Raw genomic sequence first — 144,179 nt, 5'->3', positions numbered from 1 at the left:
CTAGTTCCTCAGACACACTGCCATCATGTTTTGTTGCCCCACCTACCCAGTGGCCCATGGCACTGGTCCACCACAGCCACATCCCTTAATCTAAGGTCTGTACTTCACACCCATGAGGCAACATGGGGTAGTAAGATCTACAACCTAAATGCCCAAACAAGCTTAATGCTGGTGAGAAGTCTGTCTACATCTAAGAGTAAATATCGCTGATGACTTTGCCCACAACTTGCCAAGGCCAACCTTCACTCACCTACCAGAAACATCCTTCAGCAAGCAGGGTACTGAGATAGGAACAAGCAAGTCTGTGCTGTTGCACCAAATATTCAAAAGTGTTAGCAAACTGTGGAAAATTAAGACACACTATTTCTTCCTGAACTGTAGAGGGACATCCTAGTTATGTGATTATCATTTTCAAATCTCATATACTTAAACAAAACTTTATAATCACATTCTCATTTTGGGAAACTTTTTTGCCCTGCCACTTTAACATTTATCAACTTTCTTTTATGATTTATGGTCCAAGAAACAGTTTTTATAATAAGTTTTTCATTATAATATTTGTGTCTTCCAGAGTCTTAGCCCATCCAACTATGGTAGGCAGAATGCAGGCACACTTCATTTTACTGCACTTCATAGATACTGAGATTTTACTAGTTGAAGGTTCATGGCAACCCTGAGTGGAGCAAGTTTATTGGCACCATGTTTCCAATATCAAGTGCTCACTTCATGTCTCTGTGTCACATTTTGTTAATTCTTTCAAACTTTTTTCATTATGATCTCTGTTACGGTGATTTGTGATCAATGATCTTTGATGTTACTCTTATAATAGTTTTGGTGCGCCACGAACCGTGCACATAGAAGATGGCAAACTTAATCGATAATGTTATGCATGTTCTGAATGCTTTACCAACTGGCCCTTCCTCCATCTCTCTCCTTCCTTCCTAGCAAAAAGATTATCACTAACTGAAGGCTTAGATGCTGTTCAGCAATTTTTAGCAATAAAGTCTATTTTTTATCTGTTACGTATATTGTTTTTTTTTAACATAATGCTAATGCACACTAATAGACAATAGTATAGTGTAAACATAACTTTTATATGCACTGAGAAAATAAAAAATTGTGGGACTATCTTTATTGTGACATTTACTTTTTTGTGGTGGTCTGGAACTGAACCCACAAATATATCCACAAATATGTCCAAGTATGCCTGTGATGGCTTCTTAAAGAGTTCCATTTCCTAATCCCTGGAACATGTGAATATGTTACATTGCATAGTAACAGGAAACTAAGTTTGCAGATGGAAATAAGTTTGCTAAATCAGTTGACCTTAAAATACGGAGATTATCCAGGTGAGCCAATCCAATCACATGAGTCCTTCAAAGCAGAGAACCCTTCACAACTGTGGTCAGAGAGAGAACTGTGAATATTTGGAAAAAGGGTCAGAGAAATGCAACATGAGAAGGATGCATCCTGCCATTTCTGGCTTTGAAGAAGCAGGAAGGGGCTCTGAGTGAAGGAATGAGGTTAGCATCTAGAAGCTGGCAAAAGCAAGCAAATGGCTTCTTCACTAGAGCTTCCAAAAGGGAATACAACCCTGCTGATTTTAGCTCAGGAAACCCCAAAAAAGGTAAGTGAATTTACCTTTATTATAAGATAAGAAATTTGTATTTTTTAAGTCATTAAGTTTGTGGTAATTTGATTCAGCAGCAATAGAAAACACAAACTACATCCCGGCCCCCCTGCCAAACCCCCCCCCAAAGAAAACAAACCAAAAGAAGCTTATGATACCTTCTAATATAATGCTCCTAAGTTACATTCTCTGGAGCCAGGAAAGGAGAAAACTCTCTTCCTCAATTCCCTTTCAGTTTGAGAGGCATTTGCTTTAGTTGTTAGTCTTCTGGCCTGGGTTTTCAATGACAAATGCCTTTAAAGCTATGGAGAAAACCAACAGAGTGAGACATGTTTTGGCACACAGGAGCAAATATGAGAGCTTCTGATACCCTATCACAGGGTAAAAGCCAAGCAGTGCATACTCTGCCCCAGTTCCCATTCTCAACATCTGGGGTTTGGATTTGCCCCATCACTAGTGAAACTCAGCTGAGCCCTTGAGAAGCTGGGGTGAGCTGTGTCTGTAGGGGTACCTGAACCTGATGAATCTCTGGGCATGGCTATGCTCAGAAGCAACAGCTGTAAATTGTACCATTTTTCCCTCCCACCTCTCTGATGCTTCATATTCAATGTTATTGTCCAGTCTCAGGTGTGGATAATTGGGAAGGGACCTGTCTGGCTATCTTGAAAGAGAAGCAAAAGGAGAGTACCCTGAAGACCAGAGTGATGGGACTGATGGTTGCCAGTCAAGGACAGTTGTGTCCAGTGAAGCAACAATTTCACTGTCAAAGAGACCAGGAGAAGAGGAAGGATCAGCGCCTTGGCACATTAAATGCTCCTCAGGAGTCATGAGGAATATCTGGGAGAATAGTTGGTAGTAGGCTGTCCGGGGGCATGCTAATTTCCTGTATTCAACCATTGGAGGCTTAAATAAGTCCAATTCAGGTATTTAAGGAACATAGCCATTTATTTTGTGGGGCACAGTCTAGTAAGGTACTGATATTGGTTATCCTGTGGGAGACACAAGTGGGTTATTATGATGCTTAGTGCAATGTACATCTTTATTACAAACCCTGTAATTAAGCTAAATTGTATTTGGAATAATTGTGCTGACATTTCTAGAGGACAGGAAATGTATGTAGATTTCAAAAAAACATCACTTCTGCTTTGAGAAAACTAGTAAACTATGATGGGACCAATTTTTTAAAAAGTCAAATCAACAGTCTAAATTTTTATCTTAATCTGGTATAGACAGACTTGGTAAGGCTATCAGGAAGAAAACATCAAGAATGCAGTCTTAGAAAAGCTTGCTGAACAAATTAATTACTAGGAAAACACCAAGTAGATTCTAGCAACAGGAAGTGATCTTTAAATCCTGTAAAATATTTCCTTTTGAGACTGGGAAAGGCACTATGCCATGTGGCCCAAATTTAGGCCTGACTGTACACTTATAAATCCAAAACTGGGCATGCTTACTGTTAGAGAAACCTTATCTAAATTTATCCCCCTCCTTTCCAGTGCCCCTCCTTCTAGCTATACATGGCTTTCACTCTTTCCCACCCAGATCAAGTAGCAAGACCCATATCTTGGCTTCCATTCTCTCACTCCTCTCTCCAGTCTACCTAGTCCCAATGGATTCTTTTCTTAAACATTTATCTCAACTTCTCTTCTCCCCTGTCCCTCAAAATCCTTCAATAAGCTCCTGATGCATAAATAATAATAGCTTATATTTGAGATTTAAATTCCTCTACTAAGTGATTCCTACCTTTTTCAAGCCTATCTCCTGCTATGACATTCTCTCCCCCAGACTCACCCCCAATATATTGTACATAGCATACCCGTAAGTATCCAACCATTGCTTACAGTCTGCTGCATCCACATATAGTAGGAAGTACTTGAGCTCTTGAATGAGAAGATTCAGATTTTAGTCCATCACTCACTAACTTTGATTTGGGGCAGGTTACTTTCCCTCTCTTAAAGCACACTTACTTTACAGACCGGTTGTCAGTGTTAAATGATGATAAATGATGAGAATGATAAGTCAGCAAATGGAAAATAATTATTATGAATATGGCCATTCCTGTCCCTCATTAGATATTTATCTCCTGTAGGTAATTACATTGCCTTCCTTTTGATATCTCCAAACTCACAGTAATAAGCCCTCAAAATAATTTATACTAAATTGAAACATTCCATACTCTAGGCTCCACCATTTAAAATTTACATAATTTAAAATTGCACAATATGGGGCTTTGAAGGACAGTAAATCTAAAAGTCAGAAACCTACAGGTAAGAAAATCTACTTCAATAATATACATTCTATTTTCACATTTAAATTAGGTCAAAGGATTTTACATTGTGATTGTAAGTTTTATTATTACCACTTTTCTGATATTATTGTTAATATGAATATTACTGACAAAGGTCCTAGGAGCTAAAAGGCCAATGACTGATTTGTAGAAATTTTTATACCTTTTAGCATTCATGAGATCCATAATGCATGAAGATGTTTTCAAACTGCCTATTTGTAATTGAAGGGGGAAAAAAATGAAGGAAAATAGAGGCAGAGAAAAAGAAGAAGCTTCCTTGATTTGTTCTTAAATATATCATTGCATTTTAAAAATTCTGGTTATCCTTCTTTCTTTGCAAGAGATAATGTCTGAGAAGGAAAGTATCAGAGAAGGTAGATTTTGAGAGCTAAATATTTCCTAATAGATTATCAACTACATCCTCCTTATTTTGAAAATGAAGAAACTGAGGCATAAAGAAGATACCGGAATAGCTTACTGGCTTAAAACCTGATAATGGAAAAAGAACTTTTGCTAAAGTTATCTTTGAATATACCTTCCTTATAGAAAAGCAGACACTGCTGCTTCTGTGTCTTATAATCATGTCTTTATTTCCTAGGGAGTCTTTCCAATGAGACAGGAAGGGCTTTGCCTAAAGCTATGAATAATAGCCTCTATGCTTTGTCAGGCACTGTCACCACAATGCATGGAATAAGACCCCAGTGCCCTCACAGAGTGAATGAGCCTGCCAAGGCTACTAATTTACTGAGGGAGTAGCTTAGAATTCAGGAAGATTAGATTCTACTTCATTATATTAGTGTCCTTTTATTCTTTCAACCTTATGCCCTGACATTTCCTGCTATTATATTTCTTTCCTTCCTTTTAAACCCACAGTCCTTAATAGATGGTATATGTTTACAACCTCCAATTGTCTTACTTCTCACCCCTTAATCTCCAGCTTTTAGGCTGCTTTCCATAATGCCAGTGATCTACAGATCAGGAACTACCTTCTGGATGAATCAAATGTCTTTTATTAATCTCCTCCCTCTTGATTTCTTTGCCATACTAAACCAATTTGACTTCTGCTCTTCTTGAAACTCTTTTACTTGATTTCTATAATCCCAAACACCAAACTTTCTGACCATCCCTCACCACGTCTTTAATTACACTTCATCTTTCCATTCCATTCCTAACACTCACTGGTCTTCATGCTCATCCCTCAGAAAACTCACCTATGTTTATGGCATTAATGATCAAACCATGTAGATGATTCCAAATCTTGGTCTTTAGTCCCAATCTCTCATGAGCATTCTAAACATGTAAGTCCAACAATTCCCTCTTGGAGCTTTTTCCATATACCAATTTCATACAACTAAAAACAAACTCATCATCACACTGGCTTAATTTGAGTCCCCTTTCTACAAGAACAATTTTTAAAATTAAACTACAAATTTCTAATCTTTTCACACTTCAGAAATATATTCATCTTTACTCCTTCTACTTTAAAATTGTATTTGAAGAAGTATGAAATAGTACTATTTATTCTGTATTTTCTTGGTGTATGCCTTAATTGCTATGCCTTCTGTCACAACTGAATCCATCCATACATTCATCTATACATCCATACATCCATCTATCCATTTACCATCATAGCCTGACAAGCCCATTTATAAATGGTCTATGAAAGAAAATCATAGCATCAATTTTCACTTGATTAATTATATTGTGTTCTCACCTGAAAATGTTGCTAGTCCCCACCTGCCTTCAGTCTAAATTAAGAATCATGCACCCAGTACTGTGCTCTGTTACAGAATAGTGAGAACAATGCAAAACCTAAACCAAACCTAAACCAGGTGCACCAAGTCCTTTAATTCTTCTTATTTGACTGGAAGCAACACCATGAGAAATAAAGAAGGTGGAGAAAAAAATACCACAACAATGTAGTTTATTTAATAATGTCTTCATGTCAAGGTCATCCTTACTCTAAAGTTATTAATTCATAGAATCTTGTTGTCATTTCTAGATTTTGTTAAATAAGCCATTTCCAGCAATATAGAGCACTTGGCTGCCCTTGGAGAAGCTAGCTCCAAGCTTAAAGAGATAAAAAGATGGAAAAAATTAAGCAGGGACTCAGGGAATTGAATGACAACATGAAATGCACAAATGTAAGTATTATAGGCATCCCAGAGAGAGAAGAGAAGGGTAAGAGGGCAGAAGAGTGTTGGAGGAAATAATAGCTGAAATTTCCCAACTCTATGAGGGACATGGATGTACACATCCAGGAAGCACAGAGAACTCCAAATAGTATAAATCCGAATAGGCCTACTCTGAGACACATACTTATCAGATTGTCAAACACTCAAGGCAAAGGGAGAATTCTGAAAGCAGCAGGAGAAAAGAGCTCCATCACACATAAGGAAACTCAGTGAGATTAAGTGCTGATTTCTCATCTGAAACCATGGCGGGAAGAAGGCAGTTGTATGATATAATTAAGATGATAAATAAAAACATGGCAGCCAAGAATTCTGTTTCCAGCAAAGCTGGCATTCAAAAATGAGGGAGAGTTCAAAATATTCCCAGATAAACAGAAATTAATAGCATTTATCAACAAGAGACCTAACCTTCAGGAAATACTAAAGAGAGTGCTGCAGGTTGAAAGGAAAAAAACAGAGGGAGGATTGGGCAAGATTTAGAAAGGACAATTATTAGTAAGAATAACTAAAGGATAAAAAGATAAATAAGAACAAAATGTGACATATATAAACCTAAAGAAAAAAGGCTTGGGAGGGTGGGGAGTGGGGTATACGGGAACCTCCTATATTTTTAATGTAACATTTTGTGTGATCCATGTATCTTTTATAAAAAAGCAATAAAAACGTGCTAAATTTAAAAAATGGCTAATATGAGCACTGCCTTGAGAGTACTAAGAGTGAATATTAATGGATTAAACTTTCCAATCAAAAGACACAGATTGTCAGAATGGATAAGGAAATATGACCTGTCTATATACTGTCTACAAGAAATTCACCTTTGACCCAGGGACATAAGAAAGTTGCAAGTGAAAGGTTGGAAAATGATTTTACATGCAAACAATAACCAAAGAAAGGTGGGAATAGGTATATTAATAACAGACAAAATAGACTTTAAATGCAAAACTAATGTAAGAGACACAGAAGAACCCTATATTTTAATAAAAGGGGTAATTTATCAAGATAAAGAACAATCATAAATATTTTATCCATCTAATCAGAGTGCCCCAAAATACATGAGGCAAACAATGGAAAAACTAACGGGAGAAATAGATGCCTTTACAATTATAGTGGGAGACTTTAATACACCATTATCACCATTAAACAGAACATCTCAAAAGAAGGTTAATAAAGAAAAGAGAGACCTTGAATAATATGTTAATGGATATAGACCTAATAGATATGTACAGAAAATTACACCCAAATACAGCAGGTTATATGTTCTTCTCAAGCACATATGGATCATTCTCCAGGATGGACCACATGCTAGGTCACAGAACTAGTCTCAACAAATTTAGAAAGATTAAGACAATACAAAGAAATTTCTCTGACCACAACAGAATGAAGCTGGAAATTGATAAGGGGCAGAACTAGAATAGGCAGAGATATATGGAAGTTAAACAACACACTCTTAAACAATCAGTGGGTCAAGAAGAAATTGCAAAAGAAATCAGCAACTACCTGGATGCAGCTAAAGTAGTGCTGAGAGGGAAATTTATAGCCATAAATGTTTATCTTTAAACAAAGAAAAAAGAGGTAAAATTGAAGACCTAAAACTGAACTAGAAAAAGAAGAACTAGAAAAAGAACAACTTAATCCCAAAGAAAGCAGAAAGAAGAAAATAAAGATTAGGGCATAACTAAATGCAATTGAGAATTGAAAAATAATACTAGAAAAATTTAACAAAACCAAAAGATAGCTCTTTGAGAAGACTAATAAAATTTACAAACACCTAGCTAGACTAACAAAGAAAAAAAGAGAGGAGACACAAATAAATAAAATAAAAATTGAGAGAGGGGATATTCCCACTGTCCCACAGAAATAGAGTACCATAAGAAGATACTTTAAAAAATTGTGTGCCAACATCATGGACAACTTTGATGAAATGGACAAATTTCTAGAAGCACACAAGAAACCTACAATGATGAAGGAATATATTGATAAACTCAACAAACTAATCACAAGTAATGAGATTGAATTAGTCATCAAAAACCTCCCAACCAAGAAAATCCCAGAACCAGATGGCTTTACAGTGAATTATAATAATCATTCTGGAAAGAACTATCATGAATTCTGTTTAAACTCTTCCAAGAAATAAAAGTGGAGGGAATGTTACCTAACTCATTCTATAATGCTCACCCTAATACCAAAGCCACATAAAGACACCATAATAATAGAAAACTACAGACCAATCTCTTTAAAGAATTTATTTATAAAAACCATCAACAAAATACTTGCTAATCATATTCAACAACACATCAAATGAATTATTCACGATGATCAAGTAGATTTTATCTCTGGTATGCATGGATGGTTTGACAAGAAAATCAATCAAGGTAATACACCAAATTAATGGATCAAAAGAAAAAAATCACATGACCATCTCTATTGATGCAGAAAATGTATTTGACAAGATACAGCATCCTCTCTTGATAAAAAAAGCAATGGAAGGAAACTTCCTCAACATGATAAAGGGTATATATGAAAAACCCACAGGTATCATCAAACTCAATGGTAAAATGCTAAAGGCTTTCCCTCTATAATCTGCGAGACAAGATTGCCTACTGTCACTGCTCTTCTTCAATATTGTGCTAGAAGTACTTGCTCAAGCACTTAGCCAAGCAGAAGAAATAAAAGGCATCCAAATTTCAAAGGAAGAAAAAAAATTTACTAGTTGCAGGTGACAGGATCCTATACATAGAAAGCCCTGAAAAATCTACAACAAAGCTTCTAAAGTTGATAAACAAGTTCAGTAAGGTGGCAGGATATACAATCAAAATGCAAAAATGAGTTGCATTTCTGTACACTAATAATGAGCAATCTGAGGAAGAAATCAAGAAAAAATTCCATTTACGGTAGTAACTAAACAAATCAAATATCTAGGAATAAATGTAACTAAAGATTTAAAGAACTTGTACACATAAAACTCCATAACATTGTTAAAGGAAATCAAAGAGTTCCTAAATAAAAAATACTCCATGTTCACAGACTGGAAGATTAAACATTATTAAGATGCCTGTCCTATGGAAATTGTTTTACAGATTTAACACAATCCCAATCAAAATTACAACAGCGTTTGTTACTGAAACTGGAAAAATCAATTATGCATTTTATTTGGAAGGACAAGGGTCCCTGAATACCAAAAAGTTCTTGAAAAAGTGAAACAAAATTAGAGGATTCACACTACCTGACTTTAAAGCATACTATTAATACAAAGCTACAGTCATCAGAACTTCATGGTATTGGCACAATGATAGACATACCGACCAATGGAACCAAACAGAGTTCTGATATAGGTCCTCATATATGTGGCCAACTGATATTCAACAAGGCCACCAAGCCCACTCAACTGGGAGAAAATGGCCTCTTCAACAGATGGTGCTAGGAGAACTGGATATTCATACCCAAAAGAATGAGAGAGTGTCACCATCTCATGCCTATGCAAAAATTAACTCAAATTTTATCAGACTTACTTATAAGAGCCAAGGCCATAAGCTCCTAGAAATTAATGAAGGGAAGCATCTACACGATCTTGTACTAGGAAATAGTTTCATAAACTTTACACCCAAAGCACAAGCAACAAAAGGAAAAAATAGATAAATGGGGTCTCCTCAAAATTCAAAACTTTTGCTCTTCAAAGGAGCTTGTCAAAGCTTCCTTTGAAAAGGCAGCATACTCAAAGGGAGAAAATATTTGAGAATCATTTATCCAGTAAAAGTCTAATATCCAGCATATATAAAGAAACTCTACATCTCAAAATTAAAAGACAAACAATCCAGGTTTAAAAAGGGGTGAGAGATTTGAATAGACACTTTTCCAAAGAGGAAAGACAAATGGCTAAAAAGCACATGAAAAGGTGCTCACCATCACTTCTATTAGGGAAATGCAAATCAAAATTACAATGAGATACCTATTAGACTAGCTGCCATTTTTAAAAAAAACAAAATTATAAGAGTTGGAGAGGATGTTGAAGAGAGAGAACCCTCTCCCACTGCTGGTGGGATTGTAGAATTGTGCAGCCATTGTGGAAGATAGTTTGGCGGTTCTTCGACAAGCTAATATGGAATTACCATATGATCCAGAAACCTCACTGCTGGGTACATATCCAGAAGAATTGAAAGCAGGGACACAAACAGATAAATGCATTTCAATGTTCATCGTATCATCTTTCAGGACCACCAAAAGTTGCAAGCAACTGGAGTTTCCATCAAGAGCTGAATAGATAAGCTAAATGTGGTATATACATACTATGGAATATTACTCAGCTGTAAGAAGGAATGAGGTGTTGACACATGCAACAACACGGATGAATCTTGAAGACCTTATGTTGAGTGAAGTAAGCCAATCACTAAAGGATAAATATTTCATGACCTCACTCTTCCAACCTAGGCATATTAAGCAGACTCACACAGATAGAGTCTGGAAGATAGGTTATCAGCTGAAAGGAAGTAGAGCATGGTGATCTGATGTTTGATCTGGGCAGAACCTATAATAAGGTGGAAGGGAGTAGTGTGGCAGTGGTTGGGGGTGATGGTGGTGCAGGGATTGAGTGGGTCCAATGGTACTGGAATGTGAGGGTGAGCAGAGGTGGTTAGGTTGGACTATTCATGGAACTGGGGGAGAGCTGGAGGAAGAAACAGGTGAACTCAGGGGATTTGTAGGTCTGTGATTGAACCTACAAGGGTGGGAAAGTTCTTTTGTCAACTTTGGCAGGGGAGGGTCACTGTTGCAGGGCATCAGGGCTGGGGGGTACATCTGGGACATGCTTCTATGGAATATGACTGTGTTCATCTTGTCATAGAGTATCATCTCAGTGGGTGAAGACCCACAAAATAAACAAGAAAATACTAAGCTCCCATCCTGGGGAGTCCTGTTATATTCTCTAATAGAGTGGCAGGAATCTCTGTGGTACGTAGGCAGTGCCTAGAGAAAAAGGACAGACCAATAGGCCAGGCCCTTGATATTAATGCTGGAACTTACAAACCTTATTCTTGTAAAATTGGAACTTAGCCTAAAAATATATATTGCATAAGAATTACCTCCTGAAACCCTCCTTGTTATTCAAATGTGGCCTCTCTCTAAGAGGAACTCAGCAAATAAACACAATACATTCCCCCCAGAATGGGACATGATTCCCAGAGATGAGCCTTCCTGGCACTGAGGGATTATTTCCAAGCACCAACCAGTGATGCATCTGGAAAAAACCCTGACCAAAAGGGGGAAATATTAAATACAAATGAGTTTTTATGGCTAAAAGATTTCAAAGAGAGTCATGTGGTTATTCCAGAGATAATCAATATGCACATCTCAGGAGGATCTCACTGAATGCCACAATAAAGAGTGCCTCAAGCAAGGGTGCTCCTGAGGGCCTTAGAGATATCTGGGAAATATAGAGAGCCCTGGAAATCAGCACCCCATCAGTGGACCTTACCTTGTAATATATGATAACATATTATCCCAATGTAACAGAGTTAGACATTTATAATTTTCCAACACATGGTTCTTCTGCCTTTTATTTGAACTTGTAATTAGCACTATATGCATTAAATATATGTCCCAGAGACTTAAATCTTCAGTCTATTCATATGCCAGTAGAGCCTTGAATCTCAGCAGAGTTGCTGCCAACACTCACTCTCCAGTTCAGAATAATTAACAAAAGGACGATGATGGACAATGCCCATTCCAAAAAACAGAGTATCTACAACTGAAGCAAGACAGTTCTATCTATGTGCCCCCTGAGATCTAAGCCCCCTTTCAATCGGAAGCAGAGTAGGCATCACCATACCAAAATCCTCAATACTAAGGAATGAACAAACAAAAGGGGCAAATCAACTATGGACCAAAGTAGACTTATTATATTAGAGTAATGGAAGAACGAGTAACACTGATATAAAGATAGTGGTCAGCAGAGGTTCTGAGGGAAGGGAGAGGGAAGAATAGGTGTAACATGGGGCATTTTGGGGCCATTGGAATTGTTCTGCATGATATTGCAATGATGGATACTGGCCATTATACATTTTTGTCAAACCTATAATATGGTGCAGTGCAAAGTATAAACCATAATGTAAACTACAGACCATGGTTAGTAGTAACCATGCTTCAAAATTTGTTCATCAACTGTAACAAATGTACCACACTAATGAAAGATGTTATTAATGGGGGAATGTGTGAGAGGCAGTGGGGGCGGGGGGGGAGGCATATGGAATCCCCTACATTTTTTATGTAATCTAAAACTTCTTTAAAAATAAGAAAAAAAAAGTCAAGTGTGGGAAATCATCCTAGCAAATAGGCGTCTGTGTTGTAACCTCAAAGAATGTTTGCAAGCTATTATTTTTTTCTGCATAATTAATATTCTGTTGTTTCATCACTTTACTGATTATCTGACTTATGGATTCATTCAATTGAAAATATTGTTGAATTTACTAATGGATTCCAGGTAATTTGCTTGGTCTTTGGAATAAAATGTTAAATAAGACAGACACAGCCTCTGTCTTCATAGAGTAGGGAGGACAGACTAAACAATAACTACAAAGAAGTTTAAGAAGTAGTAAGATACAGAAAGGAGGAGTAGATGTGGCTCAAGTGTTTGAGCACCCACCTTCCACATAGGAGGTCCTGGGTTCAGTTTCCAGTGCCACCTGAATACCAAAAACATACAACAAGCAAAACAAAGGAAGAAACCAGCTCAGGAAAGCCCATGGGCCCCAGTGGTTGAGTGCCAGCTTCCCACATACAACATCCTGGATTCAATCTCCAGCCCCAAGTACCTCAAAAAAAAAAAGAAAGTAGAGAAAGAGCAGAGTTCTGTGGAAGCATGTAGTATTAACATTACCATTTCAGTTCCACTACCAGTGAGACCCTAATAATGTTGTTTAACCCTCAAAGATTCATGTCCTCACCTGTACAATTGTGATCAATAAAAATACTTGATTCATGCATTTGTTTTAAACAATAAAATTAAAAAAAAAACATTTAGTACATTTAGTACTAGTGTTTGGCACATAATAAGCACCCAGGAAATGGCAATGGAGGTTACCATTCATTTTATATTGCATCATTTTTATTGCATTAATTTTCATTTCTACAACTTAAAATCCTTTTCTCTTTAATTCTCAATTGCTACATGCTTTCCCTTCTGACTCAATGCTCATAAAACTTTCAAATGCTTATCCATTTATTCAGTTCCTCTGGCACTGTTTCATTCACTGCATATCTAGTGAGTGCCAACTATATACCAGACATTATTCCAGGCACTGATAATCAAATGATATTCAAATGCTGGTCACAACACACAGGATCCTTGCTCCAAGGATCCTCACTTACAGAGTTAGATAGGAATTAAACAAATCATTGCATGAAGTATAAGATTACAAATAGTCTTGGTAGGTATAAAAATATATTTAAAGAAAAAAGGATAATAGTCTTTTATCAGAGCAAAAGGTAAGCAAGACTCAAGCTGTAAAATTGGAATAAACTAGTCCCAATATCATGGAAATATTATGCTTCCTTCTAGAGTCCCAGATAATAAAATAACCAAAAATAAAGATTAAACTTAAAACCCAGAATACTGTGTTTCCAATAATCTTTTTCTTCCTTGCTCTATGAGATGGCTGAAAAAAAATACCAATATTTATTACAGTTTTCAAAAAGAGCTACATTATGCAAATAATGACAGTTTAAACATTCTTTAAAATGCTAGTTATACCAAATATTCTATGTTAGCTTAGAAATATACTATTCAATTTCAAGCCACAGTATGCATGTTCAATTTTTTTGCCATTATATATTGTTTGCCATTATATATATTGAGAACCCCAAAATATTAGTAATAAAGTATGATTTAGTGTGACCATCCTTCCTATTTTGTCCAGGACCAAGGGGATCACCTGACACAGGATTTTCAGTGTTAATATGGGACATGCCCAGGCAAACTGGGGTGGCATCATCCATACACACATATACACACCTACACACAGTGGGCACCCTGAGCCCAAATTCAGATATGTGGAAGGCAGTGTGCAGACCCATAGGGTTTGCCCCCTATTGACATGACACCATACATCTGACATCAGGAATGTATGTGATGAACCAGAGATTGTCATAAATCCATCCTGGGGCCCTTGAATTTTAGTTCCTGAAATTAGATTTAGTTAACAATTCTTTAGTGTTTCCCATATCCTACAAGCAGAAAGCCAAGGATAATGGCTCCTCAAGTACAGGCGAACTAGTTGCAAGGGTAATTTGCCCTTTAAATCCTATAAGAGTATAGCCTTTTAAATTCTATTACTTCCTAAAATAAGTGAAAAGTTCAGAATTTAATAGCTATGCTCTAACAGGTGCTTAAATAATGGTAGCTTTGAGAGAAGAGATTAAAGATACAAGAAAGACCACAGGTGGGATCATTTAGATATGTGCTGAAGGCAAAATGAGAAATAGGCTAATTAAATGCCTAAATTCTGATGTTCTTGTTTGTTTTTCTTATTTTTTTCCCATGGAAGGTCAACATAATGTCTGCATGTGTTGCTCATCTTGTCAATCTTAAATCTCTTACTCTGGTTTGGTTTTAGTCTACCAAAGGGCTGCTGATGCAAAGTACCAGAAATCTGTTGGCTTTTATAAAGGGCATTTATTGGAGGTAAAAACTTATAGTTACAAGGCCCTAAAGAGTCCAACTCAAGGTTGCTTTCTCACCAAAGTCTGTTGCCACATGTTGAAGCAAGATGGCTGCTGATCTCTGTGAGGGTTCAGCCTTCCCCTCTGGGTTTCCTCTCTCTCAGCTGCAGAATGGCCCAGGGCTTGCCTATCAGGGCTTCCTCTCTCTTCTCACATAGGTTTCATTTCATTCCGGGCCTTCTCAGCTGTTTTGTTCTCTTTCCAAGACCAGCTGCAACCTATCAGGCAAATGGCTCATCTCTCCCCATGGCCCCAGGATAAAACATGACAGAGCTGTTTCCCATGTGTCTTCTTGAGTGAATGTCCATTTATTTCAGCCCACCAAGGGGGCAGGGACACAACCCTGAGTCACTACTTTCTGCAGGGGCTCTTAACAAGGAGTCTGTGAGCTTGAATGAAAATTTAAAAAAACATTATTCTTGTGGGGACAAGTTGGTATGGGTGTGTTTCATTTATTAAACGTATATACAGCATAGTATGGACTTAGTAAGGGGTCCATGGTTTTCAACAAACTTGCAAAGGGGTCTGTGGAACAAAAAAGATTAAGAACCCCTGTCTTACTGGCATGATTGAATCAAAGTCCTAATCTTAACAGGTAATTTAATCAAGGGGCCCTCAACTGAATCCAATATAATTAAAGGCTATCGCACCCAGAATAGATTAATTTACAAACTTAATTGTTCTACTTAAAATGTGTTCACTCCCACAAGAATGGATTAAGATTAAGACCTCATTTTTCCTGTAGTATGTAATTCAATCTGCCACAGTTTTCTTAATGTGTTTGTTTATTTTTAAAAAGATAATGCATGGGACAAAATATAAAATCTACAAAAGGTATGCTGAAAAGGCACTGCCCCTTGCCTCTCTCCACATAACCAGTTTTAGTAGTTCCTAATGTATCCTCTAGAGGTAAGGGAGTGGATATATTTGTACATAGGGGAATAAGGTATGCATGCATAACTAGATGGTATATGATGAGTGCCATTTGAATGATTTAAACCAAGTGTGCTGATTGTTCAAAAGGAAGAGAGAAAAGTTTTGGCTGGTTTGCTTAGGGAAATTTTCACTGAGGAGATGGTACTTGAGCTAATTTTGCAATATGTGAGATTTGTTGGACTTTCAATGGCCTATTTAAAACTTTTAATGCTTTCCTTACTGTGAACAGAACTAAATGAGATTAAGTCATATGTAGCAGATAAATGGAGATCTAAATGTTATTATGATCAATAAATGTCTATATGATCAATAAATCAATTTAAGAACATGGCTTTACCTCTGAAGCAAAACAGCTTGCATACACACACACATACATACAGAGAGAAAGAAACAATTCCCAGCAGAGAAGTGTAGAATGTTACCATACAAACTGTTGCACAACTGTAATCTAGTCTCTTTTCATTCTTCCTTTCCAGAATTTAGACAATCTATAAGGGTTCCATCTGCTCCTTCCATACATCCTTCATGCATTCACATGAACTGTGATAGTCACTCTAGTGAATCAATACATGAATGAGATTAGCCATCTGCAGATCTTATTGAAAGACAAAATTTCTCCTGGATCAAAACCTGAAAGAGCAAGACTTCATTGTAATATAACTGGTGGCATTAAGAACCCAAGGAAACCAGTGAATCTAGAGAAAACGTGGTCAAATCAGGACCACAGAGATACAAATTTGCTCTTTTGCCTGTGTTTTCCAGAATTTGGGGGGAACAAGGAGGTAGTGGGTAGAGAGAATCATCAATGGATCAGGTGTGTTGATGAGTGTTTAAGAACAGCTCTCTGGGAGGTGGGGGAAGAGCTCCCATTTGTAGCTCTTGCTGATTCCTATGATGTAAATACTCCCACTATGTCCTTTTTCCATGATGTAACTGAACACCAAGTTGGGAAGAGATGTGCACAACCGACTCTCACAGCTGGTCCAAGCTGACTCCAACACACCCCTGCAGGAGACACTGAAGTTTGAAAACTGGAGTCCTTTAATAACAATAACAGTGTTCTTGGTAGTTAAGGTGGGAATGACGCATCTCTGTATAGGTCACTGTTTCAAAAGATGTTTTGCTGCGACCAGAATTTCCCAAGAGGATCAATTGTAATCCAATGTGACAGTCACAACCATAATTCAGCCAGAAATCTAGCTCCATTTTGTCTCTTTCACTTTGTCTAATAAAATTCTGAAAACCACTGATGTGTTTTTGGTTTGTTATTTTTATTTTTAAGCACCTTCCTAGAGTCCAGTACCAGTGTGGTTTATTTTGGTTGTTGTTTGTTTGTATGTGTTTTTTAATTATAATTTGCTTACATGAAGGCTTTAAAAAAGGGGGGATGGGATATATACCCTAGCAGAGGATTACATTCATCTGATTTTTATAGATTATTTATTATTGAGAGTCTGCTAAACTTTGAAGCAACAACAATTTTTTTTTGGTTTTCCACAGTTGGAAAAAAACTCTGATTTTTTGCAGAGAGTAAAAGGAAAGGCTACCCTGTAAATCTTTATCTGGGTGACCACTTGTCTCCTTTAGTGCATTTATTGTACAAACTACGATTATTTTAACTACCAGGCATATGCTAATGACTTCAAGTATTAGTTAGTTCTGTATATGGAGCTAAGAGTATATGGAGACAGATATATAGATGCCTAGTATATATAAAGAGATTTATTCCTTTACTTTAAGGAACTGGCTCATGTGATTATGGGAGCTTGCAATTATGAATTATATACAGCAGCTCAGAGGCTGGAAATTCTGGGAGGAACAATGTTGAAATCTTTAGTCTGACTCTGCAGGGGAGGCCAGGATGAGTGGAGGGTGTACTCTAATGGCAGAATTCCTTCTCATGCTTAAAACACTCAGTTTTTGCTTTTAAGACCTCCAACTGATTGAATGAGGCCTACCCATATTGCTGAGAATAATCTCCTTTACTTAAAGTCTACTAATTGTAGATACTAACCACATCGATGAAATACCTCCATGGTAACAACTAGGCCAGTGTTTAACCAGACAATTGGACATCATAACCTTGCTAAGTTGACACATAAAAGCAACCATGCTACAATCATATCCCTCTCTCTTTTAGCTTCAGACTGATTTTCCATCTGCCTATTGGATACCCTCACTTGCATGTCCAGCAAGCAATTTATATTCAATATGTTCAACACCAAATCCAATCCCCCTTCCTGCATCCCTATTCTTAATAGCATCACTTTCTGCCCAATCAACAAGAAACATGGGAGTCATTCTAGACACTTTCTTCTACATCAGTCAAGCACCAAATACTGTTTATTCACCCCCTAAACAATTGTCAAATCAATCCTGGGCTCTCCCTCATTCATATGCTTTTAGTTCAGGCCTTCAGTTTTATATTATAATAACCTCATAACTTTACTTACCATTCACTATTCATTTCCAAATTGCTTTCCATTATTTTTCCAAATATAGTTTGTATAATATCATACTCTGATAACTACTCATTGAAAATCTATGGACTACAGAGGCACTGAAATTCTTTGTCACAGTTTGTAAGGCACTTTATGCTCTGTTCCAAGCATGTTTTTTCTATCTACATGTGCCAACACTTCCCTAGCATAAGTAAAGATGTTAATTTATTTTAAAGGCTGTCTCTTCTGCACCATAAGACCAGGGCAGACATAACAAATTATTAAGAACATACTTTTCCCTGGACGAGGATACAGAAGTCTAATCAATCAACCAGAGCTTTCATAGAAATTTGAAATAAATTAAGTGCTGCATACTTGACAATTGATATACTCCTTTCCCACTTTTTACACCAAAACACCACCTAATTACTTTTAATTCAAGGAGCACATCATGCTTATTTATGGCAACCTGCCTTTGAACATGCTGTTCCCTTTATCTAGAATTCTCATCCCCTCTCACACCTTTCAGGTAAATTCATAGTCACCTCTTACGTTTTCCTTGCTGTCACCATTTTTTGGCATTTTCCATAACATCATCCTGTTCCTTCAACCCCAGTGGAGCTAATCCCATTCTTCTCTGTGTATTATAATTATTAACCTTCTGACTCCTCAACTAAATTAAGAGTTAGGTTTTGAGGAAAGAGAAAGAATCATATGCATCTGTGTTCCTTAACACCTAACCTATTTCTTAGGACATAGTAGGTCTATAATAAATGATTGTACAGTTCTAGAGTATACAAGAAAAATTCTACCTGCCTCTAGTCTATCTACTCCATAATCTAGCTCCCTGTACTAATAAGTTTCGTTTTGCTTTGGGCATTTTCCTTTCAATATGGAGTAATTTAAAACTTAACAGGACAATTTATAAATAAAACAAACCTCATATAGAGAATTCCAACACACTCACATGCTTAGATACCCAGATATATCCATTTTAATATTTGGTCACCTTTGCTATTTATTTATTTATTTATTTATTTATTTATTTATTTATTTACTTATTCTATCTATTTTCTAAACATTTAAAATCAGATTACAACACCATACTCCTTGAACACACAATACATCCGTGTGCAATTCCTACAGAGATCCTCGCTTCTGTAATCATCAAAGTGCAGTTATCAAGTTCAAGAAATTTAACATTGATAGAAAGCTTACAGCTATATTCCGATATTTCATATAGCCCAACAATGGCATTTTAAGCCTTTATTTTTTACCTTATTAGATTCCTTTCAGGATCACACGTATTACATTGAATTGCCATTGTCTCTTTAGTTGTGCTTTCTTTTTTGCTTTTGACTGTAGAAACATAACACAAACAGTCCCATCTCAACCACTCCCAAGCATACTATTCAGTTTTATTAATCATATTCACAATGTTTAAGTACTCTCAACACCTTCTATTATTAAAGCTTGCTCATCTCCCCAAACAGAAACCCTATACCCATTATGCATTAACTCCTCATTTCCCTGGCCTTCACCCCTGGCAAGCTGTACTCACTACTTTCTGTCTCAATCAGTTTGCTTATTCTCCAATATTTTCTTTTTATTTACTATGGAGCCTACATTTTAAAACCTTAAATTTATTACTTTGATACTAAGTTGACTTCAACAGTATACACATTTTATGCATTTGCCTTTTAGATCCTATAAGAAGTAAAAAAAGAGTTAGAAAACAAAACATAATAATACTGGTATTTCTATTTACCCATGTCATTTCCTTATTGGAGATTTTTATTTCTTCATGGAACTTCAATATATTGTCTCTGTCTTTCCTTTCAGCCTACAGAACTCTATCTATCATCTATTTTAGAGCTTGTCTAGTGATGATGAACTCCTTCATGTTTTGTTTGTCTTGGAATATCCTAAACTACTCTTCATTAATGAAAGGAGTTTTGCCAGATATAGACTTCTTGGTGGGCAAATTTTTTGCTTTCAGCATATTAAATATGTCATCCTACTGCCTTGTTGCATCTAGAATCTCTGATTAGAAATCAGCATTTAGTCTTATTGAGGCTCTTTCATATGTGACATGTTGCGTCTCTCATACAGCTTTTAGAATTCTCTGTTTTTGGCATTTGACTGTTTGATTAAACTATGCTGCAGTGTGGGTCTATTTGAGTTTATCCTGTTTGAAGTTTGTTGAGTTTCTTGGATGTGTATATTCATGTCTTTCACCAAATTTGGAAAATTTTTAGGCATTATTTCTTTGATTCATTCTTTATGCCCCTTTCTCTATTTTTTTCCTCTAGAACTCCCACAATGTATATATTGGTACAGTTGATGGTATCCCACAGGTTCTTCAGGGTCTGTTTACTTTTCTTCACTATTTTTTCTTTCTGCTCCTCAGATGATGCCTTCAATTGTCTTATCTTCAAGTTCATTGATTCTTTCTTCTGCCAGCTCCAATCTGCTGTTGAGCCCCTGTAGGGAATTTTAAATTTCTATTACTGCTACCTTCAACATTATTTGGTTCTTTTTCTTTATTTCTCTCTACTGATCTTTTCTGTGTTCATCTATCATTTTTCTGATTTCCTTTAGTTCTTTGTGCATATTTTCCTTTAGCTCTCAGCATATTTAGGACAATTTTTAAAAGTCTTTGTTTGGAATATCACTAGTCTGACCTTCCTCATTCATGGTTTCTAATGCTTTCATCTTCTCCTTTGCCTGGGTCACTTCTTCTTATTCCTTTATAAGTTTTTCGCTCTTTTGTTGTTTCTTGAACATTTTGATATTTTAATATGTTGTTACTGGAATTTAAACTCAGAGCCATCTGATTCTTAAGCTTGTCTCCTGCTTGTCTTATGTCAGAACTTTCTTTGAATGACAAGAACTAACAAAAAAAGGGAAAAAGCAAAACACCTTTCCCAGTCTTTGCAGATTGACCTGTGTGAGTGGTCTCCTTCAGTTTATCCATACAATGAGTTTAGAGAACAGTTGCAGGCCAATGAGTAGGTGTCTGTCTGGTCCTTTCTGTACATGCATCATGTCTTAGGCATATGCATTTGGTTTAAGGGATTCCACTGTATTAATGGATACAAATGTACCCTCTTCCCTAGGAAACAGCTTCCTCACAGTCCCACACACAGTGTTCTATATTCTACAGTCAGAAATCCCTTTCCCTGTCAACCACTATAGGAGAGCTCTGTGAGCTACTTGTACACACATGGCGAGTTCTGGGAGAGCAAGTTCCTTAAGACACCACCAGAAAGACTGGGCCAGACACGCATGTTCCCAATATGTGCATAAGGGTCACTTTGCTACCTCTAGACCTTGGATGCAGGGATCTGCTGTACGTGCACAGTGAGCAGTGAGGTAAAGGCCAGCCATTGCACTGGGAGATCCTTTTTCTTAATTCAGTACTCATCAACTCAGTTGCAACCCTGTATCTATTTTCTGGAGCTTTTAGAAAGTTTGTTCCTATCACTTCTGACTGGTTTTCAAAGCTTCTGCGGGAGGGACAGAGCCCTGAAGCTTCTTCGTCATTTTCATTAGGGAAGGCCTAATTCGTTGTCGAAATGCACACAGTATAGAACAAAAATCAGGTTCAATCTTAGTCATTATGATGACTTTACCACCAGTTAATATAAGATGAATAATTCAGCACTTTACTCCATGAATGGAGTCAGTTAAATACTAAAGCATTCTGACCCAAAGAGTTGAGTGGAATACATTCAATCAATAAGAATAACCTTTACCCCATCAAGAGGAACTAATTGGAACTCTAACTCTAGGGACTTTCTACCCTTTGCTATATTTTATTTTAAAAACTTAAGCTATAGAATGTGATAAACCTTTTAAAATCAGATGCCTGAGAATCATAACTTTTGCAAAAATGGATTCTTCTACTCTTAGAAACATTGATTAAAATAAACAGTGAAAACTATTAATAATTTTTAAAAAGAGAATATACCTGAATTTAGTATAACTGAAATACACTATCCTTTTTGTTTTATGTTCCAATCTCTAGCACTCTACAATAGGTACTGATATGTATTATGTGACATTAAGACACCTGAAAAGTCTGAATCATTCAAAGCAATATTAAATTATTTTCAGTAAGATGTAGTTTCAAAGTTCAGAAATGAATGTATGTATTTTAGAAAGATTTTTCTATCACTAGGTCTAAAACAAATGGAATTTCTCTAAAACAAATGAGGAAATATCATTCTCTGAAAATTCTATAGACTGTCATTGCAATAGTGGTTAAGAAATATGTATTAAAAAACCACTATAAATACTGCTTTCAATATTTGACTAGTGCACTTGGAGGAAGTCCATAAAATGTTTGATCATAGAATTGTCAACACCACAATTGGATTTTCCTTGCCCAACTTAATGTTATCAGATATTGGGTTTCAACTCAGTTTATGCATAAATAAGGGCTTCCATACAAATACTGAGTCTTCGGATTCCTATTCCATGTGACCAGCAATGATCCTAGGTTTATATATAGTCATCACAGATACAGTCTAAATTTATTTATATTTCAGTATGGTTCTTTTTATTCTCTATTTCCAGGTCTCATATTTTTTGTTCTTCATTATTTCTTCACTTCCTAAATCAGGGATTCTTGAGATGAATCCTTAAAACTGCATGTAAAGCATTGTAAATATGTGCATATTTTCCTTGGAAAGAGGTGAATAGTTTTTATCATTTTTATAAAGATTGTGTGTTTAAAAAAAACACACATGAAAAACTATTCCATTAAAAGTTGCTTTCCTCCCAAACCTCCTTCCTGAGCAATATTCGGTTTCCATTTCCTGCTTTCTCTGTGCAAGCTGTACAGCTGTCAGATCTTCAGTTCCCATTTATATTTGGATGAGGTCCTGATTTATAGCCAGTGACTACTACCCCCAAACTCATCATTAAACTTTAGACCTGAAATTCCAGTTGTTCCTGAAGTGACCCCTTAACCTCATTATGTCATTCCAAATATTGATTGAAGGCCAGCTCTGTATCTGGCACTGGGAGGACATGACAGTCTCTGCCTTCAAAGATATTTCTATTCCAAATTACTGGTCATTTCATAGTATATCATGCTCTCTTACACTTCTGTGCCTTGTGTGTCATCTGGTAGGCTGAAAAATAACTTGCCCTTCCTGCTTGTCTTCTTAAAAGAGTTTCTTTTCCCTCAACACCTTCTCAAATGAGTATCAACTTCTGACTAATTCCCTGAGTCAAAACTACTAGTCCCCTGTTTTCCTGTAACACTTACGCTCCAATGAAGGGTTTCAATGTAGTCAATTGTTTACTGATCTTACTCCATTCCTAGATCAAGTCTTTGAGGAGAGGACTATGTTACTGTTCCTTGCATCAATGATAATAGTGCAATGCCTACAACATACAGAAGGTATTCAATAAATGTTAGTATAATGAATGGTTTTCAATAATTATCTGTCTTTGACGTTAAGCATCCACAGAGAAGGAACCTCAACAGAAATGTCACTTATTATGATCATTTTCTCTATGCACATATATAATCTAAACAATTGAGGGCAAGCATGCAAAAGTTTGGCTCTCAGAACTGGCGGCCTCCGAGGTCTGAGGCATAAAATACGCCTCCCTTGGTTGGCCCCTCGGGACGAGGTATGCCCCTACGCCTCCCCACAGGGGAAACTCACCCAAGCCCCCTCACACCACCTCCGTCTGGGCCAATCTCAGGGCCTCCTACCTCGTAAAGACACGCCTGCTCTCTTCCACCTATCAGCGAGGTATCCAGTTCAGCCCTCTCAAATTTAAGCTCTCCCTAGTAACTACTGACCAGCCTAGTAGACGAGTTCTGCTTCTATGCCCTTATAAGGTAACAACAGCTAATCTAGCCTATCAGAACCCAATCACCCTCCACCAATCCCCTCTCTTCATACTCTATAAAACTGCTTGTACTTCCTCAATAAAGTAGACCTGCGCCATCCGCCTCATCTCTGCAGTTGTCCTTCCAGTCACTGTGCGTCCTCTCACGCCTGCGCCTCCCCACCCCGAGCCCCCTGTCTAGAGAAGCGGAGGCTCCTCACCTCAAACAATAAAAATATATAAATGTTCAGCAAAATATAGATTTAGAAAATTTATTTTAAATTTTACCTTATTTTCTAGAAGTTTGTTTATAACTCTTTGACAAACTGACACAATCTGAAAGGGAAACTTATTGTTACATGGGGATATGAGTAAGGTTATATTCTCTAACTTGCTTACTTGGTGTAGGAATAGTTTTTTGCAAGAAATGATATTTAAGGAAGGTCATAATAAAAGTTTGGAAGAGGCATGGGAAATCTCATGACAGTTTGCCTTAAAAGAAGATGACATTTATTAATAATGGCAAGAAGGTGCTGAGATAATTCAATGAGGAAAGAATATTCTTTTCAACACAGGATGCTGAGACAAATGGATATCCCATGCAAAAGAATGCAGTTGGGCCTTTATCTACCACCATTTTAAAAAGGAACTCAAAATGGATGAAAGATACAAATGGAACAACTAAAACTATAAAACTCATAGGAAAAACAGAGGGGTAAACCTTCATAACCTCGGATTTGCAATAGTTCTTAGACATGATACAAAAAGCACAAGAAACAAAAGAAAAACAAATAGAGTTCCAGCAAAATGGAAACTTGCCTTTGCATTAAAGAATACCATCAAGAAAGTGTAAATTTATAGTCCTAAATGCTTATATTAAAAAGAGGGAAGATTATCAATCAGTCCTAACCTTAAAACTGGAAAAACCAGAAAAGGAAGAGAAACTCAACCCAAAGTGAGCAAAAGGAAGGAAATAAAGATTGGAGCAGAGATACATGAAATTGAGAATTTAAAAAAATATATGATAGAGAGAATCAACAAAACCAAAAATTGCTTCTTGAAAAGATAAATAAAATTGAGAAACCTTTAGCTACACTGATGAAGGAAAAAAGGGAGAGGACACAAATAACTAAATCAGAAATTGAAAAGGTGGCATCTTTACAGAACTTACTGAAATAAAAACTATAAGAAGATACTATGAACAAATTAGATAACTTGCACAAAATGGACAAATTCTTAGAAACACATATACTATCTTCACTGATTCAAGAAGAAATAGAAGAACTCAACAAAACAATAAGTAGTAAAGAGATTGAATCAGTAATCAAAAAACCTCCCAACAAAGAAAAGTCCAGGACCATATGGCATCACAGGTGAAATCTACCAAACAGTCCAAGAAAAATTAACCCCAGTACTTTTCAAACTTCCTAAACTTAGAGGATAAAGCACTCCTTAATTCATTCTTTGAGGCCAACATCAGCCTCACACTAAAGGATAAAATATCTAGGGCTAAATCTAAGGATGTAAATGACTTGTACACAGAAATCTAGAAGACATTGCTAAAGGAAACCAAAGAAGACCTAAATAAATGAAAGGACGCTCCATGTTCATTGATTGGAAGACTGGAGATTGTTAGGATATTGATTCTATCCAAGGAGATGTATAGATTTAATGCAATCCCAATCAATTCCAACAACTTCCTTGGCAGAAATGGATAAATCAATCATCAAAAATAAATGAAACCGAGACCAAAAAAAAAATAGAGAAAAAAAATATCAAAGTAGGTTCTTTGGAAAGATTAACGAAATAGACAAACCCTTAGCTAGAATGACAAAGAAAAGAAGAGAGAAGATGCAAATAAATAAAATAAAAAATGAAAATGGAGACATTATTATTGACCCCACAGAAATAAAAAAGATCATAAGAGAATACTATGAACAACTGTATGGCAACAAACTAAACAAGGTAGATGAAATAGAAAAAATTCCTGGAAATATATGAACAACCTACAATGACCCTAGAAGAAATAGAAGACCTCAACAAACCATTCACAAGTAAAGAGATGGAAACAGTCATCAAACAACTCCCCAAAATGAAAAGCCCAGGAGCAGAAAGTTTCACAAGTGAGTTCTACCAAGCATTCAAAGAAAATGACTTGGGAAGCGGACTTGGTCCAAAGGATAGGGCATCCACCTACCACATGGGAAGTCCGTGTTTCAAACCCTGGGCCTCCTTGACCCGTGTGGAGCTGGCCCCTGTGCAGTGCTGATGAGTGCAAGGAGCGCTGTGCTACGCAGGGTTGTCCCCCACGTAGGGGAGCCCCATGTACAAGGACTGCGCCCTGTAAGGAGAGCCGCACAGCACGAAAGAAAGTGCAGCCTACCCAAGAATGGCACCGCACACACACGGAGAGCTGACACGAGATTACGCAACAAAAAGAAACACAGATTCCCAGTGCCGCTGATAAGGATAGAAGCAGTCACAGAAGAACACACAGTGAATGGACTCAGAGAACAGACAACTGGGGGGGAGCAGGGTAGGGGAGAGAAATAAATAAATAAATAAATCTTTAAAAACAAAAAACACACAAAGTAAATGATTTAATACCAGTCTTATCCAAGCGTTTCCAAAAACTTGAAAAAGAAGGAAAACTCATTCTATGAAGCCAATATCACCCGATTACCAAGGCTGTATAAAGCCATTATGAAAAAAGAAAATTACAGACTCCTTTCCTTAATGAATATGGATGCAAAAATCCTCAACAAAAGAGTTGCTAATTGAATCCAACAACACATTCAAAGAATTATTCATCATGATCAAGTGGGTTTTATATCAGGCACACAAACATGGCTCAACACAAGAAAATGAATCTGCGTAATACATCGCATTAACGAATCAAAGAAGAAAAATCACATGGTTTTATCAATTGACACAGAAAAGGCATTTGACAAAATACACCATCCTTTCCTGATAAAACTACTACAAAAGATAGGAACTGAAGGAAACTTTCCCAGTGTGATAAAGGCCATATATGAAAACCCACAGCTAACATTGTACGTGATGGTAAAAGACTGAAAGCTTCCCATTGAGATTAGGAACAAGACAAGGATGCTGACTGTCACCACTGATGTTCAATTCAGAGCTACAGTTTCTAGCTAGAGCAATCAGACAAGAGAAAGAAAGAAATGACATCCAAATCAGAAAGGAAGAAGTAAAACTTTCACTATTTGCAGATGATATGATCGTATACCTAGAATGTCCTAACAAACCTACAAAAAAGCTACTAGGGCTAATAAACAATGTCAGTAGAGTGTCAGCATATGCAAAAATCAGTGGTATTTTCTATTCTCTTGTAACACACAATCTGAGGAGGAAGTCAGGAAAAAAATTCCATTTACAATGGTGACTAAAATAATCAAATATTCTGAAAAAACTTAACCAAGGATGTAAATTACTTGCATTCAGAAAACTAAAATGCATTTGTAAAAGAAATAAAAAGATCTAAATAATTGGGAGAACAGTCCATGCTTCTGGATTGAAAAACTAAATATTATTCAATTCTACCCCAATTTATATACCGTTCAATGCAATACCAATAAAAATCCTAAAAGCACTTTTTTAAACAAATGGAAAATACAATTATCAAATTTATTTGGAAGGGAAAGGCATCCCAAATAGCCAGAAACATCTTAAAAAGGAAAAGCAAAGTTGGAGGACTCTTACTTCCAGACTTGAATCGTATTACCTAGCTACAGTGGTAAAAAGAGCATGGTACTGGCATTAAGAAAGACACAAAGACCAGTGGAACCAAACTGATGGCTCAGAAACAGACCCTCACATCTATGATTAAATGTTTTTCCACAAGCCTATCAAAACCACCCAGCTGGAGTAAGATGGTCTATTCAACAAATGTTCCTGGAGAACTGGATATTCATAGCCAAAAGGAAAAAGAGGGACCCTGTCACATACCTAATACAAAAATTAACTCAATATGGATCAAAGACCTAAGTATAGAAGCAAGAACCATAAAGGTACTAAAGGAAAACATCTTCAAAACCTGGTGGTAGGTGGTGGATTCCTAAAGCATACACCAAAAGCATGAGCAATTAATGAAACCATGGATAAATGGGACCTTCTCAAACTTAAAATCTTTTGTGATTCAAAGGACTTTGTCAAGAAGGTGAAAAGGCAGTCCACTCACTGGGAGAAAATATTTGGAAACCACATATCCAATAAGAGTGTGATTTCCATTTTATATAAAGAGATCATACAATAATAAAAGAGCAAACAATCCAATTTAAAAATGGGCAAAATAATTAGACATTTCTCCATAGAGGACATGAAAAAGACATGAAAAAAGTCTTCACTATCACTAGCTATTAATGAAATGCAAATCAAAATGACAATGAGATATCACTTCACACAGCATGAAATGGCAATTAATAAACAACAACAACAACAACAACAGAAAACAATAAGTACTGGAGAGGATGCAGTGAACAGGAAAACTCCTTTACTGTTGGTGGGATTGTATAACAGTGCAGCCTCTGTGGAAAACAGTTCGGTAGTTCTTTAGGAAGCTAAATATAGAACTGCTATATGATCCAGAAATTCCTCTACTAGGAATATATCCAGAAGAACTGAAAACTGTGATGTGAATAGACATCTATACATGGATGTTCATAGTGGCATTATTCACAATTGCCAAAAAATGGAAACAACCTAAGTGTCCATCAGCCAATGAATGGATAAACAAGTGATATATACACACAATAGAATACTATGCTGGAGTAAGAAGAAATGAAATTGGGACTCACATCACATAGATGAATCTTGAAGACATTATGCTAAGTGAAATAAGCCAGACACAAAAGGAAAAATATTGCATGGTCTCACTAATACGAATTAAATACAAAGAATAAATGAATGGAGTTAAAACCTAGAGTACAGGTTATTAGGGATAAGAGGAGGGCTGCGAAGGAGTACTGGTGATTAATGTATATAGAAGTTTTAATCAGCTTGACTGTAAAAGTGTGAGAATGGATAGAGTTGAGGGTAACATAGCTTTGTGAGTAGCAGCTAGTTTATAAATGGTATTGTGACTAAAAAGGGTAGTCTAGGCATATAAATATCAACTCAAAGAAAGCTAGAGAATAACCTAGGGACTAAATAATACAGTGAATCCAGAGGTGAATGAGAATTGTGTTAATAGTACAAAAGCAAGAATGTCCTTCTGTGAACTAGAACGGATATATGTCACTATTGCAGGGTGGCAGGAATGTGGAGAAACATGAGAAAAATATGAATAATGTAACCTATGGACTGTACTTAACAGCAATACTGTAATATTCTTGCATCAATGCCAAAAATGTACTATGTTAATAAATTAAGTAGGAGGGTATGGAAAAAATACACCGTATGTATACTATGGACCATAGCTGGTAATAGTCTGATAATATCTCACTAACTGTAACAAATGTTCTACAATGGTGTGGTGTGTTGGTGAACAGGTATTGTATGGGAATTCCACACATGTGCATGACTGTTTTGTAATTCATAGCTTCTGTAATAAAAAACATATTTTCTAAAACTTCCAAAAAAAATTTTTTTTAAGTTTTCAGTTTTATGGCAGTCACATTTAGCTATTTTTTCTTTTGTTGCTTATACTTTTGGTGTAAAGTTTATGAAAATTTTCCTACTAAAAGATCTCATAGATGCTTCCTCTTCCTCTAAGGCTTTTGGGCCCAGTGTCTTCCTGGTCTCAGCTGTTGGCTGGTATGGGGCTCATCTCTCAGGGTTTCCTATCCTATATCAGTCTCTGTTCTCTTCCCAAGGTCTGCTATAAGCTATCAGGTCCATCTCTCTCTTCCCAGGGCTTTAGCTGTCTTAGCCTTCTTTCTGTCATGTGGCAGGATCAAAAATGACAAAGTTCTCTCCTCTGGTGTCTTCTTGAGTGTCTTCTATCAGACCCAAAAAGGGGGTGGGGACTCAACCTGTGTCATGCCTTACTGACTTCATCGAATCAAAGCCCTAATCTTAATAAGTATCTAATCAAAGACATTGTGTTAGTCAGCCAAAGGAGTGCTGATGCAAAGTACCAGAAATCAGTTGGCTTTTGTAGCAGTTTAGTATTATTTATGAATTCCAAAATGGAAGGATTATGTTTGTAAACTGGTCTCTTCCTCTGGGTGTGCTAACCTTTCAATGCTAAAATACAGAGGATTAAAAGCTTACAAAATTATTGAAAAGGCTAGAGATACAATCTCTAGGCTGAGCATATGGGAATGTTTCCAGAATCCCACAGAACTGATTTACTAGGGGAACTAATACTTCTGCTTCAATCAGGAAGGTGAGGAATCCAGAAGTCACTGCAGGATTTATTAATTCAAGAACACACACCTGTAGCTACAATTACGAGACCAGGAAGCCACCCCTGCTGCCACCAAAACAGCTTTGCAAAACCTATTAAACTAGAATTTAGATGCTGGAAACTATCAGAAAAATCTTGCCCCCACCGTCTAGCTTGTTATCAGGAAACAATGGAAGCAGCAGGAAAATGACTTCCACTCTCTTCTGCGTTCCAAATCTCAACAAGTGCATCTAATTGTTGAACATAATTTGCATCTGGAACTTTAACTGCATGGGAATCTGGCAAATACAGTTATTAGCTTTCCAGCCTCTGCAGCATAGAAATGCACACTAGAAAGAAGTGGAGAATTGTTGCCAACTGGCCACTTTCACCATACTAAGATTCAAAGATACTAAGAAATTTCTTATCTGAGGTCACAGGTTAGTAGGTGCTAGAGCAAAAATTGAATTCAAAAATTGAATTCAAGGATTTTGGCTACTTGCCCAGCATTCTTTCCACTACATCACTCTACAGCACTGATTACTTTCTGAAGACATTTGCCAAAGGATACATATTTTCTAATCTTGTGCTAATTATATTTTTCACTGAAGCATTAATCCAGGCATCTGTGAATATTGTTACCTTTTAGTCTTATGTCAAATCTAGTTCTTCTTCCAAACTTAGACTTAATCTCATTTTACAGCACTTACAGTTAAACCAACAATGCTAGAGTTTAATACCTTTGAGTATTTTTCTCAGCAGGCTTGCTGCTTAATCCATTTAATGTCAGAACAGTACAGACTTTCTTATTAAAATGGAGAAAAGGACATTAGTAGAGACTGCATTAGTGGCTTTTTTGTGTTGGGTAAATTCTGCCAATATAGTAATATTTGTACCTATATCTTTGTGTTTTCTGCTGACCATATTCAGAAAGACATTAATAAAGGAAGACTTTGGGTTGTCAAAACCTCTTGAATGTTTACCATACATAATAGACAAATAGAAGAATGGAAGCTCTCAGAAGCAAATCTTTCTAGATATGTACTTTGATATTAAATGTTTTTGAAATATATAATAACTAAACTATTTGGATGCAATAGAAATTATTTCTGTATAATGTGTCAACAATGTTTCTTATTCATGTTGAATTTAATCATAAATTTTCATTTCAAATGCTTTTAAAGTAACTTTGGGAAAATATTTTTATATTCACATTCAAACATTATAAATACTAAAATTCCTTAACTATACACTAAAAAGAAAAATGGAAGTTACTGAGCTTGTGTTTAGACTTAAGTAATAAAACTGCTAAAATTTAAGAGTGTTAAGTTCATGTGAAGAAATTAAAGGCCATTTACAGTAACTACAATTAGCAGTAACAGATTTGTTTGTTCTCTTTCAACAAGGAAATTAATAATGCTGTTAGCCACAAGTTGTTGGAGGAAGTGGACCCAGTAGTTTTGTATTGAGAGAATACTGCACATAGTAAAGAAACTGTGTATGTGATTGTTAAGGTTCAAACAAAGATGAAGTTACCAGGAGTCTTGAGTAGGTTAGCTATATCAAAATCACAGACTGTTTTTCTCAACATATCTATTTAATATCTCCATTTAAGATGTAGAATGATAGAGAATGTTCCTAACAAAAGGAGCAAATTTTTAAATCCAAAAAATTCTAGTATTCAGCATACAAAATAGTGTAGACTGTGATTATTAGAGGGAGAAGTTTAGGGGACTCACTAAAGAAAATTCATTTATCCTGAGAAAAATCTATACATTTCTATTTGATACTGGAATCCAGTACCATCTTTAAAGGACTGAAGTTCTTATTACTGAAATACATTATACACATTATATATATATATATATATATATGTATATATATGTACACGTACATACATATTTACCTGCATGTATTAGAGTGAGATCATGTGAGAGGTTTTCCATTTGCTTTTTAAAACAGGTAATTAAAATCCTAAATCAATTTAACTTTTAAATTCGTTTGGATTAGAAAATGTACATAAGCAATTTGATAGGTGAGTTAGAAAGTACCGTTTTAAAAAATAGTCCACTATTTCAATTAGTTTCAACGTTTTATATTCCAAATATACAATGGCCTATAAAAATGATCAAAGATCATAAACATATATCTGTAAAATGAATTTTAATAATTACATATATTCTTTTCTAGTAAACTGGCTTTAAGGCCATCTCTTATGATTCAGTGTGAAAAGGCTTAATTTTTCATTAACGTTTAGATAAAGTAATTTCATGATGAAACCTAATTTATTTTCTATTCATTTTCCAATAAAATTTAAACAAATTGCCATTTAGAGACTTTACCTTTAAGATATAATGATTTAAAGCATTATATTTCACTTGGAGAACTGATATATTTGGCTCATCTTTTTGAAAGAATGTTAGAAAGCAAGAAAAGGGGCTATTCATTCAGTTGCAGTGATTAAGTACTAATTTTTGTCACTACTTAAAAATATATTTAGATAGATGGAAAACAATGACATTTCTATTAGAAGAAGTGAGGGCTTGTGGGCCCAAAGACCGAACCCATTTTAGGATTGATTAAAGGTAATCCTTTAGCATGAACAAACTTACTTTTTGAGTATTATTTGCTTTATCTGAGGCTATTTCCTTTATCAGTATTTCATGGAAGGTATGTACATATACATTTGAGACAATTCTACCAAAATTCCAACATTTTTATCCCCTAAAATAAAGAAATACTGTAATCAAAGCAAAATGGTTTTGGGGATTGAAGCTTCCACTTTTCTCATCACTTTGTTAATGCAGTTCAAGAGTAACTAAAAAGAGTAATCAAAGTTTCCATGTTATTATTTTCAAATACTCTCCAGTTTATTCAAAGAGGTGCAGTGATATCTAATTACTATATAAATTTTTCTGGCAAAAATCAGGTTGATGTTTTTACTAATATGAGGTTTTTTCTTTGGTGATGGTGGTAATTTACTCTAAAAAAACATATAAAAGTTGGCATAACTATAAATATGACCATTCACAAAATCCCAGTTTAAAAAAGTAAATAATTTGAAAACATACAAACACAATACAATTATCTAATAAATTTAATGCCTGAAAGTCCTGAATTCTAGAGAGTTTATATAAGAATTATTTACATGAAAAAGTACCAACCTGATATTTATTTAAATATCATTGCACTCCAAAATAATTTGATTTCCATGCAGTTTTCAGAGACACATTTACTTTATGCAACTCTTTATTTGTAGAATTAGATAATTGGAAAAGATGCTACCTAAAGCAGGAACTGAAATAACTTAAGAGATTTGCCCAAGAACTGATAATAATTCTTCTAACCCCATTTTCACCAGGACTCCTATCCTCTGTAAAGTCATATGGGAACTCCATCAGTGTTCAGGCAAGAAAGCAACTCAATTAACGTTAAAATTTTACAAGGGACATTCTTACACCCTGCCTTAGGAGGGAAGGGTGGAGAACGTACAGTTTCACAGGACACAGCACCCTCAGTTACAACCCCTTTATTAATTATGTAACCAAAGTTCCTTTATCATTATCAATTTACTAATCAGGTAATAGCAGATATTTCCAATACCTTGTATAATATATTACAAAGTTTGATTGAGAAGGGTCCTAGGAAAATTATTTATAGTACATGTTTTACACAGTATTACATGAAATGAATTAACCTGGGGCAAAATAACATTTTTCCCAAAAAGTTTTTTTAAAAATATATCATTTTAGCATGTAAGCCTTATAGATATAAACCCTAACTATTGATGCATTATAAAGTCTTAAAAAAGTCAGAGATTATATGCATGAAAGGGGTTAAAGAAAAATATTTATTTATAATATAAGAACAAGTGAAATAGTATTTGTACACTATTAGAAATTATTAACGTATTAGTTCATACAATTGATGATGAATACAGCAAAATTAATCATTGTGGTTATCACAGACCAGCTAGACACTTGAAATGCACAACTATGCCTATACTCCTCAGCTCACAGAAGCAACAGAAATGGGGATTTGGATGTTTCAGTTTGTTCTCCAACTGGAGAAGTACAGGAAACTTCATTTGACTATTTCATTTATCTTCCACCTGTTTCCTGTAAGATCAAGGATTAGAGCAAGTTCTAAAACTTTGTCTTAATAAGAGCTGGGTGTTTAATATATCACTCCTGGCCTCACTTCCCACTGAAACAATTATGAGGCTTCAAATAATTACTTTGTCTCTGAATTTTAAACCATGAAACCTGAAGTTAAATGTTTGGGTTCTTTTTTTGCTCCTGTTTTTATTTGTCTTCAACTTACTGTGAAATTTTTTAGCATATGGAAAATTTGAAAGAATAATACAATGAACACCTGTATACCCTTCACAACTCTGTTTGTATAAATGTGTTTGTAAATGAATATACATCTATTTATGCCTTTATCACTCCATATTCATTTGAACCATTTTAAAATTGCAGACGCCAAGACATTTCACCCCTAAATATTGCAGCATGCATTTCCCAAGAATAAGGATCCTTTCCTTCATAAGTACAATATCAATATTTTCTCAAAAAAAATCCCAATGCCCAAATCACAGCTCAGACCAATTAAATAAAAATTTCTAGACTGGACACCTAAGTATCAGTATGTTTTAAAACTCCTTACATGATTACAAAGTGCAAAAAAGGGTTGAGGACCACTATCTAAAGATTGGTTAAATTCAACTTAAATATTTTAAAGAAAGAACTAATTGATTTTGTTTTTTAATATGCATTAAAAACATGCTAATCTTTTAAAGTTCAGCAGATCTAAATCATAGACTTTAGGTCAGAGTTGCACATTTCCTTAAGCTTTCCTTATCAAGTCATAATATTTTTTCTTTAATATAAATGCATTTGATCTTCATTTCAGTTTCTTCAATGTCATGATTTAAAATACAAAGGTATATATATGAACTGTTATGCAGATCATAAATACATTTAACCTTCATGCTACGTGATTTTAAATAAAAAAGACAGATACAGAGAGAGATGCTATTTAATAAAATGTTTAATAAATCAGATCAGACTTTTAATATGATGGTTTGAAGCTATATATACTCCAGAAAAGTATGTCCCTTATTTTTAAAAAAATATTTAAACTTTATTTCAACTTCAAAAAATAAAATAACAGACAAAAGGCAACTTAACAAATTATGGAAACATTGCTGTAAAAAATCCTGAAGTGTTTGTCCTTAAAGTTAAGTCATTCCTGTGGGTGTGGACTCCTAGTAAATACGATCTTATGTATTTATTTTTCACTGTGAAAACTGCTTTAGTGCCTAGGCCTACAGACAAGGAGGTCAGGCAAAAGTTCAGGGTTACAGTTTGCTCCAGCATAGGACATTATGATAGGCTCAGAGGAATGGGCCTGCCATAAATCCATATCCATGCACAGTGAGTAGGGTCTTAAGTTAAGATGTAACCCACCTCATTCATAGTGGGTCTTAATCCTCTTACTAGAGTCCTTTATAAACAAATGAAATTCAGACAGAGAGAAAGCCACAGAAGAAAGTTGAGAGCAGTGAAACCTGGAAGAGGAGACCCGCCAATGCTGCCATCTGTTGCCACATGACAGTGGAGTCCAGGATGACCAGCAGCCAGTTTTCAGGAAGAAGATATCCTCCTGATGATGTCTTGATTTGGGTCTTTTCACGGCCTCAGAACTGTAAGCTTGAAAGCTAATCAATTCCCATTGTAAAAAAAAACCATTTTTGGTATATTGTTTTTGGCAACCTAGCAAGGTAGAACATTTATCTTCAGTATTTTTGTTTTTTCAAAATAATCTTTCCCGTAATGAAACCACACATTTATAGAATAAAAAGCCCAGAAAGCAAATATCAAAACATAACCTAATTCATGTTAACACTTTAACAGAGAATGTTTTTATGTGTTAATCTTGATGTTTCTTATGACAAAGCATTATCCCTAAACAAAAAATATTACTTTAACTAATCACAAATTATCCCTATTTTTTATTACAGTTTCCCGTCAGTTTTAACATTGGCATTAGCCTAAAAGGTATTTCCAAAATTCTTCGAAACTATTAATTACTTCTTTGGAGTTTTGATTAGGACATTTTTGTAGACTATTCAAGTAACTAAAGAAGGCACTGAACATTTAGAAATAGCCTTTAGAAACAGCCCTTAGTTGGTTCTTCAGTACTAAAGTCAAAGAAAGTGATGAATAAATGAGATGATATTAAATAAAGAGTTCAAACTGAGATAAATTATATACTTTAGACTGGAATAGGAGTTACAAGTCCAGATTCTAGTTCAGGCTATGATGCACCAGCCCCTTAACCTTTCCAGGCCTGAAATTTCTTATCTGTTAAATGAAGAGTTTAGCTATGCTAAAGTTTCTACAACTTTCTCAGTTCAGTGTCTCAGTAATTTTTTCATGGTGTCACAGGCTAAAGAAAATATTGAAGAGTTCCATTTTTTAAGTAGTTAGGCCCCAAATGATTATATATGTTTGTCCTAACAACTTAGTGGCTGTTTGGAAAAAAACACAAAAACATGTACATTGTTTTAAAAATAATCTTTTATTTTCTTCTAATGGGATGTGTGTGTGTGACAGGTACTGAGTAACTTCTGAAACCTTGCAATAACACTAGAAACCAACATCTTTATTTTCTGTTCCATGTGGCTTTTTCCACAATCCTAGCATTTTATTATAGCTTGGCAAGAATATGTCATTGAGATGAATGTAGCACAATTTAATGTTGAAGCTGTGAATTACCCCTTCCTAGGGGTTTACATGGTGTCCAACTGTTGCCAAGTATCACTGTTTCTCTTGAAAATTTAAAATATCCTATGATGGCCCCCTTTTGAGTTTGTTGTGGTATTCCCAGAGCATGTCAATACACAGTTTGAGAAACATAGGGCTATGCTCTCTAAAATACTTTATATACCCACAAAATACATATGACATAAGATACAGAGGCAGAAAATAAGTAAAAAAGATAATTCTGCGGGCCCGGAGTAAAGAGCTGCAGGAATGAAAATGAGGTGAAAATTACTATTAATGTTCTGTCTGCACATAACATCCTCACCTCCCCACTTCTCCATAGTGCCTACCCATGCCTCAGATCTCAGCTCAGCCTTCTTCAAGGCAGCCTCCCCTAATCAAGTCAAATCCACGTATCACACATTCTCACAGTTCTTGTTTCATAGCAGTTATCATCATTGCAATTATACATTTATTTGTGTACTATTTCATTAATTCTAGTTTTTCCCATTAGAATATAAACTCTGGGAAGGTAGAGGTATGTCTCATATCTCCATTGTATTCCATAGTTCTGGCACTGGTCACTGGAGCTAAAACACTTTGCTGAATGAAATGAATGAATGTACTGTGACAAAATAGGTTTAGCATTCATTTTGCTTTTTTCCTTTATTCTAGAACTGCTGTTATCTATAAAAGCATTCCTGAAACATGTCTTTATCTCAGACTACTTAATAGGAAAATGGAACTCATAGATATTCAGCTGTATCTGAAACCTCAGAAAGTATCCCACCTAAACTAATAAAATGATGACCTTGTTTGGATAAGGCAATCAAATGTTAATGAGCTCATATAAGCAAATTAATCATTATAAAAATTATGACTATAAAAAACCTGCCCATAGACACTTAAGAAAATCTTAGTGGGTGGCCACAAACCACACTTTCAGCTGAAAGAAACGATGAGTTCAGTTTTTTCTTGCACTGAATTTGAGGTTACAAATTTACCATGTGGATATAGCTTGAAGACATCTTGAAATATAGGAATGGATATGATGTGAGATGCCTCTAAGCATCTTGATCTGGATGCTCTTCTCTGTGTTCATTATCTTTGTTAACAGCATCCACAGAAAGAGTAAAAAATTGTGAAGTGGTCCTAGAGTACTATCTCACCTCCCCCTTTTTTTAAACCTTTCTATAATCATCTATCTTCTCTCTTCTCTCCATCTCCACTATTACTATGAACTTTCACTTCAAATGTTTCAACAACTTCCCAACTACTCTTTCTGAACATAGTCTTGTAATCCAGTTTTCACTTTTGTCCCAGAATGATTTTTCTAAGACACCGATGTGGGCTATGGGTGGGAGGCTCTTCATTTCTTTGTAGATAACCTAAGCTGTCTATGACTTGTGGGTGTGGGAAGGTAAGAGGCTGCAGTCCTGCCCTTCGTGACCATGGCAATGACTCCAGTCCCAGGATACAGTTTAGCAATGCAAACTCTATAAATTTTAAATATTCAAGGAAAATGCAAACCAAATGTGTTTAAAAAAAGCTTATCTAGAATGTACAAGGTCCATGCTAAAAGCTTACCTAGGATGTGGACGATATATGCTAATTCAAGCCTACTGAGCACTGAAACAAAGAACAATTTGACCCTTCCTCTCTGTATAAAAGGAACTCAAAATTCTTGTTCAGGGCTCGGGTTTGAAACAGAAAGCTCTCGAATCTGGTCGTCCATCAATAAACCATTTTTCCTTCTCAAAATCATTCCTGAGTCCTGGCCTTTCTATACACAAATAATTGAACCTCTCTCAAATTCTACAACATTTTGGGGGGCTCATCCGGGATTGCAAATGAAGGCCAGAGATGGTAGCATTTTGCTGCCCCTTCCAAATTCCTGAGGAATTTGGGAGGACTCGGGTGAACCCCAAATCTGGGCGCCCCTGGATTAAATTCAATCCAGAGAAGATGTGGGCTCCACCAGAATCTTCCTGACAAAAATTGAGGGCAATGGAAGGTCTGAAGAGAAAGATTCTGGGAACAAAAAAGAACTCTGAACATGGAAGAAGGTAAGACTCCCTGGGTTAGCACAGTCTGGAAAACCCTAGCTTTAATTGCTAGGGAGGGAGGCTGATCATGTCCCAAGAGAACCCTAGTAGCCCCAGAAAATTGGGGGGAAGCCATTCTCTGTAGGTCTGGAAAAAGGAAAAAACCAGGAAAAAGCCTGGTATTTTGGGTTTGTCTAATTCCATGTTAGAATCTGGTACTGGTCTTATATCCACTGAAAGAGTGGAGGCTTGATTATAATAGGAAGGACTGTTTATGGGTTCAAGTCCTAACATCCTGGAAATTGGTCTGGATTTTAAAAAACTTGGTCACAGGAAAATGGATCAGCTTTTCTAGTGAAGCTTGGTCTGGGTGTAAAGTTAAACAGTGAAAAAGGTCTAGCTGGTATCTTTTGTTATGGTGCTGAACTGCGAATGAATTGTCTTTATACCAGATGTTAATGTTAAGTGTTCACTCTAAGGTTTGTGATGGCTGCAGGGGCAGCCATGCTGAAAAACATATATAAAGAACTTGTGGGTCAGATTAGTGACCTTTGTACTTCTGTCTGTGTCAGCTCAATGCTGGTGTTGGAGTTGTGTGGTTATGTAAAGTGGTGGAATTTAGTTGAGCTGGAACCCCCCCCCCCCTTGACATTGGCAAGGGGGTGAATTGATTATGGGGCAAAACTGCGGAGTCTGGATGTTTGCACATGCTCTGCTGTTTCATCTCTGGTCCACCCCTTTGCCGCGGCTTAATGACTGTCTGTGTTCACGCCACACACCCAGGCTTGTTGGGGCTGCCCTTTTAGGGTGGCTGGGTCCCTGGGAGGGGTGCCAAATTTGAGTAAGTTCTGTATGCCCATTTTGGCAGAAAACTGGAAAGAGGGGAGTGGCTTGCCCCTTTCCAGTGAGTCCACACCATCTATTCATAAACCACATTCCTATTTGATTGTTGTGCACCCGACTGCCTGGAAGGGGGAAGGTGAAGGGGATGAAAAGCAGGATCAAAATAAATGCAGTAAAGTTCCCTCCCTAGGGTGTCAAAGGCCAAAATACATTTGCATTCTGCCCAGGTTCTTTACTTTTTGGAATCTCTCTCTCTGTAAGACTGAAGAAATACTTTGAAATGTTTTAGAACTGTAAACTTGTCTGAAAAAAGGAGGCTATTGCTTAAAATAATAGACCTCTAATCACTTGATAGCCTTTTCAATGGTCTGGCTGGGAACTTCAGGGTTGTGAGACTATAGAGAGAAAAGAAAAAAAAAAAGAATAAAATGCCACTTTGAAATCTATATTTGGCTTTGTCAGTTGCTGGCACCTAAGAATTCATGGTAAAAAGGTAAAAACATAATTTAAAATGAATCTTTAAATGCCAATACTCTCTTGCTGTTGAATTAAATGCACAACTTGCAGATGAGAATTTGTTCCATTACTAAGAAAAGGCAGAGCTTCACAGAATTGTTACTAATAAAATTCTTGTAGCTTAATTAATAAAGGTATCCAATTCACCTTAAGGTTAAAATAATTAATAAAAAACTGTAACTAAGAATTAAGATCATTTATAGATGCATTTATATTATAAGACAGTGGAAAGATAATAACTGAAGTAACTGGGTAAATTTAGCTTGTAAGTGTAAATCCTAAACTAACCTTACCTTTGTTTATGGTTACTTCAAGCCTAGCCTCACCCCTTGCCTTTGCCTATGGTTATTTCATAACAGCTTCTGCCCCTATAGTCCAGGGAAAGGCGAACTTGGGGACATCCCTGTCTCCTGTCCTAATGGTATTAGTAACCCTGCTTTCTCTCAAGAATCCAGGTGTAAGCTAAATTGCTGCCTGGTGGAATTCTTTAGCCCTTGGGTTTAAATGACCACTGGAGTTTTATTATCTCCAAGAACTGGGGAAAAAAAAAAGTCTCCTGCCTTAACTGTCAGTGTTCCTAAGAATGGCAATTCATGAGAGAAACCAGTCTGTCTCTCTGAAGCTTCGAATGGCCTCAGTAAATATACATAGAATTAATCTTGTTGCTTATCCAAAATTCTGCTAAATTCAAGGTAAAATATACAGTTCTGAAACAAAAGAAAATGGTGCTAAAGCATTGGGAACATTTTAGTTACAAGCCATTAGTTAAGAAACAAAATTCTTGTGCAAAACTGAACAGTCATAGTGCAAATTAAAAAAAAAAGTTTCAGGAGACTTTGAAATGTTTTGCAGTCACACTTATTTTGTATTAAAAAAAGTGGAAGTTTTAAGTAACTAAAGTTATGTTTTTGTGTCAAACTATTCATGTCTGCCTATTTGCTCAAATTGTGGAGGTTAAATATGCAGTTATATAAGTAATATATATTTCTGGAACCCAAATAAAGCTAAACAGTATATAAAATAATGCAAATTATAAGTAACATCAATGAGTTGTGTTTCTGTGTCTAATTATTTGTGTCTGCCTATTTGCTCAGTGTATGTCTTCATACATCAGGATGATAAGATCAAATTAACGAATGAAAATTCTTAAAAGAGCTCTATTCAAATTGTTAAAAATTAAATATGCAGTTATATATGTGAATAAATATTCTTAGAGCCCAAATTAGACTAAGCAGGATAGAAAAGTCTTATAAAAATCTGATTATAAAACTATTGGGAAAGGGCCTCCTCTTTGCAAGAGCTTTGAAGGCAAGACTAGGTGTGGCAAATTAAACCTATCTACTAAGCTGGGAAATTAAGAATTAGCTTGCCCTTAATTTCCCAGTTTAAACCTTTTGACAGCCATAAAATAAGGGTAGTTAGTAGTTCTGTTGACAAATTTCAGTAAGTAAAGTCCATAAAAACTATGAGAGAGATCTTTCCTGGATTATGACTAAACAAATTAGGTAATTGTGTAATGTGTTTTGAAACGTAATAGTCAGTATGCTTTTAAAAATTATTCATTTTGATAACTTACACAAAGAAAAGATGTTTCTAGCTTCCTGTAAGGAAAATAAAAGAACATTCCTTGCATAAACTATAATGGTTTCAATTTTATTTAGTTTGGGTATAATCTCCCTTAGTTTATAAAATACCCATTAAATAAATTAACATTACATGTACAAAATCTTTAGAGTAATGAAAATTGTAATTTCATATTAATAAAATTAAGCTAAAGAAGAAAAATTGTAGATATGCTCTCTTAAATAAATAAAGTAAATTTCTTTGGTTAGTAATCGTAATTTAATAAGATTATTTAAACATAAGGTAAATAGTCAGTGTGGTTGTAGTCAATTTTAAAGAGTTTGTAAAACATCTTCCAAACTGAAAACATTTAAATAGTTCTAGTTCTAGAAGTCATTGTTAACTAAAAACTTGGATTGGTATTGGTGGCAGAGAATAACTTCGTGATAATAAAACCTGTCTGAAGGCCACCACAAGGTGCATATTTAAGTAAATGATAATAAAAAGTTATCTTGATTCCATCGGAAATCTTCTGTTTTCATTTTAACAATGAAAAATAGTTTTGGGTGGCGGATTTGGCCCAGTGGTTAGGGTGTCCATCTACCACATGGGAGGTCCATGGTTCAAACCCCGGGCCTCCTTGACCTGTGTGGAGCTGGCCCATGCACAGTGCTGATGCGTGCAAGGAGTGCCGTGCCACACAGGGGTGTCTCCCGCAAAGGGGAGCCCCATGCTCAAGGAGTGCGCCCTGTAAAGAGAGCCGCCCAGCCTGAAAGAAAGTGCAGCCTGCCTTAGAATGGCACCACCCATACGGAGAGCTGACACAACAAGATGACACAAGAAAAAGAAACACAGATTCCCATGCCGCTGACAACAACAGAAGTGGACAAAAAGACGACGCAGCAAATAGACACAGAGAACAGACAACCAGGGTGGGGGGAGGAGAGAGAAATAAATAAAAATAAATAAATCTTTTACAAAAATAGTTTTTTTCCCTCTATTACTAAAGTAAAATACCTACTATTATCTTCTTGGTAAAATTGTATAAGTAACAGTCATTTGATATATGCTGTGTTGCATTAAATTGTTTAAAATATATATAAAAACAAGGAATAAACTTTAACATTGTCAAACTCTTTTGTGCATTCAAACCAGGCCTTGAATATATTACAGGTTGCCTCTCCATGTGAGTTATTGGCTAGGCTGGTCACTAACCCCTTAATTAGAAATGTTTGCTATATCAATCTGTGGTTCTGCTCCTGAAGTCTATGGAAACTATGTTGCAGTTTCAAGCTCCTGCAGCAGCCAATGATGACTTGGTACAGCCAAGTGTATAATGGATAGCGCCTCCAGACTGGCACTGTTCCATAGTGCCAGAGAGCACTATGCACCAGGCCGGTAGAATACTGGAAACTCTTTCTAGGATCAACGATGCTGTGACTTGCTCACTGTGTGAAGAACATGCTAAGTGGAGCCATGATACCAGGGTACTGTAAGTAAAACTTGAACACAATTGGCATTATGGCCTGCTCCCATGGAGAGATAACATGTCAAGTATTACAAACCTGAAACTTAAAACTGTTAATCGCAACTCAGAATTCTTATGCATTAAGTAATACATTAATTAATATTAAAGTGCTGTACTTTTATCCTGTACTACATATATGCCTAATAATTATAACATTATCTTTTCTATTCTGGATCAGGTACAAAAGTATATTAGACATGTTAAATTCCAGGTAACTTTATTTTCTAAATAATTAATAAACATGTCTACAAAATACGGCAACGGTCTTAGCCCAGGCTCAGCCAACTTACTATTCTAGTGTACTCTACTGTGTAGCAAAAATGAAGCTTGCTTGCTAATAATGGGTCACCTATTAAACAGTCGAAATTATCAGAAATTGTAAAATTAAAATTGAAATGTAAAAAAAACTTTATTCTGTAGTTCTGATCCACTCCCACAGCTAAAAACTAAGAAAATTTCCATCTTAGTGTACTAATCCTGAATGAAACCAACTGTCCAAAAGGTGCCAGTTCACCAGGAGCATCTAACAGAACACAAGTGCCAATTATTAAACAGGCTGAAATGCATCTTCAAAACAAAGCTAAGTATCTATCGCAATTTCTCTCTGAAAATAACTTAGAGAAAAAAATATATATATATATATATACTGTTCCCATCAACTTTTAAAAAGGGGTGCCATCTTTATAAGCACCTAACCTTGTCTACCTCTATAATCCAATGTCCTCTTTTAAAAATGGGTATTCCAAAATTTTAACTGAGTTTGTTTCTTTCAGAGTGAACATCTTATTAACCATATGAAAACTTCATCCAACTTCGTACAGAATGCCAGATCCATCTTCCTCCAGTTAAAATAAAAGTTTTACACCCTGTTAGGTAATGACTACAGCCTATGACCAGCAGAAAGCAGTTACGGAAAAGAGATCATCTCCCTTCAGCACCCCTTTAAGATTAAAGGTGTAAACTCTTTAAGGGTAAAACAAAATTAATAGATGGATCTGGAGCCTGACTGGAAATCTGCATGAGCACTGGTGGCCCCAGGACGACTGCAGGCCCCATCCCAGGATTCTGCTGTCCAGAATGAAAATTTCTAAACTTCTAAAAACAGGATCCTGGATGCTATACTGGAAATTGGTAAGTAATCAATCAAAACAACAAATTGCCACCCACCTCATAGCTCCAACGATAATTATGCCAAAGCTTAGCAAGTTAAGGTTCGGCATAAGGGGGAAAATGATGTGGGCTATGGGTGGAGGCTCTTCATCTCTTTGTAGATAACCTAAGCTGTCTGTGACTTGTGGGTGTGGGAAGGTAAGAGGCTGCAGTCCTGCCCTTCGTGACCATGGCAATGACTCCAGTCCCAGGATACAGTTTAGCAATGCAAACTCTATAAACTTTAAATATTCAAGGAAAATGCAAACCAAATGTGCTTTTTAAAAAAGCTTATCTAGTATGTATAAGGTCCATGCTAAAAGCTTACCTAGGATGTGGACGATATATGCTAATTCAAGCCTATTGAGCACTGAAACAAAGAACAATTTGACCCCTCCTCTCTGTATAAAAGGACCTCAAAATTCTTGTTCAGGGATTGGGTTCGAAACAGAAAGCTCCCGAATCCACCCGGCCGTCAATAAACCATTTTTCCTTCTCAAAACCATTCCTGAGTCCTGGCTTTTCTATACGCAAATAATTGAACCTCTCTCAAATTCTACAACCCAGAGTGTCACTTTCCTGCTAGGTATCTTTAATATGATTCCATTGCCTATAGATAAAGTTTAGACCCTTCATCAAGCTTTTATGATTTAATCCCTGAATTCTGAACATCATGTCCCTCTTCTCTCTACCTGTGGCCAGTCACGCTTGAATACTACTTATTCTCAAACACCTCCTGCCCTAAGAGCTTCCCTATTTCCTTATTCCCACTAACCTTACTGAAATCTGATTGTTAATAACCATTATTCTGACTGGAAAAAAAGACATTATATTGCTAAGTGTGGAGAAGAATTGTTTAAAAAAATTTTTTTTTTCTCAGAAATTCTTAGCCTTAAGTTTCAACTCAAAAGTGACCTCCCGAAGCCTTCCCAGGTAGCAAATTTTAAATAGTTCTATTGGTTCTCTTCCAGCTCATTGTAATTCTCAGCCAAAAGTTAGCTGAGTCACCATCTCTCTAACAGGTGAAATCAAACTCACTATTTGAGATAGTCTCTTAACAAAGAGTTTGGCTCCAAGTAATCTGTTGCCACACCCTTTTCCTGACTGGAAATAGGGCCACTGAGGAATCCTCCCCTTGACCTCACGGTGATGGCAACTGGAGGGCGCCGGTACGTACTACGTCATCACGTTTCAGGAGGAGGGTGGGGCCCTCATGGGAAATGAACTGAAAGGGCGGAGCCAAGCCAGACAGGGCGGGGCTACGAGGGGCGGGGCGGGGTCCGTGAGGGGTCCCGGGCGGTTCTGCTATTCAGCCGGTGCGCGCCACAGCGGGAAGCAGCGCGGGGACGCTACGCTCGACCCCTGCTCGCGACATCGTGCCCAAGCCCGCGGGCCCGAAGCAGGGGCAGCCGCCTAGCCCAGCGGAAGCTGGTGGCACCGGGGACTGGCGGTCGGAGCCGGAGTTCCGCGGGCGGGAAGGACCGAAGAGCGGGGAAGCCCCGGGAGCGGCGCGTCGGCGCCTGTCTCGCCCAGGGGTGCGCGGCCACCGTCACGGGGCGCGGCGCCACCGCGCACGACCCAGGCCAGAACCCCGAAGAGCCGGCGCAGGCTCCTCCTCCGCCCGGGCCGCCTCACCTGCGGCGGTGCCGGCCCGCCTCAGCCTCCGCGGGGGCAGACAGCACCTGCGCCGCCTCCCGCGCGGCTCTACGCCCCTCGCCCCGCCGCGGCGGGCCCGGGCGTCCCGCGCCTGGACGGCTGCGGGAACCGAGAGGCGAGGGGCGCGGCGCCCCCATTCGGTCCGGGGAGGACGCAGGTGGAGCGCGCGCGTCGCGTTGGACTCCGGGGCCGGCTGCTCGCTCGTCCCGCCGCCGCCTTCGCTGCCGCCGCGGGTGCCGGGACCGGGGAGCGGCCGCCGCGGGCCGGGCACCATGAACAGCAGCGGCGCCAACATCACCTACGCCAGTCGCAAGCGTCGAAAGCCCGTGCAGAAAACGTGAGTGTCGCGGGAGGCAGCCTCTGCGCGGGGGCCGGGCTCGCGGACGGGGTCCTGGCGGCCTCCGGGGGGTGGCGCCCGCCCCAGAACCCCGCGTCCCGGGGCGTTAGTGTCTTCCCAGCACGGCCCGTGGAATCGAGATGTGGCGGGCGGGCGGTAGAGCGAGGACTGGGATTCTTTTTCATTTCCATCTCTTGCATTTTTAAAAGTGTCCCTTCTGTCGCCACCGCACACGAACCCACTCCACCCCATCCCTGCGCAGCTCTTCTCCTCCGTGGTCCTCAGTTGCTTTGACAGCTCCGGCCTGCCGGGTGTGCTGCTGGTGGATTAGTCGGCGTCAGTCTGCCATGAAATCCCCTTCCACCTTTAAAATCCTCATGGGTTAGGCTAGAGGACTGTCATAATTCCTCCCTCTTACATCCGCGTTCGGTTAGGCTAGAGGACTGTCGTAATTCCCATTCTTGGGAAAAACGGAGCCTGGTAGGGCGAGTAAGTTTAAAGAGCTAAACACGTGCCGTCTTGAAAGAGGCTGAGTGTGTCTTCTGAAGCTGTTTTTTGGGGGCGGAAGCGACTGGCTTTCTGTTGCGCTCTTTCATTTACTTGGCAGTCATTCTGTACCGTCCAACGTGCCTCTCTCGGTAAAGAGTGTAAAGGTTGGTGTCAGGTGTGAGTGAGTGCAGTGGACAAGATACAGCCGGGGATTTGTCTTAGCAGCCACCTTTTTGGGAAGCTTTGTCATCACTGTGAGGTGCTTTTAGAGTCTGTAAAGTAAAAGATTTGGAGCTGTATTTGAGAGAGAGGTTTTCATTCTTAGCACCTTCCTCTAATTTCCTTTCTTCCCTACTTCAAAGTTTTGTCAATTCTAGTGTAATCATTCCAACCTTGGATGGGCGATCCGTATGAGATAGCAAGTACCGTAAAATAGTGTTTAAAAAAAAATCCTTGTTTGAGACAGGTTACCTTTTTTGAGTTTTCTGTGTTCGTGTGTTTATTCCTAATTATAATCTGAGTTTCTTTAAATCACCTATATTTTAAATTTTTTTCCATAAACCATTTTAAAAGCGCGTTAAATATCTACTCAGAGTAAATCAAAAGTGTGTATTTTGTTTAAAACTTAAGTCGCTAATGTCAACCAGAAAAATAACATTTTAAGGCTTATATTTAAAACTGGTTATTGGTGGAAGATTTCATCATTCTAGAGTTTTAATTTCCTTTTAGATTTTCAATGATCTTAGTGCCTCAGATTTAGACTTATGAACTGGCATTAATAAAGGTTAGACTCTAAATAGACTCATTAAAATCAGAACGTCTCATCCTGCCTACAGTGTTACTGACAGGAATATTGCCAAGTCAGCAGTATTCTATTTTGGCATTTCTGCTATATTGGGTTACAATATAGTGTATTTTGTAAAATAACTTCTTATAGAAAAAATGATTTGTCTAATTTAACTTTGTACTTGATTGTTACAATTGGGAGCTATCTAAAATGCCTGTTCTATGTATCTACTAATGCAATAGCATACTTAGGGTACTGTGTAATAGAGTATGATGGGTTTTATGTATGTGGTCAGAAAATTTGACAGATTCCCTGTTGGATTTTTAAGAGTTTCAATTATTGTCTTACAGTGTGTTACATACATGGTTTATTGTTATACTGTTATTAAATGCCTTAATTTTGTATCCATTATGGAAGTCAGTATTTTTGGTTTATAGTTAATATTTTATTAAAGATCTTCCCTTTTGGTGCATTATTTTTCCTTTTATTTGTATAATGTGGACCTTTTATTATTATGTCTTAATGTTTAACACACTTCCTAAGACTTTTAATATACCTTATACCTCATTTAATACTTTCCTGTAAATTAATATAACAAAAGCATTTTTTCTCTTTCATCCTCATTTTATTTATTCAGTATAGGTGTTATCAGATCTTGACTGATTGTCATCCATTACTTCTAATCATATGAATGCCTAAAAATGTCATCTGTTAAGGAAAGCCTAGTGCTAGCATTTATTGATCAAGTGAAATGATTTACAGATTACTTTTACGTGGATGAAAGTTAACTTTATATTGGAGGTAAAGTGAATGTTGATCTTAGGAAAGAGTACATTAAACCTAATATTAAGTTTAGTATGATTTTTACGTTAAATTATTAATTTGTAGTTAATGGTGTCCAAAATGTGCCAATATTCCCACATGCAAAATCCATCTAGTTTGCCTGAAAATACTATCCAGATCTGATCAAATAAACTTTGATTCCTTAAATAATAGCTATTTTATTTTACTTGCAGAGAAAATATGTTGTAGTATAATTATAAGACTGTTGGAAAATGACTATTTAATATACAATTCTATAAAATTTGGGGATAGGATAAATGACAATGTTTTAACCTGAACTCTTAAACAAAATAAACTCCCCCTAGTGGCAGGTCTAACCTTAAAAATTATCTTTATTAGTAGGAAGTATGTTGTAAATTTGTTCAATTTAATTCTGCCAATGTATCTTGTACATTGTAGATGTTCAATAAATGTTTCTTTTCTCTTTAGAGCAATGGAAATTAGGGAATTCAAGGTGTGGATGCAAAGTTGAATGAAGCATCTGATTCTTGTTCAAATTTTTAAAGATAACTTTAGGACTAGATTCTACTGTAACTTTCCTTCAAACATTGTTCCAGTTCTTAATAACCCTGCTCACAAAAAGAACAAATTTTTTTTAAAAAAATTTAAATCCTGTCCTTCTTTTATTGTCTTTGGAGAGGAAAGAGGTATTTGTTTATTTGTTTAATGTTTATTTTGTTTCATGAAGGTAATTGAAAAGTCCACTATTGAATATAAATAGAATCTATTTTTCCACAGTGATATTAACTTTGGACATATTTCTGAATTTTTGAAGTTTTATTAATACATAAAAAGTTTTAGCAGTATTCAAATTACCATATTTCTAGAAAGTTAGTCCTGAATGTTGGCAAATAATAATTGTTTAGTAAATGACATCTACACTGCCACCTGCACTTAAGGACGAGGAGTACCAAGACAGCCATCATGAAGTATCAGAATTGGAAATATTCTAATCCTTTGTTAAAATGCAAATTGATGGAAGCTTTAAGTTTATTAACTTATGAAAGCTTTGTCTTTCTTGACATTCTTACTAAGTTGTTATCCGTTCTATTTAAATGTCATACATTTTATGTAAATAGTTCTGACTTAGTAATCTAAAATTCTGTCATGGTTTGTTGAAAAGTTTTCATGTAAATACAGTATGATGCCATTTTAAAAATAAAATCTAAAATAAAGGGATAGGCCTTTTCAGTTATATGATTATTACATTTTCCTTCCAAATAGCTTAACTTTAGATAACTTCTATATGGTAGCTTTGGACGCTTGCACATTGGAACTATGAAATGAAGTAAATGTGAAATTATTATTCAGTTATAGGGAACACTTCAGAGAAATAAACGACAAAACAAGGAGACAGTGAGGTGTAAACTGAAAGAGCACTGGGTCTAAACTAAAAGATGACTCCTGACTGGTAGAGCTGGGCAGATTCCTTAATAAAGCAGGGTAGTCACAATCTATGCTGCCAATATCACAACTAAAATTAGCAACACAAAAGTATTGTAAAACCTGTTAAGACTGCTAAAGATATAAAGTCAATCAGAACCACAAGATCTTTTTAAATATTTTTATCTTGTATTATCACAGAACAACCAGTTCTCCTGGGAAACTGTAAGAGGCAGTATGTGATTATGTTCTCAACAATGCGTATGGCTGAAATATGCTTCTTCCATGATGAATAGCTTACATAGTACATGCTTATTGATATATTTGATTAAAACAATTACTAAGAAGTAAATACCATGCAAATCTAAACTGAACAATATTACCTTTCTGCTTACACAGTTTTTAAAAATTGATTTTTAGCAGTGGTTTACCATAACAAAAGCTACAGTTTATTAGTACTTATTACTGTGTTACAAGCATCATGCCCAGTACTTTACAGACATTATTTTATTTTTATAATAGTACTATGAAAGTAATATTTCCATTTTATAGATAGGGGCTTGAGTTCAAAACTGCTCAGTGCATAACTGAAAAAGCCAAGAATGGATATTGAATCGCAGGTCTTTGGAATCCACAGCTTATATTCTTACCAACTTGACAATACTGCCCAGGGAAACCAGTTTTAGTAATGGGTGTGGTATACCCATATCTTTGGAATTTCCTTATTGTCCACTATTTCCTCAGATAGTTAATGCTCTTGTGAAGTAAATTATTTCCCATTTACCATACAAGAGTTGTACTTGCTATCTCCATACTTATATGTTCATGCCCTCTCATCTTAAGAGTCTTTTCCTCCTATCTTATTGATTTGTTAACGCTCCTATCCTCCTTTAAAATATTGTTTTTAATGACTTCATTGTACTCCATTCTGTTATATATATATTTAAGTTAATTGAAGATTGTGTGTATGTGTATATGTATACATTTTTAAGGCTAAGCACAAAAATACACTCTGAGACATAATGTTCAAAATGTCCTACAAAATATTTACTAATTTACACTCCCAATCATGGCCTGTATGAGTGCCTATGTCCTTGCATTTTTGTGCAAAAAATATTAAATGTCAGTTTTAGCGGTAAAATGCAGAGCAGCTAATCAGATATACAATATTGGGAGAGGTGTGTTTGATAAGAGTGTATGTGTTTGCAGATTTTTCTAGTTGAAGTGTCCTTTACATATTGATATGCTGTGTCTTCTGTATTTCAGTTGTTTTTGTAGTTAGCTTTTTTCTTTTTTTATTGACATTGTTTTAATAATATATTCCTATTAATGAATGCACATAAAAAAAGTCAAAGCATGGAAAAGAGGGCACAATAACAGGCAACCTCACTCAGTATAATTCTTTTACTAGTCACTATCAGCTATGTCTTCTAATTTTTAAAAAGTGCTATTTTGAGTTCTGCACGGGAGGCATTAAGTGTTGATGGCTTATTGTGGTAAAGGATTTTAGACCACTTTTCCCTTTTTGCCTTGCTCCATCCTCTCAGTATAATTTTACCACAATTTTGGATTAAATCCACATTCTGTGTTTCATTATATTTTTTAACTACATAAATATTATTTACTAGTGCACCAAGTAATACACTGTGATTACATTTTCCTTACCTTGTCTGTGCTAAACTGTTGATTTCTTTTCCATCTACTTTCCATCTTCATATTTATTTTCTTCTGGGTTTAACAGTCCCCAAGATTAATTGAAGACAGAGTTTGTGTTCCTGTCTCTTGTTTTACTTGTTTTTAGGTGATTTTCTAGAAGAGGAGTATGTTTGCAGAGAGTGATCTTGAAAACAGAAGTGTCTTACTTATCTAGAACTGATGTAGATGCCACATCTCCATGAAACCTTCCCTTATGACCCAACCTATAATGAGTTTTTACTTTCCTGAACTCTTGAGTATTTTATTTCTAGCATCTACGTTATGAAGCAGCTCATTGTGCTTAATTTTTGCCTTGTTTTAGGAAATACCTCCCCTAGTAGGAAAGATAAGCTCTTTAAAGATGGAATCATCTTTTGTCTTTGTAGCTACCAGAGCTTCCTGGTGCCTTGTACATAGTAGGTATTAGAGAAATATTTATTAATTTAACAGTTGACCTCAGCTTAAAATTTTTCTGTTAATGTTTAAGTAGTTTTGGTAGAGCACATAAACCCTTTGTGACTTTAAGGGGAAATACTAAAAAAAAATGTACATGCATAAAAGAAGGAGAAACTGGGAAATTCTTAATCTTTTCAGAATTATTTTTCTAAATAGCAGTGACGACTAGGGCATATTTTATTTTCATGGTTTTCACTGTAATTTCTTGTGCTAGCAACTCTGCTGTTTGGGTCTTATCACCTCTCCTGAGGTATAACAAAAAGAAAGGAATAGGAAGAAACTACCACAATTATAGAGTATCAGCAGGGGAGTGGCAGAAGAATTGTGACTCATTAATAGTGACTTCCAGCCAGAATTCTCAAGTTTTTGTGGTCAGTTTTGCCTCAAATAGGGAAGTAAAATCTCCAGCTTTATTCAGCCTCACAATGAAATTTTACTTCATTTGCACCACAGATCACATCTCCAAGTATTATGTTAAGCATATAATTTATAGAATTGAAACCTTCATCATTCATATTCGGAGAGAAGTAAGATGTACACTGGAGCAGTGCGATTCTCCCAAATAAAGAAGGAATGGGTTTAAAAGTTGGAAACTATGAATGAGTTAAATCTGAGATATGTTGAACTTCATGTACCTGGAGGAATATACCAGGTACAGGGGCTGGAAATGTATCGTGTCATTGGTAAGTAAAGTCACCATAGTAAAAAGCCTATAGAGCAAACTCAGTAAGTACTGTGATAGTAATATTTTTAGAAAATGTCACTTTAATCTCATAGGATTACTTAAATTATATCTTTCCATGCTCCTTTGAGGTTTCTTAATAAATATATAAAAATAAAAACATTTACAGGCACATTAATTTATCTGGGTTAATTTCTTCAACTTTGATTCAAATGCTGGGCACATATGATGAGCCTAACAGAATGTCAGAGAGAGATGTTAGAACAACTTTAAAGATTGCATTCAAACTGGCATTGGACAAACTTTTGGGCATGTTGCCACCAGTACCTATAGCATGCAGGGCTTCTAAAACAGAGCATGGCATGCAGTCTCCTAGAGCCTTGATTTCACAATTTTGATTTGCAGGTTGAGACAGGACTTTTGAGGTTAAGGTTTAAAAAATAAACAAATTGCTCCTTTGCCTGATGGACATCTTATGTTCTATTTCAGAAGATGTTTGAACTCCAGATCTCCCAAATCTAATCTTATAGGGATATTTATTTATATTTCAAATGTATTTATTTAAATAGGTGGATGTCAGTATATCTAACAGATACTGTGTATTAAAGATAAGACAAAAATAAAAGCACTAGAATAATCCAAATCAAGTCTAATTGATGTGGACTTATCTATTTTTATCATTCTGTGCATTTTCAATATGTATGGATATGTATGAAATTTTCACAAAGTAGTTTTAAATATTTCTCACAAAATCAGTTAAATGAGTCATATCTATTAAGTTAGCTTCAACAATTTGACATTTTAAAAGTTCACATCTAGTGGAAACACATGCTAGATTTGAATTGTCAAGTGCAGTGGATACTTGTTAGCCCTGACTTTATTTAATACTGGTGACTTTGCCCTATGACTGCTGAAATATCCCACCCTAGTTCTTTTCCTGTCTTACCTTATCATTCCTCCTTTGTTATCTTTGTGTGTGCCTCTTTGGTCTTCTGCCTAAGTGTTGTTATAACTGATGCCTGTTGTTAAGCCACTTTTCTCCTTCTTTCAGAAAATATAGTTATCCTAAACTATAAACTTCAGAATCATTTGCTACTTCTCATTCAACATTTCCCTTTTCCTTATTTCCTATAACCAGTTATTAGGTCATTTCAGTTCAGTGAACATTTGAGCCTGGCTACATAACCAAGTTGTTTGGTAGTCATGAGAGTGCTGTGCTTCAAGCCATCCTTTCTTTCCATCCTTACCATTTCTTCCTTTGGTCAGGCTCTCATCATTTCTTTTCTGGATGCTCCTCATCAACAAATTGAGAGTCTACTCTGTGCAAAGTATTGTGCTGGGCTTACAAAGATGGTAAATGGTACATGGTTAAAAAAAAAAAAAGATAGGTATAAGCAGTATAGGTTACATAATGTACTTGACTTATGGAAGTTTTATTGCATGTTAACTATTCCATAGGTACATAAAAAATGCATTAAGAGATGTGGTTAGTTTGCATTATGGAAAGAAACAGTCTCTTCTAGTGCAGAGGTGAATTCTGCAAAGAGAAGGAAGAGAAATTCAGGAATACCTTTAAGCCTTCTTTCCCATGTTGTTACTGTTCTCTCTCCCTGTGTTATAGCTTGTTTTGTGCCAATGTTTGTGACTGCCTTCTCCCGAGTGTTGTATAATCATTACTGGAAAGCCATTAAGAGTGCAGGCCAATTGTACATACATTTTCAACTTATGCAAAATGTCATTTGCATAGAATTTCATAATGGGATGGTTGAATAGGACATCTGTATGAGATACGAAAGTAGTATAGGGGAGGAGTAGTTGATTCATTGGGAAGTGGGTCAGGAAGGCTTTACAAAAGTGATCTATGAGCAAGACTTTAAAGGGAGTGGGTAGGACAAGGAGGTTCTGGTGAGTAACATGTATAAAAAAGCCATAGTATGTGTTCATAACTCTAAGTAATTTCTTAGGTTGGAGTATCATGGACAAGGAAGGCTTTGACTGGAGGAAATTAAGCCAGAGGAGAAGATAAGAGCTAAAAAGATCATGAAGGGTTTTGTGTGCTGGTCTAAGGAATGTGGTCTATTGGAAGATACTGAAAGATTTTAATCAGAAGAGTAACATAGATTTATATTTTAGAAAGAAATTCTTGGGGGGTAGAATCCTAACTTCAATGTGATCTGGCCTTCACTCCATCCTCTCCATCACTGTCAGCTTAGTAAAACACAAAATGATCATGGAAATTCACAGCTCAAAACTTAGAGAACAACTTCCAGATTCCAAAGTCCACATTTTTACAAACTTCTTTAAGGAAATTGCTGTTTCTTCTATCCTGAGTATTTTTTCCTGCAGATACCCACATGGCTCACACCTTTATTTTATTCATGTCTGTGCCAAAACATCTCATCAGAGAGACCATCCCCAGCCCCCATATCAAAATCAGCATCCCTGCCACTCTGCAGTTCTTTGCCTTGCTTGATTTTTCTTATCACTCACCAACCTGAGAAGTTATGCTTATTTACTTATTTCCTTATCCTCCAACTGGAATGTAAGCTCTGTGGGAGTAGAGACTTTTTATGTTATATTCACTAATGTAATAAATGTCTGTGCCAGGCACATGGTAGATGTTTAGTAAATATTTATTGAAAGAATGAATTTTGCCCTTCTCCTCCCTCTTTCACCTTGTGCTTCACATTTCAGACAGGTGGGCTTCTCACATTTCACTATTCCCCAGTCATTCCTTCTCTTCATGAAATCCTGTTCATTTTTCAGGATCCATCTCAGATATCACCTTTATGGAAAATCTTTTCTCAAGCCTTTGTTCCCTCTACTTACTTCCATACTGTTTTTTAAATATTTAGTAGAACATTAACTTGGCTGTCCAGGACATGATAGATGCAAATAAATATTTGTGTTAACAATTTTTAAATTAACCAGAGAGAATGACAGGCAGTATAGGTAAAAGTTGAAATTCAGTTGGTTTATGTAGTTAGATATAACTTGAATTTGATTATTGCATAATATTAGGGAAATAACTGGAGAAACAGTTACCAATTTCTATTAAGTATAATTTGTATAAATATTTTGGAGAAAGCATCTATTGACTTTTATTTTGTATATATGTCACTTTATCAGTTTATTACCCTTGTTTGTGTGTGTGCGTGTAAATAACATGAACTATAATAGAGAAAATTAGAAATAGACAAGTTCTGAAGAAATAATTGTTAGGGACAGAGTAAAAAGCTTATTAAAATTCCATACTCTTCATCAAATTTTTGCATAAATTATTTCTTCTCCACATATAACATTGAAAACATAAATTATCTACAAATGTTTTCACTGAAATGAATTAACAGCAGTATACCTAAGGCAATTTCTTCTTTTTTTTTAAAGATTTTTTTTTTTTTTTTTACTTATTTCTCTCCCCTTCCTCCCCCTGCCCCCCGTTGTCTGCTATGTCCAATCGCCATGTATTCTGTGACTGCTTCTGTCCTTATCAGCAGCACTGGGAATCTGTATTTCTTTTTGTTGGGTCATCTTGTTGTGTCAGCTCTGCGTGTTTGCGGCGCCATTCTTGGGCAGGCTGCACTTTCTTTCACCCTGGGCGGCTCTCCTTACGGGGTGCACTCCTTGTACATGGGGCTCCCCTACATGGGGGACACCCCTGTGTGTCAGGGCACTCCTTGCGCATATCAGTGCTGCACATGGGCCAGCTCCACACGGGTCAAGGAGGCCTGGGGTTTGAACCACGGACCTCCCATGTGGTAGGTGGATGCCCTATCCATTGGGCCAAGTCCACTTCCCACAATTTCTTCTTTATAAAATAATATAAATTAATTTTAATGGTCAAAAATGTTTTGTAAGAGTACTTTAGGTAATTATTTTTCCAGCTGTTGTAAAGGTAAGCAGCCATGGTATAACAATTACTTTATTTGGCTTTCAAATTTCTTCCCCTTTTATATTTCAACAGGGTGTCTGATGACCTGTAAAATTACTTTAAATAAGGAAATTCTGCTATTGAGTCCTGGTTAGGGTGTTTTTATAAAATTACCCAGTTTCTCATTTCTGAACTCATATTTTCCTTAGTATGTATCTTTTCTTTGGGGTGGATATAAACCATCCGAAATGCTGAGGTTTCATTGAGCTTTCTAAGTGAGATACAAAGTATGGATCTAATCATTAAGCAGAATTACTGCCCAATCATAAGAGCAAAATTTGTCAGCAATCAAAGCTAACTCTAATATTTGTCAATCAACAAATATAAATAAAGTCAAATTTATTCCTGTTTTAATGTTGGAGGGCCACATTACATGGCTGGAGGGCCTAGGAGCCAAAAGGATTTTGAGAACTCATCACTGCTGGGGTGGAAGTAAATAAATATAGGAGGCTGAGGAGGATGAAGATAAACCTTTATTTAGAGTTATTTCTATTTATCTCAACATAAATGAAGCGGAAATGCTTCTTGTCAAAGATAGCAAAGCAAGCATTATTCTCACATATTTTATTGCAGATTTTTACCCATAACAATGACTTACCTATATTAAAGGAAAAAAGAATCCTAGAAAATTTGTTAATTGAGAATCTATGTACCACAAAAGTATGAAGCATATGTAAGCATTTTCATAAGAGGTAGTTAACAGTTTCTTTTGACGTGTTCATAAGCTTTCCATTAAAACATGAAAACTTTTATCCCCTCTTTTTTTCTTAATGAAGACAAAAAAGGAAATTTTGAAAGGTTTATCTTTATAAAGTAAACTTGAAGATGATTTTAAATGTTGGTTTTACTAGAGAAATATTTGAGGTGATATTTTAATGCAATAGAAATTTTTGCTTTATGCATTTTAATGGATTTTTATGATTTTTGTTTTCTTTTCAGAGTAAAGCCAGTCCCAGCTGAAGGAATTAAATCAAACCCTTCCAAGCGACATAGAGACCGACTTAACACAGAGTTGGACCGATTGGCTAGTCTGCTGCCTTTTCCACAAGATATTATTAATAAGTTGGACAAACTTTCAGTTCTTAGGCTCAGTGTCAGTTACCTAAGAGCCAAGAGTTTCTTTGACGGTAAGACAGAAGAATTTTATTTTTCTACCATAATCTGTAGAATACTTATATCAAATATGGCTATTTCTGTGTTAAAAATGGCAAATATTAGCCGTATATGGGACAAAAGTTTTATGTTTGTTACTGTGTAGTAAAACTTGAGTGGCAAAGTCAAATTTGTAATGGTTCTTAAAATCAGTTTTCTAGTTTCATTCATCAGAACAGTTGCAGCCACTTAAATGTGGTGTTGTTTTTTTTTTTGAAAACTATGTATTTGGAAATTAGGCTCATCTGCCTATAATTCAGTATGCTGAATTACGTTTCCTTTTTCCTCGCATATCAAAATTGTAAAGTATCTTTCTCTCTTTATTAAGGAGGTTGGGAGGGAGAAAGAAAAAATATGTTAACAACTATGATATATTATTGATTTCCTTCCACATATTTTTATAGGTATGTCATTTCATTTAGGCTCTCAAAAATATGTACACTTCTAGTCCTTTATATTGACTGTTTACTCCAGGAAAATAATTTTTTTTTTCTTGGAAAGAGCACTACAGTATAGGAATCAATAGAACTGGGTTTCAGCCTCTCTTGTGGCATTGACTTCAAACCATTTAGTATCTATGTACCTCAGTTTAGTCAGCTGTAAAGTTAAGGATTTGAGCACACATATTTGTCATCTTTTATTTATATAGTATTTCAGAATCATAAAATGTTTTATGGAAGTCTTTGTTTGAAAATTGTTTTTCATGTAAAATAATTCCTTGGTTCTTCTTTATTTATAGGTCAGAAATAGGTATTTTCAGGGAAATGCTCAGTCTTTTAAACATGTCAGATTATTTTACAAACAATAGTAAAGAAATGAATAATAAAAATCTTGGTGGCTGGTCATCTGTTTTTTTTGCAAACTTGAAGGTGCTTACAAATCACACAGGGTCTTGTTAAGATGCAGATTCTTACTCTGTAGGCTGAGGTGTGACCAGAGATGTTGTCTTTCTAATAAACTCTCAGATGATACTGTTTCTACCGATCTAGTCACAAGCAAGTACATAGATAACACATTTACAGTTACCTAAATTTGTAATTTGTGTTTAGAAATTTACAAACAGTTCTTTCTGTTTAGGTTTATATTTAGATGGTTTGATATGTTTAGTCTGACCAACATTGTTATTTGTTTGCTTGCTTTTATGTTCATTTGGGGCAAAACGTATATAGTTTAATGTTCTACATATATTAAATCAGTATACAATGATTTGAGGATAGTAATTTCAAGGAAGATTATGTGTTTAAAGGTTTAATAGTAGACACTTACATTTTTTCTGGTTTATTTTTAAAGTCTTTGAATTTTCAGTTTTCATCAATGCTACACCCTTCATCTTGGAGATGACTTATGCCTAGTTCAGTGGTGTGTGTATGTGTGTGTGTGTGTGTGTGTGTATCAATTAGTCATTTTGTGATAGATGTGCAACTGAAACTAGAGTTTTTGGCCCTATACTGTTTTTCCTGACCATGTCTCAATTACTGGTCTTTTCTGGGAACCCTTAGATAGCAGAGCCCTGAGGACTGGATCACTGGTTCTCAAAGTGTGATTCCAGACAAACAACAATAACTTCACCTGAGAACCTATTAGAAATACCAGTAATTGGCCCCCACTCCATATCCATGGAATTACAAAGTCTGGTGGTAGGATTAGATGCTCATTGAAGTTTGAGAACCACTGCTGTAGATTGCAACCAAGCTCACTCTTGGCTTTATGGCATGTTGTCCTGATCCTCAGGAGCCTTATATGTATTCACATGCTGTTGTCGTGGATTTCATGACATATAAGATGAGGTCTCTGCCTGTGAACAGTTTACATTCTAGAAGCCAGGGAAGCATTATTCTCTTAGTCTGGTAAATATTTATTGACTTGAGTCATTTTGCCTTTCTATTTCCTGTTCCTCTGTTCTGGGAAATCAAACTATATATGTTTAAAAGTAGGAAAAAATGTATAGGTTGTCCTCTCTTTAGAAGTAGAGGAATAGAACTGAAGCTGCTTGGAGAGTAGTCAGCATTGCTGTTTGAGTACTAACTATAATTACTACCTTCTACGCAGATATACAGAAGACATACGTACATACATTCATGGACTATCTGCATGTTTAATGCAATTTTTAATACATACTTACATATGTATAAATATTTTTTTTTCATGATTAGATGTATGTATCTTCTTATTCAATACTTCATGTAAAAGAATGTACAGTCTGCCTTATAAACAATGTCGTAGTTTAGCAAGGCTCATCATGGAGTTTATACTAGTTAAAACATTTTTTTCTCAGTTTATCATTAATGAGTTGATATCTTTTTTATTCTAGTTCAATATTTTTGACAGTTTGCATTGTCCCCTCCTCAATTATATTATCTTTAATTTTAGATCCTTAATACCTTGCTGTTTTATAAACTTCAGCATGCATAAGACCTACATGGAAAGCTTGTTAAAATACATATACCTGAGCACACTCCTATATGCTGATTTAGTTGGTTCTCTGTAAAACCTGGAAATCTGTCTTCTAACAAGCAAGTAGATGACTGTAGTAATTTAACCTGGTTTTGATTAGGCCCTGAATTATTTAAAGAAGATTGTTTTCTTTGCCTTTCAGGATGAATCCAAATGTACAAAATTTTAGGAAGACTGTAGGTGTCTTTGCTTGGGTTTTAGTAGAGTATGTGTACCGTTTGCTTTCTCAGGTTGTTCAGTACAGGAACATAATTGGTATTTTGGGAAATAATTCAGTGGTCTGGGAAGGCAGTGCAACAATTTGAGGACACAGAAAATCAAATTTTGAAGGTAACCCTTATGATCTAAACAATTGCTAGATGCAAAAGAGGAGCCATGGAGCATGCTGACAGTGATTAGAGTTTTTGTGTGCAGTTAAAACCACTCTCCCACTATTAGGGAAGCAGTATAGTGAAGTGAAGGAAGCTCTAAGTGAATAACAGGATGCAAACAGGGGGTGTGTGAATTCCTGCGGAAAGAACAATATAAACGAGTAATCATACAATCTTGTTAGAAAGGAAACTCAAGTTTTACTGTAACAATGGATATTTTTCCAAGAAAATACATCTATTCATTGCAAGTTTAAATAATCTAATTTGGATGGATCTTCTTAAACTTTGGAGTCATGTATATACTTCTATGACTGTCCGAAAAGCAAATCAAGTTTTTTAAGTGCAATGTAAATTAGCAGTATGTATCCATTTCTTACTAATCAAAACATTTAAAAATATAAATCAACAGGACTTAGTCTTTAGTAAAGCTAGAAGTAGTTTCTTTGACACTGTTAAATTGAAATTATTTTATAAAACCTTTTGTACTTTAAGATTTTGCTTCGTTTTAAACCTTTTCAGGTTCAGGGTACACAAAGAAGTTTCTGCCCTCTGATAGCACAAGGTCTAGTGAGGGAGACAGACTCAGAAACTGATAAATCCAGGATACAGAATCCTTTAATAAAAGTACCTAGTAAATGTTTGTTTTGTTCCTGTTTTTTGTTGTTATCGTAAATGTTTTTAATACAACATTAATGAGAATTTTCAAGTGAGTAGGAAGATTAACAGTTTTGTTATTAATTTTGATTTCAACTGAATATATAATTGTGGAATTTTGTGTGAATTCTTAAACATAACTTGGAAACTCCTGAGCTGTAGAATGTTATGGATAATAAAGCTCAGAGAATTGTTTTTCATTTTATACTGTGTTCATGCTACAGATGAAATGATCATTATAAAAAATTTAGTCTTCATAATAAAATGTTTTATTTTTTGTTTTTGCTATTAGTGCCAAATATTGCTATTTTTCTCACTAAGATAAAAGTGCCTTGAGAAAAATTTCATTTACTGCTATATATCAAGTACCTAGAACAATGCCTGCCCTATAGTAGGCATTCAATAAATATTTATTGAAGTAATTTCACTAACTTATATCTGGAAAACAATATAAAATTCATGTTTAATATTCTAGATTATCTTTAGAAATGTGTTTCTGGGGCTTGGTTTAAGGTGTTAGCAATATTTTGCTATTTACAGATAAATCTTTCTGTTAATAGCCAACTACTATTATTGGTCTATCAATTATTTTATTCCGTATTTATAAATATATAGCTGTTAAAAATTTTTGTTTTATTGAATTACAGAAGTAAGAAATTCTGTTCATAGTCTCTGATTAATTGGTTGGATCATACAGTGAAATGTGTAGAAGTGTTGAAGGACTAAAATGTCAAAGCTATATGCAGCTTTTTTGAGTCAAGTAGTATCCACTATACCCTTTTCAATTCTTTCATTACTGCCTTTTAAGTTCTGTAGCCATACTCTTTTCTCCTGTGTCATCTTGTTACATTTATTATCTTGGTTCTGGGCCACTTGTCATTGTCTTCTTTGCTGGGATGTAGGAAAATTGTTCAGTTTGTACTTCCCAGCAGTCTGGCAATCTTTATATGTATTTTATTTTTGTCAGTGTAGGTGGGATGTATAAATAGGAGTCTGGATTAAAAAAATCACTAACTGTAAATTAAAATAATTCAGAGTAAGATGATATTTTATTTTTGATATTCTGCAAAATGGACACATTTTTACATGTTTCAGGATTAACAATACGCTATACTATATTAGTAACAATAATATATAATAGAGTGATAACAATAGTAGATGTTTGTTATATTCCATTTCCTCAATAACATTGCTATTTTTAAAAGCAGTTTTATTGAAATATATTCACATACCATATATAATGTATCGAAAGTGTACTGTCAGTGGCTTTTAGTATAATCTCTGTGATGTGCATTTATTGCCACACAAAAAAAATTTTAAAACAATTTCATTACTACAAAAAGGAAAACTCCACAAACCTTAGCAGTTACCTCTCAATCTCTCTTTTTTTAAAAAAATTAATTTATTGGTACATATTAATAAAGCATACAACCCATTCAAAGTATGCAATAAATGGTATTTGGTGTAATGTCATAGTTGTGCATTTTTCACTTAAATCATTATTAGAACATTTTCATTATTCCAATAATAATAATAATAAACAAAAATCAAAAGATTTATCACCTCTCGATCTCTCTCTGCTTCCCCTGCTGTACATAGCTGCTATTTCTGGCTATTCTTGCATGTTTATTTATTTACTTTAAAGCAGTTTTATTGAGATATATTCACATGCCATACAGTCTATCCAGAGTGTATAATCACTGGCTTTTAGTATAATCACAATGTTGTGCATTCATCACCACAGAAAATTTTAGAGCAATTTCATTACTCCAAAAAGAAAAACTCCACATCCCTGAGCAGTTACCTTTCAGTCTCTCTATCTAGTAACATTGCTTTAATGTGTTACCCTTTATTCCTTTTCTGCTGATTTTTATTTTTAAAGGCTTTTCTCTAAGTGTCCTTGAAGTATTTCTGTACAGTCTTTTTTGTTTTTAGAACATAAATAGCACAACAGAAAATCCAGAATTCCTGTTGTGTGATGTTTACAGTTAAATGTGGTAGAGTATACTTTTTACCTCTCAATATAGATTAAATCACACTAAAGAGAAGTTTGAGGACAGCTAAAATGGTCAAGTGAATCTAGGATCTGACAAGTCAGTGTTGACTTATATCCTGGAAATACAAAGACTGAAAGCCTGTGGTCAGAGTCCCTAAAATCATTATCTTCACACTTAAATGATAAATTTAAACTCTCATATTGATTTTTTTTTTAATGTGGGGCATAAAGGGAAGACCTTAATCACAAAATAAGTATTTGACTCAAATATTACATTGCATCTAAGATTGAAAATATTGAAAAAGTTTAAATAACTTAGTAACTCTTATGAATAATAGATTAAGGGAGACTAGGATTTTGGGTGGTTATATTCCTAACCTTTGAAATTAGTTGATATTAAGGAAAATAATTTTTTCCTGTATTCTGTCTCTTAATGCCAGGATTAAGCAGTGAACATCAAACTTGTTGACTAATCTGACCAATGTGGTAATGTTTTATTTTTAGTAAGAATAATCTTAAGCATTTAATATGAATTAGATTTCCTTATCAACTTTTGGAATATCATACCCTAAGTTTCGTGTTGAAATTACTCTGGTTTTTGACGGCAATCCCCAAAATTAAAAACTTAGAAATAACTAATGCATTTTTTCCATTTTGTGTCAAATATATAATGAGAGGGAGCACAATAGGAAAGTGTTTTCTGGGAGACAGTAGCAGAGTTCATACAGCATGCAACATTTATTAAATAAAGCATCACAGTAAATATTGTATCATTTTAAAAATAATCATTAACTACGAACTCTTTTACATCCTCCATCATTATATCCCAAGTCATGGGTTATTCCTTATGACATCTTTATAATTGAGATACATACATTTAATTTGTGGACCGGAGGAATTGGAAGCAAAGATAAGATAATTTTGTGTAGGTTACCAGTCTGACTGAACCGAGTTTGAGGGCCTGACTTCTTAATTCCAAAATCTTGCATTTGCAACTGTCATAGGGAATAGTAGGGAATACTTTTCTGTTTTTGTTTTTGCTTTTGTTTTTGTTTTTACGTACTGGGGATTGAACCGGGACCGCGTATGTGGGAAGCTGGCACTCAACTACTGAACTACATCAGCTCTCTCTGGTTATTTTAAAACTAGATAATGTAGGGGGAAATCTGAGTCTTGAATCATTGTACATGCTTAAAATAATGACTGTTTTATCAGATGAAATATTATTTACATATTGGCATAATTTAAAACCAATAAATCTAAAAATGCTGTGAGAGGAAAGGATGACCATAGTTAACATTTTGGACTAAACTAACATTTATTTGATCTCTCATGGTTTATCGTGGAACTTTGTTTATTTTATTTTAAATTAAAATTTCTATGTGTTCTTTTCTTGGTCTTCCTTTTGCAGATGCTTTAATAGTTAGCTCATCCCCAGTTCATCAGGTTTTTCGAGAGAGAGCTTTTGTGTTTATTCATCTTCAGCTGTGCATTTCTCTAGATTTCAATCTCTTTTGGTATCCATTAACCAGAACACTTATTATTCTTGAAAGAAATGTGTGTGTGTTCCAAGAATTAGCTTGAACAAGCAGTGAAGATTAGTAAGAAAGGCCTTTTAAGGATGAATGTTTTTTAAAGCTTAATGGATGTGTATGTTTGCTTTTTCATTCATGAGAATTTTGGAACTGGTTTCATTTGCTTTGTTCCCATTTTCAAATAACTATATACCAAATAATTAACAAAAGTTTCAGGTATCTCAGCGTCCAGTATCATTAGATTCAATGATAAATGTAATATTTGATGGTATAGTTTTATAATAGGACACTGTCATTTCTAAGTATTTGTTTGCTTTAAGTATTTACAAAATATTGTGACAAATATCCATCAGAAATTCAAGCTAAATTTAAACTTATTGCAACATTTATTATATATTTTGATTCTTTTCTGTTTCTTAATCATGTTGATATAATTAGTTTTCTTTTTGATCATTACCTAGAGTTACATAGTTAGACTAACTTTGATTGTTTGGCCATGAACAGGTCCAGTCATTTTATGCCTTTAGGGTTTTTTGTTTGTTGGTTTTAAAGAGAACTACCATTGAAGTAATATTAAAGCCAACCACCTTTCAGAATTCTATTTCAAATTTTCAAAATATAGACTTATAAGTTTCTGTAGTTAAATCTTTTCTTTTGTAAGACTTTATGATCTAGTTAATTCAAATATGTAACACTTTCATGTTAGTGTTTTAAAACAGTATATTCACATATAGTACAAAATAAGTTAATCACTTAAAGAAACTGTCATTACCACTAATCATTTTTAATAGGTAATCATATTTACATATTACTTTCAAGTCTTGCTGTTATAGCCTTTTGACTTTTTTGATTAGTCAGTCCTTTAATCAGTAGCTCAAACTCATTTGTTTGCTCATGCTGGGGATTTTGATTTTGGAGTCCTGTACAGATAGGATAATACGTTAACCAATGGGAATGAGTAAAATATTCTGACACGGGGGGAGCATCTAGAGTATGAGGGAAAACAAAGAAGGGATAACAAAGAAGGGATAGTGAAGTACTTTTAAGGATGGACAGAGGTGGAGGAAAGCAAATATGTGGTGTCTGAAACTATACTATGGTGATAATGAGTTTCAGTTAAAGATTCCTTTATTTGATATTTCATGTTTTTAAATGGGAGGGCCAGATAGGAAATGGTACATGAAAATGCAAACTGAGATGAAATTAAATTCCATACAGAAAGATAATAATACTAAAGAAGGTAATTTCTGGTATTTGTCTGTAGAAACTGTAAAGCCTCTCAGGTATTAGCAGTGGGTGGCTGAAATGGAGGCAAGGGTTCAACTGGATTGTTCCACTTAATGAACCTAAAATTGCCTGTATCATAGTTTTGTTTTTACACCTAGCCTGCAATTTACCCACAAAAGGTGTTACCTGTTGTCAGTTTTACAGAATTTTCTATTTCGAACTGGGTTCTTGATCGTGTCTAGTTACAGGCTTAATTTCTGTGTTATACAGGCAGCATTCCCACTTTTTATCTCAGCATGGAAAGGAAGGTTGTGTCTTGAGTTGAAAGCACTGGCAGTCAAGAAACATGGATGTTTGTTCAGATAACTAAAATTGTGGCCTTTAACGCACTGTTCCATAGAGTTTCATCTTCTCAACATGGACTATAATTGTATTTGTCCTAATATTTTAGGTTTGTAGTGGATTGAAACTGATAAGAGATCCATGAAATATATTTTATAATTAAAGTTGTTATATAAACTATTATTTCTAGCAGAACACTGGTATTTTACATGTTTTAATGGAGAACCTTATGGTTTGTTATTGTTAAACATGTGAAGGGGCCTTAAGAGACCTGGCTTTAATATCACCTGAGACTCCTTTTGCCAAATTAACTTTGATTTAGAAAACGAAATTTGCTAAACACTTTCCAGCCTTTTGGTATATAATATGTAATAATTTAATATACTTCCTCATATTGTGTTCTTTCATCAGAAATGATACACATTCAAATCTAGGCTTTTGATTAGGGAAAAGTGGTGTAACTTGCTTTTCTGAAAATATAAATTATGGACACTGTGTGCTACTGTCTGTATTTGTATACATACAGAATTTTTCATTATTGCCCTGTGTTTCAGTCTAAAGTTTGTTTTCTTCTAGTCTGTTTCTTCTAATTGTGATTAGAGTTATTTCCAGAAACCATCATTCTAATAAATACTCATTAAGCATTGAAATGATGATTTAGAAAATATGAGGGAATACTATCCAGAACATTTGTAAGTTACTCCCCAAATCCTGGTGTTCTAAGTCACTTGTTCTCAAAGTGTGGCACCTAGTCCTCAGCATCATCTGGGAACTTTTAATAGCACAAACTATGGGGCTGCCTTCTCTACCACCTGAACCAGAATTCTGAATGGTGGGACAGAGCAGTGTGTTCTAATAAGCCTGCCAGTGTCTGCTAAAGTTTGAGAACCGTTTCTCTAATTAGTTGAACACTGCTACTCAAAGTACAATTTAAATTTCTTGTAGATGCCTGTAGCATAAATGGCTTCAGTTTTCCCACTAAAAAATGTAAATTAATTGCTCTTTTTGCTTCCACTAATTCAGAGATTTACTACATAGTTACAGTGGAATTGCATATAACTAAATGTGTAACTGTAAGAATGTTAAGTAATGTCTGTGGAAGTTAGTTTCCATGTAATTGAGGGTTGGAATAGGTGTGAACTTTAAGAACTTTTTCACCTTTAAAATGATGGATTTTAGGTTTGCTAAAAAGACAGTAACTGCCAGTTAATCAGCCTACAATCATTAAGATACAAACTACTAACATTAGTATTTTAAAAAAATGGAATTTGCTTTTATTCTACATAGGTCAATAGAAATATGTATTCAGGGGAAAAAAGCCTGTGACTATCATCATAAGGTACTGAACTATGTATACCTAATGTTTTGTTTCCTAGAAATTTATGTTACCATAGTTTTCTTTTTTCCCCCAGTTTCTTCCTAGCATCCCTTAAAAAGAGAATACCTTATTTATAAAATAAAACTTCATGTATTGAAGTGAAAAATGTATCTTTACCCCAAAGTATATATCTCTATTTAAGCACACTTAAAATATTTTTGAAAATTATTTGCAAATATTCATACTAGAGTAAACTGGGGATATTTTCCTTATGCTTAAGATATACTGCATTACTTAACCCTAGAAATTAGAAAATTTATGAAAGGTATGTGTTTGTAGTTGTTTGACTTTTATAATTGATAACTTTGATTTGTTTTATGCTTATGTCAATGTGAGGATGGAATTTAACTCTTCCTGCAAAGGGAGAATGAGATACTTCATTTACAGACTCTTTTTCATCTTTTGAAATAGAAATAAGGCCAGGAAATATGTGGAACAATACTGACAAAACTTAACATCTTTGTCATATTGTTTATGAAGACATAGTGTGTTAGTCAGCCAAAGGGGTGCTGATGCAAAATAGCAGAAATTGGTTGGTTTTCATAAAGGGTATTTATTTGTGGTAGAAGCTTGCAGTTACCAGGCCATAAAGTGTAAGTTACTTCCCTCACCAAAGTCTTTTGCCATGTGTTAGAACAAGATGGCTGCTGACATCTGCTGGGTTCCTCTTTTCCCAGGGTTCATTTCTCTCCTGGCTCAGCTCCTCTGTTTGCTCCACAAGGCCTGCTGTAGACTCTTAGGTGAATGGCTTGTTTGTCTTCCTCGGGCCTTCTCTCTTTCCTCATGACCAAGCTCCTCTGTGTGCTTACTTCCCAGGGATGTAGTTCAAGACTCCAGCATCAAAACTCAAACAGCAAAACTCCAGCTCTGTCCTTTGCCATATCTTTTATCTGTGAGTCCCCACCCACCAAGGGGAGGACTCAGCACCCTACTGATGTTGCCCAGTCAAAGCCCTAATCATAATTTAATCATGCCCAGGTACAGACCAGTTTACAAATATAATCCGATATCTATTTTTGAAACTCATGAACCATATCAAACTGTTACACACAGTAACGAACAATTTAGATATGTTACATATGACTTGATTTTTTTTTAACAAATCAATTTTATTGATACATATTAATAAAGCATACAAGTCATCCAAAGCATACAATCAGTGGTATTTGGTATAATCACGTAGTTGTGCATTCATCACCTCAGTTGTTAGAGCATTTTCAATATTTCAATGATAATTGAAAAACAACAGAAAATTCTGTACCCCTCAGTCTTTCTGTGCTTCCCCTGCTGTACAAAACTGCTATTTCTGGCTATTCTTGCATTACTTATTTCTTAATTAAGCAGTTTTATTGAGATATATTCATATACCTTAGGGTCTTTTGAAAGTGTGTAATCAGTGGCTTTTGATATAATCACAAGGTTGTGCATTATCACAAAAGATTTTAAAACAATTTTATTACTCCAGAGAAGAAAAACTCCACACTCATTAGCAGTCCTTCCCTAGCCCTACATAACCACTAGTCTAACTTCGTATTTATAAATTGATTTATATTTATATTTTATGCAAATAGAATCATATAATATGTAGTACTTTGTGTCTGGTTTCTTTCACTTAGTATAAAGTGTTGTGTTTTTTTGTCTGATACTAACATCTTAACATTTGTTCAAGTTCAAAGGAAAACAGTTATATATGCAGTTTTAACCATATTTCATGTGTGGTTTTACTATGCTATACAGTTCCATGTTAAATTTTTTATTTTACCTTTTAGTATTATGCATGGCCTTATTAGGCTTTCCCTTTAAATCCCTTTTATACACGCATAATGGTACTGATAGTTACAGACATTATTTGGGCTTTCACCTTTTCTATTCATTTCCAGCACGCATCCTTTTTTGCCAATTCTGTAGAAACTAACCCTCAGCTTTCCATTCTATAACCTCATTGTATTTTCTAGTGACCCATGTTCAAGTTATTAACGCCATGGGATTAGTTCATATTAGCACAGTCATACGTATTTGTCCTTTTGTGTCTGGCTTGCTTCACTCAACATAATGTCTTCCAAGTTCATCCATGTTTCATATGCGTCATGACTTCATTTCTTCTTACAGCTGCATAATATTCCACAATTTGTTTATCCATTTATTGCTTGATGGACACCTGGGTTGTTTCAATCTTTTAGCAATTGTGAATAATGACTCTGGGAACACCGGTGTGCAGGGGTCTATTCATATTACTGCTCTCAGCTCTTCTGGGTATATGACAAGTAGTGGTATTGCTGGGTCCCACGGCAAGTCTATATTCAGCTTCCTTAGGAGCTGCCAAACAGACCTCCAGAGTGGCTGTATCGGTCTACCTTCCCAATAGTGAATAAGTGTTCCTATCTCTCCGCATTCTCTCCAGCACTTGTAGCTCTCTGTCTTTTTAATAGTGAGCATTCTGATAGGTGCAAAATGGTAGCTCACCGTAGTTTGATTTGCATTTCCCTAATCGCTAGTGACGTTGAACATTTTTTCATGTGTTTTCTCGCCATTTGTATCTCTTCTTTGGACAACTGTCTTTTCAAGTCTTTTGCCTGTTTTTAAATTGGGTCATTTGTCTTTGGATTGTTGAGTTGTAGCATATCCCTATATATCATGGATATTAAACCCTTATCAAATATGTGATTTCCAAATATTTTCTCCCATTGAGTTGGCTGCCTTTTCATCCTTTTGACAAAATATTTTGAGGTGCAAAAGTGTTTAATTTTAAAGAGGTCTCATTCATCTATTTCTTCTTCTGTTGCATATGCTTTGGAATTAAGGTCCAAGAAACTACCACCTACCACAAGGTCTTTAAGATATTTCCCTACATTTTCTTCTGGTGGTTCTGTGGTTCCAGCTTTTACATTTAGGTCTTGGATCCATTTGTAGTTGATTCTTACATAGGGAGTGAGGTAGGGTTCCTCTTTTATTCCTTTGGTTATGGATATCCAGTTTTCCCAGCATCATTTGCTGAAGAGCCTGTTTTGTCCTGTTAACATGGCTTTGGTAGGTTTGTGTGACTTGGTCTTTCACAAATTTAAAACTGTCAGCCTTTTAAGAACTACGTTGTTTTTTTTCTCTTCTTTGTTAATATGATATAGGCTGCTTGATTTGGGATTCTTGGATTATTACACTGTAACTGGTTCTTATATCAGAATTTAATGCAGTTGGATTAGTGAAGAAAATTTCAGAAGGAAATCAAAGGCATGGGTTTGTAAATTTTTTTATATGTTTTATCTACTATCTCAGTGATCATTGAAAATTTTGCCCCACTGTCATTGTTGAATGCAAGCATGGTTCTGTAGTCTCTACACCTGTAAGCTTTACATGAACTAGCTATGGTTACAGGTGTTAGCCTTAACTCTGGCCAGGTAGCCCACCTGTATCTTGCTAAGAGAATTATATATAACTAATATGTAAATGGTGAGAAGTACAAACCTATCACTGTTAAAAAAAAGTAATATAACTTGGAAGACTGTGCATTATGGAAAAGGCACAAAGAGCTTTGTTATACACTGATAGCCATGTATTCTTAGAAGATTTTTTTAAAAATGAAAACTGTGATGGAGTTGATTTGCTGGTGACTTAATGGTTTTCAGCAACCCCATGAATAAGAGACTTTTTTCTTTGTTTCTCCTCAAAAATCTAATAGTTTCCTTAAAAACTTTATCCATTGTATCATCTATTTCAATAGTTTAGTTATTTGATATTAATCTAAGAATAATAGAAGCCAAGAAACAATTAAAACATTTAACAATTAAAACATTACCTTTTCTGTTTGGAATATTTTAAGTAATTTAGATGTATACAAGTGTGAAATAAATCTTTTCTTCATACTGCTTTTATACAGTTAAATTTATGTGTACTGCCTCTGTGTCAGTTCCTATGTCAGGCTTTTCTACCTGCCATTGGTCAAAACAAAGCAATTAAGATACATCCAGCCCCACAAAAATCTGACTCCATATTTCTCTCAAGTAGCAGATCATTAATTACAAATATTCCTTTTCCTTGCATTTATAGATGTTGTAATAACTGTTTTCTTTTGACCTTAGTATTTTAAAGGAAGAAAGACAATTTATTATTTAACTGTGATTTTTGGAGAGTTATTGTTGCAACTATCTGGAGTATGATAGTCTGATACTTGCATTCAGATGCTAGTCATAATTTTCTTGTTATTTCGTGTAAAGAAAAAATCAGGAACACTAACCAAATACAGCATTATTCCCCTAATGAAGCTTCCAAGTAGTGTACAGTGTATAACAGGTAACAATAGCAATTATAAATAACACTAAGTTATACTAAAACCAATGGCATCAGCAGTTATTCATTATGGATTATGTATTTCTTTTAGAATACTAGTGTAATACAAAAATATGTAAATAAATTTAATAAAGAAGGCAACCCCTCATGTATCAAATCTTAAATCTTAATAAACATTCTTCTTTGTAACAATTAGTATTTTCTAATTATAAGTTACTAGCATTTTAAGTTGCTTAGATTTATTAGATTATAACTTGTAGCTCTTGCTTATTAAGAGAGAATTTTTTTTTAAGAAGGTACTGGGAACTGAACCCAGGACCTATCATGTGGGAAGCAGGCACTCAACCATGGAGCTACAGCTGCTCCCCAAGAGAATATTAAGTCACAAAATCTAATTCTTCGATATTTTGGGATCTCCATGACTGTATTATGTTATAAAATCCTTAAGATGTATTTTTAAGTGAAGGTAAATTAAGTCCTGTATGTCCCACAACTTTTGAAAAACCAAGTACACAGGAAGCATTAAACTTCAGAAATCTAAGAATCATTAATATAAACTAAAATTGTTACTTAGTATTTTAAAAAATCAGTATTGGAGATGATAAATATTATTGTAAAATAAATGAGAATCATCAATATTAAATAATAATGCCATTTATAATGTTATCTTTTATAAAGCACAAACAACAGTCACAGACGACAAAATATGGAAGGTGCATTGTGGGAAGATGAAGTAGAAAGTGCCAGAAATCTGACTCTACACCAGAACAGCTATTAGACTGGCAAGAACTGTGTAAATCAGCTATTTTGTAACTGTAGTAGAACACTATGCACCAGAAAGGGATGGCTGGGGGGAAGAGGCTGGTAAATCATGGTAAATTTTGATGACTTGTCTCTCCAAGTAGTAGCTACTGTCGCCCATTACCCGTCCTCATGGCAGGCATCATGTTGGCACAGCTTGCTGGTGTCAGGGTGGGATATGAAGACCTAGTTCATCAAGATCCAGCAATAGGTGTCAGATTGCTGATCACTGCTTTTTTTTATATTTGAGAAGTTGTGAGTCTGAAAATCAATCATGTATACCATACAGGATTCCTATACATTGTCCCACCACCAGCACCTTACATTGTTGTGACACATTTGTTACATTTGATGAAAGAACATTGTATTAGCCAAAGGGGTGCTGATGCAAAGTACCAGAAATCTGTTGGCTTTTTAAAGGGTATATTTTGGAGGTAAAATCTTACAGTTACTAGGCCCTATAGAGTCCAATCAAGGTACCGTAAGAGGTACTTTCTCACCAAAGCCACATGTTGAAGCAAGATGGTGGGTGATCTCTGCTGGGTCTCTCCTTCCTTCTTCCCCTTAAGGCTCCATGGGCCCAACTTCTGATCTCAGCTGTAGGATGGCTTAAGGCTTGTTTCTTTCTGGGCTTAGCTGCAATCTATCAGGCGAATGGCTCTTCTATCTTCCCAGGGCCGCAGGATCAAAGTTCTCTTCTCTGCCATGTCTGTGTAGCTCTGTCTCTTTGCCTGTGTCTTCTTCTTTGTGTCTTCTTGAGTGAGTTTCCATTTATATAGCCCATCAAGAGGGTGGGGACTCAATCCTGAGTCATGCCCTACTGACATGGTTGAATCAAAGCCCTACTCTTAACACAATTTAATTAAAGACATGTTAGCTGAAACTAATACAGTCAAAGGGTATCGCACAGAGAGGAACATACCAGTTTACAAACATAATCCTTCTCTTTTTTGGGGTTCATGAATCTCAAACTGCCACAAACATCATCATAATATTACTGATATCTATAGTCTATAGCTTATATTCTGTGTATTTTCCCCCATGAACCGTCATATTATTAATACCATGTGTTAGTATTATATATTTGATGTAAGAGACATTTGTACTGTTAACCATAGTCTATCATTTACCATGGGGTTCATTGTGTTAAATGGTCTCCTGCCTTTCAAAGTGTACCCTCAGTGGATCACAATTTCATCAGAGTTGTGCTGTCATCAGCTTAGTCCATTTCAGAATGTTTTAATTATTCCAAAAGGAAAAATCCCATACCCCTTTATACATCCCCATTATTGACCCTTAGCATAGATTTAGTAACTTCTTTGCCATTGCTGTAAAAATATTACAATGCTACTGTTAACTATAGTCTATACATTATATTAGTTGTATTTTTCTGGGTATCTCCATATTCTTAACACCTTGTAATAGAGGAACAGTCTTGTGGTGCTTGTACTATTAACCATGATCATTGTCCACCACTGAAATCACTGTGTTGTACTGTCCCTAGATTATCCCCTAGCTTTCTTTCATTTGACATTAACTTCCCTAGATAACCCCGTTATACTCACTGTAATGTGTTACCATCAACTCTGTCCATTTCCCCACATTTACAGTCTACCTTATTAAACATTCTACATACATTCAGCATCAGTTCCCACTTGTCAACCCACATTCTACCTCCTGGTAAACTGTACTCTAGAGTATAATTCCATGATTTTATTTTCACTCATCATATTTAGTTATTAGTGAGACCATACAATATTTGTCCTTTTGTGTCTGGCTTATTTCACTCAACAGAATGTCCTCAAAATTCATTCATGTTGTCATATGCATCTCAGTTTCTTCTTAGAGCTGACTAGTATTCCATTGTATGTATATACCACATTTTGTTTATCCATTCGTCAGTTGATGGACACTTGGTTTGTTTCCATCCTTTAGCAATTGTGAATAATGTCTCTGTGAGCATCAGTGTGCAAATGCCTGTTGTGTCCTTGCTTTCACTTCTGAATATAGTCCCAGGAGCAAGATTACCAGATCATATGGCAGTTCTATATTTAGCTTCTTGAGGAATGACCAAACTGCCCTCCACAGAGGCTGCAGTATTTTACATTCCCACCAACAGTGAAAGACTGTTCCTTCTGCATCCTCCCCAGCACTGTTGTGTCTGTGTGTTTTTTTTAAATAATGGCCATTCTCTAAGGGCAAAATGATACTGTGTTATAGTTTTGATCTGTATTTCCCCTTTTCTTCTTCAATTTATTAGTGTATTTAGCAGTTTGAGATTATTTATGAATTCCAAAAAGAGAGATTCTGTTTGTAAACTGGTCTGTTCCTCTGGGCACGATACTCTTTGATTATATTAGATTCAGCCAAGATTTCTTTGGTTAAATTATGTTAAGATTAGGGCTTTGATTCAATCACATCAGTAGGTTTTAAGCCCCCACTTGTGGGCTATATAAACGGACACTCATGGAAAAAACATAAGAGGTCCATAGACAAGAAAGAGAGAGAACTTTGCCAGTTTTGATCCTGGAGTCCCAGGGAGAGATGAGCCTGATAGTTTGAAGTTGAAGAGAATGGAGCCTTAGGAGGAAAAAGGAAGGAGAGACCAGGTAGAAGTCTCCAGCCATCTTGCTTCAACACATGTCAGCTGACTTTGGTGAGAAAGTAACCTTGAGTTGGACTCTTCAGAGCCTTGTAACTCTAAGCTTTTACCCCAAATAAATACCCTTTATTAAAGTCAACAGATTTCTGTTACTTTGCATCAGTATCCCTTTGGCTGACTAATACAATGTGGTTTATTATTTTGTTTGGTTTTCTTTTGTTTAACTACCCTTGCTTACCAGGAATAAAATCCACTTGATTGTGCATATAATTCTTTGATGTACTTTGCATTTGGTTTGCAAGTATTTTATTGAGGATTTTTGTATAAACATTCATTAGAGAAATTGAGCTGTAATTTTATGTTTGCATAGTATCCCTATCTGGCTTTGGTATTAGGGTGATGTTGACTTTATTGAATAAGTTTGATAGTGTTCCTTCCTGTTTAGTTTTTTGGAAAAGCTTGAGCAAGATTGGTGTTAGATCATCTTTGAGTGATTAGTAAAACTCACTTGTGAAGCCATTTGGTCCTGGGCTTTTCATCTTTGGGAAGTTTGTAATGATTGTTTGCCTGTGATTCAGGTCTAACCAGAGCCAAGATTCAAAATGGGCTCTGGTGGCCAAACTTACTGAAGGGAAACCACCCTCCCCCTCTTCTGCACCCTCCCTCTTCCCAGGGAGGAAGATAATCTGTTCCCTTCTCTGTTGACTGCAGTGAGTCAAGGGTTTTACCCAGACTGTTTGCCTTAAAGGTGGGGGGTGGGTGCCATTCCCAGTAATGGGAACTAGTAACTCACGGTTTTCATTTAGACTTCTTCTTTTTGTCCTTCACACCCCTGGATGATGCAGACTTTCCTGGTCTGCAGATCTCCAAGGCAGCTCCCTCAGACAGGTTTTTGCCCTGCTTATGTTATTTTGGTAAGAGAGTTGAGCCCTGCCTTCCTACTATAATGCCAGAAGCCCTACATGGAGTTTTCCTGATCCCTGCTTTTAATTAGCTACTTCAGACTGCTGGGTTACCTGACTGAGGGCAGCCATATTCTAACCCATCTCAGGCAAAAGTGGCAGAAGATCCTTAAAGACCCCTCCTCAAAAGTATCGAAAACTGTTAAAGGACTGCATTTACTGGACAAGAGCCTCATCAAGGACACGGAACTTCATGGAGCCAGCCATTCCTCCCTTTACAGGTCCCTGGATGGTCGGACTCTTTGAGCTGTGGAAGCTCCTCTCTAGCTAACAGTGCCTCCACCCTCCTTATATATGACCCCAGGCAAAAGCAGTTTGAGACAGTGAAACCAACATCTGTTTGAAAAAAACATTGGAGTTGGCGGATTGAGGCAAAAGCTTACTTGATTTAAGCCCTGGTGTGGAGCACCCAGGAGAGGGGTAGAGGGGAACATTCAAATTCCTGTAAACAGGAGAACTCCTAAAGCCACTAGCAAGTAGAAGCCCAGGACAAGACACAGGGCTGGAAAAGACAGGAAAAGACCCTGTACTTTGCATTATCCTTCAACTGAAATTCCTTAATAGGAGGACTGAATGCTGAAGGTGAGAAACACTTAATGCAAAGCCAATTTGCAAAGACTGAGAGAGATGTTTTTTCCATTGGTTGGTTTCATTTTGTTAGCTCCTATCACTCAATAAAATCTCTCAGATATCACTATCTTGATCAAACTCAAGAAACAACTCAGGAACTAAATTCCAGAGCTAACATTTTAAAATACTAAAATGTACAGTGTACAAAAAAAGTAACAAGACAAAGAAACAGGAAAGATGGCCCATACAAAGGAAGAGTTAAAAATTCAGAAAACATCAAACGAGAAGACCAGGCTGTGAACATACCAGACAGAAATTTTAAAAAATGATTTTCAGTGTGCTCAAGGAGATGAAAATACAGAGAAAGAACCAACGGATATCAGGGAAACAATGCATGAAAAAAAATGAGAATCCTCAGTAAACAGGATTTTAAAAATGAACCAAAGGGGAGTGGAAGTGACTTGAGTGGTTGAGCATCTGCCTCCCAGATGGGAGAAAAGACTCAGTTGACCCTTGGTGTGCACTTTTATGTAAGTTTTTCATAATGGTTTAAGGGTGTGTAAGCCTAATGTATTCCTCATTATGTCCATCCTTGATTGTTAGTGATAAATTCCAGGTATTACCCATGTTACCTTGCATGTTATTTTAGTAGTTTTCATAAGAACTTGTCTCAATAGGTATCACTGTCCTCATTTTACAGATAAGGAAACTAAAGGTCAAGGTGGTTAGCATAGTGAAAGAAGTCTAGGAGGTAGTTAATAATAGCTCACATTCTGAGGTCAGACTGCCTGGATTTTTAATTGAGGCTCTACCACTTAAAGTTGCACGACCTTGGGAAAGTTTCTTGACCTCCCTAAGTCTTAGTTTCCTAATCTATTAAAAGGACAATAATGGTAGTCTTATAGGTCTATTGTGAAGATTAAATAAGGTTTAATACATGGAAAGTGCTTGACAATAAATGTGTACTCAGGTAGTAGCACATATTACAAAATAATTTACTCAAGGTCATTCAGATGGTAGGAGGTAGTGCTTATAACAGTATTCCATGTCACTTTTTTACTCAGTCCCTTACAGTTCTTTCTATTCAAAGTAAGCAATGTATACATTAACCATAGTAGTACTAATTAAAATACCTTCCAGTAATTTTAAGAATGAGATAGAGACTATAGGTATAAGGCTAAGAAATAGAGTAAAAGCTTCATGGAAAGGTAAAAATCTCGAAAACTGGGTAGAGGAGAGGGTATAAAATAAGTTTTACAAAAGGTCACATTCACGGTGAGAGTGGAAGGGAGTACACCCGTCGTGCATTCATCCTTGCAGGATGTTTACTTAAATCTTTTACTGATTAACCTTAGTCCTAAACAGTAGAACAGAAATATTTGTAGTTTAATTTGGTAGACCCCTGCAGTGATCATTTCCCAAAAAGCACTTGCTATTTTTCATACATAAGTGGTAGTTATATATATTAAATATTGGCCTTCCAAAATTAAGAGTTATAAGCATAGTTGTTTATAAAGAATTTGTGGGTTTTATTCTCCTTTCCTTGAAATTTCCATAATACTTTTAACTAAACCCCAATTTAGTACTTAATTGTTTTTGATGTTCTTTCTTGTCCTTTATCTCCATAGCTTATGTGCCCTATTTAAAGGCAGGGTCTGTCTCCTGTCTAATTACATTGACTAATACCCCTAATAAGAACCCAGGAACAAATCCTAAATTATACTGAGATCAATGGTCCCTTTCATTTCTTATTTAACTTTACAGTGGTCAGGCAGTAACTAGTCGGACTGGACATCAACCCCTTGATTAAAAAATTATTTAAAAATAATTCTAATAAGATAAATTGTCTATTTTTAATTCAACACTATTATTATCTACCATGTAGATTATCCATTGTTAGGCTTACTTTGCTTTTTTTATAATGTTAGGATTTTATTTTTGTTTTTGTTTAACAGCGAGTTGTATTGATACTTGGAATAACTCTTAAATAGTGCTTCATACTGGAGCTTTTGGAATAGTAGCAAGAAAAAAAAAAGTGGTGTAATTAACCCTGACATTGTTAGGCTTTAGTATTTTCCAGCAAATTTGGTCCTTAGAAGGAAGGCAACAACAAAAAACCTAGAAAATAGAGAGAAAAGGCCATTCTCTTTTCTTTCAATAAGAAAAGATTAAGCATTTCCTTTGGTCTTCATTATAACTATTAGATCAATTAATTAAGCTCCCAACTAGTTTTTGGCCTAAGGAAATCTCTTCTCTGCCTTTTGAAGTTATTATATTTAGAGACCAAGCTTTTGGCCATTTCTTTCAAACTGTTACGTTTCCAGTTCTGCAAAGGCAAAAACTTGACATACAATTCTAGTTGTGTGACACATTCTGAATTTCACTTCTCTACGTTGTGGAAAGCCCTGATGATTTACTAGCAAATATGCTGCAAATGTTAAAAAGTTTTATATGTGATGCTTCGTTCAAACTGAGAGAATATCTGGTTATTAACAAATCTTCAGTTTTTCACTGAACCACATTATCTTTGGCACAAAAATATCTAATGAAATAAGAAACTTTAAAAGGAACCCCAAAATCAGTTTTGTTTAATGCTTGCTTTTATTTAAATATCATAGGTAAAAAAGGGATTAGAATAATGGAAAGATTTTGCAGTGATATCTAAAAGGATTAGGCTTTTATAACAAGGCAACTCATGAGCTCTAGGAACTACTTCTAATAATGCTGCTACCATTTTATGAACTGTTGAGCTGCTATGTGTCAGGAACTTCATGTTTGTTTTTTCTTTTTTTAGGAGGTACCAGGGATTGAACCTGGGACCTCATACATGCAAAGCAGGTGAGCAACACCCAATCCTCACATGTATTTTTATTATTCTCCATAACACAACCCTGCAGGATATCCATTTTTTTCCCTAAATCATCACTGCACATATGAGGAATCAGGCTCAAAGAACTCATACATTTAGTAAATGACAGAGCTGAGATTTGTACCCAAGACTGTCAAATGACAATATCTAAATAATTTTAAATGAGATATTATTTGTCAGTGCTTCACAAAATGCCAAATAAATGGGAGCTGCTGTTATTTTTTTCCGTTCAGTTCTTCTGTGTCCCCGTCTGTTACAGCATGCTACCTCCAGTAGTAAGCATAAAAACTAAGAGCGAAGGATCCCACTATCCCATCAAACTTTTCTTCATATATACAATGCACAAGCGATTAGAAGACGTGAGGAAGGAGAGGCCACCTTGCAAGAAGAGGAGTAAACACTAAAGGGAATATGCAAATCTTTTTTTTTGCAGACAACTTTCAAACATTCCAGTGGGACCAAAAAAAAAAAAAGTAGAAAAACATACATGTGCTTGTATAGATGATTTCATATTATAAAGATGTCCATTCTCGCTGAGTTGATTCATAGATTTAATATGACCCTAATTTTAAAAATGCTAACGTTTTCCCCCAAAACTGGACAAGAGGATTCTAAACTTACTGTTATCTATTAATAAGACATATGGTTGGTAATCTTTCTCCACCCCTTGTCTGTGCCAGTTTTCTGATGTTTAGATAAATGTATATTGACGTTAAAATCCTTTTTTAGTTGTAAGTTCTAAGGACACTTATTCTCATAAATAACTTGCTAGGAATGGGAGGATTGTTTATGGCAGCATCATGTAATTCTTTGAAACACTTAGTTATATGGTTAGATTCATATAGTGAACTCATCAAAAATTATTTTTAACAACCAGTCATTTGGCAGTTTCACTAGGTTCTACTTCAGTCTTATTAGCATAGAATTGGAATCACCCATTTGGCAGATGAATTACCTAGTCAATATCGTACCAGTTGATCTCAATATTTCAAGTTGTGTCTTTGCTTGGTATATGCAGGCTCTTCATTATAACCCTTTATAATTGTTTATTTTTTAAACTACTTGCTATATGATTTTTTTTCTCATTTCTCCTACAGTTGCATTAAAATCCTCCCCGGCTGACAGAAATGGAGGCCAAGATAGTTGTCAAACAAAACTGAAAAAAGGTCTGAACTTGGAAGAAGGAGAATTCTTCTTACAGGTAAATTGTAGTAAATATAGTTCCTAAAGGAGAGATGTATTTGACTACATTATATTTTTTCCTATTTCTAATTACCATTTCAGAATTCTTGGTTTCCTCCTATTATTGGTTACATCTCTTAATGATCTTGTTTTTTTTTTTTCCTATATTACCTTACTTTTTAAATTAATCTTGAGTAATGCATTTTTATTTTAGAATATTCGAAGACTTTGAAAAGTACAAAGAATAATTGCATACTTTCTCTGTTCATCATTTGAGGCTCATAGTCTTTTTTATTACAGAGTTGTGTTTGAGTCTTGAACTACTTCTGATAAAGGGAAGTTTTTCATTTGGACCTCTCATATTGGGATTAACTAAATGCAAATGGAAGAGTAATCAATCTTCTAATTTTCCCCGGTTTATTTAGGACTCACCCAGAGTTTCAAACAATATTTATCCAAATTGCAATAGTGATACAACACTAGTAAGTGCAAAAATCTAATTCTGTGAAGTAGATTAATTAGAAGTCTATCACTTCCGAAAAAGATCCTGGTTGTATTTCTTCAAAAGCAAGAACTCCAAGATTATTTTATAGGTTCTCATTTAAGACATTGGATGTAGATACACATTTTCAGGATTATAGCTCCATTAAAGTAGATTATAACTTCGTTTATTTAAGAGCCTGAGTTGTTTTTAACCTGAACTATATTTTTGTTGAATGTTGTCTAAAACATACACTTCATTTTAGTAGCTTTATGTGATTCATCAGCATACTATAGATTTTCTCAACAATTAAGCCCTATTTTTTGTTTTACAACTTAGAAAGCTTCTGAAAGATTTTGTCTAATAGCATTTTAGAGTATTTTTGATTCATTTTCTTTGTTTTTTATTTAAATTTTTAAAACAAGTTTTAGTGAGATATAGTCATATGCCATACAATCTACTCAAAGTGTATAGTCAATGGCTTTTAGTATAATCACAATATTGTGCATTCATGACCAAAAAAAATTTTAGAACAATTTCATTACTCAAGAAAAAAAAACATTCCACACCCCTTAGCAGTCACCTCTCAATCCCTCTATCCTTCTGCAGCCCTACCTAACCACTAATCTTATGTTAGCTTCATATATTGATTTATATTTTCATATTTATTAAATAGAATCATACAATACCTAGTACTTTTGTCTGGTTTCTTTCACTTAACTTAGTATAATGTTTGTTTGTTTTTTGCCTGATATTCACATTCCATGACATTAGTATTCCTTTGTTCAGTTTCAAAGAAAAACAGTGTTGCATATGCAGTGTTACCCATATTCATATTTTTTATGGTGTTTTACTATGCTATACAGTCCCATGTAACATTTTTATCTTTCTTTCTAGTACACTTTTCCTTTCAACTACTGCCATACCTATACTGCTAGTGCCAACTCTATGATGTGCTTTCACCTTTTCTACTCATTTCCAAAGCTTAACACACATCCTTTTTACTAGTTTCCACTGACCTTTCCATTCTCTAAGCTCATTCTGTTTTCTGGTGACCCATATTCAAGTAATTAACTCCATAAAATTAAACAGTGTATTTCACGATAGCACAATCATACAGTATTTGTCCTTTTGTGTCTGGCTTGTTTCACTCAGCATAATGTCCTCCAGGTTCATCCATGTTGATACACGTTTTATGACTTCAATTCCTCTTACAGCTGCATAATGTTTCATCATATATATATATACCACAGATTGCTAAAAATCATTTTCTTTATTTTGAAACTGATACTGTACTTCAATCTTAGTCAGAATTCTCAGGTATTTATTTTGTCGAAAAAGTATAGAATGCAGATGTGTGTTATGATCTGTGCTGTCACCATTATGTGCTCATTTAATAACTCTATGAACTTATTCAGTTAATGCTTAAGTGCAGCCGAATTCATAGCATTCTTATTGCCCATAATTTTTATTATAATTCCTATAATCATATTTACATGCCTGAGAGTAAAAATTATCTTTTGCTTCCATTATGTTAAACAAATTGAATATATTCATGCATGAGCTTTCCCCCACCCTTGGCTGAGGATATTTATGCATGTATTAGCTGAAACATAAAGACTTCTTCTTCAGGTCATAGGAAAACTTTCCAATAATTGTTGCTTAATGTAATTAAGCACACATCTCGGGTTATATTCTAAGATGATAACGAAATCTCTTTCTTCAAGTGGAAATAAAGATGGACTGATTGATGCAACACTTGGTAAATTACGTTGAATTATGGGCCATAGTTTTTTTATAGTTTTCTTAGAATGTTTATTAAGCAAATAGTAAACATATTCTATGTCAAGCACACAGAGAATAATACTTATGAAAAACTAGTGTTCTATTTTAAATTATCTGAAAATTGGAAAACTTTAGGTAATTAAAATAAATTAGTTATTATGAATTATTTCATATACTATTTGTAGATTACTTTCCAGTAGAAAACTGTATGATTTGCTTAGAACTGTTTGTCTATTACCTCTTTAGGAAACAGATTTTATGATATATATTTCATGATATACAGTCTTCTTTTCTTTTAACATACAGTTATTAAGCAATTACCACTTAAATGTGCTGATTAAGGATATTTCTGGAGGTGCATATACCGTATACCTTAACAGCTTTTGAGGAGAAAGCTTTTCCTTTTGTTTTAATAAAGGAGGCACAGAAATAAAATTTTTAAAAATATTTTAACAAAAAGGATATTTTATTTTCTGGATTCGCTTAAATTTATAGCTATTTTAAAGGATAAACATTTAATAATTAAAAAACAACTTTTGTATCTTTTCATTATCTACTAATTAAGTTGTTTATTTTCATTTTTAAAGCATGTTCTATTTGGTGCTGTTTAATTTGTGCTTATTGCAATGCTGCAGCTTTATGGTAACAACAACTGAAATTATAAGTAACAGTATCAACTGCAGTTAACTTATATTAAATACTGTGTGAACCTGAACATGATTTTAATATAGGTCAGGCAAATCTGTGTAACTAAAACTAAAGCGTGGTAGTCTCTCTTTTATTAATATTTGGTTGCCATATTAATTCCTTCTGCTAATTTACTAAGATAATTCAATATAAGTAATAACTTTCTTCCCCATTGTGTGTAAGGCTCTTTGACATACATAAAACATTGGTGTACATCTATTCTTTTTAGCTTTTGATCTTATTTCTGACAATAGACATTGTACCTTAACTTATCCTTGTGTATTCTGGCAGGTACCAATAAAATTTTTGGAATAAGCTAAATTTGTTTCATTGTTTAAAAAAGCATATTTTCAGGATTAAAAAAATGCAGTAATGGGCATACACTTACTGACAACTAAAATTTAAGAATATTCTATTTTGGTGGTGGTAAATAATCATTAAGTATTTATAAGTTCCTGGAGGTGCCATCACCATTTTTAGTCCCAGAGAAATTACCAGTGAAGTATATGGTATAATTTCTGCAGTCAAGGACTTTAGAGCCCAGTTGGGATTGACTAATTGGAGCCATGCAAACAATCAATGATTACTAACATGTAAAGGCAGCATACCATGGTAGTTTAAGTCAGGGGTTCTTAACCTTTTTTGTTCCACAGACCTCTTTGCCAGTCAGGTGAAAACTATGGACCCTTTCTCAGAATGTAGCGGCAGATAGTTTTATGATACTCAACATTGGCGTGTCTTTAAATTAAATTTTAGGATTACTAAAAATTACATTTTACAATTTTCCCATAATTTCAATACCTGATAACCTAATACAGTTTAACATCTGTTCAAATGATCATTTTCAGCAAACATTTAGAAATTTGAATTTTCTCACAGCATCATAAAACCATCTCCGCCATCCTTACCAACCTTTCTGCAGGCAGTTATACATTGCACTCATTACACACTACATTAAAATAAAAATCATACTAAGTCCATGTTATACTGTGTATTATTTAATAAACATATCTGCACCAACACTTCTCCACAAGAATGTTTTTAAATGCCTAAAATAAAATTCAAAGGAAATCAGTTTACATATATTGAAATACAATTAGTAAAATAAAAAAACATATGATGTAATACACTACTTATGTGCTTCTTTCGTAGCACATTAAATAATAATTTAATACATCAAAAATATAGGAAAGTAAAATTTTATTTTTTAAATATGAAATGAATACTACTGTAATTTATTCATACATTCATAAGTGAAGGAAATGCTAGCTTTCAGTTAAAGGCCAGAAAAATAATAAGTTGATTTTTTTCAATTCAGGTTCACAGACCCCCTGAAAACTTTCTATAGACTCCTTGGGTGTCCATGGACCCCGGGTTAAGGACCCCTTGTTTAAGTGGATAGGCTTTGGAGCCAGATTATGTTTACATCCTGGATCAGCTTTTTCTTAGATGTGTGACCTTGAGCAACTTACTATATTGTTCTTTACCTCAGTTTTCTTGCTTGTAAAACTGTAATAAGACACTTCTTTGGGTTGTTATGAGAATTAAGCCACTTAAATACATAAAGACATTAAAAATATGCTAAATAGTTGTTTATATAATCAAGTTTTCCAAAGTGTAACATAGACCAAGGATCTTGAAGGTGAAAGGATTTGGAGTGAAAAGGATACAGTCACTCTTTTTCATTTACTCCATATGAAAATGAGGATATCCACTAGATCGGGGCCTCTTAATAAGGGGTCCATGAACTTGAATTGAAATTCAAAAAATCATTATTCTGTGGGGATATGTGGTGCAGGTGTGCTATATTTATTTATACACAGTATAGTGTGGGCTTAGTTAAGGGGTCTGTGGTTTTCATCTGCCTGGCAAAGGGGCCAGTGGAACAAAAAAGGTTTAGAACTCCTGCACTAGACTGTCCCTGTACAAGGACAATGTCCTGAGCCCAGTATTTAGCATATGTACTATTTGGCATGTAATAGTTTATTAAATATTGGATAAACTAATTACTATTATTTATATAGCTCTTTCTTGTTTTTCAAAGCATGTTCATTTAAAGCCTTGTTTGCCCATTTCCACCACCTTAAATTGTAGTAGTAGTCCCTTAAATTAACTGTGTGTCAGTGCTATTTATCTCCTCAGAGTACTTGTTTTCCAAATCAAGCTTGGAGGGGTAAATAACTAAAATCCACACAGCTAGTAAATCTGTGTTACTCCAAACATGTGTTGTTCTTTTGCTAAGCCATATCATATCTCCATTTGTTTAAACAAAAGAATTGCAGAAGGATTTACTTGTGATCACTGAACAAATAGACCAAGCCCCAAATGGAACTCAAGTAGGAAATAGTAAGGGCTTAAATGTTTAATTGCAAAACTAAAATATATGATAACAGTAAATGTTTAACATGATCCAGATACTTTTGTCATTCAAGAACAGAATAAAGATATTAATTTGTTGGAGTTGAATGTCTTCTAGAAGAACTGGAAAGAGAGTAGAACTTCCAGACTAAAAGAAGGAAAGAAAATGGAGTGATAAAAACCAGCCAAAAGCAGGCAAGAAAAGAAAGAACAGCAAATAGTACAGGTGGAACAAATAGAAAGCACATATAAAATGATTAGATTTAAAACTAAATATGTTCGTAATTGTATTTAAGTGGACTTAATTTGTTTTATGTGTGTATTTGTATCACATGTATTGTGTGCTTATGTGTGTTACATATGTATATTATGACTTCCATTTAGAAGTTTTAAAATGTTTTATAATATTTTGAGAATATCCAGTTTTAAAATTGCATCAGTGCTTGAAATGTCTTTGCACAAAAGGATTTTCTCTTATCTAAAATTTCCTTTCCTGATGATCTAACCAGTATCTTTACACACTATCTTGTTCTAAAAAGCAGCCAGGCAGATGACAGTAAATGATGCCTTTGCAGTTTATATTTTTAAAATGTGTATAATATATTTAAAAGAGAAAATCTGAAGCATAAGGAAAAGGAATAAAATATTCCATTAAAGTTACTGTGATTCAAAAAAAAAAAAAAGTTACTGTGATTCAGCATTAAATTTAACTGTAAGTTTTACCTTAACCAGAACAAAAGGTGTGAATAGTTTCTTCTTACTTCAGGGGTATATGATGTTTCTCTGTTAGTAAAGTATAATAATTTCAATCTTAAAGAGAATATTTTTCAGAGAAAAAATAACTGACAGCCAATACTTATGAGTAGCAATATTGTTATCAAATCACATTACTAATTTTATAACTTTTTTACTGTAGGCTCTGAATGGCTTTGTATTGGTTGTCACTATAGATGCGTTGGTCTTTTATGCTTCTTCCACTATACAAGATTACCTGGGGTTTCAGCAGGTAAATACATTTTTTCTTACATCATGAAAAAAATATTTTTTTAGAATATTAACCTTCTACTTTTATATAGTATACTTTAGGGGCACAGTTGGCAATTTGTGTATATAAAGTATCAATTAAAATATATGCATTAGAAGAAAACTATTTTCAACTAATAAGTTTTCTAATATTATTTTCTGCATTATAATTTCTTTAAATGTTTAGGTGATTCATGGCTATTATGTTTTTTCTTCACTTATTAAAGGTCTCTTATGGGGCAGATAGAGTTTGGGAAGACAGGCAAAAGAATATTTGCCATCAAATAATTATGGATAGTGTAGAAATATGACAACTATAAAATGAATGAGCTGATATGTAAAGATACAAGCAAAATACTATGGCTTATATTTCTAATTCTGAATTTAATGAATCATGGAATGTTCCCTGACAAAAAGGGTATTTAAGCTGAACTGAAGAGAGTGTATTATTCAGATGGGGAACAGAGGAAGGAAAAGATACAAGCACATCAGCAGTAGACTGGAAGTTGAAGGTGGTGTATGTGCCAGGCTTATTTAAGGTTATGTAATTCATGGTGTTGTAAAAGTTTGGCATATCTGAGGGACAAGAACATCCCAATATGCTTTGAGAACTCTTGAATTCTAGCTGTGCTTATATATCAGCAGTTCTCAAAGTATGTTTTAAGAATCACCTGAAGAACTTGATGAACCTTGATAAAATTCCTGGGCCTCTTTTCCAGAGATTCTGATTCAATAGGTCAGAGTGGGGCTCATGAATTTAATTTTTAAGAAAGTCACAGTGAGTCCAAGACTGCTGGGTTTGAATAACAATGTCTGTATAACACTATTATATAGCCTGAAGTTTATATTAAATTCACAAAGGGAACCTCTAAAAGTTTTTGTAAAGGGAATGTACATGTTACAGTCTGTGTTTCAGATTCTAATTCTGCAGTTTTGCAATGGATGGCATAGATATGTTTAACGCTGAAAGATTGAGCTGTTAAGGAAATTTAAGTCTAGATAACTAAACTGGCAGGAATCTGGCTACTGAGCCTAAGTTTTAAAAATATTAATGTCCTTAGGCCTGTTTGAAACTTAATAAATTTTATAACTATATTAATCATGATTTGATATTATGCTTCACATCATTAAGAAAATAAAAGAGATCAGCAATTTCTCAGTATTTTTTTCCTCACATGTACACATAGCCTGGCTATCCTTCAAGAAAAAAAAAATCATGTCTAACATGAATGGTAGTTTGAGGCACCATTTTTAAAATTCCAAGTTGTGACCCATTAGTGGTAATGAATGATATAGTGGATCACCATCAACCATTTTTAGTTGCTCAAAATAAAATAAAATATGGTAATATAGACTACACAAATATTGTCACCCATCATAAAGTTGTTCTTTGAAACTTTTTCCATGTATGGGTGCACTTGTGATGGATGGAAAAGGCATTTCTTACCATGAATTGCAGTTTTAAAAAAAAAGGTTAGCAAAACACTGTTTTAAGGTCTGAGGGCTGAACACTGTCATGAATGTGAAGAGGCAAAATGTAAGAGGAGGGATTCTGACATGATAAAGGCATGGTCCCTTACCCTTATGGATTCTGATTGGAGTAAAAATTTAATAAAAAGAAAATTAGAGGAAGCAGATGTGGCTCAGGTGACTGAGCTCCTGCCTACCACATGGGAAGTTTGAGTTTGGTTGCCGGTGCCTCCTAAAGAAGACAGCTAGCTGGCACATCAGGCAGGCACAGCAAGCTGACACAAAAGGATGATGCAGTGATATGATGCAGCCAAGAGACACAGCAAGGAAACAGAATGAGGGACACAGGAGAGCAGGGAGTGGAGGTGGCTCATGCAATTGGGTGACTTCCTCCCACATGGAAGGTCCTGGGTTCACTTCCTGGTGCCTCCTAGGAGAAGATCAGTGCACAATAAATAGACACAGCAAAAGCAAAAACAAACAAACAAAAAAGAAAACAAAACGGGGTGGAAAGAAATAAATTATAAATAATCTTTTTTAAAAATTACCAGAACAACAACAAAAAGAAAATTAGAGAACAGTGAAAGAAATATGCAATGAATTAATACTATCAAGCTTGGGGAAGTAAAAAAGACCTAGGTATTAATGGAGAGTTTTGTGGAAATGGATAAGATATAAACAATTTAAATACTCCATGTAAGTAATGGAGAGGTGACTTATTTAGATGAATAAGAGCATTTATTTATGTTTGGAAATGATGGCAAATTACATTTGACTTATCAATTATAGTACTATGCTCTCTATAAAGCTTTTTACCTGTGTTGGATAAGTGGGGAGCATTAGTAATCATTCTCTTTATTCTCTTTATTCATCACCACTAACAGGCATCCACTAATCTAGACAGATTGAAATTACATTTGTAATCTTTTTCTTAAAATCAGTACTTTTATTTCCTGTCATATTTTTTCTTTAGTCTGATGTCATACATCAAAGTGTGTACGAACTTATCCATACTGAAGACCGAGTTGAATTTCAGCGTCAGCTGCACTGGGCATTTGACCCTTCACAGTCTTCAGACTCTGGACAGAGAATTGATGGTAAGAATATTTACCAAAAGATAGTGTTGGTGATTTTTAGACATGATTCTGTGACAGGAGGCAGTTGAACCTTGAAGGGCATAAAAATCCATGACAATGGTAAAGAAACAGCAGAAACAGAAGTGGCCTTAGTCAGGGCTCAAGAGTTTGATGAGCTAAGGAACTTTGTAGTACATGCATGCCATTGATGGGTTTCAAGTAAGCGAGTGTTGCTTTAAGCAGTTGTACATTTTACAAAGATAACTCTGGTACCATTGTGAAAGATGGAAGGAATATAGAAGGTTAATACGTGTGCAAATTATTCTTTGTTTACAGGGCATCAAGGGAAAAATCAAACTAGCATATACAAGTATAAAAAGCTTTTCTCAATGTAAGCAGTGTTTTCAGAAGTGTTAAAACAAAAAAGGCGTTAGAAAAGTAGGAAAATTGTTGACAGTGATAGCTCAGTAAAAAAATGTTTAAACTAATTAGGTAAAGGTCTCTTGGCAAAAGTGACATTCAGTAAGTTTTCATTTCCTTTCACTAGCTCCTCTTTTGAAAATAATTTTTTTTATATTCAGAATACAGGATCCTGTTTAGGAATTACCAACAATTACAGCTATTGAGATGCTTAATTTTATAGTGGAATGAAAAATAAATTTGTGTTGCTGTTATTTCCACAGAAGCTAATGGCCTCCCACAACCAACAGTCTGTTATAACCCAGACCAGCTTCCTCCAGAAAACTCTTCTTTCATGGAGAGGTGCTTCATATGCCGGCTAAGGTGTCTGTTGGATAATTCCTCTGGTTTTCTGGTAAGGTATAAACTCTTACAATATTGGCATTTAGCATTAAGTTATGGGGAAAAAAGTTTAAGTGAATTCCTAACTCCAGTTTTCTTTGATTATATTTGAGGTCAGTTTTTTAAATCTACCAGAGAATTCAGTAATTGGAAGTAATTTTATTTCGTAAAGATTTTGAATATCTTTCACCACTCAAAAACCTTATGCTTTAAGATACATAATGAAGACTGAGTGAAATAACATGGAATCTTTTATTTTGCCTGTTTTAAGGACTTTTGAGATATAAGATAGAGAATAATCTTGTGGCTAGCAGGATGTATATTAATTTGGGATATATAATACCCGCTAAACAGAAAAATTACCATGACCTTTACCACGTGTCTGGACTAACTGCCATATAGAAGACTGTATATCCATGATTGCAGAATTATCATCTCTGTTTTCTGTTGCATAATTTTAATACCTGGTGTGATAATTGTAGGGAGCAGCTTGGGCATAATAGAGTGAAGATGATTTGTCCTCTCATTTTTCTGTATACACTAATGACGTCACCCACCAGTTACAGGAGAATACGAGACATGTTTCATATTCATTTTGTGAATTATCAGAAATTTGAAACTAATAATCAAATCTTAAAGATTAGCAAAAAATCATTTTATTTGCTTGCTTTCTGAAGTTAATTTTGCAGACTCAGAGGTAGAATTGTGCTTTTAAGGTAGTTTTCCCAGTACTAGTAATCAATTAGGATGGATTTCTGAGATGGAATTTCTGCATGCAGTTGGATTTTTCCCTCCTTATAATGCTATCAGATTAATATCAGAAACATCCCTTGGCCTTATTACTATTTTAATCAAATAAAATGATAGTAATCATGTATAAATTGTCTTCATTTCCTCTGTCTTCTAAAGTTAGAAAGTTATTTTTACTCTGATATAACCCTGCATTCTTTATATATTTCATAAGATTCATTATGATGTTGTAATAAAGTTGTATTTTTTCTCTATATGAAAGATTAGCAGACATGTATCTCATGTACATTCAAAGTTAATGTTTATTTGTTGACTTTATCATTATTAATTCAAGAAATGTATTTTGAATGCCCAGTGTGCAAGGTACTGTGCTGGATATAATAATAGGGCAGTTGCAAGCTCAAAGAAGGAAACTGGTATTCCTGTTATGACCAAAGTGAAGCAAGAAGCTGTTCTCTTTTCTTATCAATCCATAAGGATTTTCCTCATACTACCTTTTGAGATACTCCATTAAAGTGAACTATAATGGAGAGAGGAGAAAGAAAATAGCAGTTGTGAACCTCAGGGAATTTTTATAGAATTCTCAAAAACCCCAGAGATGGCCATAATTGAACCTTTTAAGAAAGAACTATTTTAAAATGTTAATTGTAATGAAATTTTTTTTTTTTTCTTAAGGCAATGAATTTCCAAGGAAGGTTAAAGTACCTTCATGGACAAAACAAGAAAGGAAAGGATGGATCAGTACTTCCACCTCAGTTGGCTTTGTTTGCAATAGCTACTCCACTTCAACCACCATCCATTCTTGAAATCCGAACTAAAAATTTCATCTTTAGAACTAAACATAAACTAGACTTTACACCTACTGGTTGTGATGCCAAGTAGGTGAAACTTATTTAATTATATATATATGTATATTTTTGTTGCAGTAAGTTTCTCTTAGCAAATAAAACATATAGTATAGATTGTGATATTGGTTATTACTGTATTAGCTATTATTATTTTATATTCTTTCAGTATAGTATATTTTGTATTTTTAAAGTAAAATAATTTTAACCAGGCCACAAATCCTATCACTTTGTAATATTTTACAATACTTTCCAGAATTTTCTTACTATAAAAATAATATACCTTATATCAATAATATTGTTTCTAGATGACATTTATTGTTTGTGTTACATTTTTAATTGTGAAAAATTATTTTATTTTTCGCTTTAGAAGTTTAGTCACTTTTGGAAAATTATGATGTATAGAGCCTAATATTAAGTATTCGTATTATATCAAAACATTTCAGTGGTTTTCTTCTTTCTAAAATGGGAATTCACAGAGGTAATTAGAAAAACCCTGTCCCCAAAATATATGGAGTATAAGCATTATGAATTTTTGTTAAAGATTTTGTATAACCAGTATAATCTATGTTAGATTCATTTTTTAGGTATACTAATTTTCATGGTTTTATACAGAAGAAGAAAATAGGCTAAAACTGTCATTTGCAGCAATAAGCAAAAGAGAGCAGTTATATAGATGTGGCTCATTTTTTTCTACCTACTAAAGGGAAATTCAAGTAAAATATAATGTAGTAAATAGTGTATAGCCAGTGAATTTCTTCTGGTTACTTCACTGATGGTAAATGTTAATTTCATTCTTATTTTACCTTTTTATTTTCAAAACAGAGGAAAAATTATTTTAGGATATACTGAAGCAGAACTGTGCCAGAGAGGATCAGGATATCAATTTGTTCACGCTGCTGATATGCTTTATTGTGCAGAGTACCATGTCCGGGGTAAGTTGTAGTTCCTTATGAACATGTCAGAAAATTCAGCATATACTCTAGTACATGTCTAAAATTATAAGATAATGTGTTTATTCACTCTGAAAATGACCATTTAGGATGATGAAGCTTTAGTTTTGCTCATGAATTTTTAAATGAATCATAACTAATTCATAAATCTACATTACCGTAGATTTAAACTTTAAAATTATATGGTAAAATATTAAGCTGTAGGTACCGTTCCCTGAAAGGGAAAAAATATTTTATCTATTTTTACACAAACACCTTTACTCTTGATAATTTCATATGTGTTACTGGAATTATCTAACTGATACTTAAGTTTCCTTTTAATTTTTTAAATAATAAATTTAGTCTAAAAAAGGAAAAAAATACTTTAGAAGTGTTTCCATGCATTTTAATATATTGTGGTTAAAAGTTCTCAAGCTATTTATCTTTAGTGATAAATTAAATACATCCAGAAATATGTCAGAGGCTTTGTTTCAGAGTTTTCTTTAACATTTCGATTTTAGTCATCAAGACTGGAGAGAGTGGCATGTTAGTGTTCAGACTTCTTACCAAAGAAAATCGATGGGCCTGGATTCAGTCTAATGCACGCTTAGTATTTAAAAACGGAAGACCAGATTATATCATTGCAACTCAGAGACCTCTAACGTAAGTTCAGACTTAAAATGTTTCCATTTTCATATTTTATTTTAATAAGTTTGATTTATAAATCCATCTTAATGAAAACAAAATATATTCTGAGAATTTATTCTAGAAATAAAATTTCAACCTTTAAGATACTATGTATATAAAAAAGAGGGCATAGATAAGAGGCATTGAAAAACTTTATTGAGCAACTAAATATGGAAACCTATGGAAAGGGAAAATCAAAGAAAGTGCTAGGGTTTTATCCTGGGTATATGAAGGAAAAACGAAAAGCTAGTGCCATCTGTACAATAAAAAAATATTTTGTTTAGAATTTATTTTCTAAGCACAAGCAGCAATATGTAAGAGTTTCTTATTTATTCTAGAAATGAATCCTTTGTCAAATATTTATATTGCAAGTATTCTCCTACTCTGAAGAACTGATTTTTATATATGGCTTGAGGATAAGAATCAAGATAGATTTTTTGCCTTATGTGGATATCCAGTTGACCAGTAACATTTATTGAAAAGACCATTTAAAGAAAAGGCCATTTCCTCTCCCTGCCCCGACTGCACTTCATTTTGATCAGGAATTGTGTCTCTGAGCCTGTTTCTGGACTCTGTTATATGCCAATGCTCTAGCTGTCCATTTTTATACCAACATCACATTGTCTTGATTTGACTTTATAAGTCTTGATATGAGTATATGTCCCCTATTTTGTTTGTTTTAACATTTTTTGTTTTCTCTCTGCAAGATTGCCTTGACTATTCATTGCTCTTTGTATTTGCATATACATTTTAGAAATCAGTTGTCAGTTCCCATCAGAAATTTTCTTTGGATTTTGAATGGGATGTAACTGAATCTTTAGATCATTTGGAGAGAATCATCATCTTTATAATTTTGATTCTTCCAAACCATGAACATGGTGTGTGTATATAGATGTGTGTGCTCGTTTAAGTACATGGGTATTGGTGAACATGTTAGGTTACATGGGTGTGTACATGTATATGTATATTTATCTTATGTAGCAACACATGAAATACATCCAGAAATATGTCAGAGGGCCTTTGTTTCAGACATTCTCTTACTATTTAAATTTGAGTTTGATAATTTTTAAAATTTTATTTTAGTAAAACTATGTCCAGGTGCCAAGTGTACCCATGAGCAGTTAAATACCTAACTGCTTGAGTCATCTTTAATTTCTCTCAATAATTGGCTGTATTTTTCTTATCTGAATTTTGTATATCTTTTATTAAATTTATTCCTAGATATCTGATGTTTTTGATGGCATTTTAAGTGGTATGTATTTTTAATTTCTAGGTATTTATTGCTGCTAAATAGAAAGAGTTGATTTTTTATTACTAGTATCTAAATTCTCTTAATTCTAATAATGTGTCTGTGGATTCTTTAAGATTTCCTATAAATTTACCACATTGTTTGAAAATAAGTTTTCTTCCTTTTTAATCTTTAGATATTTTAGTGCTTTCTTCCCTTACTGCACTGGCTAAGACAGTAGTACAATGTAAAAAATAACAGTTTTAGGCTTTATTGTCTTGTTACCAATCTTAGGGGAAAGGCTTTGATATTTTACCATTGAGTATGATGTTTGTAGGTTGAGATTTATAATGCTCCCTTCTTCCTAGTTTACTAAATGTTATTGTCAGGAATAGATGTTTTTTCAAATACTTCCTCTACATCAGGGGTTCTTAACGAGGGGTCCATGAACTTGAATTAAATTCAAAAAACATTATTCTTGTGGGGATGTGTTGGTGAAGGTATATTTATTAAATAATAAACACAATAGTATGGTCTTAGTAAGGGGTCCATGATTTTCGCCTAATTGGCAAAGAGGTCCATGGAACAAAAAAGGTTAAGAACTCCTGCTCTACATTTATTGCAATGATCATATGATTTTAATTTTTTCTGTTAATATGATAAATTATATCAGTTTGTTTTCAAATGTTAAACTAATCTTCCATTCCTGGAAAATAAAACTTGTTTGTGAATTTTATATATTGTTGTATTCATTTAGCTAAGATTTTATAGGATATTTGCATCTATGTTCATGAGAAAGTTCGGCTTGTAGTTAATCTTTCTTGTAATGTCCTCAGGTTTTGGCATCAGTGTGTTGTGTTTAGCTTCACAGAACAATTTTAGGAAGAGTTCGTTCACTCCTCTGTTTCTGAAGGTGTTTATCAGATTGGGATAATTGCTTATGTAAATGTTCAGAAAAACTCCCCAGTGAAGCTATCTTAGCCAGGAGATTTCTTTATAAGGTGTTTTTATTTTTATTATGGATTCAGTTTATTTTATATGTTTAAGACTATTCAGATTCTTTATAACCTTTTATCATTCAGGTGAAAATATCTGACAGTTTTCATTTTAATTTCTTTAATTCATGAATTTTTTAGAAATACAGTGTCACTGTACAAGAAGCATTTATGCTTTCTTTTTTGACTTTCAGCTTAATTCCACTGTAGTCAGAGAGCATTCTCTGTTGATTTCAATCTTAATGAAATTTGGGTGGGTTCTTTTATGACTTAATATAAGGTCAATGTTTATAAAATATTCCATATTCTCTTGTAAAGAATTGTGTGTTCTGTTGTTTGAGTGTGCTGTTCTTTATATATCATTGGTCCAATATGTTAATTGTGTTGTTTGTGTTTTTATACCTTTGATTTTTGCGTCTGGTTGTTTTATCCGTTACTGACAGGGTTGAGATGCTTTCATTTTTCTTATTAATTTTCTTATTAATTAGGCAGGGAAATAAGTTGTCTTTCTTGGACATTTTGTTCATATTTATTTTCCTCTTTTTCTATGAAATTGTTTGCCTCTTTTACTTACTCATTGGAGCTTTTTATCCATTATGGATATGAAACTGTGTGTATGTTATAAATGTTTTCTCCATGTCTTAACTTGATTGATGAATTCTTTAACTGTACAAAAATCTTCACTTTTCATATTGTCAAATATGCCAGTCTTTTCCTTTATAGTTCTGGGTTTTATGTTTTTTAATTTTTATTTTTAGGTTAGATAGGGATGTAAAATGAATGTGGAATTAACTGCACAGTTTTGAGGCATATTCTAAATATTTAAATTTGGTTTGTTATCTTTGCTTGTTGTTTAAAAAACACATTTATAGTATCAGTCAGAATAATTTAGGTCAAAATAAAATGACTCCATGTACTCTGCTGTCAAGCTCAGTTACATTATATTCGTCTGCTTGCTGTTATTTTTTGAAATATGTTATTTTTAAATGAGAGAACTTTCCTAATATATACACACTTTCTTCTATACAATTTTAGAGATGAAGAAGGAACAGAGCATTTACGGAAACGAAATACGAAGTTGCCTTTCTTATTTACTACTGGAGAAGCTGTGTTGTATGATACAGCCAACCCTTTGCCTCCCATGATGGATGCCTTACCCATGAGCAGTAAAAGCAGCCCAAGTGGAAAAGACTCTGCTACTAAATCAACTCTAAATAATGATTCTCTCAATCCCAACTCCCTCCTGGGTGCCATGACACAACAAGATGAGTCTGTTTATCTCTGTCCTCCTTCAAATACTATGCCCTTTGAAAGAAGTTTTTTAAAAGAATCTGTGAATGAGTGCAGAAATTGGCAAGATAATATTGTGCCAATGGGAAATGATAATATCCTGAAACATGATCAAATTGGTCAACCTCAGGAAATCAACTTGATGCTCCCAAGAGGTTATACAGGGCTCTCTCCAGATAATAAAAATAGTGAATTGTACAGCATTATGAAAAACTTAGGAATTGATTTTGAGGATATCAAACACATGCAGCAGAATGAGGAATTTTTCAGAAATGACTTTTCTGGTGAGGATGACTTCAGAGACATGGACTTAACTGATGAAATCCTGACATTTGTCCAAGATTCTTTAACCAAGTCTACTTTTGTATGTTCGGATCCCCAGCAGCAACAATCCTTGGTTCTCAACTCCAGCTGTATGGTGCAGGAACAGTTACAGTTAGAGCAGCAGCAGCAACAGCTTCAGCACCGGCCAAAGCAAGTTGTGGAGCAGCAGCAGCAACTATGTCAGAAAATGAAGCATATGCAAGTTAATAGCATGTTTGCAAATTGGAACTCTACCCTGCCAGTGCCTTTTAGTTGTCCTCAGCAAGACCTACAACAGTATAATGTCTTTTCAGACTTACATGGGACTAGTCAAGAGTTTCCCTACAAATCTGAAATTAATACTATGCCTTATACACAGAATTTTATTCCCTGTAATCAGTCTGTGTTATCACAACATTCCAAGAGTACTCAGTTGGACTTTCCCATAGGGAATTTTGAACCATCCCCATACCCTACTACTCCTAATTTAGAAGATTTTGTCAGTTGTTTACAAGTTCCTCAAAACCAAAATCATGGCATAGATCCACAGCCAGCTATAGTCACTCCTCAGTCATGCTATGCTGGGGCTGTATCGGTCTATCAGTGCCAGCCAGAAACTCGGCATGCTCATGTGGAGCAGGTACAGTACCATCCAGCAATTCCAGGCCTACAGACATTTAAGGTAGGGGATTTTATCGAACTGAATAAAACTCTTTTAAATTGACAGCTGTAAATTATTAGTGGCTAGATTTTACTCTGTTACCTGTAGCCTTTATGTGAGCATTTTATTGTGTTTATGACTACTACTTTTTTACAAGCCAGTACTTTCTCCAGTGTATTATTAATATATATTTACCTAAATCATAAAGAAGAAGGAAATTGAGGACTAAAGTAACACAAATATGTCCTTATGTAAGATGACCTAAGTTAACAATGAAATTAGTTAAAAATATCTTATTGGGAATAGAGAATTGGAGTTATCTTTCTTGATGCTTTAGAAAGTATATGGATTTTGTACACTTTAAAAATGTGAGCTTTTAAAAGTAAATGTGAGTTTTTTAGAGTATATGGCCTTTGCACAGTTTCAAAATGTGAGCTTTTAAAAGTAATTTCCTCGGAGCAGAGATGGCTTAGGCAGTTGAGTGCCTGCTTCCCACATGGGAGGTCCCAGGTTCAGTCCCTGGTGCCTCCTGAAAAAAAAAACAAAAACAAACAACAAGTAAACAAACGAAAAAGCCAACTCAGTGAAGCGGATGTGTCTCAGTGGTTGAGCACTGGCTTCCTGCATTCAAGGTCCCGGGTTCAATCCTAGGCCACAGTACTTCAGGGGAAAAAAAAAAGTAATTTCTTCAAAGCTTTAATTTTCATATATTTATGAAATTGTGTTAAAATCATTCTTAGAATGAGTTTGTCCTAGATTATCCCTGGAATTCAATCATACGCTATTCAGTATTCTCTGGAATACTCTCTGTGTTATCTGCCAGAGCCTCATTTAATACTTCAAAGTCGAATTTTATGGGGATTAGGGGAGGCATTCTTTAAAAAGATAACTCAACTGACTTTCTTACATGGCAGTCAAGCTTGATAGTATTGTTTGAATGTATCAGAATCTTTCTAACAGCAAGCACACTTTACACCTAAAAACAATAGTCATATTTTTTAAAAGAGCTAACATAATGAAAGCAGATGCTTTCCTTAGCCACCTAGAAATATGTTTGCTTTTATGCTTTCCATTGGAAAATAATTATTTAGTTCATTTGAAAGTATATGCAGTTCATTGGAAAGTATATTTAAATTCATTGTTCTCTGTTTACTCTTTATTTTATAGTAGGGCAATTTAAAAATATGACAACTCTTCATTCCTAATTTGGTTTATCTGATTATATATGAGCTTTTTAATACAAAATGATGGTAAAGGTTTTTATTTACTTTCCTGGCATCCTTCAGATACATTAACATTTAAAGTTCAGTTACAGCCTATCTCCTAGCATTGCTGTGATATATGCATGGGTGGGTGACTTAACATGTTTTATTCTTCAGTAAACTGACTTCTAGAGGAGTTAATACATAAATTACTTTTTGAAAGGGAGATTATATCAGCACCATATGAGTTCTTGGTGTAGTTTTTTTCCCCTAGTGCTTTGTTTTGCTTCTTTATGAATAGTAAGATAACATAGTTCTGTAGACCTGGAAATTCCACTAGGGTGGCCATAAGAGCATTAGAAATATTGCTAGTCCCAGTTGGCTGTGCTGTAAGTGTAAGTGACTTTTTATTCTGAAGAGCACGAACTATCTCATTTTTTATTGATCACATTAAAATAAAATTTTGGCTATGTTAAATACAATATTAAAATTTCACCTGTTTCTTTTTAATTTTTTTTAGTAGCCATATTTTAAAAAGTACTGTGCATGTGTGGCTCACATTTCATTCCTCTCAGACAATACTGCTCTAAAAAATATATTTCAAGAGATTTGCTGACACACATTGTGTTACGATTGATGAGTCATGCATTCAAAGGCCAGCATTATGTAGACAAATAAAATTACCTTCCATTTGAAAACTTGACAAAGGTGTCATTCATTGAAAATCTAGATTATGTTATCTTTATTTCATATTTAATATATTTTGGAGGATCTTTGAGGTAATCAGCATTTTATTTAATTGAAGCCTAATGTTACCTAGACTTTAGAAAGGTATATTTTATTTGAAGCAATTAAGGGTATGATATTAATCTATAAAACCCTACAGAACTTTGTACTTAGCTTACTCTGTCATGTATCACTATGTCCCATCATCACTTTTTTTTCAAACCAGCATTTATAGAAACTAGACTTTTTCAATATAAAAAGGCAAGAAAGAACACTTTCTTCTGAAGGTTTGACTTTTAATGGTATTCATTAGCTAAGAGTTTATTGCAAATTAAAGAAATCATATCCATGATGTAATATTTTAGAAACATAAAGAAACCCCAGGGGAAGCAGGTATAGTTCAGTGGTTGAGTGCCTGCTTCACATGTATGAGGTCCAGGGTTCAATCCCAGTACCTCCTAAAAAATAAAAAAAGAAACCCCATGAAAATCAGAAATGGTCTCTTGGAAAAGTCCTAGATCGTTTGCTATCCCTTGTAGTTTACTCATTTTATCAGGCTGTAGTTTTAGATTCAACCTGTTAGGGTGAATTTTGGAAAGTTGGCCATTATACCTTGCCTGGGCCCTATAATAATCTTGAACATAATCAGTTAATACTCAGAACTTGACTGAGATGAGTTCTAGTCAAAGCAAACCTACTTTTGATGGGAAATATTTAAATGATTCATGACTGATACTCTTTGATCCATCAATGCCCATCAGTCCCAATCTTCTAATGTGTGAAATGTCACATCAGAAGTGAAACAGTTTATCACTTATCTGTACCATATACAAGATTTCTTGTCATTATTGGAGAAACCACAAGGTTATAAATGCAGCTAATATATCTGAGATGCTCAGTAAGATTTAAAATTAAGCAGCTGTAAAAGAATTTGAAGTTTAACATACAGGACTAAGATTTTAAAATTAAATTTTAATGTTTATGTAATGGCTCAAGATATCTGAAAGATCTATTCTGATAGATTGCTTTTTTTTTTTTCAGTTCCAGAATGGAGGAGTTTTAAATGAAACATACCCAGTTGAATTAAGTAACTCTCAGACTACCATGCATCTTCAGCCCCTTCATCATACATCAGAAGCCAGACCTTTCCCTGATTTGACACCTCATGGATTCCTATAATTCTAAGCCCAATTTTTTACCTTGGCTTTGGGGTGCTACTTAAATTAGTTTGTGAAGGTTTGCAGAGTGTTAGATGTCAGCACGTTCACTTGGAGGCATTGATGTATGTTGTCCACACTGTTATCTCAAACAAAATTTTAATTTGTTTTTAGAAGAGGAGCTAAAAATAAAATTAATAATGTATACCACCATCGTCGAAATAGAAACTGTGCTGCCACAGAATAGTGAGGTACTGTTTTACATTTCACATTATTATTCTGAGCACCACAAAATTTATTCAGGAGAACTTTAAACACTTCTATAAGGTAAGGAATACAAATTTTCTCTACTTGAATTATTTCTGTCAGAATAAAACTGAAACAATTTAATTTTTGAACTTCTGGATTTTTAATATACCAAAAACAAAGTTACAAAACTAAGTATTACTCAATATTTTTAGCTTCTGCTTTTATCTCAGATGTTAAAACAAGTTGTTTGGTGTTTTTACAAAAAGATAATCTCAATGCTCTTCTCCTTCACTGTTAATCCAAGTGCCTCACATTTTTTTCTACCTATAACACTGTAAGATGTACATTTTATACAAAATATAGTTTTAATTAAATTAATAACTTCTTTCTGTGCACAAATATTATTTGTATTTCTTAAATCCAATTACTTTTATTAATTCAGGCATGTTCTAACTGCACTACTCACCTACTTTCTTCAGGTAAATGGCAAATAATAATTGAAAAGATAATTATTTATTACATAATCTTGTTGCTTCTAGAATGTTGCTTTGTGCCTTATACTGAAAATATTTGAAAGTAAATGTCTTTCCACATTATTTCTTAATAATTATATTAATACTAAGAAAGTAGCAGTTAAATTTCATCAGTATGTTTAGAAGGAGGAGATGTAGCACTGCTTACCTTTATAGGAATCTCCGGAACGATAGTTCGATATTAGAGTCTGAAAAACCTGTTAAATGGAACCATGTTTATTAAATTACAATGAGAGAAGCAACTTTGTTTCTAGCTTTTTAATTAAGCAGAGCACCCATTTCAATGTGTGTAAATTGTTTTAGCAATTATAATTTGAGAGATTATGTTGACTTTCTAAATTTCACTTCTAAGAAAACTTTTTCTCATATTTGAAGAGTGTTAAGATTGAAAATACCAAACTTTTGTGCAAAGTATTGTTATGAGTGAAATGAATGATGCATTGTATAGTTTATAATGAACAAAATTATGTATAAAATATTTTGTTTTTCATTTAAAAATAGTCTATCTTATATGTGCATATAAGTGTTTGAGTTTTACATATTTTATTAATATATTTTTAAGAAATAATTCCAAATACTCTTAAGTTGGTGTTAAGAAAAAGACAACCACCTATTTCCTTTAACTTCAAATGTTGGGTTGTTTCCATAATATGACTTTTATCAATAAGGCAAATAAATCACTTTACCGACTGTAATGTCCTCCAGTGATTTAAAAGAAAAGTGTCACCATCTGCCATTCCTTTATTTAAATACAGCCTCTGAAGGGCCCAAACACATTTTGCATGTATTATTTTAAAAAGCTGATGGAATCCCAAACTGCGATGTAGTGTTATGTTTTTCATTTAATTTCTGTTCTAGAAAAATTAATGTATATACAGTGGTTTCTGACAAAATAGCTATGCCAGAACTATACATATTCAGTCAAAATTTTGAATCTTTAAAGTTTTGGAAAATTAATTTGTCTAAAACATTTCATAATTTGTTTCCAGCACGGAGGTATCACTAAAGATTTAGATCATTGGTCTAGATTAATATTCCGTTTTAACATTTACACCTTTCATTAAAAGTCTTCATATAAACCATTCTTGTTAGTCTCTTTCACATGTTATTGGATAAATTGTTTAGTGAAAAAAATAAGCTCTTTAAATTGTAAATGATGAATATGAATTATACACTTACAAAATTAAAAGTTTTTATAGCAATATTTGTCTATTTTATCTATATAAAACAACTAGAATTTACCTAATAATATAAATCACATTAACACAAATACATTTTTATCTGTATTGCTAAGTACCAAAATACCAAGGGATTTATTTTTAGATGATGCGCACTTCTAAGGATATGCATGTGTTTAATTAGAACTTTTCCTATATCAGATTGTTCTTAAAGAACAATCCCTAAAGATTTATACCATTACTCCAATTTATTTTGAAGCATTCAATTAGTTAACATGCACAAACTAGTATTTTTCAATAGTACTAAATTTTAGATAAATGTTTTCATGGCTTACCACTTTCTTTTAAAATGTTACTACCTTCCAATGCTATGCATACATTTTTGTTTAAAATATTATAATGTCCTTATCAAACAAAACTGTGTACAATAATATGCAGTAAAAAAAAAAGTCACCAGATAAATAATATGTTTTAATGTAAATTCTTTCTGGTCCATAGAAAGCAAATGCCCATTTAGAACATAGTATAATAACTGTACTGAGAGCAGTCTATAATATTTAAGGATATATTAAGTCAATAATTCATCAACTTCTTATATAGTTCTGTCCCTAGATAATTTAACCTTTACCTGCATTTAAAAACACATTTCATAGATTAAAATGTTTCCAAAATGGATTGTTCTTTTAAATCTTGTATTAGTGTTATAAATTTAGTGGCATTAGTATCTCAGAATAAGATCCAAACTCTACTTTAATAGACTAGTATTTTAAGAATATTTGTTGAAAAGAACCCCAGTTAGCTATATTTGTGCTTAGAAGATGTGTCCAAACCTAGGCTCTCTTTAACAAATATAGGTGACTCATAACCATTTGGCTTTAAATTCTTAACTATTCAACAGTCACCAATACTTCTCCAATTACAGTTGATTAAAGAAAAATTTCTGAGGAAAACAGTTTTCATATTAGTAGCAATCATTTTTAATTTAATGTTTGTCCTCTTCAGTTATCAAATATTTTCTGAACAGCTAGATAAAAAAAATAGCAACTTAGCACTTAATTCAGAACATTTTAGAGAGACTAAAACGGAGTCTGTTGTCTTAAGAATTACACATAATACTCAGTATTAGCCATTTGATCTGAAAAAATTTTAAGTAAAAATCTAGATAATCTTTTCTGATCTCTACTTGCAGTCAGTCAGATGGCTTCTGTCAGCATGAATGACTTCAGCTCACCCCCTTTTAACCAAACCTGCCAAACACTAACCCAGGCGTATTAGCTATGAACATGACTGGGTGATCACGCTCCAGTTCTCCCACTTTCTGCAACTGACCTTTCTTCCTGCTTTTACTAATAAATTGAGACCATTAAAAACTTGGAACACATCCTAAGTGTGTCTGTACTTTAACTCAAGAATTCTACTGCTTTGGTGTCTTGTTCTTATCTCCAGTACTTGAGGAGAATTTCCTCACTCTCCAAGACTAGCACTTGAACCAAAATTAACACCCTTCTTCTCCCACTCTTATAGATTCTACATTTCCCTTCTCCAGAGTTTTTTTCTCTTTTTTTCCATAGAAGAGAAAAAAACCATTTGATCCCACGTGAATATTCATTATGGAATTACTTCCATACTTTCTTTTACTGAAACAAATTTTGATTTCTTAAAATCTGATTTTGTTTGCCACCCTTCTGATATATTACTTTATTGAGGTTACCATGACAACTCCCTGCTTATCCCCCCTGCTCTAAGACCCTCCAACCAAATCAATTGCACCTCAATAAACTTTTTTTTCTTCCTTTAGCTTCCATGATAGTAGTTGATTTACAGTCCTTTCATTCCTTGTCTTTCTTTTGTTCTATATTATCTTCTTCCACCTACAACCAGCTTACTTCTGCCCACCTGTGGTTCTATTTTGTCCCTTTATAAGTTCACCCATTCTACAACTACTGCTTTTATGATGAATCCCTCAATACCTTTCATCTCACTTCTAAGAATTGATTAGATGCCCTGCCACTGATTGACATTTGTGGAGAATCCTTTTACTTGAGCAGCAGCATAGCAAAAGCTAAGCACAAAGCAACTAGGCATAAATTCTGGCTTCACTGCATATAAGATATGAATCATCAGGAAGGTTTCTTAATCTCTCTGAACCTGAATTTTCTTTTTGGCAAAATAGGGATAACAGTGATACCTACCACACTTGGGTAATTGGAAAATTCATAAATTAATTAATATAAAACAGTAAACTCTTCAGTGGCCAGAACTGGAACAATTTGAGCAACAAACTAAATAATGATGACATTAGATTGCAATCCAAAGAATAAAATATCCCTTAGTACATCCTGATATAAATAAGTGATTGAATAAATGCACAGAGGAGAAGGGACAATCTTCCTTATAGAAGAATCCCAAATAGTGTGAATACTAAGCCCTCCAATAGATGGAGCTTAATTCCCTTCCCTTTGTGGGCTGCACTTAGTTGACCTGCTTCCAAATAACAGAGTATGGAAGAAAACAAATAGTAACTTTATATTGGAGAAACCTGGTAAACACTACCTTAACCAAGTGATCAAGTTAGTTGGTCACCAATGTGTCTTGCTGATAGCATGCACTCCCTGAAATGATGCAATGAGACGCACGTTTCACCTCTTTAATATTCTTCCAAATTCTTCTAATGATAAAGCATCAGACAAACCCAAATTGCCATTTGTTTTAGGACATTCCTCAGTGTCAAGGTCTGAAAAACAAGTAAAGGGGCCAAGAAACTGTCACAGATCAGAGACCAAGACCACATGAGTACTAAATGCAATGTGGTATCCTGGATGGACTCTTGCAATTAAAGAAAAACATGAAAAGCATTAGTGGAAATTCTGAAGAAATCCAAATAAAGTCTGTAGTTTACTCAATAGTATTATACTCATGATAACCTCATAGTTTTAGTGAATGCATCACAGTTATGTAAAATATTAATGTTAGAGAAACCTGAATAAAGGGATTCTCTGGACTATTTTTTCAACTTTTCTGTAAATCTAAAAGTTTATTTGAAAATTGTTTATAAAAAGAAAACCCATATAAGTTTATTGCTTGCTATATAGCACATGTTCAATAAATGCCAGCCATTATTATTTCCCTGTGATACCTAAACAACCTCGGTTGTTACTCGGAGTTAAATCTATATTGACACCATTCTGTTGAATTTTTATTTGTTGAGCATCTTGGCTTTTAGTCTCCAGTTCAATGTTCCTTTCTACTTTGATCTCCTGACCTCATTCTTATGAATGACCCCTCTATCCCTGGTTTAAGAGATCCTTCTCATCAATTATAATAATGCCTTTTTCCACTACAGCTAAATATAACCACACCTCAGACTTTGAGCATTTGTAACTGCCTTCCCTCTGTCAGTTTTAAATTTCCTCTTCTAATCACAGCCTCCTATTGACACCTTCCCCAATCCTTTCTTCTTTGTTCAACTAACCCTCATTGTGATCTACAGACCCTTTCAGTCCATCAGCCTGGACCTCCTTGTCGGGATCTAAGCAGTATTTTTACAAGAATCCTGGATATGCTTATTTATTTATTGGTAACTGCCACTCCATCCATAGCCCTTGTCAAAACATTTTTTTTTTGCTTCATATCCAGACTTACTGGAGAAAGTCACAAAACAAATAATTGGCCTTACCACCAACTTTTACCATCCGTCTATGGCAGAAATTAACAATTGCCTACACCAATATCACTCTTACCTTCCTTTTTAATAACACAACCCTGACTTTTCAGTGGTCATATTGAGGGCTAAGGGAAGAAAAAAAGGTGGGTGGGGGTGCATTTTCCAGCCTCCTTTGTGGATAGGTATAGCTATTTATATCTATCTATCTATCTATCTATCTATCTATCTATCTATCTATCTATCTATCTATCTATATAAAATTCATATAATTCTGGGCAATTATATGAAAGCAATAGTTTTGTGTGATACTTCCAATAATGTTGCGTAAAGAAACCTAATGCAGTTGGAAGGAGTCTTTTTCATCCTTCTCCTTTATCGCTTTTTAGTCAGCACAGGTGGATGTTATGGCTAGAGAGCCAAAAGCTGCCTTGGATCACAAAGATAGAAGCCATGAACTAAATGAGTGGAGCAAAAATAGGTTGAGCGAGGGTGCCCCAGGACTTGGAGCCAACAGCGAAACCCTGGTCTGCCTGCCTCTGGACTTCTTTTACGTAAAAGAGAAATAGATGTCTGTGTTACCCACTTCACCATGCTCTTCACTGCTACCCCAGTTTTCTCATCTTCTCTTCAATGACATTATCTCCAACTTGATTGAAAATACAGTTGGACAATCTTGAGTTTCCTGTTCTTTCACTTTTGCATTTTTTGTTCTCAACTATCCCCTCAGTTTTTCGTTAACCCCATTTTTTTCTGTCATCTTCAGTTACTGAATGCATTGGTTTCTTCAACATATACACATAATGAATTCCCTTCTAAAAGGGAAATAAATCCAACTGCCACTTAAGTCTTCTCTTTTATTTTTCAATAGAGCAGTTGGTCAAGACTTGCTTTCTTTGCTTTTACTATTACCAGATTTGCTAACAAATGGTCTAATAAGTCCTGAAATCTTCCTTCCTAGATACGTTTCTACCTTGCCTTTTGTAACCGTGTATTCTTTTAATTATTTTGCTTAACTGTATTACCCTTGAGTCCTCTTCCTCCTATCACCCTATACACATTTTTAAGTTTTTTTCTGTGTCCTCTTATCCTTCCTCTCTGTACCATTTCCTCAATAATCTCACCCAATCATGTCACTGTGTATAACTTGGTATCTAGCCTAGACATCTTGACTCAGATTTTTCATATATTTTGTACAATATTTGGTATAGCATGTCTTTTTTAAGCACCATAAATTGAGCAAAATCATTTTCCTTCCTAAGTCTAATGATTCTCCTATCATTTTTGTTAACTCCCCTCACCTCCGTGTTCCCACTGTCCCCAGCCAAATTCTCTGTTACCATAGTAGTCAATTCCACTGGAAAATTTTCTTCTGTATTTACAATATGAGAAATTTTAGAATAAAATTATAGTTAGGAACTCAGCTGGAATGCTCTGCCTAATAACAGAGAAAAACTGCCTACTGGATATAGGACAGGAGCTTGTAGGAAAGTCACAGTTGAAGGGAATGAGAGAAGTTTCAAAGTTGGAAACAAACACAGTTTTAGCAAACCTTGATCTTAGAGACTTACAAAGGGGAAGCAGGGAGTCATGCATTCAACACTGAGCTAAGAAATTCTATAGGGGAGCAGTTCTAGTTCAAGTCAAACATCCTCTTGAATAGTCTCTACCTTCCTTCCTAGTGGGACTAGTTTGTGTCCCTGGCTTGTGATCCAAGTCCCTGGGCCTTCATATCTCCTATCTTTCAAAGGAATCAGAAGATCCAGAAACTGTGTTTCACTGTGTGTCCATGAACCATCTGCATGTAAATTATCCAGGAGGGCAATTAAAAATTAGATTCCTTCAGACACCCCATGCTCACTGAATTGAAACTTGTAGGCCGGAGAATATTATTTTTTTGTTTAGGTGATATGTATAATTTAATGCAAAAAGAATGGATGAATGAAATTGTATATCTTTAGCTACCTCTTTTCTTTTTAGAGCTTGCTCACATCACTTTTGCCTGATGACTATTTAAAATTTCAGGACCTCACTCCCCATGGCCACACCCTTCCCTGTTTAGTTTTTTTTTCCATATAAAAAATTTATTGAAATATATCACTCATAAATAAACATACATAAACAATACGTATATGGTAAAAGTTGTGAACTTACAAAGCAAACATACATAACATCATACAGGGCTCTCATTCCTCACCCTACCACCAATACCTTGCATTGTTGTGAAACATTTTTAACAAGCGATGAAAGAGCATCCTGTATTACGTTCTTCCTACTAACCAAAGTATTTCACATTTTGTGTATATTTCCCCCAACCCACACTCTTATTATTATTTTCATATCATTCATACTTGAACATACATAAAAAATATTAGTAAGTATATAGTAAAAGTTGTGGACTTATAAGGCAAAGTGCATAATATCATACAGGGGCCCCATATACCAACCAAACACCACCACCTTGCATTGTTGTGAGACATTTGTTACAAATTATGAAAGAATACTGTCAAAATCTTACTACTAACTATAGTCCATATCTTTTTGTTCGGTGCATTTTCCCTCAAACTACCCTATTATTTTTTAAATATATTTTTATCACAGAAGTTGTGAACTTACAGAACAATCAAGCTCATGGGCAGAATTCCCATACAACACCCCTCCATCAACACACCATACTGTGGTGAAATATTTGTTACAGATTGTGAGAGAATATCACCAGACTATTACCACTAACTATGGTCCATAGCATACACTTAGCACACTTTTTCCATATTCCCCTATTAGCCCAGTTCATCTTTGCTATGGATGCATGGATAGTGTAGTAATGCTGTTAACCATAGTCTATAGGTCACTCGAGTTGTATTTTTCCCATGTTTCTTCACATTCCCACTGCCATGCAAATGACTTAACATCTGCTCTAGCTCACAAGACACTCTTGCATCTGAACCATCAACCACAATTTTCATCCACTTCCAGGTTTACTATGTTATTCAGTCCCTAGAATATTCTCTAACTTTCTTTCAATTGACATTTACATCCCTGGACTACCATTTCCAGCCACATTCCCATTTATAAACCAGCTGTTACTATGTTACCACCAACTCTATACATTTCCATACTTTTACAGTAAAGTTAATTAAAACTTCTGCATAAAGCATCAGTATTCCATCTCAGCCCTTATATCTAGAAACTACCACCAGGTCTTGAAGATGTTTTCCTATATTGTCTTCTAGAAGCTTCATGGTTATTATTTTTATATTTGGGTTTCTGATCCATTTTGAGTTAATTTTTGTATAAGGTGTGAGAGAGGGTCCTCTTTCTTTTGACTATGGATATCCAGTTCTCCTAGCACCATTTGTTGAATGGACTGTTCTGCCCAAGCTGGGTGGGTTTGACAGGCTTGTCAAAAATCGCTTGACCATTGATGTTAAGGTCTGTTTCTGAACCATCAGTTTGGTTCAATTGGTCTATATGTCTGTCTTTATGCCAGTACCATGCTGTTTTTACCACTGAAGCTAGGTAAGATGATATAAAGTCAGGAAGTGAGTCCTCCAATTTCACTTTTCCCTTTTAAGGTGTTTCTGGCTATTTGGGACTCCTTTCCCTTCCAAATAAACTTGATAATTGTGTTTTCCATTTATTTTCAAAATGCTGGTGGAATTTTTATTGGGATTGCATTGAATCTATATATCAATTTGGGTAGAATTGACCCCTTAATGATATTTAGTCTTTCAACCCATGAGCATGGAATGTTCTTCCAATTATTTGTCTTTTTAAAATCTCTTTTAGTTTTCTGAATACAAGTGCTTTACATCTTGATTAAGTTCATTCCTAAATATTTGATTCCCCTACTCACTATTGTAAATGGAATTTTTTCCCTGACTTCCTCATCAGATTGCACATTACTAGCTACTTAGGCTTTTTTGTTTTGTTTGTTTTTGTTTTCTTGTTTTGCTACTGCAGACATGGAATATCTTTTTCCAGCCTTTCATTTCAATCTATTTGTATCCTTGGGTCTAAGGTTAGTCTCCTGCAGACACTATACAGATGGCTCATATTTTCTTTTTTTTTTTAAATGTATTTAAATATTTTTTTAAAAAGCTACTTAGATTACATATATATTACCTAAAAATATATAGGGGATTCGCATTTGTCCCACTCCTTACACCTCCCACATTTTTCCACATTAACAACATCCTTCATTAGTGTGGTACATTGGTTACAGTTGATGAATACATTTTAGAGCATTGCCACTAAGCATGGATTATAGTTTATACTCTCCCCTGCACAATTTTGTAGGTTATGGCAAAATATATAATGGCCTATATCTGTCATTGCAATGCCATTCAGGACAATTCCCAAGTCCTGAAAATTCCCCCATATTACACCTGTTTTTTCTTCTCCCTGCCCTCAGAACCTCCAGTGGCCATGGCCTCCACATCAATGATCTAAGTTCTTACATTGCTAGAATCACAATAAGTCTATAGTAGAATACCAATAAGTCTACTTTAGTTCTTAGTTCATTCCGCAGTCCTGAGGATTCTGGGATGGTGAGTCCCACTCTTCAATCCCATAGGGCCGATGGATGGGACTCTCTTGCTTGCAGTTGCAGACTCTCTCAGTTCCTTGGGATGGTCATTGTCCATCATCATCATCTTGTTATTTGCCCCGGGTGAGTCCAATGGACGGAGAGTAGGTGTTGCAACTCTGTTGAGATTCAGGGCCCAACTGGTACAAGGACAGCCCAAAGCATTAAGTCTCTTGGACAATCACCTATCAACTCTAGTACTAATTATAGGTTCAAATAGAAGGGGCAGAAGAGCCATATATAGGGAAACCACAACTGAGTCCAATTTGGCCACATTGGAGAGCATAAATTCCAAAGTGGGACCCACTGGCAAGGCACCAAACTCCTGAGCTCTGCCCTGACTATAGTGTCTGGATGTTTCCAGAGACCTCAGGAGCCCTGCTATTTGAGGGAGTATTTACTTCGGCAATCAATGAGATCCTATTTAGACATGCATAAGTGTAACCTCTGCAATGACTTCCCTACTCACTTTGAAGTCTCTTAGCCATGTAAACTCATTGTCTTTACCTTTTCCCCTTTTTGGTCAAGGTCTTTCTCCAGTGTTCATTTTTTTCTCCATGGGGCATTGTGGGTGGAGATTCATACAATAATCAAAAGAATACCAAATTCCCATCCTGGGGTGCTCTGCCACATTCTCTAATGGAACAGCAAGAATCCCCAGAGTATACGGGCATTGACTAGTGAAGGAGGATGGTCCATTGATGGGCCCTTGATATTGAAGACTGTACTTATAAACCTTTACTTTTGAATTGAATCTTAGCCTAAGAGTTCCCTCCTGAGAGCCTCCTTGTTGCTCAAATGTAGCCTTTCTCTAAGTTGAACTCAGCATATAAATCCATTACCTTCCCCCTAGCCTGAGACATGACTCCCAGGGATGAGCCTCCCTGGCACCAAGGGATTACTACCAAGCACCAACTAGCAATGCAACTAGATAAAGACAAATTGCTGTGTATTACCTACAGCAATAACAGTAGCCAGAGCATCAGCATTTTTGTTGGTTCACTAGACAACACAAAGAGGACCAGATGATAGCTGCCTACACAGTTACAGGAAAGGAACCCTGAGTTTAGGGAACCCAAAGATTTTATAGTGCACAATGTTGGGGATTAAATCATATTCCCCACAAAGGACCTATTCAAGTCTTAATTTGCATTCCTGTAGGTGCAAACCCTTTTGTAAATAGGACCTTTGAAGGTATTAGTTAAGGTATGTACTTTGAAGATTTCATTTAGATGAGCCCAAATTGAATCAGGGTGGGTCCTAATCCATATTACTGGATTCCTCATAAGGCAGAGGAAATTTGGTGTGATCAGTAAGTAGAAGTCAGAAGGTCAGGATTCAGAAAATAACACAGATCATCATGTGATGGAAGCAGAGATATAAGCCAAGGAACCCCAAGGATTACATCCAGCAGACACCAGAACACTATAAACTCAGAGATAAAGCATGTCCTGTCCAGACATAGATTTTAGACTTCTAGCCTCCAAAACTGAGAGACAATAAATTCCCATTGTTTAAGCCAACTCCTTATGTAGTATTTGTCGTAGCAGCCCTGGCAAACTAAGGAAGTAAACATGCCTGACCCTTGTACTGAAGGCAGGCATTTTATCTTCTAAGGCTATTGTGCACTATTCAAAAATCTTGGAAACGATAATCCAGAACAAAAGCAGTCAGTGCCCCTGTTCATAAAATGTGCATAATCACAAGAGACACATGGAAAATTGTCTTCCAGCACTTATCACAACACTTTCAACTAAAATTGCCAACTTTTCTCCCTCTCTCAACTGTCACCCTCTTCTTGATGACAGAGAAAACTGCTATTTTCAAAGGATAGCATGGTAAACCTGATAAAATTCTATATCGCCAAATTACATTATTTGAAACTCTGACTTTCCTCCCTCTTCCAAGTTTTATCAAAGGGAACATGGCATGGTATATATGATGCAGGGTACAATCCACTGGGTTTGAATCCTGGCTCTGCTCCCATGATAGAGGTGTGAATTGGGGAGGTTATTTGACTTCTCTGTGTCTTAGTTCCCTCCTCTGTAAAAAAAAATGATAACATACTGACCCTACCTAGTAGGGTCTATATGAGAACCAAATGAGAACACATATGCAATGCTTAGCACAGTGACTGGCACATAATAATAAAAGTGCCAAAGAACTGTTAGCTTTTATTATTTTTGAAGTCTGTATTAGTTAAGTTAAAGGCTAAGCTTCTATAATAAAGAAATGAAAAATCCAATGTTTCAAAGAAGACTGAAGTTTATTTGTCTAATTTAAGTGGGCTTTGCTCCACAAAGGCACCCAAGCTAGTAGGGTTACTCTTCCAAACTCATGTATTCCAAACATTGCCTTTTCCAACAAAAGGAAGGAAAGGGAGGAGGATGTCCAGGCCAAGGATCTCTTAGTGATAAACCATAAATTTCACATATCGCTTCTCACATTCATAAACCTTGTCACATGTTCACATAATCAGAGCTAGATGCAAGGCTGCCTGGGAGCTGTGTTCTAGCTAAATTCTGATTCTGCAGAAAAAGAGAAGAGATTTTGGTGGGCAACTAAAAGGCCCCAATAAAAAAGTAAATAGCATCCCTCTTTGCCACCTAAATTTTGACACTACTGAGAAATAAGACAAAAGTGTGTGCTTATAGAGAAAAAAAATACATATTTTAGAGAATATAAATTAGCATGAGAGCCAAATTAGACTTGCCCACACCATTTCCCCAGTCTCCAGTTTAGACCATAGAATATTCTATTCTGGGAAAGTTGGAGTGGGCAGAGCTCTAGGTCACTGTCTCCTATAGTTTCAGATAGAGAAAAAGTGAGGAGGAAACCAAATTGATCATGCCCAGGATCACTGATAGATTTGCTTCATTTATTTGGTGAATGTCAATGGTGCCTGTCACCTACCTTACCTTGCTACCATGGGAGCTAAGGAATAAGACAAGAGTCTGGGAGCATTCCTCCTTCCTATGGAAGCCTGAGTAACAGGAAAAAGGTATTCCTTCCAAAACATCACCATCATTATCATCAATACCACTATCACCAGCACATTATCATTATTATTGTTATTATAAAGCAACCCAATTTAGTATTTTTAAAAAAACCACTCCATTAAGAACCTTTCCATTGTTTATTCTCTTTTCCATTATCTTCTATGAGATCTATAAGATACAGTCTTCCCAGAGTTCTGACTTAGAAAAAGATTTGTCTCATCTGGCAGTGCCCCTTGTTTGCACTGCCAGGAAGCACAAAACTCAGTCTTGTATTTTGTTGCTACAGCTTGCCTCAGTCTTTGTTTCAGGCAAAGCTATTTGTGCTTCTTCCCAAACTCTACACCTATCTCATTTGTCATTCTCCTGATAATCACCTCCTTTTAAAAAGTTATAATGCAAGCTGCCACAAATTCTTTTAAGGTAGGATATAAATTATCCATACAAACATGCACTCAGTAAATGCAATGAAATGGAGAAAATGCTGAAGAAAAATATGCTATCCTTGAATGCTTTAAGATAAAATGTTGGCCCATAAAGCTTAGCATTTATAGGAGATAAATTGGCCCAGCATAGGAGTATCAGGATAAAGAGATGATGATTTTGAATAATGGTACTAATCCTGCCTTCACTTCCAGAGGATATAACATTTTCTCCATGCTCATTCTCTGTGACAGTACTCTTTAAAATTATTTGCTATCTTCTTTGTTTCCTTGGCCTCGATAATATCCCCAATCATAGTTTTCCTACATCTGCTACTATTTCCAATCCTATATATGTTATCTATTTCTTTTGCTGGATCACAGCAAACCCAAGTGGAAAGACTTGAGAAGGCTGTGTATGTGAATTCATGTGAAATATTCGTAATCTCCCATAAGTAAATGGATGAGACAATGGGGAGGTTGTAAGTCCTTTCTTTTGTAGTTGGGGTCACATTGAAACCTGAATCATCACTGTCAGTTCTTATAGGCTGATGAGAAAACTCAAGTTACACATATAGAAGTGAGAAAACGTAGGCCAAAGAAACAAAGTGGCCTGCTCAGGTCACAGGATTAGTAAACCCTCCAACTCTTAGTTAAGAGTTCTTTCAATGAGCAGACCTGCCAATAACTACCATATAAGTGCTTTCCTAGATTTGGCATTCTGCCAGTTGTTTAATCCAGATTCTCTCATTTACTCCTCACTATTTCTCCAGGAAGTAAATATAATTATTCCAATTTTACACTTGAATAAATTATAAGAAACAACCAAAATGACCAAGATGGCTGTGGGAGACAGAATAATGGCCACCCAAAGATGTTCACTTTCTAATCTGAGAACCTATGGATAAGATAATTTGCATGGCAAGCGGGTCTTTACAGATGTGAATAAGTTAAAGATCTTGGGATAGGAAAATTATCCTCGATTATCATGTTGGGTCCCTATGTAAGAGAGAAGAAGGAGGATCAAAATCAGAGAAGGAGATGTGACAACAGAAACAGAGGTCAAAGAGAAAAAGCGCCAGTTTGAAGATGCTATGCTGCTGGCCTTGAAGAAGAAGGAAAGGGCCGGAAGCCAAGGCATGCAGGCAGCTTCCAGAAGCTGGGAAAGGCAAGGAGATGGATTCTCCCCTCAAGCCTCCAGAAGAAATGCAGCCCAGGCACCACTTTGATTCTAGGACTTCTGGCATCCTGAACCATAACGTAGTAATTTGTGTTATGTTGAGCCACTAAATGTGTGGTAATTTGTTACAGGAATAGGAAACTATTACAATAGTTACAGATTTTAGGAAAGCAACAGAGGCATTTAGGAAGAAAACATGTATTCCTCCATTGTAATCATTTCTATAGCCAAATAGAAGGCCTTGTTCTCTGTACCTCTCCATGGCCATGGCAATTATACCATTCTGTAGGGGATGGCCAGGAAGATCTGGCAGTACTTCCTGTTTCTCCTCTTCATCCCCAGATGCATCTGGACCCAAAGAACAACCTCCACTTTATGAGGATGACAGTGGTGCCTGATGGGATCCAGCCTTGCCTTGGCATTGCAAAGAAATGTGCAAGAACACAGCCAACTCACAATTTCATACAGCCTTGCCTTCTCCAGATGTTTAGCTCATATTGGAAGCCAGAAAATACATTGCTTACAGCCACACATGTGTTTCTGAAAAAGCCTCCTGGTAAATGTGTCTGGTCTATAAAAATAACCTCTGATATTGACCTGATTCTGAGAAGAGAATTGACTCTTCTTCTCTACTGGGTTAGACATTACATGAGGAGTGTCAGCTATACATTTTAAAGTATGTGCTCTGCATTTAATACTAAGAATGCTATTGGTTTGGGGGGGGAGGGGGCTGGGGCTGGGGGAGTGTTGCTTTTTGGAACTATGCACCAAAATGCTGGCATATGAAAAAAGACTTTTAACAAATTCCTTGATGTTATCAGCCAGAAAGTCCTATGAAAAGGACATTAAATTGTCCTAAAAGCTCTTGATTTGTAAACAAAGTATATATGCATTTTTGGTGCTTTAATCATATAGCAGTTTCCATCCATTATAAGAATTATGATTACTACAATATAAAGTGAGTTTCTAGGGAAAAGGAAGCAGAACCAATAAAATTGTTCAACACCATAAAGCTAGTATCCAGTGGCATCAAAGACTGTACTCAAGTCATTAACTTCCAAGTTCAAACTCTTTTTATTATTTCAGGGTGGTCTTTGATAGGCTACAGCAAGGTTAGCTACCTGCATTGAGCATTCATAATTCCTCTGAAGTTCAATTGTTGAACAGTGGGTTAATCCCCAGATAAAAGGCAGGATTACTCAATCGCTAGTTGAGTAATTACTATTCCACAATTGAAGAAATTGAGGCAAAAATGTGCGATAATTTTTCTTCTCCCTAAACTTCCCCTTATTTGTATAGTAAAGTATAAAAATAGTAATTAATACAATAGGATTTATAAATGATTTGAATGAAGTTCTTGAATGACCCGGGGGAGAGGAGGTGAAACTGGGTTTTTTGCTCATCTGTGGTTGGCAGCTGGGCCCAGCTCTAACTTATTTTTGGAAATGAAGAAATGTGATGTTATTTCCATCTCTAGAACATAGAGCAGTTTACACTGTATTCCTATACAATGATAAACTTCTTTTCCCTATGCCCTGGTTTCTATTACAAATAAGTTTCACTTTGCTGATTTAATTAAATTATTCCATCTTTTCCAGAGCAAAAATAAATTTGATGATCCCTCAAAAACTTTACAAGGGCAGAGATATGGGGGTGTCTATGGTTTGTCTTGCTGTTATGATCCTTCGGTTTTTAAAAAGCATTTTTAAAAAACAAACAAAAGTACCATCTCCCCAAACAGCTGTTCAGAGATAGCTCATGGAAGATGCTGAATTACAGATCACTTTCTTCCGTCTTTGTAAATCTTGCTGAAAGAGCCTCTAAACCCAGCATCTCTGTTTTCAGACTGTATTGACCAGAAGAAGGAAGCTGGGGCCCTCAGCTCTGTGACTGAAATGGAGTGACCCTGAACAAGTGGGCATGGCACAGGGAGCTCACCTTGGGGCTCCTTGGCTGAGCCTGTTTCTGCAGACAAGGATGGCACTTGGTAGTGGTGTTAGTTTATATACAATGATCGAACAACCAGGGAGGCAAGATAATGATGCAGAGTAGGCTCAAGTGCCAACCAAGAGACATGGCCCTTCAGTAGGCTCAGTTTCCTGATTGGAGGTGAAATATTTTATAGAAGAATTCTGGGACTGTTTATTAACTAAAATGTTGTATATCTATAGTATGTGTACCAGCCAGAGACCCTCTTTTTCTTAAGTTTACACTCAACAGTACAACCCAGAGAGTTATTGATTGTGTTCCCACTGGAGGAAAATTTATTTCCTATGATGTTGGAAGCGGAAAATAACTTAGACATCCAACCTGTTTTTACCCTGTCTTTTTAAAAATGGGAGTAATAAGGCCCAAGAGGCAAACCAACTTGCCCAATGCAACTTAACTCTAGTCATAAACAAATTCCCAAGTATTTTTAAGAATAAATTTTAAGAATAAAATCCATTTTGTTCATAGTTTCAAAATATATGGCTTTGTTATCATGGAATGAAGATTGCTTAGAGTGCTTTTTTTTTTTCCTTTCTTATCTCCCCCCCCCCCCCCCCCCACATTGTCTGCTCTCTGTTTCCATTCGCTGTGGTTCTTCTGTGTCTGTTGTATTCTCATTAGGTGGCTCCGGGAACCCATCCTGGGACCTTCTGGAGTAGGAGATCCCACTTGCTCCAACTCAGCTCACTAGTTTGCTGTGTTTCATATTGTCTCTTCTCTGTGTCTCTTTTTTGTTGTGTCATCTTGCTGCATCAGCTCTCCATGTGGGTAGCACCACTCCTGGTGGGCTGCACTCCTGCGCAGTGCTGCACCCCTTGCACAGGGCAACACTCCTTGCACATGGCAGCACTCCACATGGGTGAGCTTGCCACACAGGCCAGGAGGTCCTGGGTATCAAACCCTGGACCTCCCATGTGGTAGGCAGCAGCTCTATCAGTTGAGCCAAATCCGCTCCCCCCAAGAGTGCTTCTTGAACTTAAAGGTAGGCAGGGCCTGAGATTTTGCATTTAACAAGCTCCCAGGTGGTATAACGCTACTGGCCCTTGCTTTTTTTTTTTTTTTTTTAATATATTTTAAATTTATTTTTAAAAGATACTTAGATTACATAAAATGTTACATAAAAATATATAAGGGATTCCCATGTGCCCCACTCTCCACACCTCTCATTTTTCCCCACATTAACAACTTCTTTCATTAGTGTGGTACATTCATTGCAATTGATGGACACCTTTTGGAACATTGCCACAAGCATGGATTCTAGTTTACATTGTAGTTTACACTCTCTCCACTCCATTCTGTAGGCTATGGCATGATATATAATGTCTTATATCTGACTTTGCAATGTCATTCAGGACAATTCCAAGTTCTGGAACTTGTTGAATTTTCAGCAGCCTCCCTGGGCTCTACCTCCTAGAGGCAAGTAGCACCTCCCTGTCTACTTCTCTGAGTTGTGACAACCACAAATGTCTCCAGACATTGCCAAATGTCCTCTAGAGGACAAAATTGCCCCCAGTAGAGAACTACTGCTTTAAAAAATTATTTATATTATGTAGGAAAGGACAATTAGCTTAAAACAAAGAACAAATTTTACATCTGAAAGTGATCCTAGAGATCTTCTAAGTTTGGGGATTGTGTACTGTGTGGTGGTTTGGAGCTATATACTCCAGAAAAACATGTTCTTAAACTTAATCCATTCCTGTGGGTGTGAACTCATTGTAAGCAGGACATTTTAATAAGGTTACTTCAGTTAAGATGTGGCCCAACTCAGTCAGGATGGGCCTTAATCCTATTACTGAAGTCTTTCATAAGCAGAATGAAATTCAGACAGACACAGAGAGAAAGTCATGGGAAGCAAGAAGCAGAAGGTCAGAGGAAATGGGAAGAGAAGGGAGAGGCCAGGAGAGTCCACCATGTCCATTGCCACGTGACAGAATAGCCCAGACCAAGGATCACTGGGCAGTCAGCCCCAGGACACCAATCTTCAGGAAGAAAGCATTGCCTTAATGATACCTTGACTGAGACTTTATTAGCCTCAAAATTGTGAGCCATTAAATTCCCATTGTTTAAGCCAACATTGCATGATATTTGCTTGAGTAGCCAAAGAAACTAAACCACACTGAATTCAGATTGAAAACACCATTATTATTATTGGTCACAAGTCTTCCTGTTCAAATGGTGAATTTAAGTTATTTCTCAATATTCCATTTTTAAATGGTATAAACTTCTGTAGCAAAGTCCCAGATTCCATACCTGGATTTAGTCTTTGCTGATGTGCTGGGGAGTGGGAAGGAATTCATAACCTGTTCCCATTGGTATCCATGCAAGCTTAGAAAAGGTGACACCAGACCTGTACGGAGCCTCCAACATGTCCCCAAATCAGGGAGCAGCCAGCTGGATTGTGAGGTGCCAGTCTCCCTTTTAGTAGGCCTTGTTGATATCTCAGAATTTTTTCTTAAGACCATCTTTTACCTAGCTTGGGAAGCATTGAGATAGACCATAGAGAGGGGGGGAGAAAACCTCTTGTTACAAACCACAAAGTGTGGAGTCTGGCTCCAGGTGAAAATTCTATGTACGAACTTTCAGGCTGGACCATGGGCAATTACAAGGCTTTGCCTGGCAGACCTCCTGGGAGTGAGGGGAAGGGCGTAAGCTGCCCTCTGCACACCAGTTTCCGGAAGGTGGTTACAGTCAAGGACTTAGCACCACCACCGCCACTACCCCCCACCCCCCAAGCCATGCACGTCATCAAAGCTGCACTTCTAGCCCAGGTGCCTCCATTCAGTGCCTAGTTCCCTACACTTCCCAGGCGCCTCCTCTGGGACTTCCTTATGGGGGGGAGAGGGGCAGGCTGAGGCACTTTCCTCCTCTTTTACTCAGTGCCTTTCTACTCCCTGTGCTACCTGCTCTCCTCTCCCTGTGACCCCATGGGTCTACAAAAATTCAGGAATCTTTGTTCAGGATTCCTCAGCAGTGAGACAATTCCCCCTTTCCCCATTTACACTACATGTCACCTGACCCTCACCTGATGCTATTCCATGGGAAAAATGGGACACTGGAGAGCCAGCACTGCTTTTTCTTCTTGCTGGCACTGTTGCGGTAAAGAATAAAGGCTTGTTACTTTCAGTTTGGCTTGTTGTCCTAATAAACCACCTTGTTACCTGGCAGCTGGACACAAAGCACCTTCCACAGTTTCTCTCCACCTCCATCCCCCATTCTACATCTTAGTTCTGTCCGTAAATAAACTGGGAGTTGGGGTGACTATAGAGTGCCCTACTCTCCTTAGAGTTAATATAATTATAATGCCTCTTTATAAAGCTTAATGGCTCAGTCACAATTCCAGATTAACACAAAAAAGTTTCATTCAATATTCCATTTCATTTATTTTCAGTGCCTCCAAATTACCAAAGGATATTGTAAAATATCAAGTATTCTACAACCATGAGGACTCTTCTAATTATTTATTGCTGTATAACAAACCACCCCAAAACTTAGTGGCATAAAACACCACCATTTCATTATATCCACTAGTTGTGTGGATCAGAAATTTAGACCACGCATAGCAGAGATGGCTTAACTCTGTTCCATGATGTAGGGGCCTCAGCAGGGAAGACAAACAGCTGGAGGCTACATGAAGGAGGAGGGCAGGGATCATCTGGAGATTCCTTTGCTTGCATATCTGGTACCTGGGCTAGATGACTTGAAGGCTGGCCTCAGCTGGGACCACCAACTGGATAACCTTACACATAGGCTCCCATGTCACTTGGGTTTCTTCACACCTTCATGGCCTTGGGGTAGTTGAACTGTTTACATGGCAGCTCAGGGCTCTGAGTGAGAATGTACTCCCTAACATTCACAGTCTTTTTGACTTAGCCTTGGACAGTCACTTTGCATGACTTCTGTTGAATTCTGTCAGTTGAAGCAGTCACAAGCCTGTGTAGATTCAGAAAGAGATAGAAACTTCCCATATGCTTTTTGGACTCAAGGATAAAAATCCATCTTCGTATCTCCCACAAAGGAACTAGTGCCTCTCTTAATAGGTACTATTTAAGTATTTGTTGAATGTAATAATGTTCTATATAGTTTAGGATGATTTTTATACCTGTTAGAAGATAAAATAGAACTGTGTTCTTGAAAGTATACATTGCTTAGTAAGCAAAACGTCTAAGCCAGCTCATTCAGGGTAGCCAGAGCAGCGTGGTTATGGAGATGTCTGTACCATGCTCTCATCCTAAACCAACTTTTTCATAAATGTATATAACATTGGTCAGAATTGGGGTCTGGGAAAAAATAATGGTTCCAGTTAAGCTAATCTAAGTTTTTAAAAAAGAACCCAAAGCCAATGCCAATGTTTAAACAATGTATTATTATTTAGCAATGTCCTTGATAAATAGAAAGGCGTTTGGGTTTTCTGGAATTTTTCAGTTTTCATTCCATTTCCAGGAACAAGTTATAATTACTGGGCATTGCAATAATCTGTTCAGGGGTTCTGCTCCTAGATTTAATATAACAATGGAAAGTCCCAGATTTGTATTGGGTTAAAATTAACCACTCACTAAGTTTTTCCCAGCTCTTTTTTTTTTTTTTAATTTACTTTAATAGTAGTTTACTTCACTAGTTTAGGCAATCACTTGACTTCCTATTAATTATTTACTAAATTTACTTTGAGGTTTGCTTTAGCATTATGATAGGTTAAATAATGGTCCCCCAAAATGTCCCAGTCCTAAATCCTGGCACCTGTGAATATGTTACTGTACATGATAAATGATATATCAGGAGACTAAGAATCTTGAGATGGAGAGATTGCCTTGAATTATCTGTGTGGGTCTGATGTGATCACAAAAGGGATGCAGGAAGGTCAGACAGAGGAGAGGCAGTGTGAGGATGGAAGTGAGAGGTTAGAGTGATGGGAGGAAGATGTCATGAGCCAGGGAGTGAAGACAACCTCGAGAAGCTGGCAAAGTCAGAGGAACAGATTCCCCCCTGAGGCTTCCAGAAGGAACCAGCTCTGCCAAAACCTTGACTTTAGTCCAGTGAGACTGATTTTGAGTTCCTGAAACCCAGAACTGTGAGATAATAACTTTGTGTTGTTTTAAGCCACTATGTTTGCAGTAATTTGTTATGTTAGCAATAGGGAACTAATACAAACAGACATAATTCAAGACTAGAGCTGTACATTCCATTTGATTGATTTAAATATTGGTGTTAATATATGATTCCTGCAACAAGTATCTAAGTTTACACCAGTGCTGTCAAAATACCATCTGCTATTCACTTGTATTTCATTGATGACTTAAGAAAATATTATACATGGCCAACTTTCAGAAAACTACCAAATAAAAATTCAATTAAAATGAAAAATCAGATAGAGTGTAGCTTATCATTTACCAAAGGATGTTTTGTTTATCAAAGGCAATTTTACTGCATGAGCCTTAAATATTGAGCCACACTAAAACATTTCAAAAGTGAGTCAACTCACAAAATTGTAATTTGCTTCCAACTTTTGGAAGCATATCTATTGCATAAAGAAATCAAAGAAGGAAGAAATGCTTGTGTTTATTATCTACTCAGCTTGAATAGTTCAAATTCCCTAAACATTTTCACTTTTTTGAAGGAAAGAGAACTCCAAAATAGAGTTGACATTATTAGCCTGAATGCTTTTCCTTATATTATCCATTAGCACCCAAATATACCTAGTTGTAAAAACTAAGATAAATTGGCTTAGTAGCTGGCACATGGTAGGTGTACAAGAAACATTAGCTAAGTGTGAATGGAGGTGGTGGTAGCAGCTGTAGGCAACAACCCATGTTTATTGGAAGGCAGACAGGTGACATTCACAGCTTAAGGCTGAAAGAGAATGGCCTTTCCTTTCTTTCAGTAGAGAGAAAAAAAGATCCCTTCACTCTGGCCCTGTAACACGACCTTAAGCATAATAACAGCTACCATAAATAACTTCTTTTGACATTGACATGTTTCTAGGCTGCCGTATCCTACCGATGGTAGAGAGTTCATAAATAAGAAATGAGTTAAGTACTTCATATGTGTTTTATTTCAGAGCAACAAATCTAATACTAGAATTTACTTTAGTAGATCATTTTTGCTCAGCATTTGTCAAATGGCAAACAGTGGATGGATTGCTTTATAGGGGAAGGGGGTATTCAATTGCATAGTAAAACACTTTCCACTAATATGTAGGAAGAAACTGTCCCTCAAAATCCTGTGGAGCAGGGAAGCAGGTGTGGCTCAACTGACTGGGCTCCCGTCTACCATGTGGGAGGCCCTGGGTTTGCGTCCCAGGGCCTCCTTGTGAAGGCAGGGTGGCCGGTGCCCATGGAGAGCTGGCACAGCAAGATAACGCAACAAAGGGAGATAAGCGAACACAGAAGAAAATGCAGCAAATGGACACAAAGAACAGAGAGAGAGCAAGCAGCAAGAGGGGGGGGGCGGATAAATAAAACAAAAATCTTTAAAAAAAAATCCTGTGGTGCGAGAAGGTAGGCACGATGGCAGTAGAATGAGGAGCTCCAAGAGTTAGTTCTTCCTACAATGCAGTTAGTAATCACCCTGAACTACCTAAATCACTTGTTTGGGGAGCCCAGGAGACCAGAAGATCATCCTACAACATCCTTGAAAGAATGGAAGGAGACTTCCCACCTGCAATGAAGATTTGTGAGTAAAGCACTCCACCCCGTAGAGGCCAGTGCCTATCCCCCACCGGCAGTGCAAATCACCTTAGAAGCTATTCCCTCTTTGGAGTTAGAGGCTCCATTTCCCAAAAATGGGGAAGGAAGAAATGGTAGGTACCAACTTCAGCTACTGATTAGTAAATTTGGCTGGCTAAAGTCTAATCCTAAGAAAGTTAAAGGTTGAACCAGTCTAGATCAGAAAGAGACCAATAACCTCCCTTTTAACTCTCCCCTGATTGAAGGGAAGCAAGGCTGATTGAAAATCATGATGGTAGGGACTAGCTTATTTCCACACATGTTGTACTGTGGCCATACCCTAGGCTCCAGCCTGCCTCCTGAAGGAAAGAAGCCGGAGGAATCTGCACCATCCTCTTTGTGCAATTGTAGCAGCTTTTGGCCCACATGGAATGGATAGTTGGATACCTGAGGCTCCATTCCTGCCCCTACATAGGATATGGGGGGGGGGGGGGGGCGGTTTCTATAATCTCTCCAGGCAAGTGCAAGCACTTTTGGCCCTTACAGACTAGACTGATAGATGCCTGTGACTCCAACCCTGCACCCAAGTATTATAGGAGGGGGTAATGTTTTCTTAGCCTCTCTGGGCAACTACATGTGCTTTCAGCACCCACAGACTGGATTGTTGGATACTTGTGTCTCTATTCCCTCCTCCCCCCACAAAAGGATAGGAGCGGTGGTATTTCCCCAGCCTCTCTGGGCAAGTGCAGGTGCTTTAGGTCTACAGGAACTGGACTGCTGGACACCTGTGGCTCCATCCCTGCCACTGAAAGGGCAGAAGGGACAGTATTCTTTCAACTTCTCAGGACAACTGCAGATGCTTTTGGCCCACATGAACTAGATTGTTGGGCACTCCTCAGGCTCCATACCCACCCCTGGCACAGGCAGAGGGGAACAAAGCTTTGTCAGTCTACCTGACCAACTGCATTCAGTTTAGATCCTCACAACTTAGTTTGCTGCCCACACCTGCAGGTCCATTCTCCACCCCAGGCAGAGGGAGAAGAGGTGTGAAGCTTCATCAGTCTCTCTGGGAAAGTTCAGATGGTCTTGACCTGTACATCTTGGATTACTGTGCATGGTTGCAGCTCTGTCTCTACCCCTGGTGGGGGAGAAAGGTGAGAGAATCTTCACCAGTTCCTGTGACAATGTGGGTAGCTTCAGCCTCCATGGCTTATAGTAGCAACTGCATCCTTGGCTCCTTTTCACAACCAGTAAGGAAGAAAAGGCAGGAGGCAGATGAAAAAGAGATGAAAAAAAAATTCATATTGGCTAACCACAAGACACTAAAATTCCAAATCAAGTTGAACCAAGTATCAAAGATGGGCTGTAGCACAAAACTAATCCAACAGAAAGCTCTAGACTAAAGAGAGAAACTGCATCCAGAATAAATATATCTAGTAAACCAGATGCCAAGACACCAACAAAAAATTATAATCCATACCAAGAAACAGGAAGATATGGCCCAGTCAAAGAATGAGCTAAACTTGTTCCGGATGACATAAAAGAGTTAATTAATTATAGATGCCCAAACAAATCGTAATAAATTCAATGAGATGGCTAAAGAGATTAGGTATATTAAGAAGACACTGGGTGAGCACAAAGAATTTGAAAGCATAAATAGAAAAACAGCAGATCTTATGGGAATGAATGGTACAATAAATGAAATTAAAAATTCCCTGGATGGGAAACGGACTTTGGCTCAGTGGTTAGGGCGTCCGTCTACCACATGGGAGGTCCGCGGTTCAAACCCCAGGCCTCCTTGACCCGTGTGGCCCATGCGCAGTGCTGATGTGCGCAAGGAGTGCCATGCCATGCAAGGGTGTCCCCCGCGTGGGGGAGCCCCACGTGCAAGGAGTGCGCCCGTGAGGAAAGCCGCCCAGCGTGAAAAGAAAGAGCAGCCTGCCCAGGAATGGCGCCGCCCACACTTCCCGTGCCACTGACGACAACAGAAGCGGACAAAGAAACAAGACGCAGCAAATAGACACCAAGAACAGACAACCAGGGGAGGGGGGGGAATTAAATAAATAAATAAATCTTTAAAAAAAAAAATTCCCTGGAGGCATATGACAGCAGATTTGAAGAGGGAGAGTAAAGGACCAGTGAGCTTGGAAGATGGTCTCTGAAAGTGAATATATAAAAGAACATGTTAAGAAAAGAATGGGAAAAACTGAAAAGAGTCTCAGGGAACTAAATGACAGCAAGAAACATGCAAATATATGTGTCTTGGGTATCCCAGAAGAAGAAAAGAAGGGAAAAGGGCCAGAATTAATATCTTAAAAAATAATGATAGAAAATTTCCCAACCCCATTGGAGGACATATATATATCTATGTCCAAGAAGCAGAATACACTTCCATCCAAATAAATCCAAATAGGCCTACCCCAAGACACATATTAATCAGAATGCCAAATGCCAAAGATTAAGAGAGAATCCTAAGGGCAGCAATAGAAAAGTGATGCATCACATATAGGGATGCTCAATAAGATTAAGTGCAGATTTCTTATCAGAAACCATGTAGGCAAGAAAGCAGTAGTATGGAATATTAAATATACAGAAAGAGAACTGTCAAGCAACAATCATATCTGGCAAGGATGTTTTTCATAAATGAGAGTAAGTTTAGAATATTCACAGATAAAATAGAAACTGAGAGAGTTTGTAACCAAGAGACTGGCTTTGCAGGAAATGCTAAAGGGAGTGCTGCAGCCTGAAAAGAAAAGACAGGAGAGAGAGCTTTAGGAGAGTCTAAAAATGAAGAGTATATCTGTAAAAGTAACAAAAAAAAAAAAAAAGTAAAAATGAAGAGTATATCTGTAAAAAGAATGGTGAAAATAAAATATGACAGATAAAACCCAAAGGTCAAATTGGGTGGAATAAGAACTGCCTATATATTAATAACATTAAACATTAGTGGATTCAACTCTTCAATCAAAATACAGACTGGCAGAATAGATAAGAAAATATAAGCCATCTGTATGCTGTCTAAAAGAGACGCACCTTAGATCCCAGGATATCAATAAATTGAATATGAAAGGCTGGAAAATGATATTCCATACGTGCAGTAAACAAACAAACAAAAGAAGCTAGAGTAGCCACACTTATATCAGATGAAATAGACTTTAAGAGCAAGGCTGTTATTAAAGACAAGGTCATTATATAATCAAAGGGGCAATAAACAAGGTAGTAATAATAATCATAAATTATATGCACCTAATCAGGAGGTCTCAAATTACATGAGGCAAACACTGATAAAACAAAGGAAAAATAGATGTCTCTACAATAATATTTAGAGAGTTCAATACACCACTCTAATCATTGAATAGAACATATAGACAGAGAATCAATAAAGAAACATCCTGAGTAATATAATGAATGAACTAAACCTAACAGACATATGCACAGTACTGCACCTCAAAACGGGATATACATTCTTCTCAAGTGCTCATGGATCTTTTTCCAGGCTACACCAGATGTTGGGTCACAAAGCAGATCTCAATAAATTCAACAAGATTAAAATTGTAAAAAGCACTTTCTCTGATCATAATGGAAAAAAGTTGGAAATCACTAAGAGGCAGACAAAGGGAAAATTCATAAATATATAGAAATTAAATAATCATGGGTCAGAGAAGAAATTTCAAGAGAAATCAAAAAATATCTTGAGATGAAAACAAGAAGACAACATATCAGAACCTATGGGAAGTAGCAAGGCAATACTGAGAGGGAAATGTATGGCTCCCAATACTTACATTAAAAAAAAAAGAAAGAGGTAAAATCAATGACCTAGCTACACAGTTGTAGGAACTAGAAAAAGAACAGCAAAGTATTCCCAAAGCAAGTAGAAGTAATGAAATAACAAAGATCAGAGCAGAAATAAATGAAAATGAGAGGAAAAACAATAGCAAGAACTTAGAAAAGTTTGGTTCTTAGAGAAAACTAACAAAATCAACAAATCCTTAGCTAGACTAACAAAGAAAAAAAGAGAGAACATGTAAATAAATAAAATAAAAAATGAAAATGGGGATATTACTGACCCCACAGACTGTATGACAAAACTAGACAATGTAGAAGAAATGGAAAAATTCCTAGGAATGTATGAAGAACCTACACTGACACTAGAGAAAATAGAAGACCTCAACAAACAAATCACAAGAGATTGAAACAGGCATCAAACAACTCCCCAAAAGGAAAAGCCCAGGACCAGATGGTTTCACAGTGAGTCCCAGCAAGCATTCAAAGAAGACTTAATACCAATCTTACTCAAACGCTTCCAAAAAATTGAACAAAAATAAATGCTACTAAACTCATCCTCTGAAGCCAATTATCACCCTAATAACAAAACCAGATAAAGATATTACAAAAAAAGAAAATTACAGACCCATTTACCTAATGAATACAGATGCAAAAATCCCAACAAAATACTTGCTCATCAAATCCTGCAATATATTTAAAAAATGATTCTTCATGATCAATTGGGTTTTATACCAGGCATGCAAGGGTGGTTCAATACAAGAAAATCTATCAGCATAATACAACACATTATTAAATAAAAAAAGAAAAAAATCACATGATCCTATTGATTGATGCAGATAAGGCATTTTAGAAAATTCAGGATCTTTCTCGATAAAAACACTACAAAAGATAGAAATTGAAGGAAACTTTCTCAACATGATAAAGGCCACATGTGTGAAAAACACACTGTTACATTGTAGTCAATGGTGAAACATTGAAAGCTTTCCCATTGAGAATAGGAACAAGACAACAATGCCCACTGTCATGACTGTTCTTCAGTATAGTGCTAGACTTTGTAGCTAGAGCATTCAGTCAAGAAAAAGAAATCACATGTAATCAAATTGGAAAGGAAGAAATAAAACCTTGACTTTTTTAGCAGGTGATATTGATCCTATATATAGAAAGTCCTGAAAAATCTAAAAAAAAGCTGCTAGAGCCAATAAACAATTTCAGTAGAGTGAGTAGAGCGTCAGGATACAAGATCAACATACAAAAGTCAGTGGTATTCCTATACTCTAGTAGTACACAATCAGACGAGGAAGTCAGGAAAAAATTTAAAAGCAAATATTTAGGCATAAACTTAACCAAGGATATAAAGCACTTGTATTCAGAAAACTACAATGCACTGCTAAAAATTTTTTAAAGACCTAAATAATTAGAAGAACATTCCAAACTCATTAATTGGAAGACTAAATATCATTAAGATGTCAATTTTACCCAAACTGATATACAGATTCAATGCAATCCTGATAAAAATTCCACCAGCATTTTTTTTCAAGGAAAACACAATTATCAAATTTATTTGGAAGTGTAAGGGGTCCCAAACAGCCAGAAGTATCTTAAAAAGGAAAAATGAAGTTGGAGGACTCTCACTGGAATTTAAATCATATTACTTAGCTTCAGTGGTAAAAAAAAAAAAAAAAAAAAGATAGACACAAGGACCAATGGAACCATATTGATGGTTTAGAAACAGACCCTCACATCTATGGCCAAGTGACAAGCCTGTCAAACCCACCCAGCTCAGGCAGAACAGTCCATTTAACAAATGGTACTGGGAGAACTGGACATCCATAGCCAAAAGAAAGAAAAAGGACCCCTATCTCACACTGTATACAAAAATTACCTCAAAATGGGTCAAAGACCTAAATATAAAGCTAGAATCATAAATCTCCCAGAAGAAAATGTAGCAAAACATCTTCAATACCTGGTGTAGGTGGTGCATTCTTAAACCTTACACTGAAGGTATAAGCAATGAAAGAAAACATAGATAGATGGGACTTCCTCAAACATAAACAATTCTGTGACTCAAAGGACTTTGTGAAGAAGGTGAAAAGACAACCCACTCAATGGCACAAAATATTTGGAAACCACATATCCAGTAAGGGTTTGATTTCCATTCTATATAAAACTATCATACAACTCAACAATAAAAGAGTGAACAATACAATTAAAAATGGGCCAAAGACTTAAACAGACATTTTCCAATGCCCAATGTCATCACTGTTGTTCAATATAGTGCTGGAGGTTCTAGTTAAAGCAGTAAGGCAAGAAAAAGAAATAAAAGCCATAAAAATTGGAAAGGAAGAATTAAATTTTTCACTCTTTGCACATGATAATATGTTATAGCTGGTAAGACCTGAAAAATCTACAACAAAGTTACTAGAGCTTATGAACAATTTCATCAGTGTGGCAGGATACAAGATAGATATGCAAAATTCCATAGGCTTGCTACACACTAGTAATGAAAAATCTGAGGAAGAAGTCAGGAAAACAGATTCCATTTACAATGGTAATTAAAGTATCAAATATTTTGGAATAAACTTAACCAAGGAAATAAGGAACTTGTATTAAAACACACACACACACAAAACTACAAAACATTGCTAAAAGGAATTGAATAAGACCTAAGTAAAAGGAAGAATATTCTGTTAGTGGGTTGGAAAACTAAATATATACAGATTCAATGCAATCTCAATAAAATTTCCAACAGTTTTCTATTTTAAGAAATGGAAAACACAATTATCAAATTTACTTGAAAGTGTAAGGAGCCCCCAAATCGTCAAAAACATCTTAAAAAGGAAGAATGAAATTGGAGGACTCTTACTTCTGAATGTTAAATAATATTTCCTTGCTACAGTGGTAAAAACAGCATGGCACTGGCATAAAGATAAACATTTAGACCAATGGAACCAAGTGACAGTTCAGAAACAAACCCTCACCTCTACAGTCAAGTTATTTTTGACAAGGATGTTAAACCAACCCATTTGGGAAGAAGAGTCTATTCAACAAATGGTGCTGGGAAAACTAGATATCCATATCTGAAAGAAAGAGGACCACCTTCTCACACTTTATATAAAAATTAACTCAAAATGGATCAAAGACCTTAATATAACATCTAGAACCATAAAACTCCCAAAAGAAAATGTAGGGAAACATCTTCAATACCTAGGTGTGTGTTGGAAAGGGGAGTTGGCCCAGTCGTTAGAGCATCCGTCTACCACATGGGGGGTCTGTGGTTCAAACCCCGGGCCTCCTTGACCCGTGTGGAGCTGGCCCATGCGCAGTGCTGATGCGCACAATGAGTACCCTGCCATGCAGGGGTGTCCCCTACATAAGGGAGCCCCATGCACAAGGAGTGCGTCCCATAAGGAGAGCTGCCCACCGCGAAAGAAAGTGCAGCCTGCCCAGGAATGGCACCGCCCACATGGAGAGCTGACACAACAAGATGATGCAACAAAAAGAAACACAGATTCCTGTGCCGCTGACAACAGAAGTGGACAAAGAGAGAACACGCAGCAAATAGACACAGAGAACAGACAACTGGGGTGGGGGGAAGGGGAGAGAAATAAATTAATAAATAAATCTTAAAAAAAAAAACCTAGGTGTGTGATATAGGTGGTGGATTCTTAAACCTTACAATGAAAGCACAATCAATGAATGGAAAAAAAACCAGATAAATGGACCCTTTTCAAATCACTTTTGTGATTCAAAGGGCTTTGTAAAGAAGGGGAAAAGGCAGCTCACTCAATGGGAGAAAATATTTAGAAACCACATATCCAATAAGGGTTTTATTTCCACGCTATATAAAGAGATCATACAACCTAACAATAAAAGAACAAGAACAAGCAAAACAATGTAAAAATGGGTAAAAGACAGACATTTCTCAGCAGAGGAAATACAAATGGTGAAAAAGTTCATGAAAAAGTTTTCAGTATCACTAGCTATTAAGGAAATGCAAATCAAAACTACAATGAGATATCGTCTCACACCTTATAGTGTGGCCATTATTTTTAAAAAAACAATAGCATTTGGAAGTGGATGTGGCTCAGAATTTGTGGAGAAATAGGAATACTCCTTCACTGTTGGTGGGAATGTAGAATGGTGTAGCCTCTGTGGTAGACAGGTTGGCAATTCCTCTGGTAGCTAAATATAGAACTACCATATGATCCAGCAATCCCTCTCTTAGGAATATATCCAGAAGAACTGTGATGACACAAACAGACATTTACACAACCATGTTCATAGAGGCATAATTAACAATTGCCAAAAGATGGAAACAACCCAAGTATCCATCAACCAATGAATGGATAACCAAATATGGTGTATATATATGATAGAATTCTATACTGCTGTGAGCAGAAATGAAATTGTGGCCCATATGATAACATAGATGAAACTTTAAGACATTATACTGAGGGAAATAAGCCAGACACAAAAGGACGAATATTGTATCATTTCACTAATATGAATTAAATAACTAGAATAAACTCATAGAGTTAAAACCTAGAGTATGGGTTACTAGGCTAAAGGATTAGGGATGGGAAGGGCTATTCATGTTTAATGTATGTAGTATTTTCAATTAGCTTCACTGTAAAAGTACAGAAATGAATAGAGTTGATGGTCAAACATTATAGTAAGTATAACTAACACACCTGGTTTATAAAAGGGAATGTGACTGAAAGTGGTAGTCTAGTGATGTAAGTATCAACTGAAAGAAAGCTAGAGAATGAACTAGAGATTGAATAACATAGTGAACCCAGAAGTGAATGAGGATTGTGGTTAATAGTACAAGAATGTCCTTCTATGAACTAGAACAAATGTACATCACTATTATAAGGAGGTAAGAATATGGAGATGCATGGGGAAAAATACAATTAATGTATTATAGCTTATGCTCTATAGTTAACAGTAATATTGTAATATTCTTGCACCAATGTCAGAAAAGGTACTGTGTTAATAATAGGGGGAGGGAGGTATGGAAAAAATATGCCAAATGCATGTTATAGACCATAGTTAGTGGTAATAGTCTAATTGTGTTCTCTCATCATCTGTAACCAATGTTCCACAACAATGTTTTGATGGAGGTTGTTGTATGGGAATTCTGCACATTATGCATAATTGTTTTGTAAGTTCAACTTCTCTAATAATAATCTATTTATATAAACCCTCCTGGAGCATGTTATAAGTTGATATTGTCATTGAATGTAAGCATGAGCTGCTCTTGAATTTATCTAGATGATTAAGAATCCGTAAGTAGAGTGTGGAGTCTTATCTTGAAGTGAAGTTTGCACATTTGTACTTTATCTAAGAGGGAGGACAAGTTCAGTTGTCCTAATTCAATCATCTGTGCTTGGGGTAGGGAGGAGGTCACATCAGGTCCTGAAATGACATCCAGAGCAGAAGATGAGAGTCAAGGTATTTGGTTTCCAAAACACCTTTTATCACTGAGAATAAAGCAGCACTTGCCCCACCACCAAGAAGTGGAACTGTAAAAGAAAAGAAGTTGGGTCTTCTTTTTTAATTTATTTCTCTTCCCTCCCCGCCCCCCCCCCCCCACAGTTGTCTGCTCTCTGTGTCCATTCACTGTGTGTTCTTCTGCGTTTGCTTGTATTCTTGTCAGCAGCACCCTGAATCTATGTCGTGTTTTGTTGCGTCATTTTGCTGCATCAGCTCTCCATGTGTCTCACTGGGAGGTTCTCCTTCTGAGGCACACTCCCTGCTCATGGGATTCCCCTACACGGGGGATACCCCTGCGTGGCACAGCACTCCTCGTGCACATTAGCACTGCGCATAGGCCAGCTCCACACGGGTCAAGGAGGCCCTGGGTTTGAACCTTGGACCAACCATGTGGTAGGCTAAGTCCTATCCATTGGGCCAACTCTGCTTCCCAGTAGTTGGGTCTTTACCAAGCCTTTTAAGGAGCAAGACTGGAGGCCCTTCAAAGGCAGAGCATATGAAAGAGGTCAAAATAGTGTAACCAAGACACCAGACAACTGGTCCTCAGCCTAGGGGATTAATTATTAAAAACAAAAAGCAAAAACAAACAGAAAAAGCAATACAGATGCCAAGTCCCTCCCCCGACCAATCCCTGGGGGGGGGGGGGGTCTGCAAAAGGAGTTTTTAAAAAGCTGCCCAGGTGATTCTAATGTGCAGTCATGGTGGAGAATAATTGCAAGCAAAAGCATCTGGGGAAGCTGCCCAATGACTAAGGTCAGTGTATGGACCTGAGAAGGTAAGAATTCAGCCTTCGTCTGGGGGGCACTATAGCATCCTGGGACTAGTTTTGCACTTGCCTGTCCTACACCCTTGGCCCACTTTGCTTCAGGTCCTGATTTTCTCCATCTTTAAAGTGGAACTAATGATACCACCTTCCCTTTACTCTTGCACTGAAGATTAAATGAGGTGATCCACATATGTCATTGAGACTGTTCCTGGTAAATTTTAAGTGTTCAAAAATAAGCTGCTGTTAGTATAAGGTTGCCTTCAAAATTTGTACCTCCTGCCACACAATAAAGTCATTTTGGGTTTTTCAAGCACTTCATAACTGTATTTTATTTCACTATATTTTAGTATCCAAATAACCTTGCCAGATTGACTAGCTTTTAATCAGATTTTTCTCAGTAGCAGGAAAAACTGTATTTCGCCTGAGCAACTAGTTTGTTTTAACTTTTCTATTTTTAATTTGGTTACTATGAATGTTGTGCGCCGTTTCTTTGCTTTGGGCATTAAACAACGAATGCAGCCAAATTCTCAGAACTGAATAAAACTGGCTTTGTTATTCTCTCTTTTGTTTCCTTTCTTCTTTATAATGTTGCTCTAATTTTTATTTTAATGTAAACATCTACCTGTTTTTGTATGTTGCCTCTAATCCTTAGTGGAGTGGGACTGGCATAAATTACTTACAATAGAAGCTCTTTTCTTTGATGAGATACAGAGTACTAGATAATTGTTTAATTGGAAAATTCAGTTAAAGCAGGGAGTCATGTGAAAATGATATATACATATCTTAAAGTATTTAACTTAAGATATGTAACTCTGCATATTTTAATCAATCTTTTGATATCGAGCCAAGCCCTTGTCTTTATAAATGGATCTACTGATGGAAATCCTGTCTTTCTTGTAGCTGCCATATCTATCATTAATTAACTACTATGTCTAAGTTTTTTGTTTGTTTGCTAGTTTTCCCAATGGGATGAAAACAGAGTGGTAGTCATAAAGAAAACTGAGTGCAGAAGCTTTCTAGAATGTTAATATTTCTTCCCTAATCTTTATAACCATTTCCTTGCTCACAGAATTCAAAAGCATTTTTTAAGTGATTCCCCTTTTAACTGACTTTTCATAGGGACAGCAAGTCCTGCTCTTGTCACATTCAATGCATTTGTAGTATTAGTACAGGTTTTGGAAAATATATAACAATATTGGTCAGCACATAACTGAAAAAAAAGTACATGAAATCACTATCTAGTGGCTCATTAGTTAAGAGTGGTTTGTGTTCTGGGGTATTTTAAACAGAGAATAGAGTTCTTTGTCTAAATTACTGACAGAAAAATAGCTAAATGAATAGGCTCGTATAAAAATATACACAAGATATATATAACTAAATTTAGCAATAAGACATTTAGAGGTATCCAAATACACAAATATGTGGGGGAACATGACTAAATTATCACTGATTAGCATATACGTAGTCATGTGTCTGTATTTTATAGAAGATCGTTTTCCTTTTCTCATGCTCTTACAAGAACCTGGCAATACCTTTCATTTGATCGCCATTTGCAGAACTGACACAACTTAGTTTTGTTGTGTCATATAGACACCAAGCACTATAAGTGCTTCCTAAGCTAATATTTGGTTTTCTTTAATATTTCTGAGAATATTCTAGATTTTTCCCAAAAAGAAAAAAAATTAATACAGTGCATATTTGGTAGAGCCATTCTTCCTCTTCTTGACTCTCATTTTAAATTTCCTGATCATTGCACCTCAACTTTAAAGAGTAAATAATTCTCCACTTGGAGAATTAACTTCATAAAACAATGAATCTCCTTTAACTACCAGGTAGATTTGACATTGACTGACCAATGAATACTACTAAATCTTAAGGGAAAAGTTAAAGCTCTACTTCTTCTGCAGCCAAATATGACACAGAGCAATGTGTCACCTGAGATTTTCTGTGAAAAGGGAGGAATGGTGGTGATGATGGGTATGAAAGGTTTTTGAGAGGTACTTGCAATGAGAATAATTTAAGACAAAAGCATTTATCTAATGGTCATTAAACTGATCAGGTATATCTGTAGAAACGCATTATGTTTTAAGTATATTTAAAATATAATGGCATTTGAACCAATAGGCATCTGCAGGACCTTGCAACTCAAACTGTTAAGTTTAAAAAGGTAATTGGTAAAATAGAGACTTTTCCAAGATGACTAAAAATTGAAGTGCAAAAATAGTCTTTTTTTTTATAAGACTTATTTATTTTTCTCCCCGCCCCTGTTGTCTGTTCTCTGTGTCTATTTTGCTACATCTTCTTTGTCCGCTTCTGTTGTTATCAGCGGCGTGGGAATCTGTGTCTCTTTTGGCTGTGTCATCTTGCTGCATCAGCTCTCCGTGTGGGCGGCACCATTCTTGGGCAGGCTGCACTTTGTTTCGTGCTGCGGGGCTCTCCTTATAGGGTGCACTCCTTGCACGTGGGGCTCCCCTACGCGGGGGACACCCCTGCAAGGCAGGGCACTCCTTGCGCGCACCAGCACTGCGCATGGGCCAGCTCCACACGGGTCAAGGAGGCCCCGGGTTTGAACCGCGGACTTCCCATGTGGTAGTCGGACACCCTAACCACTGGGCCAAGTCTGCTGCCAAAAAGAGCTCTTAATTCTACTAAATATTAAGTCATATATACTCTCTAGAGCCCTTTATGCATCTACCTCTGCCTACTTAATGATTAACACGAGACAATAAAGAAGAAATTTGTAGAAATAACTTATTTGACTGTATTAAATTGAATCACAAAGTTCAACTGGATAAGCTCCAGTCTCTTGGTTCAGCCAGCATGATTATACAGGTTCCTATCAGGTTCTGAGCACTCTTGGGCAGAATGACAGACTGTGATTTACTATCTTTAATTATACAGCCTCTTAGATTAGGGGTTTTATGATAAATCCTCAATTTATCCCTAAGCATTTTGTTCCTTTGCAGCATTCAATATGTCAATACTCTATGGGAGGTGTATTTATATTATTAAAGTCTTTCTATTAATTATGGCATAAACAGATACATTCCCAATAATTTAATAATGGTGGGAAATTTTAAGTGTTTCCACAAATTACATACAACACAGTCAAGCGTCTTTATTTTTCTTCCTTAGAGACCAAAGGATTAATATGAATATGCTAAATGGCCAATGTTAAGTATTCATATTAAGACAGAGTTATTCATAGAAGGAATGTCAGTCAGATGAATAATTAACATTACTTGGATCAGAGCCTAATGAATCATTAACGTACTAAAGAATTATAATGACCTAATCTTAGAATCTTAGACAATCTCGTTACATGTAGTTTCCTTAAAGAAAAAATCCACTTTGGCAGGTGTGTTTAAAATATCCCATCTCTGAATTTTTTTTCTATCCCCCCTTTGCGGCTTTTTTTTTGCATTCTGTCTGCTCTCTGTGTTCATTCGCTGTACATTCTTCTGTGTCCGTGTTTATTTATTTCCCCTCCCCGCTTGCTTGCTGTCTGCTCTCTGTGTGCATTAGCTGCAGGTTCTTCTGGGTTCTCGCTTGTCTCCCTTCTTTTTGTTGCATCACCTTGCTGAGTTGGCTCTCTGTGGTATCTGTGGGCGGGGTGGCACTCTGCATCGTCTGCGGGCGGGGGTGCGCCGCAGCATGCGGGCAAGCCTGCCATCACAAGGAGGCCCAGGGTTGCAAACCGAGGGCCTCCCATATAGTAGATGGGAGCTCATCTGATTGAGCCACAGCCACTTCCCCCATCTCTGAATTTTGCAGAAACATTCAAATAGCCCACAACTTCAGGTTGACAAAGAGGTGGCTTTTTCTTACATGAAATTTAGAGAACAGGTTGTTCATGGATGTATTCTGTGTATTTACTAATGCATTTAAAAGAATTCATTTCTACTTGTCTTAACAACTATGTCAAAAGACTGACAATGAATCTTGTCAGCAGTTCAATGGCTGGGTATAATTGCCCAGTTTCTTTGTCAAATAAAGTCATAGACAGATGCTTTTCAGTTGGAAAAAAAATGTTAAAATTGTTCATAAGGTTTGTTTTTTGTTTTTTGTTTTTAACATTATGATATGCAGTGGCCAGTTAATAGGTATTAGCCACTCCAGGGCAGAATCTGCAATAATGGACTCATATTTCGTATTTATTTATTTCATTTATCACTTCATTTTGTTCATGGTTTCCAATTATTCTGATCTATTTTCACAAGCTGTTTTAGATAAATAAGTTACACTTGTCCTTTGAGTTTCAGCTTTTTCCTAATAACCCATGTAAAAATGGATCTTAACATTGGAATTGTTTCACATGATGTTGCAATGACAGATACAGGTCATTATACTTTTTGTCAAAATCTATAAAATTGTGCTGTGTAAACCATAACATAAACTATAGATCATGGTTAGTAGCAAAGCTTCAGTATGTGTTCACCAATTGTAACAAATGTACCACACGAATGAAAGTAGTTGTTAATTGGGGTAGGTGTGGGAGGAAAGGAGGTGGGGTATATGGGAATCCACTATATTTCCAAGATAACATTTATATAATTTAAAGCTTCTTTAAAAATAAAGAAAATGGATCCTATTTAGCAATTCGTTTAATGATTTGATGATGTCATGAAATTTCCATTATTTGAAGAGCACACCATATTTTTATCATGCCCTCTGATGAGGCATTTTAAAATGAAAAAAAATATAACTGCCCACAACCACAAATCATTCCAAATATTCTTTCTGTTCTATTAATCAAGATGTTAGTCTGATGCATTTTTATTTGATTCACATGTACTCTAAGCAAACATAGTGTTCTTTATTAAATCTCTCACCAAGACTTCATGAGGTCTTCAGAAAGGGCACAGGTCTGTCCTTTCTCAAACAGCTTTCAACCATAGACTCAAGATAATTTCAGAAAGGTCAAAAAACAGTTTTTACAATAAATGTATCTAAAAGAAAACTGAATAGACTAAATGTTAATATAAATGTTTTTACAAACTTTCAATTTTAACTCATTTCTGCTCAGTAAGTCCCTTTTGAATTAGTGAATCTATCCTGCTTTCATTAAAAGGTAAGTTCTAACTAATAGAATTTCAGATATCGGATAAATCCTTACAATCCCTTAGGGAGAGCCAAACTAAAGCAAATTTCTTTAGAAAGTGATCCCCTACCACCCGCCATCCTTTTCCAAAATGCTCCATCTCTCCATTCTTCTAGATCCCAAATGTGTACTTAATCCAAACCCCACCCACACTTAATTTCAATGTTATGGAGCAATTGCTCATAAAATTTAGCTGAGTAGAAGTCAAAGCTTCTTCCTTCTTTCGTCAAAGAAAATTTGCATTGTTAATGTTACATTATCTGCAAAGGAATAGATCGGTTTCCCATAGACCTTCTGCAGTTTTAGTGAATTAACCAACTGTGTGGTTCTAATCATTTCTCTCTGCTGCCACAATAAACACCAGTCTTTGAAAATCAAGTCAAATTGATTTAAATTTAAACAAAAAACAGAATAGTTAAACAGTATGAATTCAAATGTGTGTTTTTCGTTGGATCACTTATTAACCTCTTATCAGAAATGAACTAAAGACCAAAGTGCTTATTTCACTAGGAAGAAATGTGATGATTCAGTGAGTTGCTCCCTATAGAATCAATAGAAAGCAGATGTCTTATTTTTTTCACTAGGCAATCAGTGCTGGTACTAGAAAACACTGCATATAAATGTGGATTTGGGTACTGGAAATCACATATGAAGAATAGCTCACCCATTTGATTCCCATTTGATTTTAACACAGGCAAACTAGGAATGCAATTTATCATAACTTTGGGTCAAAATAAATTTGTCCAGATATGTGCAGGCTGATCAATCCTTTAGGTCAAGTTTCTTTAGCAAATGTGCATCTTCAGACTATCCTTAAAATTCCATTGACTATTCTAACAGAGCAAATGAGTTACTTCCAAATCAAAGGAAACACCAGATCCAAGATAAGAAAAATCTATAACATAGCTATTTTAATCATAAACTTGGCATAGCATGCCCTACTTATTTTCTAGATTAAGGCCATATCTTGTTATAACAGGCAATCCTTTTTGGAAACTGCCACCTAATACACATAGATGAAGTGGGATTTTATTACTTACACAAACTTTTATTTTTCATATTAAAATTAATCCATGTCAATTATTTAAAAATAAGAATAATACAGGTAAGTCAATACAAGAAAATAAGAGCTAGTCTGTTATCCCACCAGGGAGAAATAACTATTACTGATTATTCTGATATATACATTTCCTGATATTATAAGCACATTCCTGTCCTAAGGCCTTTGCACTGCTGTTTCTTCCACTTGGGATATTTTCCTCATTCATGTGGCTGCTGCAGTCAGGTTTCAGTCCACATGCCACTTCTCAGATAGGCCTTCCCAGCCCAGACAAAGCAGCCCTTCCTTTCCTTCCAGTCATTCTCTATCACATTACCCTATTTGTTATCTTCTTTGCAGCACATCGCCATACCTGAAATTTATTTGTTTATATGTTTGCAGTATGTTTCTCATCACTTCTACATCAGCTTCTCTCTCCAGAGTCCACAATGAAGTCAGTTTTTAGTTTCTGTGTTTGCTAAGAACTGACTGTACCAGGAAAGTTTTCCCATGTCAATAAATAGTTTTCCAGAACCTCATATGTTGGTTATATTGAGTGGCTACATGTATGTAGATATATGAGTGTCATAAACAATTTCTATCAGTCTACAACTGTAGGACATTTTAGTTGTTTCCAGTTTTTCCCTATGCTGACCATGCAACTTAATAGTTATGTTTGTGTACACATCCAGGATTATTACCTTAGAAAAAATTCCTAAAAGAAAGACAGCTATGTCAAAGGGCATACACATTTTAATGACCCTGGCTATGTCTATTAAATAACCCTGGGGGAAGCGGACTTGACCCAGTGGATAGGACATCTGCCTAACACATGGGAGGTCCACGGTTTAAACTCAGGGCCTCTTTGACCCGTGTGGAGGCAGTCCATGTGCAGTGATGTGTGCAAGGAGTGCCATGCCACGCAGGGGTGTCCCCCACGTAAGGGAGCCCCACGCGCAAGGAGTGTGCCCCGTAAGGAGAGCCGCCCAGCGTGAAAGAAAGTGCAGCCTGCCCAGGAATGGCGCCGCACACACAGAGAGCTGACACAACAAGATGACGCAACAAAAAGAAACACAGATTTCCATGCCGCTGACAACAACAGAAGTGGACAAAAAGAACACTCAGCAAATGGGCACAGAGAACAGACTACTGGGGTGGAGGAGTGGGGAAAGGGGAGAGAAAAAAAAACCTGCAGAAAATTTGAACCAATCAACATTCCCAGTAGTAATGCAGTTCATTTACCATACCCTTGCCCAACCCTGAGTACTGTCATTTAAAAATATTTGTCAATGCTATTTTTATGTGAAAAATGAGTTAAGATTATAAATATTTCATATGTTTGATGGTGTCCAGCTAGCATTGAGGGGAAGTGATCAGACAAACTTCAGTATTATTTTTCAGTACACCATCATGGCATGCCTTTGACTGAGCACCCTCCCACTGCCAACTGGACCTCTTCTTGTTTTTATTCTTCTTTCTTTAGTAGTGAAGGGACTAGAACTGAATTTATCTATCTCCAAATGAGTTGCTTTAAACTGTAAATATTATCCAATGTATTTAAGTCTGGTAATATTATAAATATACACCTCATCAATTTTATTTACACCTAACAATAAATCTTAAGACAAAATAGGGGAAGCAGACTTGGCCCAGTGGATAGGGCATCCGTCTACCACATGGGAGGTCTGCGGTTCAAACACCGGGCCTCCTTGACCCATGTGGAGCTGGCCCATGCGCAGTGCTGATGCACGCAAGGAGTGCCTTGCCACACAGGGGTGCCCCCCACATAGGGGTGCCCCAAGTGCAAGGATTGCGCCCTGTAAGGAGAGCCGCCCATCACAAAAGAAAGTGCAGCCTGTCCAGGAATGACACCGCACACATGGAGAGTTGACATAGCAAGATGATGCAACAAAAAGAAACACAGATTCCCATGCCACTGACAACAACAGAAGTGGAAAAAAGAAGAACATGCAGCAAATGGACACAGAGAACAGACAACTGGGGCAGCAGGGGGGAGGAAGGAGAGGGGGGTAGACATAATAGACTTGATTTGGCTATGCTATGTAAGAATTTTTGCTAACTCTATAAAACTCTTCATAAGAACTGCAGAAAAGCTAGGAATATCTGCAAATTATACAAGTTTAATGAGAAATTAATTCTATTTTCTGGTAGTCCTGAATAGAAACAGAATGGGATAGATTTCATGAGCTTTTCTGTGTATGTAGGGTGTTCACACAATCCTTTGTTTAGTAATTGATTGACTTAGTAAAAATTAAGAGCTGAGCACTGACTCAAGAGTTACAGACTATGAATTGTAATATGGCAAACACCAAGAAACTTCACAATTGATCCCCGAACCTAAACGAACTTTGTAAACTCCCAAAAATGAACATTAGGCAGAAAAACAATTTCATGATAGGACTGTAGAGTTATCTTCAGGTAACACATGACAGATGGAATTTGTTTCTTGGAAGAGAACAAGCATAGAGTGTTACAGAAGTTGCCCTGGCAGAGGTTGGAACTAGAACCCGAGCTGGGAGTGGAAATGAGAATTATAGCCCAAAAGACAGCCAGAAGAATGCAAGACTTTCCACCTAAAAGTTTCTTGCCCAAGGCAGAGAGAAGTATTTGTT

At 35.8% G+C, this 144,179-nt stretch overlaps 1 protein-coding gene and 1 non-coding gene across 2 annotated transcripts; one reads left to right on the top strand and one right to left on the bottom strand.

Annotated features, from left to right (window-relative positions):
- Nucleotides 1–35,697: 35,697 nt before the first annotated feature.
- LOC111766416 (small nucleolar RNA SNORA42/SNORA80 family) lies at nt 35,698–35,832 on the bottom strand. The gene has a single exon (XR_002798472.1). It is a non-coding gene; the product is annotated as a small nucleolar RNA SNORA42/SNORA80 family (small nucleolar RNA).
- A 10,291-nt stretch (nt 35,833–46,123) lies between these two features.
- On the top strand, nt 46,124–103,887 carry AHR (aryl hydrocarbon receptor). The gene is made up of 11 exons (XM_004467946.5): nt 46,124–46,804; nt 58,010–58,197; nt 81,362–81,465; nt 87,674–87,763; nt 90,224–90,347; nt 91,010–91,140; nt 92,553–92,755; nt 93,548–93,657; nt 94,176–94,317; nt 97,600–98,839; nt 101,788–103,887. The coding sequence occupies exons 1-11, from the start codon at nt 46,740–46,742 to the stop codon at nt 101,923–101,925; spliced, it is 2,535 nt and encodes an 844-aa protein (XP_004468003.3). The 5' UTR covers nt 46,124–46,739; the 3' UTR covers nt 101,926–103,887.
- Nucleotides 103,888–144,179: the final 40,292 nt, after the last annotated feature.

This window comes from Dasypus novemcinctus, chromosome 5 (assembly GCF_030445035.2).
Source record: "Dasypus novemcinctus isolate mDasNov1 chromosome 5, mDasNov1.1.hap2, whole genome shotgun sequence".
Lineage (NCBI taxonomy): Eukaryota > Metazoa > Chordata > Mammalia > Cingulata > Dasypodidae > Dasypus > Dasypus novemcinctus.
The sequence above is the reverse complement of the archived record's forward strand: the minus strand, read 5'-3'. Positions and strand labels throughout refer to the sequence as shown.

Bases quoted from the DNA above. Each gene is read 5' to 3' on its own strand.
- AHR (XM_004467946.5), top strand. From the start codon at position 46,740: ATGAACAGCAGCGGCGCCAACATCACCTACGCCAGTCGCAAGCGTCGA. The intron at 90,348-91,009 runs GTAAGAATATTT...TTATTTCCACAG, and splicing joins CTCTGGACAGAGAATTGATG to AAGCTAATGGCCTCCCACAA. The intron at 98,840-101,787 runs GTAGGGGATTTT...TTTTTTTTTCAG, and splicing joins CAGGCCTACAGACATTTAAG to TTCCAGAATGGAGGAGTTTT.